The 121,896-nt window shown below is 37.7% G+C and overlaps 1 protein-coding gene across 12 annotated transcripts; it reads right to left on the reverse strand.

Annotated features, from left to right (window-relative positions):
* Positions 1–19,457: 19,457 nt before the first annotated feature.
* On the reverse strand, positions 19,458–114,837 carry Mbnl3 (muscleblind like splicing regulator 3). Of its 12 annotated transcripts, none has more exons than XM_076918590.1 (9): positions 114,700–114,823; positions 72,472–72,718; positions 43,525–43,689; positions 36,227–36,418; positions 34,939–35,175; positions 33,725–33,875; positions 31,846–31,881; positions 29,528–29,622; positions 19,458–27,017 (listed from the first exon to the last, which is right to left on the reverse strand). In XM_076918590.1, the coding sequence occupies exons 2-9, from the start codon at positions 72,646–72,648 to the stop codon at positions 27,006–27,008; spliced, it is 1,065 nt and encodes a 354-aa protein (XP_076774705.1). In that variant the 5' UTR covers positions 72,649–72,718; positions 114,700–114,823; the 3' UTR covers positions 19,458–27,005. The 12 variants fall into 12 exon arrangements, with proteins under 12 accessions (XP_076774705.1, XP_076774706.1, XP_076774707.1 ...); XM_076918591.1 differs by lacking the exon at positions 114,700–114,823 and adding an exon at positions 114,499–114,607; XM_076918592.1 differs by lacking the exon at positions 114,700–114,823 and adding an exon at positions 113,869–113,977.
* Positions 114,838–121,896: the final 7,059 nt, after the last annotated feature.

Genomic DNA, 121,896 nt, shown 5'->3' on the forward strand with positions numbered 1-121,896 from the left:
ACTAGAGCTCAGGAATTTTTCTCACAGTTTTAAAATCATTTATTTATTATTAGGTCGAATGTTAGTCTGCATGCATGTTTGTATGCAGTATGTTATGCACATGGCATGCTGGCGCCCTAAGTTTGAAGAGCAGGTCAGATTCCCAAGACCTTGAATTTCAGATGGTTGTAAACCTCCATGTGAGTGCTGGGAACTTAACCCTGGTTTTCTACAAGGGCAGCAAATGCTCTTAACTGCTGAGATCTCCAGCTCCTCTCAATTTTTTTTAAATCCAAGAATAAATTGACATATGTTTTTTAACTTGAGAAAAAATTTGAGCACATGGGTCCATCCAGGCTGTTTGTACAGGGCAAACATTTGCAGAATCTCTCACCTTCGCACCATTTAAGTTTATGAACACAACAAAGGTAGAGAGCATGGTCACATTCGGGAGGAGTTTCACTGATGTGGGCCTTAGGAAATTTTCCATAATTCACAAGATGATCTAAAGGACCACAAACAGGAAGACGCAGAATATCACCAAATAGTAACAGAAGTAATTTCTATATTTTAGAAGAAGAAAATATTGATGCCATACATTAACCACTTTAACCATACATTAACCATACATGAACCTGCTTTTGGAGAATCTGAACTCCTTTAAGCACTGTGGCAGCACTTTCTCTCCCATTTAATTTCACAAGATTTATACAATTATTACCGTCCTTATTGATTCCAACTAGGGATCATCACCGATGTAGTCTCTTCAACCTTGTGGCAGTCTTGTATTACCCCAGAAACTGTTCCCTTCCCTGCCTTTTACTGGACATGGTCTATGTCTTGAGGAAGAATACCTCTCCTGTTCCCAGCCTTCTTCAGTTGCCTATTTGTGTAAGGTCGAGGCTTTTCGAACTATGTTTAGATGAGCCTTCTAATGATGGTGGGGTTTTGTTTGTTTGTTTGTCATCTCAGGGCAAAATTCAGACATGCTTTGCAAAGGGGTCAACTGTGAGAGCTGGTATCTACAGGCATGTCTGAATCGGTAGCATGAGCTTCTTGCTTCCCTTAGCTCCTTCCTCAGCATGTGTTCACTGTTTGATGCTGGCCACTGAGAACAGGAAGTAAGTAACATAGGCATGAAGGCTGGAATTTTGATTAGTTTGGAGATTGTAATTTAATTACAGTATCCTTTCCTCCCATCAAACCTTCCAAATACCCCAATCCTCTCCTTCAAATTAATGGCCTTTTATTCAGCAACTGTTATTAAATGTATATATTTCCATATACACATAGTTGTAAATATAACTTGTTGACTCCATATAATGTTACATGTATGCATGTTTTCTGGGTAGACTGTCTGGCACTGGACAATTAATTGGTACATTCTTCCCTGAGGAAGAATACCTCTCCTGTTCCCAGCCTTCTTCGCTTGTCTATTTGTGTAAGGTTGAGGCTTTTTGAACTTTTCTCAGTTCAGTTTTTCATGGTCATTGGTTTCATCCTTGTTCAATTCAAGTGGTCATGTAGGTGAGACTTTATACATATAGCTTCTGATGTTATACTAATCTCATAGCAAAAGATTTTATCCTATGGTTGTATTTTATCCAAAGAGAAAAAAATGTGAAGGAAGTGATTGTGATTCAATGCAATCGTGATAATAGCATGGAATTCAATAATAGGGACATCAAACCCACTTTGGAAGAGCAACAGAGGTCTCCTGAGAAAGCAAACTTTACAATGGCACCTGAAAACTGAGCAGACCAAGCTAAGTTTAAAAGAGATAGAGGGAGAAAACTATGGAACACCTCATGTAGAACTTCCAGAAGTATGGTGCTTTCTAGAAAGTGAAGGAATCCCAGTCAGTTCAAATGAAATTTGAATATAGAATGGGAACCAGAGTTAGAACTTGATTGTATCCACTTGAATTAGAGCAGTGGTTCTCAACCTGAGGATTGTGACCCCATTGGGAGCATTGAACAATCCTTTCTCAGGGATCTCATAGCAGATATTCTACATATCAGATACTTACATTAATTTATAACAACAGCAAATACAGTTATGAAGTAGCAACAAAAATAATTATATAGTTGGGGGTCACCAGGATATTAAAGGGTAACAGCATTAAGAAGGTTGGGAACCACTGAACTAGACTAAGACTTATAAATTTTAGAGGAAGGATTCAATATGGGAAACAAAGAAAAAAAGGCTTCAGATCTGACTCCTGGCTTTCCATTCTGAGTAAGTCTGTGGTCTGTGGTTATCATTTATTGAGACAGTAAAGATTAGGACAGAAGCATGGATGAGACATATCGAGTTGGAAATGCTTGAGAGACATCCAAGTGGATCGTGAAGTCTGAAGCTCTGACGTGAAGTGTCTGTGCTAGAGATACCTGTCACAGAAATGAATGAAATCATTTTGGAACAGAAGGCAAAGTACTACCAACAATAAATATAATAAGCATAGCAATGGGGTCTTAATCAAGCATTAGATATCCTCATTTTCTCTTTCAGTAGAGGATAAGAAATCATTTAAACAAATAAGAAAACAAGAAATGCTGCCACAAAAGCCAAAAGAAGACTTTACTTGTTTCTTTTCATTGCTATTTAATATTTTGAATTCTTCATGGTGTGCAGTCTGTGTGTGTTTGAATCACATAGTCATGTAAATACCAAGACCACAATTAACTAGAAAGAAGAGCTTCAGCACACCCCATCCCCAGTTCCACCCTGTTGTCCCCCTTTGATTCAACCCGTAATTCAGACCCGACAACTTCTGATCTATTTTCTACTGTCATAGTGCTTTGCCTTTCCAGAACAATATATCAAGGGAATCATGGACATCCTTTTAAATCTAGCTTCTTTCAGTTAGGAAAAAAAATGCCTCTGAGATTCATCCCTGTTTGGTACATCATCAATAATTTGTTCCTGATTACTGATGGGAGGTACCCACTCTATGTCACACTTCATCCACTCTCCAGCTGAAGGACTTTTGGGTTGCTTTCATTTGTAGAGACTATCAACAAAAGCACTACATATTCATATACAGAATTGGTTTGGGCTTAACTTTTAATCTCTCTTAGATAAATACATAGGAGTGGAATGAATAGATAGTAGTATTATAAAGACTAGCTAAATCCCATTCAAAGGGGCTATCTCTTTTAACTTTACACTAGAAACGACATTTCTAACTGCTTTAAGTTTTTATCCGCATTTAGTACTATTAGGTTTCCTTCCTTCCCTCCTTCTCCTCTTCCTTCTTCCTCTGTCTCTGTCTCTCTCTCTCCCTCTTCTCCCTCTCCCTCTCTCCCCTCCCCCTCCCCCTCCTCCTTCTTTTTCTTCTTCCTCCTCCTATCCTCTGACAGAATTCCTCTTCCTCTTCCTTTTGAGACAGAATCTCACTATGTAGCCCTGGCTGGTCTAGAGCTCACTGTGTAGACCAATGTGGCCTTGAATTTCCAAAGCTCCACCTGCCTCTGCCTTGTGTTGGGATGAAAGATGTGCACACCACATCCAGCTATTAAGTTTTCTTTAAGGAATTCTAATAAGTAAGTCGAAGTATTACTATAGCCATTGACTTGAAATACTACTGATTAAAGGAACACATATGCATAGAAAGGACAAAAAAAAGCATCTCTTCTTGTGCTGGTTTATTAGGAGACCCAGATCTTCACACTCCAGTATGTAAGATAGAGAAAGGGGAGGTGCCTTTGAGATTCTGAACATTCCTTCCCAAATGATGTTGTGTAATTACGGCCATTTTCTTTAAAGCCTTCACCTAAGTTGAATAACCACTCACTGGGATACATGTTTAGAAAAGATGACATGCTCCACAGAGAAGCAGTAGATCACCAAGGTTTGGATGCTGACCCTGGACTCAAATACAATACTGTTGTCTAAATGAATACTGCCTTTGTCATCTGGTAGCTATGTGACCTTATGCCAGAAGCATAATATCTCAGTGTCTGTTTCTTCATCTCCAAAACAGATAATAATTATGCAACCAATGCCAGTATGAGGCTAAAATGAGTTAATACAGGCCATTGATGTTAGAGCAGTGGCTGGCATGTAGCACTCTCTGAGCATGAAAAGTACTTGATACTACCTTGTCACTAAAGCAAGGGTAATTTGTTGAGATACTGTGGTTTCTCTCCTAATGTTTTTTTAAATTCCAGAACTATTTCAGATGCTTTGTGCTGCAGGGTCTGAGTGAGTTGTTTTGCAGGGTGCAAATTCTATCTTCCCAGCATGTGACTTTCTGGAATCTTAGAGAAGGGGAGGGGTGTAGTTACCCTCAGAGCACACAGAGTGGTAAAGTTCTTGGCAAGCCTGAAGAAGGACTTATAGCGGCCGGCTGAGAAGAGAAAAGTACTGGGGTCAGTGCCTTAGTCAACCCCCAGTGGTAATAAATTTGAGGTCAACCTTAGAAGGCTAACTAGATTCTAGGTGCCTTGTCTTTCACTGAACACTGAAGAGAAGTATAAGGAGATGTTTATTTAGTTCAAGAACATTGCACGAGTGTTCTCTTGGTTTCTGGTGGTAGTAGACATCAGAGAACTAGAAAAGGAAATAGGAACAACCAAGTAAACAAAAAATGCCACATGCTTTTAAGAAAACCAACCTTAGGATGTATTCACGCCCAGAGAATCATGGCAAAAAGTTATCAGCAGCTCTTAAATAATTGCCTTTAACAGATGAAGGGAGGGAATTGGGTGGGAGAAGGGAAGGAAAATGTTGGGAGGGTCGGGATCAGGTGTGGGGAGGGACAGGAGAGATTGCCAAATGGCCATGAGAATGAATAGAAATTTGCAACTGATGGGGGTGGAAGGTGGGGGGCATCTCCAGGACTGAACAGAGACCCGGGATAAGGGAGGCACCCAAGAATCAATGGTGGTGATCTTAGCTGTGACTAACAGCACTGGTGATATGGAACCGTAAGAGGCCACCTCCTATAGCTAGGTAGAAACCCCAGTGGAGCAATAGGGACACCAACCCACCCACAAAGCCTTTGGCCCAAAATTTATCCTGTGTATAAGAAATGCAGGCACAAGGGATGGAGCAGAGACTGGGGGAATGGTCAACCAATAACTGGTCCAACTGGAGGCCCATGCCATAGGCAAGTATCAATCCCTGACACTATTAATGATACTCTGTTATGCTTTTAGATAGCAGTCTAGCATAGCTGTCCTCTGAGAGGCTCCATCCACCCAGTAGCTGACTCAGATGGATGCAGATACTCAGAGACAAACAGTGGATGGAGCTTTGGGACTCTTACAGAACAGTAGGGGCAAGGATTATGGGCCCCAAAGGGAATAGGAACTACACAGGAAGACCAACAAAGTCAGCTAACCTGGACCCTTAGGGCTCTCAGAGACTGAACCACCAACCAAAGAGCATACATGGGCTGGACCTAGGCCTCTCCACACATATGTAGCAGATGTGCAGCTTGATCTTCATGTGTGTCTGAACAAGTGGACCAGGGGCTGTCCCAAAGGCTGTTGCCTGTATATGGAATATGTTTTTCTAGCTGGGCTTCCTTGTTTCACCTTACTGGGAGAAGATGTGCCTAGCCTCACATAGACTTGATATCCCAGGGTGGGAGAATAGCCAGAGGGGCCCACCATCTCAGAGGTTAATGGTAGGGGGATGGGGAAATGGTTGTGGGAGGGGGTAGTAGGCAGGATGTAAAGTGAATAAAACAAAATAAGTGCTATTTATGAGCTATCAAAAATTGCCTTTAAAGACTTGACTTATAAGTCACAGGGACAAATCTTATGCAAAAAATATCACAATAGGTCACAAGATTTTTTGGATATGACAGACCAATTCAGAGTGAAAGCTATTATTGGGAGAAGCTAAGCCCTGCTTTCCCTTTGGCATTGAAGAGCAAAGAGCCATGAGTCAATGTTGGTCCCCAAAAATGGTAAATTAGAGCCGCCCATGTACATTGGCTCCTTCACCATCCTAAAGAAGTTCATTTACTCACTGGTTGGAGAACCTGAGTAATGTGGTTCCTTGTTGTTGTTGTTTGGTTGCTTGTTTTTACTAAAGTATTTTTTCATAGCAGTTTTATTTTAAATATTTACTTCACTATTATTTTATTATTGTATATATCGAACTGTTTTGCCTACACATATGTCTGTGTACTATAGATGGCCGGTGCCTAAGCAGGCCAGAAAAGACATCAGTTCCTCTAGAAGTGGAGTTCAAGGTGGTTGTGAGCCACGATGTGGATGCTGGGTCTAGAACCCCAGGTCCTCTGGTAGAGCAACAAGTACTCTTAACAGTGGATTCCTATCTTCAGTCCCTTGGTTTTTGATAGAGTTTCATTACATATGCCAGCCTGACTCCAAATTCATGATTTTCCTTCATCACTTCCCCAATGTTGGATACTTGGTTAAAAGATATATGCCCCGAAATCTTGCTGGGAAAATTTTTTGTTTTGTCTTTTGTTGCTTTGAGTTGTGATTTCACACGTTTTGACTAAACCGGAACTCACTGTACAGCCGTGGATGACTTTGAAACTTCTTGCCTGCTTCCCAGGTCTTAGGAGCAAAAGTACATACCACCAAGCCTGCGTTATGTAGTGCTGAGGATGGAACCCGTGGCTACGGACATATGTGTTCTACTAAGTAAGCTTCTTCCCTAACCTAATATTTTTCTTTAAAAAATAGGTTTGTTTATTTTATTTTATGTGTGTGAATGTTTTTACCTGCTTGTATCTGCACCACATTTGTGCCTGGTGCCCAAAGAGGTCAGAGAGGTTATCAGATCTCCTGGGACTCGGGGTGGTGTAAAGTATGACCCCATCACATGGTTCTCGAAACTGAACCCAGGTACTCTGCTAGAGCAGAATGTGCTATTAACTGTGGGGCCATCTCTCTAGCCCCAAGATATTTTTTTAAAGTGGCCATATGGAGTTGACTTATCTTGGAATCCTTTTCTTGCTTCATCCGTTCTGCCCAGGACATACTCAGAATGCCTAGAGGTCGAGCTTGTGGCTGTAAACTGAAAGACAGAGGTCTAAGATGTGAAGCCCACATAGTTTTCATTTACGTAAGGACAGGCAGGCTGTTGTTCATCCCTTGCAGCTTTACTCACCATCTACCCCAAAGGCAGAAAGCTGTTACTGAAATGAGCAGATGTGAAAGGCAGGCTTAAGAAAGCACACCTGGGCTGGGTGGCCCCTTGTGCTGTTCTCAACCATTTTAAATGAGTTAAAAGCACATTGTGAAGCTCGCAGGGGAAGAAAACGTAACGGCTATGAACACTTGCCTAGCATGCTTTAGGCCCTGGAACAAACAAACAAACAAACAAACAAAGAATAAGGTGTCATAATGATTCCTGTGTCGGCAAATGCCTGTTATCTCAGCATTTAAAAGGTTGAGACGGAAGGTTCCTGGGTTTAATGCCAGTCCAGGCTACATAGCAAGACCTGGTGTTAACAACAAAAGAAAGCCAAAATGGCTTGCTACCAAAGGAGGGCCAATATGTCACATCTATCTTTCCCTGCTGTAATGTAAGTTTTTAATGATCAATATACAGTAGCCAATAGAATCATGTAAGTGAGAAAAACTAGATCAACTTTTCCTTTAAGGCCTGTTGCTGGTTAGATGCAGTAACAATCCAAGAATGAAACTTGATAGCGCCTCTTCTTTGACGACCTAGGAGAGTGGAATATGACTAATTGAGTTTCTGTTAGTCAAAAAAGAGAAAAGAGCTATTGAGGAAAACAACTAGAATTTAAACACACACACATACACACGCACACACACACAACTAACAGAAACCCAATTAGTCTTTATTCATATTGTCATTTGGAAGAAAAAAACTATGTCACATTCCCTAAACTTGCTTAGTTTGAATCATGCTGATGTCTCCATGTTCTGCTCCATAAAACATAGGCAATAGCATTGACAGACCTCCTGTGAAATGTCATTTGAGTGAAGAAATATGCGTTTTCCTTCTATCCTCATTCTTCTGCCTGGGACGCAGATGTGATAGCTGGAGGCTTATCAAACATCTCAAGACCCGGGCATAAGGGTTATAACCTAGGGATACTGGACCAGAGAGCAAGCAGGCAGCTGTTTGTTTCCTAGTAACTCTCTATGATACACATATATGTACTTTTATAAAAAGAAGCTTTGGTGTCAGGTAAGCCATTATTCATCTCTTGGTTTTAGAGACCTAAAGTGAACCTTAAGTAAGAAGCTACCTACTGAATGGAAGTTATTTGTATTTCATGAGAAACTCTAAGCATGGTCCCAAAGAAATGTGTGACTCTCCCACCCTTAGGACAGTCCCCAAGCAACTGAGCTCATATCTACAGGAAGGGAGTTGCTGAAATGGTGCTGTCCCCAGAGGGGTAAACAGCAATGATCCTTTCAAGACCAGACAATTAGGGAAATCTGTGACGGGAAATGCTCTCAGAGACCAGGATATGGGTCAAATGGCTAATCTAGCAAGACCCCACTCCATTGCTAGGCCAGATTCCTTACTATTCACACATAATATTTATGTACTGCTAGGATATTCACTGCTAAGCTTTGCATTTTGGCTCCATCTCTTACACTTCCAAGTGGTTTTACTGATCTTTGACATAAGACACTAGATGCTTTAAGTGGAGACAAAACGAATGTCCTTCACCCACAGATGTGAGAGCATGAGAGATTACTTAAGACCTGGGTAAAACAACTAAAGACCATGGGAAGATTTTGCTCTGAATGTTAGATACACGTGGGGTACAGGAAGTTGGATAGTTTCTCTTTACACAAGGGTACAGATACACTCGAATCTCTATCTGACACGGGTATATAATAGGCAAAATCCTCTTGTAAGTAGGCCAGACTGTGGCTTAGTGGGTGAGTGTCAGATGGGGCTTTTGTCTGCCCAAGATGTTTCCAATTGTGGGACAGCACTGCACTTTCTTTTGAGGAGCAAGCTCTGAGATGTCCCCCACCCCCACCCCGATTCCTTTGTCTCTTCCCTTTACTTGCTCACTCCACTGGTTTCAATCCACCCAGGAAGTTTGAGGAAGCTCTGGTTCAAAGTCTCCAAATAAACTTGAACCTAGATAATCTAAAAGTTTTACCTTATGGCTTCAGGAATGGGTAGATGGCCTAAACCAGGCTAAAAAAACTCAGTCATCTAAATTATTCTGGAGCTATTGGGAATAATGTATTCTGTTTTAGATGTTTATTGGCTAGGTACAAAGATTGGCCTTCCAAAAGTTACAGCTGAAAAAAGGTAAGCCACATGTCTAACAGTTTAAGCACGTATCAGCTGTATTGAGTCATGTATTGTGCAACCGTTATCTCTGTCCACCTCTGGAGCTCTATTCATTTCGCAAGATTGAAACTCTGTCCCAATCAAACACTAAGTCCTGGTCCCCCTCTCCCAAGGCCCTAGAAACCACCATTCTACTTTCTGTCTCTCTGAATTAGAATATTCGGGGTCCCTCCCATACAAAGAACCACATACAGTAGCACATAATGTGATTGAATTGTTCTTAGTGTCCTCAAGATTTAGACATACTGTTGAGTGCTGCAGGATTCCCTTCTCTTATAGGATAAATAATATTTTAATGCGTGTGTATAAAGTTTACATGTATTCCATTTATACAATGCATAATTTACTCATCAATAAAGAAACACTTGGGTCGCCGCCATACTTAGGTTATTATGAAGAATGCTGTTATGAATAAAGGTGTACACTGTATTTTTGAGACTCTGCTTTTTAATCTTTTGTGTATTTATCCCAGGACTGGGGTTGGTGATCTTATTGCAACTTTGATTAATTTTTCAAAGAATCAACAAATTACTTTCTACCGTGATTATATATCATTTTAATTCTCACCAGCAAATACGTGGATTTTTACATCTCCACCAACACTTTTATCTTACTTTGTTCTACTCTGGCCATCTTTGTGAGTATCTAGAAGATTTGTCTTCTATGGTCTTCATTTCCTCACTATCTAATAGTGTTTTTTAATGTGCCTATTGGATGTTTGTATCTTTTTTGAGAAAGCATCTGTTTAATTCTTCGCCCATTTCCCACTTGGTTTTGACTGTGGTTACTATTGCTTAACTGTATGATATCACTCTTAAAATGTTTTATAACAATTTTATCACTCTTAAAGATTTATAACAACTTTTTAAAAATATTAACAAAATAAAATAATTTTGCCTGCATATGTATGTGTGTGTAAAATGTTGATAAAATAAATTAATTTTGTGTGCCTATGTGTGTGTGGGCACACGTGCAGAGCCCAGAGGACAACTTGTGAGAGTTGGTTCCCAGGGTCTAACTCAGGTCATCAGGCTTGCCTTGCTCGCTAAGGCTTAGTGACTAAGCCAGGTCTATTGGCACCTGGCGTTACTTTATAATCACTACACTATAGGATGTAAACATAGTTAGGGAAAAGATAGAGATCACGTGTGCAACAATCTCAGCGGTGAAAGGGAGAAATAAAACCAACTTAATATAATGTGATAAATCCAGTGATAATTATGCTTATAGCACTAAACATTTCAAAGAAGATTGAACTGGTGGTAGTGGGGAGCAAATGGGGAAGCCTTCTCAGGATTTCAATATTTAAACCAAGCCTCAAAGGATGTTATCTAGGCAAAAAGGCATCCAAGGAAAAAAAGAACCCATGAGGTATATATGAAACTGCTGAAAAATGCCTTTTGCCTGCAGATGAAGCAAGTCCAAGGCAGGCAATGGCAAGTCATATCAGACATCATCGGCTAGTTTAAATAACAAGATTTTTAAAAATTGAGACAGGATCTCATATTTTCAAGGCCAGCCTTGAATAGAAGATGACCTCGAATGTCTGACTGTCCTGTCTGCAGTGCTTCTGGGAAAATAATCTACCAACTGAGTTCTACATTCTTATCCCACAATACACTGTGTGTGTGTGTGTGTGTGTGTGTGTGTGACAGAAATAGACTTGTAGGTTCTGTTGAACAAGATGAACCCACATTTCAACTGCCTCAGGCACAGTGCGTTGACCCAGGAAGCAAAGACCGGGAAGTTGCTTCAGGTAGAACATTTGGCACTCATGTGAAGAACAGATTGAAGGCAAATAGCACTCCTTAGGTGTTTGGTTGAACTAGTGAAGCATAGAAAGGACAATCAACAGAACAAGATAGGCTAGATGTAGGTGGTGGAAGAGGAGAAGCCAATGCAGTGTCTGGCTTGGACCCTGTGAGGAGGAGCAGTCTAATTAGAAAGGGGAAGGGTACGAGTTTAGAGCTGAATATGAAGCTTTGATTCACTTTGAGATGCCTAATATATAGTTACCATATTCTCAAAACTTCATTGGTTATGAAGAGCTAAATCAAATAGACCAAGGGTTTAAGTCAGTGTATGGATCTCCACAACTTTAAAAGAAACTGTGGTGGACATGGTGGTGCATATCTATAATTCCAACACTTGAGGGACAGAGGCAGAAAAATCAGGAGTTTAAGGCCAGTTTCAGAGTCCAACTCTGGTTTGGTCTCCGTGAGATCTTGTCCCAGGAAGTTAAAGTAAACAAACCAGCCACAGGCTGTAGCTGTCATAGTGATCCACCTTCTTTAAAATGTTCCTCACACCACGTCCTCAAAGAAGCAACAGGTCCTATAAAACCACCCGACTCTGCTCCCTTGGGCATAACAAGGATAAACAGCTGCCTTAGATGGGCTCAACTGGATTCTTTCTCATGAGAATCAAGCATTGGAGCCCAAGGACCAAGTCAGTTTTTAGCGGAATATCAAGCTTGAAAATAGTATTGGTCAATGGTTCTCAATGTGTGGCTCCCAGGTTATGAAAATTTAATTATCCGGGAGCTTATTACAGATGCAAATTCTCATAGTTCTTCTCATACTGCCTCAGAGTCTTGAGGTGGTCCATGGCAATCTGTTTCAGAGGTCTTCCAGGTGTTTTTGATGCAGGTTGTTAGCAGTGAAGCCTGCTCTTACACTATGGTCATCGCTCTTGCAGGTGAACTTGAGTGCTTGTTATTAAGCAGTAAGTCAAGGAAGGCTTGCAAGAAAAGGCAGACTTGAATCCAGAGAGGCATAGGCAGGGGCTGGGGACTGGCAGGAGAAAGAAGCTGCTTGATGGTTTTCTAGTATTTGAGGCCCAATTGTCCTTGCTTTAAGTGGGATTTGTGAAGTTTTCTTCTATCATTGTACAAACGTCTTTTCGTTTGCTTGTTTATATCACATGCTGACCTCAAAACCTGCTTTATAAATGAGAAAGACCTTCCATTTCTGATCCTCCTGCTTCCATTTCCTGTGTGAACTACCATGCCTGGTTTATGCAGTGTACTGACAATTGAACCCAGGGTTTCCTGTTTGCTAAAGAAGCACACATCAACTGAACTATATATCCTCAAGACCCAGGTATTGTTTATTTTATTTTATTTATAGGCAGGGTCTCACTATATACTCCAGGCTGCTCTCAAATTTGTGATCTTGCCACCTCAGCTTCCGTGATAATGGGATTAATAGCATGGTACATTATTCCTAACCTTGGAAAGTGTCTTATTTGGGTGGGGATTCTCTTTTTTACATAAAATACCTCAACTTGTTAGTTAGTCCTTTTTGCCACCATTTTCTGTTACTGCTCCTCTAGGTCTCATAAAGGTCAGCTAGACTTGGTTCTGGTTTGAGAAGCCAAGGTTAATGGCCGAGGAATTTAGAAAATGTTAGAATCATCCTGTAAGGCATGGGTGCTGACTTTGAGATCACCTACCAAGCAGTAAGGAAATGTGAGCTGCACTTTGGGTAGGTAAAATCTGTGTTTGAATGGCCTGGTTTTATCAGGAATGTTGCTAATTAGTTTAGCTAGTGATTCTTCACTGCCAGCCCCACCCCCTACCACCCTACCCATTCCCCTCACCCCAATTTCTCATCAAGTAGCTCATCCTTTACCACCCCCAGGTGGTGCTGATCCCTAGCCTGTCTTTAGCAAGAATCCTGTTAGGCCAGTTTAGTCAGAATGCTCCCTCCTCCCTGACTTTTCCACTTAATAATTTGCCAACCTATTTTTGAACCCTGTTCCTGGTTTATAAATCCCCACATTTCAAAAAACAAACAAACAACAACAAACCCCAGCACACATCCAGAATTTAGCCCAGCTTCTTGCCACGATTGCTTTACCACAGATTTTTAAAAAGTACACTAATCTCTTTTGGCTACCCCAAGTATCAAATAGCTTTGGTTTCTTTGTTATAATAGTTATAGTAGGTGAAGCAGAGCTATGAAGCCTAAGATACACCTAAGGCCCAGCATGAAAGAAGATGGTGTTACAGATGCTCTTGCTTCCACAGTTAGGATTCTACTCTTAAAGGGCTATTGTAGTTTCTGCCTGGGTCCTGAGCATGTGGGTTTAGATACTGAAGTACATTCTCAATCCAGTGGGGAGAAATTATATATTAACCCTATTATAGCCTAGTCTCACTTCAACATTGCCAAACTTATGATAGAAAAAATATGGGTGATTAAGAACTCAACCAATGACCTAATCACTGATGCACAGGTCCTAGCACAGACATGAAGAACATGGAAAAAGAGGGTATCAAGATGTTTTCAAAAGCTACCAATTCCATAGGAATTTGGTTCCAAAGATGGCGATGAAAAAGATGAACTTCCAGACAAATAATCAAAAAGAGTGATTACAAGGAAATAAAAAGAGCACAAATAAACTGAAGGACTTCAAAGAGAATACAAACTGAGCAGAAATCAGTACATGGTATAGAATAGGAACTAAGTAGGTAGGTAGAATTACTGAAAAAATTCATTTTGAAAGGTTGTAAATGAAAACTCCAGTAAATCATTCACACACACACACACACACACACACACACAGTGGAAATAAACAAAAGTGTTTATCAAGTGAAAGCAGAATATTAGGGTTTGGAGACAGGGTAAATGAATTAGAATCCCCAAGAGAATAATAAAAATAGAATAATAAAAACCCAGAACTGAAAATGTGACATCCACTGAACATCATTTAAAGACCAAAGTTGTGAGTTTTGAGCATAGAAAGAAAGTGGAAGGTTAAAAGCACATTCAATATAATCACAGCATGGATTCTCCAAATGTAAGCTGCAGCTCCAAGCAGTTAAAATGGCCAACATGTAAGACCAGGAAAAAACCCTCTGCGTATCATATTATAGGCAAAAACTAAGTACACCGGAAAAAAGAACGTTGAGAGCTGCAGCACAAAATTACCAAGCTACACATAAAAGCAAACCCATGAGAAAACCAGATTTCTCAGCAGAAACAGTAAAAGCTGGGATGGAATGGAGCAACGCCTTTCAAGTGCTGAAGAGCAATGGCTGCCAACCTAAATTACTACATTCTACAAAACTCTCCTTCATAATTGAAATAGAAGGAAAACGTTCCATGATAAATACAAACTAAAGGAATTCAAGACCATTAAGCCAGCACCACTGAAGGAGTCCTATGCATGCTAGAGGAAGAAAAATACATCCATTAAGCCACAGGAATGAGTAGAGAACAGTCGTGCAAATAGCTCAGCAGGTGAAGAATAGCAAAACATCAAATATCACAAAAGCAACAAAATGGCAGAAATCAATTTATATATTTCAATGACTGAATATTAGTTGTCTCAATTCTCCAACCAAAAGACATAAACTGGCAATTCTATTAAAAACCAGGACTTGCTTGCATAGTAAGTACCTCCCTGGCAAAGCCAAATATAAAACTTGTGTGTAAGGATGGAAACAGATATTCCAAGTAAATGGAACCCGGCAGCAGGCAGATGTAGGTACATCTAACATCTGCCAATGTAGACTTCAAGCCAGAATTACTCAGAGGAGCTAAAAGGCCACTTCACATTGATTAAAGGAGCAATCCACTACAAAAATAGAGAAGTTCTAAACATGTATGCACCAACCACTGGCACGCCCAGTTTCAGAAAAGAAGCACCATTACTGGATGTAAGGGCACAGACTGACCTCAGCACAGGACCTGTGGGAGACTTTAATACATTACTCTTACCAATAGACAAAAAGTACAAATAGAACTAGCATATAATCCAGCTAAAGTATGACTAGGAATATACTTAAAATAATCTAAGTTCAACATTCAACAGAGATACCTGCACAGCCGCATTTATTGTTGCACTCTTCATAAAAGCCATGTTATGGGATCAGCCTAAGAGGGGTGTGTGTCCATGGATGAATGGCTAAACAAAAATATGGTATAATCATGGCCACAAGAAGAAGAACATTCTGTCATTTGCAAAAAAAAATTTAAAAAATTGAATTCTAGATTTCATACAGACATATACAACAATTGATCGATACTGTACCAACAGTAGAGCATGACTGAAGGAGCTGAGAGAAATCAGAGTATAGGGACTTACTGTAGTCAAAGAGATGCTGTGCTTGAAAGATATTCTCTTTATGAAAGCCATCACTATGTATAACGAACACATGCTGATTTAAAAACTTAAAAACCATTCTTTAACAAAAACGTTGCAATGTTAGAATGTATATTTGACTCCACTAGAATTGAGAAACTGTGGAACCTTTTTAAAAAAGAAAACTAGACCTTCATCTTGATTTATCATACTATAATTACCTTCTCAATTGTGATTTAATATTTAAAAATCTAGTAGTAAATCCACTATGATCATAATTATCAATATAGACTTACACTGCTGTATACTTTGTTATATTTAACAGACATTCACACTTGAAAATGTAATATTTTAATAAAAACAATGCATGTACACATGTACTTGTGGGTATATATGTGTCTTGTTTCTATATCTATATGTGATTATGTATTTGTATTTTGCTTTTTCCTCTTATTTAAAATAGGTCCCTGCATAATATAGTGAAGGTAGGAAACAAAAGTTTTGACTTGGGACAATGTCTCTCACAGTGACAAGGGTAGGCTGGACGGAAGAAAGATTGGAAGGGCAGAGCACTACACATACAATAATCATTTAAGGATACTTACTTCTTATAATCCACTCTCACAATAGCCAGAGTGACACATTAATTTTTTATTTAAATATCTTAATGAGGGGAGAAAGAGGGATGGACATGGGTGGGGACAGAGATTAGAGGGAAAAACGGCAGAATCAAGGAACGGAGACAAGGAAAGGGGGGTGGAGAGAGGGAGGCGGGAGGGAGTGGGTTCAGGAGACTCTGTAGACACTTGCCACAGAGTGCACGTAGAGGTCCAAGGAAAACATACAGAAGTCATTTCACTCTTTTGCCATGTGACTCCTGAGGCTCAAACGTAAGTTATCAGGCTTGGTGGTACCCTTACTACCTGGTTGTCCCCCAAATGTACATTCTAAAATCATAATGATGTTAACTCAGGATTAGAAGCACAGAAGACAATAATGAATGTCACCATATGCTGACCATGCCCTTGGGCCATTTTTTCCTTAATTGTTGTGATGATTTTCTGGGCTCACACTCTCATCTCAATGGTTCTTGACATGCCATGCATCTTTAAGTTCTATAATACCTCTTATGGCGTCCATTGGGAGAAAATAGTTGTTTATGGGGTCTCTATCCCTGGATGCTGGCTCAGATCACGGTAAATGGTTGATACTATTATTGAGGTCTTCTATAGTTTCAAAAGCAGGCATGCTTATTTACACAAATGTCTCATTTGCTGGTATCACCTAACTAGAGCTCCAGATTGTAACTGTTAATCACCTGGACTCAGGTGAATTCAGGTTGTCCTGATATAACTATCTCCAAATGTATGTTAATGTGAACTTTATCAATAGGAGTTCAAAAGAACCACAACACCATGAATGAAACACACACACACACACACACACACACACTTAACAGAGGTGCACCAATAATTATGTACAATATACTTGCATAGTTAACATAATTACACTTCTCTTTTAACTGCCAAGTTTTTTTTTTAAGATTTATTTATTTTTATATATGTGAGTGTACACTGTCGCTGTCTTCAGACACACCAGAAGAGTGTATCAGATCCCATTACAGATGGTTGTGAACCACCATGTGGTTGCTGGGAATTAAACTCAGGACCTCTGAAAGAGCAGACAGTACTAACCACTGAGCCATCTCTCCAGCCCCACTGCCAAGTTTCCTTACACACAATTTTCAACTTTTTAGGTCATGACAGGTAAAGGGCAAGTCTCCATCCCAGTCTCATTCTTGAGCACCCTCTGCCTGAGAACTTCACTGATGCTCATTCAGAGGACCAGTGTCTTCTGTAGTCAGTCTCTGAAAATGTACTACAGACACTCCTCAGCTTTCTTCTGTGTTCCCTGGGTCCAGCTGTTCATGAGTAGACCATCTGCTTTAGCAGCTAGTGTGTCTGCTATTTACCTGCTGTTGCCCCTTGTTTTCACCAAACTCTTGTTTCATTTATGTCATATACAGGATAATAGAGCCAGTCCTATCACTTTTTTTCATATGTGTCTGCTGTGCTTTACACTGGACACTGCCCTGTGATGTTCTAGGCACAACACAAATTCTGGGGGTGCTTTGGCCAGAATGTTGTTTTTATACTGACTTCTGCCATCTACTTGACATTTGTGCTTTTGTGAATGACAACCATATTTGTGTAGATCTAACAAACTACACATGTAGCCTATGTCCCGGTGGATATTCTTTTTACTTATTTAAAGTATTCTTGGCTTTATTCCCCAGATATATACTGCCTACCTGCTTATGGGAAAAGGGTGAACTAGGTACAAAAAGAAAACTACCCAAGGAGTCAGTTAAAGGAAGGTTTCTAGTACAAAAGGAGCCATTTTTTTTAAAGTGAGACTATAGTGGGTTCATCTGTTGAATATTAATTAAGAAGTATAGACATTAGATTATGATAGAATATAATCATGTAAGAGGCTGGTCAGTGGGGCATACTCTTAAAAAGCTGATCACATGAATAGGTAGATTCTGCACTATGGAATCTTCAGGTTCTCACTAGTTAGTATTTTGTGTTCATTATTTGAGAAGCTTGCAGACAATCGCAAAGATACAAGCATTTTCTTCTTTTGGCCCTCTTGAGGTGGCAACTGTCTGAACTACTAATATACAGAAACTGGAATGCTTCTCCTAAACGCTGAGACTGGATGCTTGAGATTTGCTTCCATAACACACACCCCTGTTATCTATACATGTAGATGTCTGACACTGGTCCATTGCCTTTCTAAGTACAAACTTCCCTAGGAGAGGTGGTTCACTAAATACTTCCATTGTTTAGGTTGTAATTTTTCTTTTCCGTTTCAGTTTTGAACAGCTATCTGAAGCCTGGGATCTCATCAGTAAGGTTCTAATAGGGAAGATTCCAGATGTACCTGAGAATGTAGGCCTGGCAAATTGCTACCATGGGGCTAGAGGGCTACAGGGTATTAAGGATGAGTAAGACAGGCCTCAGATGTATGTTATGGAACAAAGTGGAAAGTTCCCAAGAAAAACTTGGTTGATATCTGGCTTTATGTGTCAACTTCAACAATAGTTGAGAATTATTGTCTGCCATGAATTATTACCTATAATCCAGAGACATACAATGAATTCAGAAGAAGCCTCAAACCTCTAATTAATGTTTATATGCTGAATCAGTTTGTGGTGGGTTTGTCATTCACAGAAACACATCCAAGGGCTTAAAGGTGGTTTATAAAATGCCAGAGTGAGGATCACATCACAGATGGTTAAAATAGGACACAAAGGGTAAAAATATGGTAATAGTGTATACTAGAAAGGACCTGACTTCCTCTCTGGCCCTTGATATTGTCCTAGACAGGTGAATACCAGCTTTTGATACAAACTTTCTTCATTCTAGTCTTCTATCAGCTCAACCATGGGACAGTGACAAATGCATAGACCTTCTGTATTAGATTTTCTGAGACTTTCAGAGATCTGGCAGAATAAAATATTGCCAGATTACATTTGTTTTCTTAATGAACAAAAATGAGAATACTTTTGTTTCTATGCCATTTGTTGGAGATGAATAGTTCAAAACCCTAGAAAACCTTTTAATGGGAAAATCCATGTATCTTATGGTCATGAAACCACTCATTGATGCCCATCTTGATGAGAAAGAACAGAACATACTGGTTTCATATGTTATACTGAAAGTGTAGGATAAAAATGGATAACTGGTACACACAAATTTCTCATGTATTTTGGAATATGCCTTAGGGTTTCTAAGAAACAACAGAAACCACAATATTATTTTTTGTTTCCTTTTACTAAAATGTAACTTTTTGTGTTACTAACTACAATCTTATGGGGAAAATACATCAAAGAAAATGAATATATCATCTACCAATCCCAAGCTACTTAAGGAATTTTGAAATAAACCTACTGTGTGCATGAAATATAACACTGAGCTAAATCACAAAGTTCAATTTTATATTACAGTTATTAATGTCAAGTTTTGTATACTAGAACACGAGTAACTTTTGACTGAATGTCTGTGTGAATATGGATTCATAAATGAAGACATAACCAAGGAATTTGCAAACTTTATTGAAAGAATAAAAAAGAAACATAAAAAGTAGCATACTCAAATGAGCTATATAATGAAAACTTCTAAAGACAAACAGGCAATACAACACTGTAACTTGAAAAAGTCCAAACATCTGCAGTTGAGGGAATGAATTACTGCATTTGGGGACAAAATGCAGTTTTTACTTGTAAAATATTTTGGTCCTTAAGTTTTTAATTGTTGCACAGGGCTAAGAAATTCTTATATTGCCATTTTCTGCCCAAAACAAATGCTTCCACATTCTACAATCCAGATCGTTGTTAGTGGAAGCTGTAAGTTACCCTTTTAAAAATTACACAAACGAGTAATCCAGCTTATCATGGTAAAGCAAAGTAAGTCACTCAGGAGGCTCAGATGGGAGAATCAAATCATTTAAGGCCATGGAATTTGGACTAGTTTACACAATATAGTGAGTGAGGCCTTACTTGCTTAAACATGGACTTCATTTTAATGGTTTTAATTTGGGAGCAAAAGGCTCATTTCACAACTAAAGTAACAGCTATGGTAACATTAAGAAACTTATTTTGAAAAGGTTATCCCCAGCATGTAATGAAATGATGGTCATATCATCCACTCAACTGCTAGACACAAAAGACACAGCAACACAACAATTTGGTTTCCATCATTAACAGATAGCATCTGGATACAGAAATAAAGCTTTGGAACCATGTAGTTCTATGACAGAGTCTTAAGGTTGTATGTGTGTGTAGGGGGGAAAGCTCACTTAATTCTTCTAGGTCTTGCTACAGAGGTATTTTTTTTTAAAGTAACACAATGTGAAAGGGCTAGTGAGGATTCTTGTAGTATCTATACAGAGTGGCAACTTATTTCAGACCAAAGCACTTTTCATTTTTTAGGTACAATATAATTGAGAAAGGGTTGTCTATAAACATACATTTTCTTTGGGATAAGCTAGATTTCTAATTCCAGTGAGTAATTCACCTATAGGCAAGGCAGAGGGGCTAGACATTATAAATCAGTCAAACTCAATCCCAATTTATCTTTTAGCTTGAATCACATGCACTTATTATACTTAATTTTCTCATTTGTTTGAACAATTGAAATCCAGCCACCATTTTTAAGCTTCGGCATTGCACCAAGTGGCTGTGGGCATGCACCTGTTATAAATTTGTTGGCTATCTTTTGTGATGCTTCAAGGCTCATCCCTACTTATGGTTGATAGTTCTGGACATAAAATCTTATCGCTGGCTAGTCACAGTGTTAGAGCATTTGCATAGCACACAAAGCCCTGGGCTGTATTCCCAGCACCACCCACAAAAGTTCGTCTTTCTATGCATTTTTATGACTTAGAGATTCACAAGAGAATGTCCACAGAATGATGTTGGTTAAATAGTGAAATTATGGGGATAATAAGGCTGAAGAGGGTATTCTTAACTATAAAATGAATGTATGCTTACATTTCCTATTGGCTAAAACCAGTTGCTCAGATTGTCAGGGTGTTTGCTGTATAGCCATACAACAAACTGACTTAGTGATCAGGAGCTGAGGGGAAAATAAAAGTACCTTTTAGCCAACTGGCCCTGAGCTATGGGATACATGTAAGGCTTGGGTTGTTTGTGGCTTTGGTCTGTTTTCCATCATTCTCACTCTCTCTTCCCCCTTTTTTTCCTTTTGCAGTCCTGGGAATGGAATCCAGCACCTCACTCATCTAGGCAAGTACTGTACTAATGAGCTATGGCTGCACATCTAGTTATTTGTCTCCAGGAGAGTTAGCAGTGTATGAAAAGCAACATTTCACAACAACTATCCTTAGCCTAGGATGAGGTTCTTCTTTAGTGTGAAAGACACCTACCTACCTGCTTCAAGATGGGAAGGATTCAAAGTGATGGTCCATCCCTTAACCTTTCAAACTTCCAACTTTGCTAAGCCTCACTGCCTTGGAGGCCAATGAGAAGGCTCCTTGACTAGCTGAAAAGTGTGGGGTGAAAACTGGCAGAGTAGGTTAAATTGACATCACCTTCCAGTGTCTATCTTATGTAAGATTTGGGCTGGTTCACTTCTGTTTAGTTAAAACATTAACAATCTATCACTTAAATCCACATTAACTGATATAAGTATTAACTACGAAGGATGAAATCTGTTTTAATTAGATTTGAGAGTAACTACCCTATAATATACAGAATTTTTTCCACCTTTCTATAATTGAAAAAAAAGAAAATCTTTGCTGGATACCTTTTCATACTTGCTTGGGCGTGTGTATGTGTGTGTGTGTGTGTGTGTGTGTGTGTGTGTGTGTGTTTACAGTGGGAGTTAATTCAAAAAGGAAATCATCTTTGCTAGTAGCCTTACAAAAAGAAGTGCTTTGTATTCTCAGTGCTGTTAGGAGGATCTGGCATTTGTTAGCAGTCTGAGCTTCTGGTGAGCCGTAGCAAGCTGGTCAGCCTCCACAACAGTACTGCAACACTATGCTTGCACTAATTTTTAGAGCCTCAGAAAGCACTCTCACTAACTTTGCTGTATCACCACAGACTTCTTATATTGTCAAAAGCTCCAAGGATTGCTTTCATGGACTATGTACATAAGTGCAAAAAAAAAAAAAAAAAAAAAAAAAAAAAAAAAAAAAAGGTGGCTCTCACACATTCGCACCCTAACTGAGACAGTCAGGTAACTGCAGCATATGTCTCTTAAACACTGTTCAGGGGCCCTTCTATAGGATCTTTATGGGTGGCTTCAAAAACATGAGTTAATCTCAAAATGTTATGCTTTAATCCTCACATACAGTTTATGTGAATAAATCCAGAAAATAGAATCTTTTTATAACTACAGATACTACATGAATAGATAATTTTGAATAAAGTTGTGATAAAAGGCCAGGTAATATCTATGTCAAGCTTGTTCTGGTGTCAAAATACTGTAGAATAACCCTATCAATGCAATAAATTCTTTAAACTATAAAGCCCAATTCTAGAATCCATGTGTTATACACTTTATTTTTTGGACAAAAAGCTACATGAGGACACAAATTCAGCTTTCACATGGAACACAGGACTTCAAAAACATCATCAGTTTTCTGAGTTTTGAACTTTATCTTCAATGTTTGCAGTGTCATGAACCACATATAGCTTACAAATAACAGTTTTACATGCATAAGTGCCTAAAGGTAGCCATGTTGTAGTTTTGTTGCCAAAGCAACAACTAAATATATTTAGCTGACATCAATCATTTGTGTACAATGCTAAAATTGGTTCTTGAACTGTGAATTGTAGAGGGCAGTTACGGACTGTATCTATATTGAATTATGCCATGGTGTCAATTTAGAGCCTACAGAGATGGTCTGAATCTATGTGGTAAAAACTCAAAGATTCCCTAACTCTCCTTCAAAATTAAACTCATTGGTTACTTAGATATAAAAATGTAGAACAATGAAAACCTTAAAAACTAACGATAAGTAAAACAAAAACATGGCACCAATTAGTGACTTGGTTCTCAGAGCTTATATTTGTAATTACATTTACAGTTTGATTAGACTATCTGCTAAACTTTCAAAAGAAAAAAAACTAAACTCTCTTATCTGCTATTTTATTCTACTACCTCTGACAGGCTCTGGTAAAATTAGGCCACTATCTTATTAAATCGACAAATCAAAACTTGGAATCAAATCTACCAAACAAATCAAATAAAATCAGATAACCCCCCCCCCATTTTACTAATTTCCATCTCAGTGAAATGTAGAAGAGCTTTTCTTCTTTTAAGGTGGAAAGAGAACTAAGTTACTAATTATTCTCCATGCCGCAGCCTATCCCACAGACTGCCAGATCTTAGAAAACCTCTGCTGCATTTTGTCTAAGGGCATCCTTACCAACACTCACCAAAGACAAGGAAGAGAACCAACTGGCATTCCAAGTAGTGCTGGAGTGGCCTCAGCAGCCTCTTTCATCTCCTACAATGTAATACAGCTGCTGTTCCTTCTTCGAATAGCACTGTCTAACTGCTCATGCTGTTTAAAGTGAACCAAGGTACAAAGTATTATGTTCATTTGGTTCCTGCTGAGAGCTGAGAGCAGGTGCTGGGTTCTTCCTGAAATGGAGATCAGGGCAGTTGAGGGTGCCCATGAGTGGACAAAGCTGAGTGTCATAGGCCAAAAATTATGGCAAGATTAAAGTATTTTAGGATGCTCAGAGATGGACAGACAAGCAAAACTGATGGAATAGCAAGCAGACTGCTTTCAGGACTAGACGAAAATTGAAGATTTTAATCTAGAAAAGGCAAATGAAAAGCATTTGCTAGGTGTGGATTCATGCTCCAATTTCAAAAGTAAACATTGTATTTAAATAGCAATTTTATGAATCCATTTGATTTCATTCTAGTCCCTACTCATTGTGGTCTCCTAGTGGTTTTTGTAAAAACTGAAATTACTAAGCTCTTCTTAAATGACAAGTTTAGATTGCTTATTTGTAGATTTGATACATTTTATCCAAGTTTTAGAGTTCTTACAAATTTTGGCAAAAGGCTGACAAGATAGACAAAGCCAATAATTTTGAAGAGATAAAAATAGAGGCCATGGTAAAACACAAAGACTAAAAACTTCTAACTAGAAATCACAACTGATTAGAATTTGGTTTATATACAAACAATTCAGTAAATTTTTTGTTTAGAGTCACTGATTGGTTGTGACTGGTCTTGTTAACTCAATTTATAGTCAAATGACTTGTCTCTTCTTCAATAAGATCATAGTCATTGCACAACTAGAGTGCCATCTTAAAGTTTCATTTCCCTCAAAACTCCTTTAAATTGATCAAAATGTTCGAGTTTTGAGCTTGCTTTCTTAAACTTCACGTACATTGCAACTTTTAAAATGCTAACACTTATAGAAACTCATCGCACCAAAAAGACAACTACCCTGAATATTCCTCACTGAATCTCCTCCTAAATATAAGTCAACATTAATATCTTCCAGTGCTTAGAGCAATATGAGAACAAGTCTACTCTAAGTTCATCATCTACATATATCTTGGTCAAAAGTTTAAGAAGTTAAACGAGATAGTATGTTGCACCAAACTGTCAAACTACAAAAAGTTCATTTTGCACAAAACATTCCCATAGCCATTAATAACTACATCTAGACTAGCTCAGGTACATTCTTCCTGGAATTACGATGTTAGAAAACAGAAACGTAGTGGTTCAAAGAGCCCACAGGTAAAAGAACAGACAACTCTCAATCGCTTAATTGCAGGCAATAGTTAACAAAGGGCAGAGGCTCAATATAAAAACAAGACTACTTAGAAATCACTGGTGACCAGGATTCACCTGGATAATTAAGATCAATGGGATACCAACCACCAGAGGTAATTTTGCTTTTTAAAAATTCTGAGCCAATCTGATCTGCTTTGAGTTGGAGTCTCAAATGTTCCAAGAAAGATATAAAAAGGGGGAACAACTGGTTCCCATAATGGCTAGGTAGCCTTAGGCAAGTCGCAGCCTGGTTCTCTGTTTTACCAACTGTGGAAAAGGCAAAAGTAAAGTCTTTGCCAACGCCACGGTTCTGCAAATCAATCCAACTACCTGTCTTATGGTATCCCAAATAGTTTCTCTTTCCTCGTGATTTTCACAAAGAAAAACAACTGCTAGACATACAAAATTTTGACTTCATGCTTTCCAGTGGGAGAATATATATCGAGTAAAAAATATTCAATTTTTCTAGGCTTTCGGAAAATATGTTTCCTCCTTCTTATAACAATAGTAATGTTGATAACTTTGTAGAGTAGAAGAGGTACACTATATGTCACAGAAATAGATGGATTATTATATTTGTAGATTAGTTCCTCTGTATTAGTAAGAAGAATTCATACCACACCTCCATGGGTTATGGCTATTCTCTATTAACCAAAGGATGCTAAAACTGACTAATTTTGAAATACACACAAAGGCAAGTAAGTTCAGATGTGACTAAAACAGGTTTGGTTCTGAGACAAAATTGAACAAATCATTGCCCCCCCTCCCCCAAACAAAACCCTCTGATGTTAAAGTTTTGGCAGAGAAACACTTGTCAATATAGCACAAACGCTTGCTACTTCACTGTTGCTTTCACAAAAACTGGAAACTCTGCTAAACTAAACTGAAAGACAATTGCGGAAACCCTTTCTAGTTCTTTTGCACATTCCAAGTCATTTTCAATCTCTCCCTGCCCCCATTCCTGCCATTTCTCTAAACCTGTACTCAGCCTCCTTCTGTGATCAATAGAAAAGATGGTCCATTTGGGGAGGCAAGGCCTCATTTGGAAACAATTTTCTTTCACCTGGACTGACTTTTGCTAGACTGCATCTTACTTATTATTCAAAGAATAGTCAAAAGAGCATGAGCCATTTGCATTTGGAAAACCGCATTTGTGCAAAAGGTTACAATGCAAAGGTTTTACACACTTTCTGCCAGTACATAAAAACTGTCTCCACGCCCACATCTCTCTGCTTGATTTTCAACATATGATTAGCATACCTTTAAACTAGTAAGTACCAGTTTCTCAGCTGAAGATGACAAATGGCTCAAATTTAGACACTCAAGCTGAGGAATAGGATTCCTGTGACACGATAAATGTCATGGCTACTCTCCATAATTTTTATACATGCTAAGAAATTTATTGGAATGTGAACACTTGATTCTCAAATTATTTAAGAGGAGTGGTTTGAGGTTAACATTTGAACTTTCCTATCGAATGTAGGTATGTATTTTTCTTTTTTAAAAATTTAGTATGTTATTGACTATGCAAGGTCAGATCTACAGGTAAAATTCTATACATGAACAGATTTTTGTGTATACTCAGAAGTGAGACCTTTAAAATGCATGCCTCCAGAAACTTACAGAGATGTTTTAAAGAGGGCATATTACCATGAACCTGTTATGGTTTTTCAATCACATATAGTTCTGTTCCCCACTCATAACATTCTAATTGAATCAAACACCATGTATAAACAAGAAAACACTATAGCATGGAAAAGCTAAGCAGAACCCAATTTAATACAATATACCAACAGAGAAGAATAGTAAATGGTACGGGAAAGATCAGTTACATTCTACATCAAACCTATAGACTATCTTGTAAACAAAATAGTAAGGTAACACTTCAAAAACAGAATTTATCCACCAAGAGTATACAGTAAGCCTACAGTACACTGTGGAAGTTCATTTAGCATAAATCATTACTGGAAAAAAGTCACAAAATTTTATGGTTATATTCAATATGGTAATTCACATCAGATGGAAAATTCATGTAATATGGATCTGATAATTCATATGTATGACAAAGCTGTATGGTTGTATTCTGTATGCTAATTCATATACAATTAATCCATATAAGGTAACACATAGTGGTTAATTTTCTACTTGCTTTAACATCTCCATAGATTTTTAAAATTTGAACTTGTCAATAGGTGTTTTAATATATTGACTGCACCAAGCTTATTGTTGTGTTGGTACAAGAGGACATACGAGAATACATATAGAAAGGCCACATGGAGTTTCTTGTTGAGAGATCCTGATAGTCTGTAACTCTGCTGCTCAATATTTCAACTGAAATAGAAAACAAAACCAGAGAGTCAGTAAGAAACACTGAAGGATTATTGAACAAGGTGTCAGGAGACCTGACACAAGTTCTTATTCCACTTCTAACACCCTTGCAGGAATATCCTGAGTAAGCCATATACTATTTATACAAAGTGACAGTTTTGATCTTCAAAGAAAATCTGCATACCTGTTACACATGAACATGATTATTCTCTGCCAAATACCGCATTTTCCAAAGGAATCAAGTAGAAAAAAATATCATTCTTTCCAAACATATTTTATGTAAACTAATTATATTTGAATTTTCTTTACCTTGATGTGTAGCAGCCTATGAGAACTTAGCAAGCACTGGACAAACCTCCATTGTCATGCTTCCCCAAGTTGCGACTTTTCCAAATAACACCTGCCAAATGATTCTAACTTCCAGCTCCTTCAGTTTTTCCATGTTGTTTTAAAACATTCCTTATGACTGGGGAATCTGCTTATCTAGAGTACAATAGCTGGGGGCTCGGTCTGAAACAGTATTAGGGACCTATTGCTGGGAGATGGGAAACTAGGGCAGCAGCAAGCATATCAGATACCTCCTTCAACCAAATGCCAGACTGTAGGTGGGAGACATTTAAGCTTGTTGCACTGACAATGCAATTCCAAACAGGTTCACGTGTTAGGTGTCTAGGGTTCTTACGTATCTTCAAACACACATGTTCCACTGGAATAATTGCTTAGATTTACACATGTGATATTAATGGTCCCTGATCTAGGTAAAGTAGAGGTCAGGGGTTAAGGGTGGGAAAAGAATAAAAATAATTATTAAATCACTAAATTATTTTGTATGTCATTCAAACTTCAAAACAGCTGGAGCAATTCTACTTGAGGTACATGGGATGCAACATCTTGAGACATACAGAAAGAGCCCAGCTTTGTATACTGACTCAAGAAGAAACATAGCACTCACTGTCTTTAAAATACTATAATCAGCAAAATTCTGACAAAATTACTTTGTTTTGCTTTAACAACAACAACAACAAAAAATCAAGCTAAAGCTTAATGAATTGAGCTGGGTATTCTCCTGCATGCCATTGACTCCAGTATTTGGAACACAGAGGCTGCCACATCTCAGAGTTTTTAGGCCAGCCTGGTCTACAGAGTGCGTTCTAGGACAGCCAGGGCTACACAGAGAAATCTTGTCCTGAAAAGAACAACGGACTCTTAAAGAATTAAAATTCAAATGTGATTTGTACTTTTGGCTTAAAAAATTGTTTTGCCCCTTTGAAAATAGAAAGCATTGAGTATGTAAAGTCATTTCAAAAATACAGCAACAGCTGTTATCACCACATCAAAAAATTCATCTCTTCTCTCTCATAGTTCAGTTTGGAAGCTTTTGAATGCACAGTCAAACTCATGTTATAAGCAATGTCTTTAAAGAAAAGTGTTCCCTTAACCTTAGCAAATACAACTGTGTAAATAAAAGATACAGCCTATGAATAACATCTGTTAATACTTAAAGAAACTTACTGTTCTTTGGTGACTTCTACATCTGTGAAACAAACATGCTCCTATTCAGTTCATCTACTGATAATTGGTAATTTTTACAGTAGTAAAAAAGATTGTAGATTACAATGGTATCTTGGAAGAATTCCATTTATTTTGTTCATTGCTTGAGTTTGGTGCATCAATAACAAGAATCAGTTTCAGAGAAAACTTTACGTTTACTGTTTCCACAGTGTCAGCTTTGCAGAGCACAGGGTGGAGTGTGGTTTATTCACTGAATGAATGCTGTGTGCATCATGGTTATCATGCTTGAAATTTATGCAGCTGACCTGGGGCAAGCCATGACTTTAATGAGGCAGAACCAGCAGCACTGAATTCAGTAGCCATTGTATTAATTATCTTATAATGTCAAGATTCTCTAAATATTGGTCATCTGCCTGTGATTCTGCCTGAAAACTAAGCCAAATGAAAATCAAAACAACACAAGCACATCTAATGTCTACATGAGAAGGGGTTTCTGATGTAATCACTGGGTGAAAATAAGGATGTGCATTCCTTGGAAAGAAATGGGATAGCATGCCTTTTTTAATCACCCAGTGAAACTGCAAGTAAAGGTGATGTGTTTACGAAATCAAAGTCCAAACACAATAACCAAAAAAGAAGAGGGGGTAGTAAAATAAGTTTTCCTCTTGATCAGGATGAAAAAGCATTTCAGACATCTTCAGTCCAGCATATACATTTGAGGACTGGTGTGGGAGCAATAATTTGATATGGAATAACATGAGTAACATCTGCTTACCAATTAACAATGAGTAAGCATGCCACCAATTAACTCTGAGATGAATAGAAAACCACATACAGTATCCAAATTATACATAAAAAATCAAAGTTCCACACCTAATGACTGGTCAAGAAACATAGAAGCATATGGACCAATATATCTCACCAATCCAAAAGGCATATACAGTGCCTTTTCAACATGTTGTGGTTATGCAGGTCTGAACAGATGAAATAAATGACCAAACCTGGTTGCCTGTAGTTGTTGGAACGTAGGGAACGTTGCTGGCAGGTGGTGTTGCTGCAGACACGGTGGAAGGTGTAGCACCGTGCATCATGGGCACTTGCAGTAGGAAATCATGGAAGCGACACATGGAAGGGTGGAGCATTTACACAACCATGACAGATACGATGGAATAGGGTGTAGTAGATGTTCCAGCAACAAGCCATGTGACATCATCATGATGGGTACACACCAGGGTGCAGCATGCAACCAGAGTCAGTGCAAAGCAGCACAGCATGGAATGGAGGAAAATTTCAAAAGAGAAAAAAGGGGAAAGCCAATTATAGTCACCATTAATGAAACAGAGCCACTCTTAACATTTTGAGCAAAATAACATTGTAGTAGATTCAAAGGGCTGAACTTTCAGGAACTAATGAAGGAATATGAAAAAAAAAGTCTGCTGTTACCAGGGCTACCTATTAAAGCTAGTTAAGCAGACAAGTCACTGGGTTGCGCAGTCAAATTTAATTAGGGAATTGTCGACTCATGTTTGGGTTCACTGACAAGTTCTGTAACTCGATTTTCTAGTACAAATGACAGTTTTATGTGTACTTACCTGATCTGCATATAAAAGAACAGGGGTTCTGTTGATAAGTATGGAGTAGAAGAGCAAGTATGATGAAAACAATGGATTATGCATTCAGTTTGCTAAGTTCCTTGGACATTTTTAACTATTTCAAAAACATACAACTGCTTTGTAGTAAATCTTGTCTTTGCAGCAAATATTAGACCTCCAAGGGCTAGCAGCTGCAAAATTTCTTTGGGGATGTTTTTCTTTGCTTTGCTACTTTCATTTTCAACGCCTTTGGATGCTTTTTCTAATTTCCAATTTATTTTGTAAAGCCAAGTAGGGAATTAATGTGTGAATGGGAAGCATACACATATAATGACTTGCCGTGTCTACCTCAGTCAAATTCGGAGTTTCTGACAGTGTACTGACAAAGTGAATGCCCCAAATTTGGGGAACAAAGTGAATGTCCTCCAAACAGTAGCAGAAACTCCCTTTACCCGTCTCCGGCTACTTATTCCCTACCGCCATCTTTCCTTGTCTCGAGTGCTAATTCTAAAACCACTCATGTTTTTCTCATTGGAAGTGCAGCAGCAGTGCCAAAGCATGCAATTGCATTCAGAAGCAGAGCTTTGAAAGGGAAAGGACAAGGAGCAGCCCCAGGAGACAGGTCACAAAATGTTGCAAACAGAGACACAGATCTCAAACCTGCAGAAGTCAGTTCTTCCCCTTACATTCATAGAATGTTCCCGTTAGTATCAAGGTAATGTTAATTCCTACAGGGGGACAACTAATCCTTCAATACCAGGCTTCATTCATGGCTTTGACAAGATTGCAATCTTGTGTTGTTTCTGTGGTCATCATTTTCACCTTTCCTTCTTATTTCACACATAACACATTTCCTTCTTATGATCTCACACATAACCTTTAGTCTACCAGTGGGGTGGAGATCAAGTTGTGAGAATTCTCTAAAATGAGAGGCACTTGGTTGTTAGGTGATGCTAAGATGCATTCTGAATCATACTTAAAAAAAAAAAAAAACCTAATTTTTCATGATCTGTTCCTGGTTCCTAGGAACTATAACCTCCCCAATGGCATTCTCATTTTATTTTCTATTAGTGAAATACAAACTGGCTTAGGGAAGGCTACAAACTGTGGTGGTGGCTAACTACAGAATGCCTGTGTAACTGATTGTTTCACTTGATGTTAGCCAAAAGACAGAGAGGATGTGACTGGGAATTTAAAACTGCACAATTACCCCCAAATCACTTTTGAAATGACTCAGTTGTGCCTAATTTCTGGGCAGATGATGCTTCCTTCTTGAATGCTATAGAATCTATCACAGAACACTGCAGGATGTTCTAGCTTTGCTTAAGTCATCCTTTCTCAATATCTGTATAATGAATGCATTACACTATAAGGATAACTTTGGGAGGAGATTGTTTTATTGTAGTTTATGAGTTATACATTAGAAATTTATTTTTAAAATAATAGAAGGACCAGAAAAATCATCTAGTTTCAGTATGGAAGGAAATATTTTAAAAATATTTCAGTTGCTATTTTTAGGGAAAAAATGAAAATGACAGGATTAGAATTTAGCTATAGTGGCCCCCTACTAGATCTGAGAAATGGGTCTACTTTGATTGCACAAAGCATCATAGTAAACCCTAAGTACCAGAACATGTCCACTCACATCATTTTGTGATTTCATAGTCACAGCAGAAAGATAGTTTTAGGTTAGAGAAAATGAGATTTTTTTTTTTTACAAAACCTACCAAAAGTTGAAGCAGGAGTCATGCACAGTATTGGCCCTGTACACCATGCAGAAAAGCGTGGAAAGTAAAGAAAAGAGAGATTTCATTATTAAGGTCTTATAGAAAGAAAGGGGTTTTAACTCCAAAGATAGTTTTTGCATTATCAGTTCATCAGCACATGCAAACCAGTAATCACCCATGCTTATAATTACAGGTTAGATTTAAGACCACAGACCTAGGTAATAAAAGTAATTCAGAGGTTAAAAAAGGACTTTATGTTTTCTTTAAAGGAATAATCTCACTTAAATTAAATATTTATTCTATGCAAATATACTGTTAAACTTTATTCATAAAAGGAAAATTTTTTTGTTTACTACACACATCCTCTTAAAGGTATGTTTCAGAATCCAAGTCTGTCGCCTTTTGTGTTGTTGTTAGAGAATTAATCTATTAAAAATGTGTTCTACACCTCACTGAAACTGAGGAGTAGTCTCTTTGGCAATTGACATTCCATTAAGGGGGAGTCTCAGTTAAATTAGCTTTAAGGTTTGCTATTAATTCAGGGAAGCAGATTGGGGAGATTTCTTGTTTGTACTTTAGTTTTGAGACAGTGAATTTGAGGCTGGCCTCCCATCTAATATTTAGCTAGTCCAATCTTGATTAAGTTTCTTGAATATTTGAGATTATGGGCATGCAATTAAAACTAGGTTTTAATATGTGTCAAATTTGGCAAAACAAATGTCTAACTTCTATATACAGTCACTCTAAAATTGAAAAGAAGACCTGGAATAAACAATGTAAATTTTTCCATACTCAACCATCCCTGGCTGGACCTTCTAGACCACCAAATTTATTCTCTAGCTCTGAAAAAAACCCTGAAAAGTAGCCAAGATGGAGTGATCTGATGTAGATGAAGATTATGGTGATTGCTGAAAAAAGAGAAAGCTACTTCAAAACAGTCTGGATTTTCCCTTTTACTTTGTGGCATTATATATTTTTCTTTAGATTTGGAAGAAAAGTCTACATCATTAGACATAAATTGTAACTCTTTCTAAGTGATAGAAATATATCAAAGAACTTCATTTTCATCTCCAGAAACTATTATATAAATATATTGTGTTGGCCTTGTAAATGGTGACCAGATGAGTGACTGTAGTCAATAACTAAACACTGTTATTGTAATGGCCCCCTTCCCAATTAGCTAACTGATCAACTTATTATTTTCCCGATGTCTAAGTATATAATGCTATTTGTCAGGCATGTTTACGTAATGTATAAGTCTTATAAAATGGTTTTAAAGCAAACGGTACTTTCATTTATTAAGGTTTTTTTTTTTTTTTTAGAGGAAAATCCCACAACTTTCTGGCAGTGGTAGAGATGAAATCTAAGGCTAGACAAGCTTTCCATTACCCCACATCCCCAACTCCTTATTTTCACTTAAAAATAGTTTCCGACAGTCAGAGGCTGAAACTACCTGTTTCATAAATTTACTATAAACTTAAGGGTTTAAAAATTACTGACTGTTATATCATTGTTATATGGACCACAAAATTTACAATATTGAAGGTGGAAAATTCTTTTGCCCAATAAATATCTGTGAAATAATAACTAAGAGTCAAGACATTAGTTGAGATTAAACCAAGTGAATCAACCTTCAGAAGCACAAAGTAAAAAGAAATGCCCCAAAAGAAAAATATTAACATCTTTCTTCCATTCATTTCAAGCCATTCACTTCCAAACTCATGTTATTCTAGATAATAGCAAATCAAAAGCAATAGCTTTACTTTACTTATGGTCAAAATGCATGGTGGTGGTCCCCCCAACAAAGCCCTTTGGAAGAGGCTTTGCAGCACACACACTTAAACTGTTAAACCCAATATTCCCAGAGCTGTGCTCTCACCTGTCGGGATAAAAGCCGGCTGCGGAATCTGCATGTTAGCCAGAGCCTGTTGGCAGTGGAAAACAGTGGGGTTAAAGACTGGAGTGGCACCATTGGCCTTTTCAAGGGCTGACCTCTTTGGTATCAGTTGAAGTGCACCAGATGGCAGGGCCTATGGAGAAGGGACGAATTTATCGCTAGTATCAGGGAAGTAGTAAAAATGTACCTAGACCAAGAAAGTGCCAGTGATCTAAGATACAGCCTGGGAAGCCACCACAAGGGCAGCCATTGAGCAAGACTTTCCAGGAGCAGTGGACAGCCAGCAGGGCAAACAACAGAAAAGGCCTTTTAATGTCTCCGGTCCTTAACACTTGAGGGCAGGATGGGGCCATAAAATTTAATAGAGAATCTTCATACACAATTAACTTCTCGGGTATGCTCATTTAGTAAACAATAGAAACGAGACAGGCAGAACTGTCAGTAGGAGAGGAAAGATTTCTGCCCGTTAAAGTCCCGACATGGATGTAGTGAAATACCTGAGGATTTTTAACGTTGACCTCTCACACTGTGTCACACAATTATTGTTCTCCTACTTGCTACTTTTTAGTGTTATCAATCAAAACTAACTTTTCCCCATAAGTGACCCCTAGGCTAACTCAAAAGGAGAGGCCTTATCCCTCAGTCACTTCAAAATCTCCCCGAAGCTATGGCAGCCTTTTGCCTTGATCTTTCCCTCTGCCTGTATCATGCCACCAGACTGGAAAGGTAACTCTGAATTTGTGAAATCAGAAGCTACTTAATACTCCATCTTTCAAGTGCTGTGATTTCAAAGGAATTAAAAAGTGAATGGCAAAGTGCCCATGAAAGTGACTCAGAATACAGAGGCAACTCTGCCATTTTTGAATATTCAGGCTATTCAGATTGTAAGACACTCACATTTACTTTTAAAATCATATATTTTTATCATTTTCTAAGATCGTGAGAAAGAGAATAGTGAGTTAATATCATTAATAAAGTTTCTAAACAAATTATCATTAGGAAGTATTACCAAATAATTAGAATAAATTGGTCCTATCTATTCTAATGTATAACTTCGGCTATCTGTATTAAGATACAGTCATGAGTAGCCAGTTGTTTACATATGCAGATTATATAAAGTAGGCTTACATGAATTATTTATTCCACCCCACCCCCCCCCCCCAAACAGAAAGCCCATAGTCCCAACCTACTCTTACCATTGCATTGGCAACCGAATGGTTCATCTGGTGATGAGCTGCCCTGAGTTTGGCCTGCAGGTGGGGAGGAGGATGAAAGTACTTGCATTTCTCCCGGGAGCATCGGCCCTTAATGTAATCCATGCAGATTGTCACAGTATTATCAGTGACTTCAATCATGGAAACATCCGTAGGGTGAGCATAGCGGCACTCGCTCTCCCCACGGGTACAATTTCCACGCTGAAATTCACGGCAAACCTTAAGGAGGAAAGAAAAACACATTCATTTTCCAGTGATGACTGGAAGGTGACTGGCTTTTATTTACCTTCCTAGAACATATGAGAGTCCCATATACATCTTGTCATTTATGTAAGAAATATCTGTGAAAGATGAAGGGTAATACAAAGCAATATTCACCCTAAGATGAACACAATTTCTATTCGAGAGGGGCATCACATTTTCTACAAAGAGTGTCTATTTGCCTTACACAAACATAGGATTTTAAAATATTACTAAAAATGTATTTGAATCCTGAAGTTAACCTATCTATCCTAAGTATAACCGTTTCTTTAAGGTCTGGGGTGTTTATTACACAGCAATGCACTGGTAGTTTTACATAGTCAACGTATATTCAAGTTTTATTAATAATATCTGAGCAGGTATTCAATTGAATGCCTATGTAGCTGACTTTTTAAGAAATCAACCAGTCACTTATTTTAGTGTACAAAGAATAGAATTAAGGGGGAAACTAAAGGATGCCAGTAAATCAAAGGCTGTTTGAAATTTCCTTTAAATTCTTCATGTTTCATGAGCTATTTACTTATGAAATACATCATTTTTTAACATGGAGAAAATGGTTAGACATATAACGTGTTTACAACCTACATTCATATAGCTTTACATTCTATAATTTTAGAATGTTAGGTTAATCTTTTTTCAGTTTATCATTCTAGATACAAGTGTCTATTCTAGAAAGTAAAGATTTATGAGCAATCCCAATAATCCCACTCTATAATGCTCCAGCATAGACATAGAGAACATTTTTCACTCAGACTTTCTATACAATGGTTCATTTTTGAACCATTCTGAAGCATTGTTTGACCTACTACACAACAAAATTCATTCAGTTGGCAGAACAAGGTCTAACTGAAGTTTAAAAATGGTTAACATTCTTTCTCAGGCTGCTTAGGTAAAAAGGTGCTTGGATGTACTTATTTAAAACATTCAACAAACTAGCCTCTGAAAATGGTACATCATGCATAAAGTTAACATTCATTTGACAAGCATTTATATATGTCTTAACAAATACCTCCAGTCTATCTGTACGAGTTGGTTTTGGACCAGGAACTCCTGACAGTGCAAGAGCTGGGTTTCCAGAAATCAGAACTGGACCATTTGGGAAAAGCTCAGCAGGAACCAGGCCCATCCCAGGATGAGGCATGTAAGGATTGAAAGCCATGGCAGGATTAGCTGCAAGTGATGGGTTCATAGGAAAAGATGCCTGTGTTCAAAAGAGAGAAAATGAGGTATTATAGCTAAACAAATCCTTCTTATGATTTATTGTACCAGGCATTCTTGAAGGAATATAAGCCATACCACAATTTATCACTATTTCTTTTATTTTTGGGATTATATAATTATAACATTTTATTATATTTATTATATAATTACTCTATTTTTATATATTTATATGAATATATAATTTCCCCCTTCCATTTCCTCTTTAAATCCTCCCATATCCCCCCTTTTCACTCTCTTTAAAATATATGGCATCTTTATTTTTTATTAATTGTTGTTACATAAAAAGTATATATACATGAATTATACATATTATATACAAATATATATATTCCAAATATAATTACCACTGTTTCTTGGGTTTTTTTGTGTTTTACTAATTCCTATATAGGTGCTTTTAAAAGAACAACTCTCTATGAGCATGAAATTTATTGGTAAGCTGATTTTTGGAAAATCCCCAATTTAACCAATGAATGACAAGAGATACACATACACACACACAGACACAGACACACAGACAGACAGACAGACAGACAGACAGAAAGACAGACACACACACACACACACACACACTTCTCTTGGTTTCCTTACCTTTGCCATGCCTTTAACTGGGGGGGGGGGGGGGGAGGCTCGGTGTATTCCTGAAATCCACTTTCCTCCCACCTCCTTCTTCCTGTTCCCAGTTGTAATTGGCTCTAAGGCTGCCTGTCCTGCCAGATGACCCAATCACCCAATAGTGTCCTGCCCTTCTTTCTTTCCTTAGCCCACTGCTATTTATGGAAGACTTGGAAAAAGAAAAGGGTAATTTAGGAAAAGTGAATACCTTAACAGTTTACCGTCTATCTACAATGAGGATATCACTGTAATTTTATTTTATTATTTTCTTTTGAACTCTAGGACCTTTTTCATAAATGGATGTGACTGAGCCCAGCCTTGTCTTTTCTAGGGGCCATATGACACTCATCATTCAAAAGGAGGTCCTAGAAATTCTACAAGGATTCCTGTTATGGAGGAAGAGATAAGATACCAGAATTATATGGTCTATAATTTAGAGCATAATTAGTAAATAAAAGCTTTAGAAATACAATGCTATTTACTGGTTTGGGTATGTCTCTACTTAAAATTCCTGAATTCAAAAACATTGGTATGCTCCTGCCTTTAGTCTCAGGAATGGCACATTTTATCACTTTACAGCACTCTTCTCCAGTTCCTGCCACATGTTTGCATCTTTACAATGTGGTCATCATTTCACTGATAGTTCTCTCTGCCCTAGAATACTGAATACTTACTGAGTGACTTGTAGATACAATTGAAGATGTATTTCAAAATAAATTTTAATTTTAACCACTGAATAATATATATTACTTATATATTTCTAATAGCAACTTAGTAAGTTAATAACTGGTAATGGCTCACTGTGGTTTTACTAAGTGCATGTTGTTCTTTCTTGCATTTCTTTCACTGAAGAACTCAAACTGCCCCCCACACATGCTAAATTGCAGTCAGAGGGCTTCCTCTAACTACAGGGAAAACAGGAATGTGTGGAGTCTGGCAGGGGCAATAAGTACAATCCCTACCTTATCCTCCATGCTTACTTTAAATTTCCACTAGCACAGCTGCTGGAAGAAACCCTGAAGGCCAAGTTGGCTGACAGAACTGCTCCTGCTTCAGCAGTCCTCCTTAGGCAAGTTTATTAAATGAACTGACTACTCTGTTAACAAGAACAGAAAGAATCCACCTCAAAGGAACTGGCCTCATTAGGGTAAGGGGAAGGCACTTTAAGATGAAGGGACCAAACTAGATGCCAAAAAAAGATGATAGAGCACTCTTGGGAGGGGCTCTCCACTTTGAGGACAGATAGCCCTGGGCTGACCAAGCCCAGCTAAGTCTTATGATGGAACAGTTCTCAGGAGCTTGTCTAAGTTCTCACCATTTTCAGGAATTAGCCCTTGATAAGTCAGATCTTACTAATTCAATGATTCATACTCATGCTACAATCAGTAAGAAGCTTTGAAAGTAAAAACTCCACATTTGAACCACACAGTAGTTTTATTTCCAAGTATTTGTTTTCTCTCAGACTTTTATGGCTTTCTCACTGAAGTCACTTCTAATTCTAAATACTTCTTAATCTTGCTTTTTCTAAAACTGAAAAAAAACCATTACAACTAGGATGTATTAAACAAAGGCTGAGGGGTGGATGAATTATTTTCAGACTAAAAAAATAACATCTGTAATTAATTCTCAATTAAAAGCCAAGCTCAATGTTCACAAAACTCTAACCTCTCTAATTTTCACATTTTGCCAGGGGAAATTTTTCTTTTTAGCTTTTTTCTGTTTTTTTTTTTAAACCATTTCAATCTACTTAGGGTCTGTTACTTCCTCTAATAGTATGAAAAAATCTGTAAATAATCAGCCTATCAAAAAGGTAAGCCGATTCCTGGAGATGTTTAGTTCTTTTTTGTTTGTTTGTTTGTTTAGTTTTTTTTTTTTTTTTTTTAAAGATTTAACCACAAACTCTATTGGGTTGCAATTAGGTTTTAAAATTAGTGTTGTAGCTTTTATGACCATTCCATCTTTGAGTACAAATGCCATTCTATAGCACTTTATTGAGGAGCAAGTTCTTCCAACTGCGGCCCTGGAGCAGAGCAGGAACTCCTGAGCTGCTTATTTCTTTTCAAATAAGCATTCCTATGTTCTCAACACCACCTCTGCCCCAAGCTAACTATGTCATTTCTTGAATCTGAACCTTCAATGGCTTAGCTTTGACTAACAGTCATGAGTTAAGTCAAGCAGCCTACAAACTTGTTCATTCAGTTGCAGTAATCTAAGCAACTTAATCCCGCCTCTATGTATACAACATCTTTCATGTCAATTGAACTAGCAGATCTACTTACTGATTTCACTGTGCTCCTTTGTAGACTTGTATTACAAAAAGTATGGACATTTAACTTCTCTCAAACGTAAGAATTCATAGAATTCATACACACACACACACACACACACACACACACACAGAGAGAGAGAGACAGAGAGAGACAGAGAGAGACAGAGACAGAGACAGACAGACAGACATATACTCCTACCCATGTATATTTATAATTGCTACTTAGTGATTAACTATGGGAAGATAATAGTCTTCCAAGGTAAAATTTTAAGAGCCTAGCCTAGCAAATATTCTTCTTAAAGGACTCTGAAGCATCTTCTGAATAGTATAACAATTCAATAAAAATTCTGGCTCTTTAACCAGTTACCTCTTGATGGTCTTGGTTGATTTTATATCTTAGCTACTGTGAACAGTGGTCAATAAACCTAGAAGTACAGGTGTCTCATTTATCAAATGGTTTGAGTAATCAAATGGTTTGAGAATCTAGCACAAAGCTTGCTGGTCCTCAGGTTCCCAACACATGGATCCACTAAGTGAGGAGATGAAAATGCTGATCGCACTGATTAGCTTTTCACAGTCTATGCATCTAGAAAATTATTGCAGTGTACCTCATAAATATGTGGGTAAATATGTTTCCATTTAAAAATTATGAAAAAAGCAAAAGTTATGCCTTAAGTACATGTGTCTAGTTTATAAACATTTTTGGGGACACTAACCCATTGCTTAAAATGAATTATTCATCAAGTAGCATAAATAAATGAAAATTAAATGTTATGCCAAATCCATTGTCTCTGTAACAAAAGAGACCTACTCATTCTCAGTAATACCCAACAACGGTTACAATTATTGATGAATACAAAAGATTTTAAGTGATGTAAATTATAGCATGACCTAGCGGCCACAGAATAGCTATGGCCTTCCATCCCTGAGCTTCTATCTAGAGGAAGAAGGCTAAGCATTTTATTTTACTGAGGGTAAACATTTGTTGGCAATTTGTTGAGTTGATTTTAACACCAGAAAAACAGTGTCCTTAAATTTTACTAGCACTCATAATACTGTCTTTGTATTGTGCATTTGAAGACACTGCGGTTGTATAAAAAAGGTAAGCCTTTTTTTTTTTTAAATCATTATCGGGCTTATTACTATCAGAAAATTCTGAACAGCAATGAAATATATAGTTTTAGTTTCCTTCTTTACTAACTGCTTACATAGAGCACACCTAAATAACTTGTGTTTCATAGTTTTTACTTGGTCACCTACTGAGGGATGTTCTTAAGGAACAGAAGCAGTCAAAAGGCATGCTGCAGAAGGCCCATGTAATCTCCAGAGCAGTTAAATGGTACCTCAGTACTTATGAGTTATGTTTATTAACAAATGAAAAATGATAGTAGTGTTCATCTACTCGTCATAATTGTTAAAAATAAGCCACCTTTGCCCTCGAGAGTGCTAAGGAAAAAAGTTCATGGTTTAAAAGGAAATAATTGCCCTCAACTACACCTGGTCCTTTTTAACTTTAAAATTATAGATGTCTTTGGTTAAAAAGAAACATTAAAGGTAGTCAGGCAAGCAAATGAAAAGTAGACTACAGTGTCTATAAGGGGCAAAAAGGAGGCCCACAACCATAGTTCAGATCGACCCTTCTTTGGTGGAAGGGGAAGCTGCAATAGAGGGCTAGGAGGAGAGTTTCTTAATACAGGTCTATGTATACAGAATGTCTCAAGAAATATATTATAGTCTTATAGCATATTTTTTATATGTTACATGCATTCTCTGTAGTAGTAAGAATCCTTTCATATCACTAAAATTCTTCATTGTGAAGCTGAGATTGTTTTTAACTTTTGCTTTGTTCGAGAGTTTTCTACTTGTACTCTAGTCTACAGCGTTGTCTTAGCTCTTGACAGTGGAGACCAAGTCTGAAGATCAGAAACACTGGCTTTTTAAATGCATTGGAAAAATGCTAGGGAGCCACATTGCTTGCTCCATCTGCTAAACTTTCTTAATAAAGCCACCTAAAAGCTTTCGAACGTAGATATTTTCAGTAGCAAGTGTCAGTGCATACCCGTTAAACACAGTGAACAAACTCTCCTACCATGGCAAGCATGCCACCTAAATTGACTAGGTGTGGTTTTTCTCATTGTTCAGTTACATTGAACAGAATCTGCTCTCTAGCTCCTGTTCTCTGTAGGCTGACATTCCCTTTATCTAGGGGCTTTTAATAAGCAAGCTATATTCAGTTTTCCAAAGGCAAATGCGCTCTTCTGGTATCCTAGAAACAAATCAAAGTAAGCTTTGTGGAAAGACCTGAAGTTCAAGCTAGTGATACACACGGTTATTAATGTGCAATCACACAAACACAGGATTGGAAATTTTTAAACAAAATTTGTTCTAAGGACAAGTATCAAATTATTAGTAAGGGGGTGATTAAAGGAGATAAAAAGAACTGATTATAGGAAGAATCTGTACCATAGAAATTAAGCAAAATTATACATTCCTGCTGTAATATCAAGATCCGGATTCATATTAAAGAGATTTCTTCCAGATGAGACTGGTACATTTCACTTAAAATTGCACACACTAGCTGAATTACAACAGTTCTACAAAGCAACTTCCTAGACCACAGAGGAGCATATCAACCATCTCAGGATTAGAATTTTGTGCACACACTAGCTGTAGAAATTAATCCTTATTAACTTATTACATCATAATAGCTATCAGTAAATGAGGTAGAAAAACCAATTTCTAATTGTTCCCTGGGGGTCTTCTATATAATACTTATATATTGTAACATGCCATAAAATAAACTGTACTTTGATGAGTCATATCGGTTATCTTCTTAAGCTTGAGATCTGAAGTTACACCCACCAAAAAAATATATTTATATGTGTGTGTGTGTATGTACATACACACATATAAGATATATATACACATACATATATATGTATATATAAGATACATGTATATATATTTACTTATTAATGTATATTAATATATCCCTATCAATATGTGTGTGGCCTATTATCAAACTCATGGAGAATCAAATTAGAAAGCACAATTGAAGAATGTTCAAACTCTATAAATGTATTACTCATTTCTTTTAAAATGGTTCTTTATTTGCCCAGCATGAGCCATTCTAACCATTCCTACACAGAGACAGAGAGGCTCTCACAGGTTAAAAAGAAAGAACATAGTTTTTCTCACCCCTATTTTACCCTATGCCCAGCTCTCTGATTCCCTAAAGCAGGACATTTGACTGGCACTCTGGGGCTGTATCTTGACCTTTGAAAAGATACTTGCTCTGGCTTTATAAGACATATTGGGCTCATGTGTTAGTAACATCTTCCTCTATCCCTTGCTTATTCCCATACGAGCCTGAGAATGGTAATGGTGAGTTAAATACTTGTTTGTCTTAGTCAAACATTGACCAACATCTCCCTACCCTCACCAGAAGCTTCTAGCAACGATCAATTTATTCTCTGTTCCTATGAGTTCAACATTTTTGAGATACTACATATAAGTAAAACCATGCAGCATTTGTCATTCTCAATCTGATCTGTTCTACATGGCATAATATCCTTTAGGTTAATTTATGTCATCTCATTTTATAAATGACACACGTATGTATTATATGTATAAATCATCACATTTATACCTTAAATGAATACATTGTCACCATACCACAATAAAGTGAAAAAATAGTTAAAAAGTCCTTTGGTTTATTCCCATGTACTTTCTAGATTCAACATACATACCTACTTTTCTGTGAACATTATTCCCAGCATCTTACCAACAGATGAGTAGGGAGGAGACATGATCCATCAGCATATTAAAACCCAGAAGAGTTCAACAAGGACTTTGCTCATGTAAAGTATTACCGAAGGCCAAATGAGCTCTAAGGAGCTCACTGGTTACATGAGGATTAATTGGTCAACTTAATGATCATCACTGACTTAGAAGGCAAATATATTTGGCAAACTAATAGTGTAAAACATAAAATCTATCATGCATCAATCTGTCTAGATGTTCTGGAAACAGTATCATGAACAAAAACATCAAGTACTCAATAGGCTCCTGTGATTGGACTTACATAAACAGATATGCTAGATAGAAGGCTCGTGTGGAGAGGCAGCTAGTACTGAGAGAACAGTCATACAGCAGCCAGAATACCCCACATGCACTGGCAGTTTTCAAAGACTACTGTAACTTACAAGAGATGACATCTGAGCGTTTTGGAGCATAAGCTGCATCTGCTGGGCAAACATGGCGGCGGCTGTCTTCTGTTGAATCAGATTGTTTCTCCCATTAATTTCTAGCTGCGACTTTAAGTGGGGTGGAGGGTGTAGGTACTTGCAGTTCTCTCGAGTGCACCGACCCTAATAGCAAAAATTTAGATAAATTTGTGTTTAATAATTCTAGTATGGTTAAAGAAATTATAGAAACTTTCTGAGCTCTTAAGAACCAACAGTCACAAGCACTAGCCATGAAGTCCCCCATTTTCTTTTCCTAACAGCCCTGTAAAATTGACACTTATCTTTCTCTCCCCAGCTGAACAAACTGAGACTAAGAGACATCCAGTGGCTTGCCCATGGGAACATATTCGCAAAAATCTAGTTATTATTCTTCCAGAACGTTCTTAGTTGCTCTGTTTAGCTCTACTTTGATTATGTATATTATGTTTAGAACATAAATATTAGGAAAGGTATGCCATAAAATATAAGTAGAAATTACAAAGTGAAATAAAAATCTTTCAGCAAGAGTTGCAAAGATGTAAAATCATCTGTTTAAGACTGGGACCTGGACCCACATGGACAAGTAATTAAAAAAATTCAGGGAGGATGTTTAATAATCACATTCAAGTTTATTAATCCTAGATTCTATTACCTGGGACAGTCTAGGTTCCAAAGCTTTCTTCTCAATGCTTTATTCTAATGAGGCTGTGATAATCTGAGACTAAATCTGTATGTCTGGCAATCATGTTGCTTATTAGGTTGTAGCAGCAACGTCCTTAGGTCATTAAGATACTAAAGTTTGTCCTGGATTCTCATTTTTTTTAATTCATAGTTTAATCAGTTTCAAGAGAGGATAATATTTAAATTCTATTGAACCATGCATAGTGACTCATGTCTACTCATGTCCCAGTATTGTGGAGACAGAGGCAGGATTAAAGCCATGAGTTCAAGGCTAAAGTAGGCTCCAGAGTGGGGCCTGCTTCAAAAAACCAAAGGCAAAAACCCCACATGCCTTTGATGTCCTCTAAATGGTGACTCAGCTGCTGATTATATGGTAGCAAAGAGTGTCACTGGACAAGTTGTTTATTGCAATGTCTTATTATGACCAACCACGGTATTCAACTATGAACCTTACACGAAGCAACTAAAGGCTATCCTGTTTGGATTACTAAATCCACCATAATCCTTTTGAGATAAGCACAACTGCAAGTAAACCTTTTCCCACCGATGTGGGATTCTTTACCCAGCATGAAGTTACTGGCAGAGGAGGAGGAAAAAAGAAAAAATACAACCTTTTTCTTTGGACTCAGAATGCAAGTTGCTAAGTTATCTGAATTCCCAGGGGAAAAATGAGTCAGTTTACCAAGAGTTTTCATTCAACACATTCTATGCATGGTACTTATTTGCAATACTCAAGTGATACACACATTCACTTCATTTCAGTATCATTCTATGAAGTCATTCCTATAATTTTATTGAGAAACATGGTGTGTACTTCAAAATGTTTGCCGAGCTACATATAATGCGCATCTGAATGCACTGTTGCTGCTCTTTTGAAAAGTCTTCATTAATTCTATAATATAACATAATATAACACACATACATGATTTACTTGCATGATAATTGCAAATATTCATGAGGTAGAGCATAACCTAAAACCTACTGTGAAAAACTGAAAGTACACTTATCATTTGCCCTTCTGTTTCTTCCCCTGGTATATTTATTTTTGATCAAATTAAAATAATTATCAAATCTAATAATAACCTCACTTCAAATATATCTTTAAATTTCGTTCTTCTGGAAAAGGAAGAAATCATACAGATTAAGAGTTGGAAATGTTATTAAGCTGATTCTCTTGAATTCTTACAAAGAGCTTATAAAAATACTATATAATTTCAACACATATAAGCACTGTAAGAAAAAGTTCCCCCACACTAAAATCACAATCTCAGGGATCTCTTCCCAAGAAAACCATAAACATCATTTTACATATGCTATATCTCTTTTAAATGCTGAGACAGTCACAGGGATTATAATGCCTAGACCCTTCAACCCCAGCAACATAACTAAGATTATTTGGCTCAAAAACCCAGTCTAGAAGATGTATAGCATTTGGTGATTTCCACCACGGCATGGTAGTTTATGCCTCTACGTCAGTCGTCCTGCTACTCCTTCCAGACCCCAACAGCAAAAATTTCCCAAGGCCCAGGCCTAAATCTTGTTCTCTTCTCCCATCTCATTTTTCCAGAGAAATGGAATTATTCCAAAGTTGCAGGAGCCCTGTAATTGTCCAGATCTTAAATCCCCATCTATCTCTGACCTCTCGTCTGAATTTCAGGCTTTTTTTTTTTTTTTATCAGCAGCTCCAGCTGCAGCTGCATTTGGGGCTCTTGCCCTCTAACCAGGTGGAAATACCTTACTCCTGACCTTTGTCTATCTTTCAGCTTGCTGCAGACACACATTCTGGGACATTGCGTCAATTCTATGGTTTAAGGCAGTTACATAGCAGCAACGAGGAAGAGAACTCAGGCAGCTGCTGAGCAGGATTGCCTTGGGTTGCAAAGCCTAGATAACTTAAGACAATTGCTATTAGGTAGCTATGGGATAGGATTTGTAATCCCTCTGCAAAAGAGAAAAAGACATATAAATATATCTGTTGTATTCAGAATTCCAAACAATAGAGTGCCTTTATCCCCATTAATTAATTTATTTCAATAGAGTACCTTTTAAAGGGAAAGAAAGGGAACTGATTGGGGTTTTAGCACTTGCTAAAACTACAGACTGTTAACATCATTTACACTTCCTGTATTAGAAGAAAGGGAAAAGAACAATGGAATAAAAGGAGCACAATGTATCTGGCCTGTTTTCTGCCAACCCAGAGGGAAGAAAACTGAACATGTCTTTATGATTTTTTTAAACTGTCCATTACAAATACTAACTTTCCTTAAACTTCTTTTTTTCAGAAACTAATGAAATTTTTACAAAACAAAAACAGTATACAGAAATAGAAAACAAAGAGAAAATTACAGTGTAAAAATTGCATCAACTTGGGCTATAAAACCAAAGCATGATATGAAGCATCATGAAATTAAAACTGACATTTGGTAACCCTTGTTTTTCTTACATAGTGGTAAAATGGCTTTGGTAAAGCATATATGGATAGGAGGAGATGTGGATGCGGAGGGGACTGTCCCAAAGACTGTTGCTGTCCTTTGAAAAACAATGACTACAGATTAGAAAATTTACCATGAAGGTCCCTGGAATTACTAAGCAGTCTGAGTGAGCCACAGGACACTCTTCCACAATGAATCCATAATAATCCAGGACCAATCTTAGTTCTGAAAAAGCGACCCCGCATTTTCCACAGCCACCTCAATGATGTCTCAAACCCTCTACTCTCTTATCTAGACTGAGAGTGTCAGAATTGCCACGTATTAGGTAAGTATTAGACCATGTTCTGAAGGACTTCATAAATGTTAGGTGAGAACATCCTTTGGCCTAAGACTCTATCCTAAAAACAGCAGGTATTGTTGGCCAAAACATGTAAATCAATTTTCCTCACCCCTTAACCATGCACAGAGACTTTTCAAAAATAAGGCAATCAGAGAGTGAGCTCATTTAGGCTTGCCTCCGTTTCCCTCTTTTCCTACTTACGTTTGGCCTTAAAAACATGTAACTCTCACCTGGTCGTCCTTATGTTATTAAGTTAAGCAGCTAGCACAACAATTCTAGAAGGAAAGTAGGTTTTGCTGAAATACGTGCTCCCACTGAAGAGCCTTCCAGTTCCCTCTTTTCCCACCCACTGTCTGGGAAAATGGGACCAAAAAGCAGCAGGGCGAGGGAATGGCTGACGACATCTATGAACCACAGCCGCACCAAAAAGTTGATAACAGACAAAGGAGAAACTTGCAGAGCATTTATAAAACCTCCAAAATTCAATCTATTGCCTTTCCCATACCTTTAGGCTTTTCACAAGTGAATAGCAAGCCTTTAACTAAAGAAGAAAAGTAGCATTATACTGCTTCAAATCCTACCGAAGTCTTGGAAGTTATGAGAGAGTCTGTCAGCTAATAGAATACACTTGGTGGAAAAAAAAAACTGTGAAAAGTACTTTTTATGTTCATGAGAGCCCTGTCATCTATCAAAATAAGAAAAGGACCCTAGGAAGCTGAAAAAGTACCTTCTGTCAGTTACTGTACCTTTAACAAAAACAGCTGTTTGCAGAATAACTTGCCTCTTCATATACATTTGGAGTTATGGGGAGGGGAGTGGTAGATGAAAATAACCTCTCTCGAATAAAAATTTACCTGAATTTCCTTTTCAAAGACAGAGCCTTATTGATCTGCACTATCAGCAGCTAAAAATTAAATGTTAAACACACTGCACAGATGATTTGTTCAAGAAGAAAGAGTTACTCGTTTTTAATGATCATGTGATAAATGAAGGAAAAATTCCTGATCTGTGCTCTCCCACTATAACATATATATGCTCATAGACGGGGCTTTCTCAGAGGATGTACAAGTGAATAGAGAGTTTATACTTGTCAGGTACCAGGATGTCTAGTTCCTGCAGTATCACAGACCTACTGAAATCTAGCAAATATCTGAAAGGGCAAAAGTTGAGTCAGCATCCACCCAAAGTACGTTTTCCCCAGTTATTAAGCAGTTACCAGCAAATCCCCACTTTCTTTCTCTTGGAGTTCTGTCTCTCAGCTAATACGGATAATCTGCATAATTTTCTCTTCCAGATAGTGTGTCATCAATCAGTACTGATGTATCATACCACGAGTATCCTTAACATGTTGCATATCACCATTTTCATTATAAATTTGAGATGCTGGTAAGAAATCTAGAAAAAAATGTTTTAACAAACCAGTTTTTAAAAAATACGTTGAAGGCAAAATTAATGAGACTGAGCACAAATCACCAAGGACTGGACCAGCAAAGTCCTCAGAAGTACAATTAACATCCCCTTCTTCATACAATAGAATCCCGTTTTCCTGAAACAACCCTATGATACATTTCTCAGGGCAATCCTGGCCTCTGAGCAGCTAGCTCTCAAGTCCGAATAGGCAAGGCTCTAGGAAGAAAGGAACATTTTGCTGCCTATCTTCTTCAAGAGAGCTTTGTAGCTGTGACCTCTAAAGCACAAAGAGCGGATTAGGCTCAAAGATTGTCTGTTGTTCTAGAAGAGGACACTAAGATAATGTGAATCTGAGAACTGAAACATTTTAGGGCTGAATCAGACTTAAAGTAACATCTCCTTCTCAGTATCCAAAATGGAATCTGTTCAAATCACCACGTGTCTGTAAAGACTTCCTGAAGCCTTCTCCCCACGCCCGACCCCTTATCTTACCTTTGTGCCTCCAAGGGTCTACTCGGCGCTGCCCTAACACCTATCACTAAATACATCAATAAATTGTTTGCATGCCTATCTCATGTGCCAGACTTTGAGTCTCACTCAGAGGAGACCTCTATCTTTCTCATCTTTGAATCCTCCCAGGGCTATATCTGTACCTGGTGGATAGTGGCCACACAAGTTTGCTAATCTTTGGGGGGGGGGTGGAGGGGATAGTTTTCTAGAGCGCTGCACTTAAAAAACGTCTCCCTGCTCCCCACTCTATTGCCTTTCATGAGCTCCCTCTTCTTTCTCCAAGAAAGAGAACAATAGTCAACACATGACTGGGTTGAATGAACTATTATTTCATTTAAGTCTAGAAAATAGTCTGGAAGTTTTCTGCTATGATTATGAACCCCGAGGAATATATGACCACCCCTCTAGTAATTTAGTATAACTGAACCAAAAGTGATATGAATCCATAAGGCACACAGATATGAACCCCTAGTTCTAATCCAAAGAGCCTCAAGATCCCCCAGAATATAGACCCCCACTGTATAACCAACAGGAATGATTTAAAAAAAAAAACCCAGCCACTGATCCATATCTAATCAGCGCCTGGGCCTGCGCAAGGGGAGCTCTGTATTTCTAGGGTCTGCTGTCTGTTTACGACAACGTGCTTCTCTACCTGCCCCACCCCTATTCAGAATGTCTCTAAGCGTGCTGTAGGTCAAATTCCCCTAAGCTACTTTGACAAAGGTGAAATACGTGCTGCTTTAGGAAAAGCACAGAGGGCTGAGCCTTCTTGTGTCTCTCCGCTGTACATATCAATTCTTAATAAATATATTCCACCCAAGCTCAATTTAATTCCCATTAAAGAAAGATTTCACCTTTGAATAATCACAGGCTTGAATTTTTTTCACTGAAAAGTTTGAAAGAGTAAATAACAGTAAAAAAAAAAAAAAAAAAAAAACTGACTTGTCCACAGGCAAAGCAAGCTGACCTCACCCGATACCCAGAATGTACTTCTGCTGCTCCGCTCCCCACCAACTAAACATACAGTTTTTACCCTTGCTCAAGTTGAATATCTTCAATCATTTTAGATAGAATATTTACTGGATACTTTGTCAATAACCAACTCCTTGTGGATGAATCATCTCTATTTAAAAAATATCTAGAATCAAACTAAATTCCCAAGATAAAGACACACATTGGTGCCAAGTTATCCAATTCAGAAGCACTTCTGATGGTAAGTCTTCATAGAAGCTGGCTTTCAGCATCTCGTGGCAGGTAATATAAAATGCCATTAAATATAGAAAACTTAGTGTATTATCCGCAAAAAAAAAAAAAAAAAAAAGCAATTAAAGTCATGCAATCAAACAGCTACTTATTACATAGACTTTGTTGCGAAACAATATAAAAGAGTGTCTGTCTCTGCTCAGCAGCAGAATCTACTGCTGCTTTACATTCTTTGTCTGGACACCCCCTTCTGCATCTAACACTGCAATTAGGAAGCCAAGACAAAAAGAACAGCAGCTGCCTGTACCTTTTCTTGTCTCACTAAGGCTTATGCTTTGAATCCTACCTAGGGATGTTAAACTTAACAAATAGAACTAAAAGAATCCTAATTTACTTTGAATTTTAGACAAGCCATCTAAGTATACATATGCTACATTCAATATTTTATCTGGTAACTTTCTCCGCAACCATTCTATGCTGTGAACTGAGCTAAATAAAGTTAAACCCATTCTACTCCCTTTACCAAAAGGCCCGATAAGCTCCGTCTTACAGGCCCCATCGGCCCAGGATCAGCAAGCACACCAGTCACCCAAAAGGAATGCCTAAGCTCCAGCTTACCTGACCAGCTGCAAGGAACTGAAGGAAGTTGACTGCTGGAGAAGGCAATTTGTTCACTCCGTAGCTCCTCCCACCATAGGCATCGCACCAATCATTTACCTTGTCAGCCACTCCACCTTCTACCTTCTAAGTCACAGAGGCAGGACTACACTGACTTTTTTTTTTAAAGTGACTGCGCTGCTCGTTGGAGCGCCCTCTTTAGGTTAAGTTGAGGAGCATGGGCCGAGACAGATGATTTATTTACTTTGTGGAGCTGGAGGTGGACTCCGTCCCCAGCAGAGCTCTTTCTTTGAGCTACACTCCCAGTCGGACTCCAAACTCACACATTTTTGAGCATGAAAATAAGGCTTTTATATTTTTTAAAAGGCTTTTCCGATTGTGAGTGAGGGAGAGGTTAAACAGGAGGCCAACTTTCTTTCTTAATCCTGCCAGTAACTACTCATCCGTTAATGTCCAGGGAAATGAGAGATTAATGTCAAGTCTCTCTACATACTCACATAAAGTTTATCCAAGTACATACTCAAAACACAAAATTGGAATAGCATTTTCTGTCAGTGCTTGATTATTCCTATTAAAATAAAGGACAGGGCTGGAGAGCTGGCTCAGCGGTTAAGAGCACTGGCTGCTCTTCCAGAGGACCCAGGTTAAATTCGCAGCAACCACTTGGTGGCTCACAATTGTCTGTAACTCCAGTTCTAGGGGATCTGATCCCCTCACACTGACATACAAGCAATCAGAAGACTAATGAACGTTAAAAATTAAAAAGGAATAATTTAAAACATAAGGCTAGAAGGATGGCTCAGTGGTTAAGAGCCCTGGTTACTCTTCTAGAGGACACAGATTCAATTCCTGGGGCCCATATGGTGACTCACAACCATTTGTAACTTCAGTTCCAGGTCTGATACCCTTTACTAGTCTCCACAGACACTGCATGCATTTGATGCACAAACATACATACAAGCAAAGCGCCCCTACACAGAAAATAAAAATACAATGAAAACAAAGTAAAAGTCCATGGCTAATTCTAATGGACAAATAATATATTCCAGGAGATGGCTCTAACAGGTTCACACTGGTAAATATAAATATGTATCACAGAAGTGGCAATCAATTTAGGAATCATTCACTAGCCACAGTCCTGAATTTATTTTTGTTTATCAGTAATACAGAGTCTTTAGAATTAAAAACAATTCAGACAGTAGGTTCCGAGTGAAGGAAATTATACTACGCAGGGAAACTTTATACATCAATGGACACACAACAGAAACATTAAAGGACAAAGTGGAAAGACCCTTGAAAATAATTTAGGTTAGCATTTGCTAGGATGTGCATGCACTACAGACCACTGCTCCAAAGCAGAATTCTCGAAAGCAAGGAGTCTTGATCTAAATAGTTGGAAGAAATGGCATAATAAATACAAAGCTTTCATAGAGAGTAAAAAATATACAAGAGTCCCACACGTCCTTCAGAAATCTGCTCACTCTTGCTCACTCGGCATTTTACAACATTGTTTAATTAGGAAAAACTACCACATTGCATCAAATACCCACTATTATCTCTCTACTGAGGGGCTAGTGAAAATACCAATCAAATTCATCTTCCTCGTGCTACAGATGAACAAAATGAAGAGCAAACTAGAACGCACGGCACAGGGTAGGCTTGTTGTTGTTTTAGTTTTATGTTCATTTTCATTTCCATCCTAAATCAAAAAAGTAATTTTTTATTGCAATATATTTTGTTGTTGTTTTGTTTTTGCGTAGACTGAGTCTCCTCAAAGCTAACAAGGATGGGAATGTTTTACTTTGACTGCTACAAAACAGTATTCCATTACCATCTTCCCAGACCAGGTCCTTCCTGCTTTTATCAGGAATTCTCCCCAGCTTGCTGTGGCTTTCTTTTCTGTGAAGCCTTCCTCAGGACAGAACTGCAAGTCACCTCTGTCAAACTGGCTTTTCTACACTGGGACTTCTTTCCCCTGGAACCAAGCCAGTTACTCCAGGTTTTCCATGACTTAAGGGTCTCAAGTGAGTTTTAACTGTACTAAAAGTCAGGAAGTAGGAAGGTATTTGGCAATTCTCTCGATTCCTATGGGGTTTAGTTATGTGCTATGCTTAAACACTGGCGTTGCCATTTAGCAAAATTAAATTTCCTGCCTCTACGTGAAATACAAGTTTCAAACAAGGATTTAATTTAGATAAATATCTTCCAAACATGTAAGAAGAACATAAGATGAGAAAAACGCTAATTATTGTCTGAACAATTTTTTAAAGTTAGTTTTACAAGACTCAGTGTGTTGTCAGGAAAAAAAATCAGGTGCTCTTGTGCTAAAGATAAACACTCCTTCAGATAAAGAAATTTAAGAACACTATATCAAAATGTTTACAGGTTGCTAAGTTTGTAAGAGTGAGATCATGTTACAAACCTCAGAAAGAGACAAATATATTCACATGACAACTAGAGTTCTCCTTATACTCCTATCATACTTCCAATTTATAACAAAAATGTAATTTCCAAGCAGGAAGTTAGGCTTGGTGACATGGGCCACCTCTAAAATATTTGGCAGCATGAACTAAGTCACACTTCCTTAGTCATTTCATATATATTCATCTATAGTAGTCTAAGTCATTATTTAAGATTTACTTAAAAATGTAAGCTCTAGAGTCAAGACAGTTTAGAATGTCATACAATTTCAAGATAAAATCCCAAACGCTAAGTGTACTATATTTAAATAAAGTGGTATTTTCAGCAAAATGTGTCTGAAAGTCATCTAAAACTTAGGTCAGTTATCTTCTAAGTTCTGTAGAAAAGAAAAGAACTGAGTCTGTCTTACCTGAACATCCACTAACTTTCTTCAATTTCTTATGAATTCAGAGATACATATGTATTTCAGACATATAAAGTGAATCAACAAAAATCCCTCAATGAGACTACTGCCATAACTTTTTAGAAAAGTGTGTTTTTAAAGGATCTTCTTCAAGCCGGGTTTAGTAAATACAGCAATCTCATTAAATTAACCTTCTGCTTTTGGTGAGCTTTTAATATTTGACAATGATGAAACTGTTCCTACCAGTCAAAGACCTAAATAAGGGCAACTCAAACGATGTAAGTAGAACATGGATTAGTTTAAGTAAAATAAAGAGATTAAGGAAGGTTTTATGATTTAAAATAAATCAATCCTTCAGCCACAAATGCCTCATGCTCTTACAGAGAAGAAGTTGAAATACTATCATTGCCAAAAGATGTGTATCTCCAAATTCCAAACAAGGGGAAAAATTAAGCAAAGAACAGAGAGAACTGATTAGCTGTATTTATGTATGTATGTATTTATTTATTTATCTTTCCAACTTTTTTTTGAAAATCAAAGTATCTTTATTTGAAGATGATGTGGTTCTATACATAAAGACCCTAAAGATCCCCTTCTACAGATGCTGAAAACCTTTAACAAAGTAGCAGAATATAAAATTAACATACAAAATTAGTAATATTCTTGTAGGCAAATGGCAACACATTAAAAAAGAAATCAAGAAAGCAATACCATTTGCAATAAATTAGCTGTATTTAAAATACATCAGTTTTACTCTCAAAGTAACTTAAAAAGCTGGAAGACTTATAGAAGAACTGGTGTTCTTGTAATGATGAGGTATTTTTACAATGTGAAAACTTTATATTCAGCACAGAAAGGTGTCACTATGCTACAGTGCAATCTAATCTCTACTTTATTGAATGGAGTCCTCAACTTGGGATAGAACAATAAAAATAAAACAAATCTACCCTAGGTATATTGTGCCTTCCTTGTCAATCAGGATAAAATTTAGAAAAATGGGACTTTTGAAAAAATTAAATGAGTTCATCTGTTTATACTTTCTATATAAGGCAAGTTAAATTGCAGTCTACAAAATACCTCATAAAGCCAATAAAGTAAAATAAGCCAGGTTGTGTAAAAACACCAGTATGCAGGTCTCACACATGGATTTTTCTACTAAAGGTAACTGGAGCATCTTTTTTATCTTATCCCATTTCACATTTTGCAGTGAGTTTATTACACACTAGATTCTATAAGGACAAGGGAGTGCTGAAATAGTCATATTATCCATAAGGATGCTGGAGAAAAGATGTACATACAGTTTTAGCTTAGGTTACTTGCCATGTGACTATTGTTAACAAACGTTTAGGCTTTCTACTAATCCCATCCCAACAAAAAGTCATTTGAAGGATTTATAGGATAATGTGAACTGGTTTAATTTTGTGGGGGCGGGGGTCAGTGTCTTATCATATAGCCTAGTCTGGCTTCAACTTGATACACACACACACACACACACACACAGACACACACACACACACACACACACACACACACACACACACACACACACACATCCATATCTGCCTGAAACTCCTGACCTTCCTGCCTTAGTTTTGGAATATTGGGATTGCAGATGTGTGTGCCCCACCTAGTAGGTTTGCATTTTTTTCACCAGGTGTCCATCTAAGGTGTCTGCCTTCATTGTTTATTTACTATGCTGGTCAAAGTGTTATAAACATATTATTTCATTGACTCTTCCTAGTGGTGAGAATTGAAATATAAAAGGAAGGAAGTGCCCAGACTGACAGAGATAATAAGGGAATAGAATGTAGACTTCAACCTAGGTCCTTTATCCTAGACACAGGTCATATTCCAAAGACCGAGACACCTTATTGCCTTCTAATACTTTGGTAGACTTAAACTAAGGATAGTTTAATAGATAATTTCAAACAGTTCTACTAGCTGAATCATCCATATTCCCTCTAGCAAGGATTGAATATCAATTAATATTAGTTACAGCCAGAAATGATTTAATATACAAATATATGTAGAGTGAGAGATATTCTATTAAATACATAGATATTTAGGGTGACTATAAAATCAATAGACAAGGTAACTGAATGTTAAATATCGTCTTCCTCGGGTGTAGTGTCTCAGTGCTTAATAGTACTTGCTGTCACACTTGATGACCACTCTGGCACCCACACTATAGGAGAGAAATGGCTCATGCAAGTTGTGTTATGACTGTCACACACACACACACTATAGCACATATGTGCACAAGGACATACATATAAATAAATGTAATTAAAAACTAATTTTCATATAGTACAGTAAATATCGGTGTGCATGTATTCCTCTAGTATGCTGACTTGAGTCCTTTTGTATGCCTTGTCTTTGGTTTGTTGAGAAGTCTCTTTACTGCATTCAATAATGGCTGCACCACTTCACACTGCCACCAGGAGTTTGTTCCTCTTTCTGGTCCTCATCTCAGCCATCTGCTTCCTTGATGATAACATTTCTGAACTGGACACTGGACGAGATGTGATCTCAAGGAAATTTTAATTTGTGTATCAGATGGCAAAGAATGTTGAACAATTTTTCAAATAATTATTGGCTACTTCATTTCTCCCTTTGAGAAACAGACCATGATGGGGGAGGAAGAAATCAGAAAGGGAGGGGCAGAGGGAAACAAGAGAGTGTAAGGGAGTATAGGTGACCCGGAAGCAGATGGAAGGACTATCTGTGGGAACAAAGGGGCTCAGTGGGGAGATGGAGACTAGGAGAGGGCAGAGGGAGGAAGCAAAGAAAAAGCATAATGATATATATAAATATATGAATGAAAATGTCAAAAGGAAACTCATTATTCTATAATAATGTCTATAATAATTCTATAACCTCTATAATATCTTTCAAAGTATGCACTCAGGTTCAGAAAAAAAAAGGTTCTGTCTCAAAATTAAAGTGGAGAATGGTAGAGGAAGACATTGGACATCAACTTCTGGCCTCTGTATGCACATGCATGTACACATCCAAAACACACACACATACACAAGCACACACAAGCACACACACACACACACACACACACACATGTTTAAAAGAGAGAGGGCTTGAAAACATGCAGCAACTAGTCAGTCACTGAAAGAAAAAAGAAAGTCTTCCATCAGGAAGTAGAATGATTCTTTGTTTGTTTGTTTGTTTGGTTGGTTGGTTTTTTTTCGAGACAGGGTTTCTCTATGTAGTTCTAGCTGTCCTGGAACTCACTCTGTAGACCAGGCTGGCCTCGAACTCAGAAATCTGCCTGCCTCTGCCTCCAGATTGCTGGGAAGAATGATTCTTTTTACACAAGTTTCAGGCTTCCGTTGGTTTATTTGGGAGAAACAATGTTAAATTTTCAGGAGCTTGGTCAAGGGAGTTTGAGCCCTGACTACTAAGACCCAACAAAAAGAAGAGGTCTGTACAACTCCACTGACAGAGAACCATTGGAGAAAGAGTGGCATTTTGTGACCATTCTTATCACCATAATGGAAGAGCTGAAAAAATACAGTGTTTTTCTTCTGGAGCAGGCTTTCTGATCCCAAGGGTTTGAGTGCTCTAGCTTTCACATTATCACAAAGTGATAAAGCTTGGAGAAAAACTCCAAAAGGGACAAAAGTAAAGCCTGTTTTTTTTTTTTTTTTTTTTTTTTTTTTTTTTTTTTTTTTTTTTTTTTTTTTTTAACAAAACAGTACAGATTGTTCTTCTGCCGTATTCCATTCCTTTCAGTTCAGAGGCAAAGGACAACTCAAACACAGTATACACATAGCATCTCATGAAAGCCTTCTCCACCAAAAGCTCAGTACCATGAACGTTGTGATTTTCAAATATAAATGAGTAGGTGGCTACATCATATATCAGTAATGTACACATCTCAACTCTTCAATTTGTCCTTTAGTTCTTTTCCACAACTTTTAAGACATAGAGTGCTATAGACATTTGCTGATGACAAGACTCTAGCGCATTTAAGTGGCAGAACAACTGAATGAACACAGAACGAAAATGACAGAAAAAACTGCGAACCATCACAAATTTAGTGTGATGAGAATCAACCATTTAGAACTAATTATTTTGGTTTCTATCTTCAATATTAATCAAAAAGGTCATGAGTGAAAACTTGCTATCCAGATAGCAACTCTACTACGAGGTGCCATATACAATATTAGACCCAATTCTGACCATTTGGAATATTGACTACAAGTTCAATCAATCCATCTCCCATTCTCTTTTTAGCTTTCTCTCTATCTCCAGTCTCGTGTCTCTCTCTCTCTCTCTCTCTCTCTCTCTCTCTCTCTCTCTCTCTCTCTCTCTCTCTCTTTCTCTCTCTCTTTTTTTCTTCTAGGCTAACAGGAGATGGGCAGCTTTCCTTTGTCACAAGCTTTCCAATCACAGGACTTAACAGATCTCAGGATACATAGCAGACAAAACCCTCTGAAACTGTACACAAAATACACACTTTCTTCTTTTCGGGTATTTTGTCATAGCAGCAGAAACCTGACTAACAGACTAGTCATACTTCAAACATAGTTTTCCTAAGCAAAGAAGAAATGCATTTTAGTACAAATGCAGATTCTCCTGGAAAGAACATTAAAGTGGAACTAGATTTGTAATTCAAATTCTGCTAATTAACTTTTCTACAAGCAATTCCTAATTCCATATACCTTATAGTTTCCTTGAAAGACTATAGGGACTTGTAAAATTTATTATATTTTAGAAATAAAATAATATTATATCAACATGCATTATTATATTTAATGAAACGAAAATACTTGCTTACAATTAATCAAAGATAGTCTAACAAATTACACCTATTTGCATCATTTTAGCTCTCTATTGGAAGTAATGCATTATATTCTACTTAATACTTGATTACATAAGTAATATAAATCATCAAGTGCCTAGACAAATAATTTACCATAATGTTAAAAAGTGAGATGCCTCCTATGAGAACTGGATGTTACTGTTAAGCAATTGTTGCTAAGACATCTTAGTATTTCTGTAGGTAGAGGAGCAGAAGCTAAAGATGCAGACTCACATATTACTCTCATTCTCCTAAATCACTTGAAACAACCTCTGCTCTCTCCTCTTCAACTGTCAACAAAGCAGCACTTAAGAGACTAATTATTTTCCTAGTATTACAACTATCCTACATTATGATTCCTCAGTAACGAAGGCTAGAGTGCACCTCAGTGGTACAGCACTTGCCAGTGTGCCAAAGACTCCAGGTTCTGGTCCCAGTACTCAGAAAATAAAACAAAAACATTTCTGAAAATGAACACGACAGAAATTCATATTTGAATCATAATAAATCATAACAAAATCATCTTTCTTATACACAAAAGCATAGAACATCACTGTCTTTGACAGGTCTAGCATTATTGTGATCATTATTACATTTCATTTATAAGGTGTTAAAAGATATAAAATCAGACAAGTCATGAATGGTTTCTCATTAGTGCGAAGGATAAAGCAATGAGCAGATTGTATAATAATAGTAACTGAGAAGAATGAATAAACTGGGGAGAGGGAGGGAAGGGATTGTAAGGGAGGGAATAGGATAGCCTGATGAATATATTATATACATGTGTGAAGGGCTCAGAAAAAACCCTTTGTACCTCCCCAAAAGAATCAATTGTGAAAAAAGATGCTAACTGTTAAAATACCAATGATTATATACAGCAAAGGAATTTTACATATTATACAAAGTAGGTAAATAATAAAAGTTGAATATCATTTTAAATCTGGTTATAAAAGAGTCAGTTCATTTCCCATTCTTCCTATCAACAAGCCAACCTTTTGGAAGCTAAATCGACTCATAAAATGTAAAAATGCTTAAACACATACATGCATATCATATGTATGATATATACACATATACATGCATGTATCATATATAAACACACACAAATATAACAAACACACCAATTTTGCCTCACATTGCTGCTTATAAAATTTTGTATTTGTATTTTGCCTGTTTCACAATTCTGACAATAGAGCTTTGGAGGTTCAGAAATTCACTACCCTTTCTAAAGCATTATAACAGACACATGGCTAAGATCATTTTACTTCATTTCAGTTTCACATATTTATCCAACCATATGCTTTTACAACATTCCACGAGAAGTTTCTATATGATCCACAAAATAAAGTTCTATGATCAAAGAATATTAAGAAATGTTGGGTTATAAAGCACAAGGAAGAACAAGGCACACTTGTAAAGATTTTCTGCAGCACTGACACATTATCTTGAATTGTTACATTTTTTTTTTCTCTAAACTAAGGCCTTTCAAATATTTGTGTTCATCAGAATCACTAGGAGGGTTCCTGAAAACGGAAGGCCAAGCCTGCCCTTTGATTGTCTTCTTCAGCAGGTGTGGGACACAGCAAGAGAACTCAGACATCAAGTGCCCAGATAAAGGTAGTTTGCCACTGTACTTCTGTGAACCTCTGCTCTCAGGGAATACTGTTTCATTTATCAAACACTAGATTTAGCTCTTTACCAAGCATCTTTCCCTGTTGCTGATAATTCTGTTTCTAAAAGGCCACAGTGAAGAGTTGCCCATTTTTCCCCCCATGACTCTGACATCAGTAATGGTGCTAGCAGTGATGTACACAGAAGCCAACGTAGATCACGAAAACGAAAGATGAGCCTTTTCAAAGTTACTAGGAAATGAATTCATTTTCTGATTACAAAAATAGGACCATTAGTTATAATGGCAAGTAAGTACATGAGAGCCCTGGCTCCACGGTGAGTGTATTTGCTCTACAAGCTTTACCAGAGTGTTTTCCTGAATGTTTGCTAAGGACTCAAATGGAATTGGAAAAAAAAAAAAAAAGACCTCCCCAGCCCCCAAGTTCGCCTTAAATTCATACCTTTACTGGCTTCAGAAGCCCTAGCCATTTGAAAACATTACTCCTCCTCTTCATCCCCCAGAAAAACCTATCTGGAAAATATGAGGTAAAAGCTTTTTTTTTTTTTTTTTTTTTTTTTTTTTTTTTTTTTTTGCTTTTACCTCAAAACAAACAACCCAATGCTGACTGCAGTGTCTCAATATGGATAATCTAAAGCTGCGGATCAGCAGATTGCTAACTTTCAAAGCAAGCACTTAGATACAAAGTTCATCTGTAACCTTGGCGACACAAAGATCCTAAGAGCTCCCTGGCTGGCCAGTCTAGCTGAAACTGCTAGCTTCTGGTTCAAGAAAAGACCTTGTCTCCAGGCGATAAGGCAGAGAGAGCTAGAGAAAGACATCCAAAGTCCACATCTGGTCTCTGCATGTGCATACATGGGATTATTTATATGCATGCACATGCATGTGTATACACACACACACACACACACACACACACACACACACACACACATCCCCTCTCCTACATAGTTCTGGGTAAAGTACTAAGAGCCTTAAACATGCTATATGCTATGGCTGTGCTACATTCTCAGTCTCCTTCTTTCACACAATGAAGAAAATACCAACACTCATTTGACAAGTTGCATGTATTTTTCTTTTGCCATTTTATGTTAAGATTAGTTGCAGTTGCGCGTACTGCACTTCTTCACTTTTACTTTAGACTGAAAAATACTTGTACTCAATGTATGAAACACAGTGTGATGTGATTTGTGTATAAATGAGATTGTATCACTGGAAACCAATTTTTAAACCGAGATCTCTAGTTCTCAATACTGGAATATTCACAATACGATAGTATGTTCACCAAACTGTATAAAAATGCATGGATTCTTCCCATGCTGACCTGCTCTGTTTCTATTTATACTGCTACATTCGTCCAAAAGTTTTGAAAATGACTTTCAAGAAAGGCATTTTTCCAATAGGATAATTACATTAGGCCTGAAGAGTATGTTTTGATGCAGGAGGGATGACAGGATGCTCTTTTAAAATCTGATAATTATATCAAATATCCCAAAGAAACAGTAAAGTTCATGACTGGGCCCCAAATGTAAGATAGAGCTTTCAGGTAACCATAAGTAAATAGGAAAACATATTGAATTGCATTGTTTTCTCCCTGATCAAGGAAATCATTCAATACTAAGCACCTGTCATGTAAGGTCAGCCTTATCACTCTTCAAGATGTAGAGCCTCAGGAAAAACAGAGGGGACTCTAGGACTTGAAGTCTATTAAGGGGTTGGGAATACAGCAGAGATAGCAAAGGTGACCAGGATGACTTTGGGTAGCTGAGAAAGAGGAAGAGCAAGTTGGATAGGAAGACTTGGGATTTCACTAAGGTATCACTCATAACACGGAATAGATGTCATATGCCATCAAAACAAGGCATAAAATTTGAAGAAAAGAGCCTTGATTCTTTTGACAAGTCAGTTGTCCATTAGGACATTCAAATCACAGTTATGGAAGTCATTGTCAAAGCTGACTTCAATTGAATGCTACTACATACTTAAAATAATTCATGTATTTTCCTCTTTGTTGAAACATTTTAAAAAATATTCCAGGAACTTGACTCTGTCTGTCTGTCTGTCTGTCTGACTGTTCTTCTGTTGTTCTTTGTATGTTTTGTGACAGGGTCTCATGTAGCCCAGGCTGGACAGGAACTGATAATACAGCCACAGAAGACTCTGAGCTTTTGATGCTTCTGTCTCCAAATTCAGGGATCACGGACACTGGCTACCATGCTCATCTTATCTTTCCTGTTTTTGAAATAAAGCAGAGTCAGCTGCCTAAATTGGCTCAGATCTGGGTTACTGAGGATTTCACAGGGCTTAGAATATTCTCTTTTGAATACCAAACATTGCTATCCAGGAATGGTCATAAACATGGGGCCAGTGTAAGAGATTGTACTGACTTAGAAAATCCAAAGCTATAATTCATAGGCCTGCCTGGGATACCTCCATAAAATTCTATTTTCAGACCACACTCAGTATTTTCCTATTTCTTTTCAAAGCAGGGTCTTTCTACTAAATTGCAGTTATGTTTAAATTTTACCAGATTATTACACAAATTCTTTAAAAGAATAGTTAATGGTAGCCAGACAGAAAAAGACTAAAGGTACCAATATAAGGTAAAACTACACAAAATGCAACATTTAGAGAATATCCAACATTTGAATAAAGAACAGGTCAATGATTCTGAGGGATAGAATTTCATTTGCACAAACCTGCAGTTTATTAGCCTTCATAGCTAGGCTAAGTGACATTGAGTGAAGAAAGTTGGTGATAATTTCATAAAAGTTTCATCCATAAGATGTTTGTTTCACCAAAAAAAATGTTTTTAGTTTAAAGGCACTATTATGTGCTAGTCACAAAAGGTTATAATAGTAAGACAACACCTAATGCAAAACAAATAAAATAACAGAGAGAATGGGAGATCTTTACTAAAACCTCACTTAAAATTTGCTTTTGAGATGGGTAACAGTAGGTACCTTAGATTGACCTCAAACTTGTGATCCTTCTTTATCAAGCTCTCAGTGCTGGGACTGCAAGTGTGTGCCACTACAGTCTAAAATATATGGTGTGTGTGTGTGTGTGTGTGTGTGTGTGTGTGTGTGTGTGTGTGTGTTTTAATGAATGGATCCTCACTGAATTTGGAATCCACCAACTATGGTAGGTTATCTGGGCAGCAAGGCCCAGAGATCACCCATTCTCCACCTCCAGTCCTGGGATTATAAGCATGTGTATCTGACTTTTTATATGGGAGCTGGGCATCCTAACCAGGGTCTTCATGCTTGCAGAGTAAGCACCTTGGTAATTCAACCATCCCTCTATTCCCACTCTAATTTCCTTTAATTAAACATTATTTCCTTATTTTTTGTGTATGGGAGTTTTGTCTGCATGTATGTCTGTGCAGCACATTTGTACCTGGTGCTTTACAGAGCACAGACAAGGGCTTCAGATTCCCTGGAACTGGAATTACAAAGGGTTATGAATGCCAGAAATTGAACCCAGGTCCTTTGCAAGAGTAGTCAGTAATTTTATCCACAGAGAAATCCTACTAGAGCCCCAGCCTAAAAACTTTTCTAAATGATTATCACTGAATATTATGTTAAAATAGTAGTGTGATAATACAATGATGTTTGGTCAAGTCTTCACTTTTAAAAGATTCAGTAACTGCAAATTAGTCCAAGGAATCTAATTTCAAATTGAACACATGACTTACGAGGCTACAACAGACTGATAAATGTGCACCCAAATGGTTTCACCCTTGGCATTCTCTTACCATTGCCATGACCTGATTCAAATACACACACACACACACACACACACACACACACACACAATTTAAAAAGTACCCTAGACTTCTCACAGCTACAAAATAAAGCCTAGAGTCCTAACTCTGTACTGTCTCCGTGTTTACTGAAGACAGAACTCAGAGCTTTATGCATGCTAGGCAAGCACTCAACCATAGAGTCCCATTCTCTATTTGGCTCACTGAATTTTAAGCCTAGTCCTCCTTATTGTAAGCTCTATGTTCCAGCCTGTCCAAACTTAACACACAGACACACTGGCATCCCCCTCTGACTTTGCTTAGCTTATCCCTTCTTCAAAGAATACTTCAAACACCACTTCTTCCATGTCTGTGTCTTTAACCTCTACACCTGGACACAATCCCAGTCCTGTCCTTCCTCTGGATTCTTCTAACTGTGAGATAACACATGGCTTATGAGACACTACAGAGCTGCCTTATAGTAAGAGATCAAGTAGGAGTTATGGCTTCAATAACGTTGTACACTGAGCCCAATCAGTGTCTAATAAGTAAGATGTTTCAATAAATGTTTGTTAAACAAATCGTGCCTTTGGGAATTGAATTCATATAGAACTTTTAATAGATATAACAGGACTTTCAGCATTAAACAACCCCTGACATTTATACAAATTCTCATAACAAACCACAAATAGTCCTCCAAAGTACCTGCCTGTAGATAGAAAACATCTATGGTTTTCATGTTTCTCTTACATTTAAGACTGACTTTGTTTCAAACGATTTTTTTTTGTTTGATTGATTTTCTGTGCTGGAGATAGAACCTGGGGTCCTCCATGTGTGAAACATGAGCCTTACTGCTGAGCTGTGGCCCCACCCCTTTGAAAGTACTTCTATATGTGGTACCTTCTTGTCCTTTGAAAATGAAGAAACCAAGAAATTGCAAAAACTACAAACTATGCTATCTGAGAAGCTAGAAAAATGTAAGTTTATACGCAAGTGATGAGCATAAACATTCACAAAAAGCCCCCAACTTCTGCCATTTGGTATTTTGAAATCTTAGAAGCAAGAACACAATGTTCCTGAAGATGTTAGGAATTCTCAAATTGTTATGTCAGTGTTACTATCGTTCACAAATTAGTCCATGGACAAAGGTGTGAGGACAATGTGACAATGTAGTGTTAAAATAATCTCATCTCTGGGTAAAAGGTTAGGGACAGTACAATGCTGTCCACACAATGTATTTCAGGGCATAAGACAAAGCTAGATAAAGAGTGTCAAGTCACAGAGGAAAATGTTGTCTGAAGCCCTAAACAGGCCTGCACACCTGGATTTCCAGCACTTAGAAAGCCTACGAAAGGAGGGCTCAGACTTGGAGGCCACTCAGAGATATCCAGTGAGACTCTGTCACAAAACAATAGAAAATATGGGCTACAAAACCAGCTCACCTGTAGAGCTGGTAGCTAGCAGGCACTTGGCCTTCAATTCCATTCCGAACAAGGCAAAAAGGCAACAACACATTCTGTACATTTTTGTATGTAGAAGATTTAGAACATCGCTACTATGTAGTTTGTCAGCAAATTGTGGCTGGCACACAAGATAATGTCTTGGTTTGGGGAATGTGTCGTTTTTAACAGAGATATATTACTATGGGCTCTACACTTTCAAATTTAAGGAGAGTCTTCACACTTTGGAAACCACCTTCGCTGTCTATGTTTACCCAGAAGAATATGGGCAGAATCAAAGGTTAATTTTTATATCAACTTCTAGTGTGTCAAAAATCAATTTCAGCGGGAAACAATACCCATTTATGATAGAAAAACACTCAGTAGAAGGCATATATACATTTAATAAATGCTCTGACAAAGTCATAGCTGAAAAACTATTTCTAATGATGTATCCTATAGCCATATGTTCTTTAACCAAATACCAAATTATGCATGACAGTAAATAAATAGTACTGCAAAAATGTATCATAAAATATATAAATTATTGAGTCTATTTCTAGTGACCATGTGGTTAATTCCAGAGAGGGGAGATTATTTAGAAAATAAAACATTGACAAAAATGGAGTCATTTACTGAATTTTAAAGAGAGCAATATCAAGACAACAAAAAGCAGAACTTAAATATATGTATAACTACATCTGGCAGTAAACTTGACGTTGGGTAAAGTAAATGTCAGTATAGGAGTAAAAACACTAAAACATGCCAGGCATGCTGGCCACTCCTTTAATTCTATCACTCAGGGGGCAGAAACAGTGGATTTTTGTGAGTTCAGAACAGCCTGGTCTATACTGTGAGTTCCAGGACAGCCAGGGATACATAGAAAGAACTTCTCTAAAATTAATTAATTAGTTAATCAAATGAATTAATAATAATAATATCTATGATTCCTCTGAAACATGTATGTCTGTAAGCTGAAGATTAAATGACATGGGATTTAGAGAAAGAGTCATTTTAAGGATGGTACAGGCAGAAAGTTTATCTCTTGGGGGATAACGAGCAGTCAGTAAATGATATTCTGGGTACAAAGCCATGATCCTAAATAAACTACCTGCAAGTTCTAAATGTACATAAGTACCTGGTACCCACAGTTTACAGAAATATGGTTTAGAAAAGGACAGTATTTTTAATGACTTCACATAGCTATGCTTACAGAGACAAAATTATTTCTATATTGCTCTAACATGGAAGAGTTTCTTCATAACCGAGGAGCTGACATATAATACACAGTTTAATTTCAGATTTTCAAGTGTCCCCTATCACATGGGAATGGTATAATCAAAATTGCAATTAGCAAATACATTCCTGGCCATATCCTGAGTTATATATCACCAGGTTATATATCACCAGCCCAATTACAATTTGGCTGCAAGGTGGGAGACAAAAGACTTTGAACTATGGTCCTATAAAACAACATTTTAAGTAAAGTCAATTAGAGTTCAAGTTTTTTTTAAATCCATTCTGAAGCTAAACAGCCACTATACTATTTCCAGGTGATTGGTGACAGATATCACCAGCTAGCCAGTGCACTTTACTAGTAAGTACATAACAACATCAGAGAGTACTATGAAAAATCAGCCACCAATCTGGTTAACTAACCTAACAACTCAGGGTTTGAGAAAAAGAATGGACAGAGACAGCTCAGTGTTCTGGTGCTTGGGAATTGAGAAAACTATCAGCATAATGTTAGATAACACTGTAAACAACAGTATCTCCTTTCTACTCTCCATTTTGGAACAAACAGTATAAGTGATTAACAATAGAGTATTACTTAGGCATTATGGCTCATATCAGGAATCTCAGCACTTGGGAGATTGAGTCAGGAGAATTGTCCAGAATTAGAGACTAGTCTTGGCTGCTTCTAAGATCCTGTTTTAACATATAATTCCAGAAAAAGATCTAAGCATGAACCATAAACTTTAATTTAAATACCCCTTTGATATTTTCTCCATTTTTCTTCTCAGTTGTAATAAAGACTCAAATTGTCAAGCTCTTCCAATAACTTTGTAGTGATCTTGGGAAAGTAACTTTCTCTTACTAATTCTTCAGTTTCCTTATATATAAATGGTAAAGGTTTTTAATTGAATAGTCTTTCAGCGGCCAAAATCCCTCATTTTCTAGTTTTGTTTTAAATTCTATGGACACAAAACTTCTTTAAACTAATGATCTGAACTGCTAAGCCTTTGGGAACCAGTTGGAGAACTTTAAGTCAATCCCTTCCTTAGTAGTTTTGCCTAGTGCTCTTTCTCGGGTTTGGATGATTATATCATAAGTGGGCTGTAAGCAGCTGATGCTTAGGGGAATCTGCTGAAGTATACAGGGAATGCTTCTATTATTTTTGCAACTTCTCTCTAAATCTAAATTTATTTCAAACAAAAAGTTCAAAGAAGCTGAGGATGTTTGGTGCTAATCAAGAATCCATTTTTCATTCAAATGAGATTTTAAATTTTATTCTCATCTTTTTATTGGATATTTTCTTTACATTTCAGATGTTATCACCTTTCCCCATTTCCCCCATCCAGAAATCCCCTATCTTATCCCCCCTCCTCCCGCTTCTATGAGGATGTGCCCCCATCCACCCACCTACTCCCACCTTCCTCAAAAGCCTATATAAATGAAGGTTTATTTCTTTTTAAGGCCAATATCCAAGATATCTTGAAGTAAAACATTTTTCATGACTAGCAGAAAGACAGGGTTTATAGTGCAAGCAAACCTGGAGTTCATAAATGGTACTATATTTTGTGTAATCCTTAGGGTTATGCTAAGAGTCTGACGTCTGGTCAGCTTTACCTAATCAAATGTGCATGAACAAATATACAACCAAAATAGTCTTTTATTGTGTGGGGCTGGAGATCGGACTCAGGGCCTTGACTCTGCTGGGCAAACAACCACTATGCTACAGCCTCAGCTCCCAAATACTTAAGTTTTAAGCTACTGAGAACTGCTGTGATCAGTGGCTTTAAATATAGAACAGACGGATCCTAGGGCCAATTATTACCTATATGTCAAAAACATATGCATATTTATATATAACATGTTTTATTTTTCATAGTATCATTGTGCTTAATGTTGGATGACATTATTTAGAGGTCTTTTATATACATTGCTCTCCTAGTTCCTGTCACTTAAGAATATATATGGATTAACATAATTACCCTCTGACTATGACTGTTCTTATGGCTTAACTAGCAAGTAGTTGTTACAAAACCAGCCAAAGTACTGACTATGACAGGTAGATATGATCACTGTCAATGTGCTACAATGCAATACTTGTTGCCTTTATGTATTTGCAGTATAGCAGGTAGATGATTGAGAATAGAGTGGGAGGCTGAAGATATACTTGATATTTTTGATGCAAAGTAAGCAGGTGGCTAGGAAAACAATCACAAACATATGATCTTTTGTTAAATCTGCAGGTAATTCATTCTAAATGCCAATCTAAATCAACGACAGCACGGAATACCAAGGAATCAGTATAGAATGAGTTAACCAATGCCAGAGGGAAGTTTGAAATAAATGTACTAAGAAGACAAGGCAACTGAGTCAAAAACAGCTGCATGATAACAAGACGGGAGACTCTTCTGTGTAGCTGAGAATTCATTTACAGGCATCACAGACTGGATCCCTATCTGGAAACGGTGCAGCGTTCATTCATGTAGTTAATGGTGCAGCCCTTCAGCACAATGCACAATCAATCCGTTCTGATTACCCTTCCTATTCTCATGACCTCCCTTCATTATGAGGGGAGAATAGGACAGTGTCTATTGTGCCTATAATGTAGGCAAAGAACCATCATCTGTTTGAGTAGCTAGTATTAATGGAACACATTCACACACACACACACACACACGCACTCACACAGGGCACGCACGCACACACATATACACACTAATGCATGTGTGATTAAAAAAAAAAACAGCACACAGCCTACAAATCATCAAATGATTGCTTATTTAACCACTGATGAAAAAAAAAAAAAACCAGTACACAGATAAATTCAATGGTGCTTCAATTATACAAATTCAAGAAGAGCAATGAATGTGTTGGCAATAATTAAAGGCATGTTCTCTGTGTGTTGTGCATATGATAGGAGCACAATCAGTATAGGTCAATTACCCTGATCTCAGGATAGTTTTCATGCATATCTTGGATAAGAAGCAACACAAGAAAAAAACAGAAATACAAAGCTTTTATGCAGACATGAAACTGATGAATATGCTATCTAAATGGCAAATTAAGCAATTATATAAAAGGCTTTGTACATTTGAAATATTTAATTTTCATGAAAAGAAATTAAAACTGTAGAAATTATGTAAATCATCTTTATTTAGTCTGACTGGTCATCAAGATTTTAACACAATGCTCGGATTTAAGAGCAATGGATTCAGAAGAGAATACAGCATATGAAAATAGTTAAGCGATTCACTCTTATTATTGTCCTCAATGTGTTTACTTTATAGTAAGCATTCTTTTGCCTTTAATAGAAACTCTGGCCTGAAGTCTATAAAAGATTATAGAGATGTGTGTCTGCATCATTCTATGATGCCTAGAAAGACAGAACCAAAAAAAAAAAAAAAAAAAAAAAAAAAAAAAAAAAAAAAAAAAAAGACAGAATCTTTAGACCATGATAAATTCCCTATCACAGAGTAAACCATAGAACACTGATATATGTAAACTGTAGAACTAAAATCACCCTCATCACAATGGATCTGGGCACATGAGCTTAGAGCATTAAGTAATAAAGTCTATCTAAACGGAGCCCTTTTCAATAGCTCCTAGAGCAAACACTCCATTAATTGCAAGACGTTAACCTTATACTGGAGTCACTTTGTACTAAGACTTTTTGTTTCTTGTTTGTGTTGTCTCTTTGGAATCTCTGCAGACATTGTGAAGGTATTATGTATTTATTAAAGACTAAGTAACTCAAGATTTGAGAGACAAAGGAGCTGAAAGATCAGATTAGTGGGGCTGGAACTATATTCCAGATCTCCAGAAGCAAGATGATAAAGGACCTAGTGCAATGCCTGGACTTGCAAGTGCCCTGAGTGAAAGACGCCACAACGTTACTAGCTCAGTGATCTTTTCAGCCTCAATGCTCACCCCAGCCCTGTCTTAATTAGTACACTGAAACTAATACAAAGAAAATGACTATATGAAACATGCTGTATGAAACGACAGCATGAAGTAAACAATGAAGAAATGTCTTTTCTGAGACAGAATCTCACTATGTTGCCCTAGCTGGTTTGAAATTTGCTATGTAGACTAGGATGGCTTTGAACTCAATATAGATTCACCTGCTTCTGCCCATTGAGTTCTGAGATAAAAGACGTGTGCCACCAGGCTTAGCCAAAATAATAATAATAATAATAACCTTGTTAGTTATTAGATCTTCTTCAAATAAAAGCAGTTCAGAGTTTTGAATATTAGTACTACCCTTTGTTTTATCATAATGAGATTTCATTATTGAACTGGAATAGTCCATGATAAAAGCTAGCAACCAGGAAATAAGTAAAACTACATAAGTCTAGGTTGAACACCTTTAATTTGAAAAAGTAAAAAGCTCCAAAATCCAATGTTCTGAGCACCAGTATAATGTCATAATTGGAAAATACCATACGTAACCTCATTTTGCATTCAAATAATAGATGAACTAAAACACCACATTAAAATAACCCATGGGTCCTGTATAGATTGTATATAAAATATAAATGGATTTCCTGTTTCAAATTTAGTCCTATCTCAAGGACTCATCATGTACATGAAAATAACTCCAAATCTGGAGATGAAAATGCCCCCAAATCTGAGGAACTCTGAAGTCTGAAGCATAAGAATCATTCAGAGCAAGGCATCTGAAAATGTCTTCTGAGGGAAAGCAGCACACAAAGAATGCACGGCAGCAAGCAATAACAATGTCAGTGGGGTGAACTTGATCATTATGACAGTCAAGTAACATCACGAAATTTCTAAAAATTCTTGCTAAACCTATTTAATTGGCCTATAATTTCAAACTTCATTTTACATTCATGAGAGCAAATATATTAATTAAATCAAGAATCCATTCACAGGTTTTGCCTCTCTGGTGTAATCTGAATATTCTTTTCCTTACATTAAGGTAACTATGAATAAAACATGAAAATAAATACATTCTCATGGTACACAATCGTTTATGTCCTGCTGTATATAGAACCTCACCTGCCCTCATATTTTGCTATACTTAAGCTTGGCAATCGTGGCAGTTAGACTTTCTTTGATACTTACAAATTAGACATTTTCACTTGTGTGTTCAAGAAGAGATATTAGTGAAGTTAGTTTTATAACAATATGCTTAATCTTCATGAACGATGAGGTTTTAATGCTCTGTTTGACTGGAGACTGGTCTTATATGGCATTTCTATCTTACTAATATACAAAATAAACTCTCTCTCTCTCTCTCTCTCTATATATATATATATATATATATATATATACACATACATATATGTATAATGTAATTCATTAAAGGATTTTTCTCTGTTGCATGAGAATTTTGGTCACTATATTGAAAATCATAATTCTATGAGCTGGAGAGATGGCTCAGTGATTAAGAACACTTGCTCTTGTAGAGGATCCAGGTTTGATTTCAAGAACCTATGTGGTGGTTCACAACCATCAATAATTCCAGTTCTGGGGGAACAGATGCCTTCTTCTGACCTCCAGTGGGTACCAAGCATGCACATGTTGTACATATACACAAGTAGGCAAAACATTCATAGATAAAACAAAATGAATAATTCTAATACATTTCTAAAGTCTAAATTCTATACAGAAATTAAAATCCTATGAGGTGGTAAATTAGTCAGGTTGGTGGGAAATGCTTGCAAGCCCTGTACTCAGAAGGCAGAGAGGCAGAAGGGTTACTACAAATTCAAGGCTAGCCTGGTCTACATAGTAAGTTACAGACCAGACAGATACATAGAGAAACCTGCTTAAACCCCAGTTCTATAAAAATTCTTGACTTTTCATTTTACAAGTAAATTTATCTTGATAAGGTGACTTCAGTAAAATGAGCCTTCAACTGGCTTAGTTCGGCACACAGAAAAGGGTATGCCTTGTCTTAAACCAAATAATACATAATTTTATTCTATTATTACTTTTACTCTTTTCTAGCACATCTTGTTCTCAAATGTCTAGAAATCAACACATTGAAGCAATTATGTGCATACACAGGACACTCACCTTTAGTGAATCAAAACAGGCCACCACTCGGCCATTTTCCACATGGCAAAATCTTGGCGGATGGGCAAACCTGCACTCTGCGTCAGCTCGAGAGCAAGTTCCTCTCTGAAATTCTCTACAAACTTCTAAAGTCAGCCACTTGGTATCACGGATTAGAGCTACATTGACAGGTGTCATACTGAGAGCAAAGCGGCAATCAAGTTCACCCTCTTCAGAGAATAATATCACTGCAGATGGTTCAAGGAATCTAAGGGAATCAGAACCAAATGTGAAGTGAGAGCAGGTTGATTTGGTGGAGTATTTGTTAGCACTTAGGTTCTCAATAAAGTCAAGTCTGATCTGGTCAAACACTAAAAGCCACTTAGTAAGTCAACGTATTGGAATAACCAAAAATCAAATTAGAGACCAAGTCCTAACAAGGCAACTAGAAAAGTTAATATATTGAATGCTATATTTTGTTCTTTTGCTAAATTTGCTTCAAATAACTGGCAGACGTTCAAAAGAATCCTATGCTGTCTAGTTGATGGTTTCAATTATTCTTACAAAAAGCATATGTTGCTGGCTGCCCTTCAATTTGTGGATGGTCTCCGATCAAGGAGAGAAACGTCTATCTCCCCAACTCTTTGCTCAGAGGAATAAGGTTGGGAGGATGTTACAACCTAAAAATATAGTTTTGCAAAATCAAGGGGAGGAAAAAATGACTAAGAAAACTGAGAATGAGAGAAAAACTAAATGGGCAAGTTACTGACAGTAAACTACAAGCAAGGCAAAGTTTTGTAGGGGTGGGATGGGAAGGGTGTGTGGGGAGAAGGCTTGGAAAGAGAGCTCTAGAGTAGAATCCAAGCAGCAGAGTTTTCAGAAAAGGCACTTTTCAGAACCTGCAAGAAAAAATAAATGAAATTAGCTAAACCACTACAATGCTTCCTTTCACATTCTAGATTCTGAAAGAAAAGTAACTAGCTTATGCAAAACAGGAAGCAGCTACACACCGACACTGCAACTTAGTACAGTCAGCTATAATCAATAAAAGGGCGCTTCCCAGTGTAGCACAAAACTGGGCAACATCCCAGTCTCTTAAAAATGATTGTTGATTTTGGATACGTTCAGGGTATCCTATATTTTGGTGTCCACTATGCAGAAAATAAAATGAAAGCCCCTTACACATTCAATTTACTTGCATGTGTCTGGGTTTTAGAGGCACCCCAATCTGTTTTTAAACTAATCTTATCATGGCTGATTGCAGCCTCTATTATTTGTCCTCAAACCAGAACACAGGAATGCATGTAAACTTATATAAAACATTCATGACACAACTAGCTGGACACTCACTTCCTATGAAGTGAAATGGGGGATGGAAATATAAAATATGCTTTCAATTTGAGAAAATTCCTTGAGCAGTTAGGACTGTTGTTCCAGGGTGTAGCTCCCAGGCTATTTATTAGTTTTTATGAAAGGAAGATTTCAACACACACAGGTAGGTGAGATAGAAAAGGCTGTTGAAGCAATGTGTTAGGTATTAGGCAGCTTGAAAATTTGCAGTTAGCCCAGTGTCAACCAGCAACAGAGGCAAGCAACTCAGCTGAAAAGATACATGCAAAGTTAATTTGCCAATGATATGCCATGCGCACAACCTGAAGTAACAGCAAAACAGAAGTCAACTCTAGGAAGCCAATAAAGCAACTACCTTGTTAATGGCATTCAAAGTGAACTTCAAACTCATGAAAATCCTTTACTTATTTTAACACAATCAATCCCTGATGGTTTGACTTTTCCATAGTACAGAGGAGATTCAACATCACTGTACTGTTCAGTTACCATTGGGAAATTAAAAGTCTAGTCAATGCAATTAAACTTATCTAGTCAATGGAAAACCATTTCTTTTCCTCTGACTTCCTTAAGTATTCTAAAATGTGTTGTAGGTGACTTCGTTTTCTTACAGCTTACTGAACTAAGTTGCCATTTGGCTAAAGACTTGGGATCACTGATGTCTTAGGAAGTATTACCTTTCTCTTTCAGAAACAAACTATTCTTAATTTTACTACTGCCACAGTGAATTTCCTAGTCCCCTTCTGGAAGACTTAATAGCTAACTGGGAATGTGGAATTACAATTAATTACTCAATAATGGGCCCGGGGACATAGTGTGGGCTTTCAACAGAAGCCCCAAGACTACTCTCGCTGCTCAGGGTCCCTTTCACATTGTGTTACATGTACAGCCCTGTTCTAAAGGTTTAAGGTTGTCAGGCCAATGGAAAAAATATGATGTAGTGATTATGACAAACTTAAGATTAGTTCCTCAACATGTTAGTGTTATATAACCCAGCAATTCAATGCCTCAGTGTGTTATTGAAATACAGCTTGACATTCTGACAATGTTTACAGACATATTATTTACAAATCCTGGAACTCACTACGTCAACTATGCTGGCACTGAAATCACAAATATCTGTCTGCCACTGCCTCAAAAATGTTGAGATAGGAGTGAGCTACCACACCTGACAAACTGTGCACTTATAAATGAATAAATTGGACATTATGTGAAATACTGCCTAATAAGGCTGTCACTTATCTTGTATTTTTTAAGTGTAAAGAGGCACAGTAACAACAGCAACAACAAAAATATATAAAGGGAAAAAAAAAGCAACTCTACTAGTAATGGGCTCGGCTACTCCACGCTTTACCGTATTCCCCTTGGACATTACATCTCAGCACTGTTGGTTCACTAAGGGAATTTCCAAGAGCAAGCCCAGCTCACATATTCTAAGTGGCTTAGTATGCTATGGAAAGTACACTGTAAGGGTGTGCTCTGGAGCGTGGAAGTTTACATTCACATTTAATCCTGCAACTAAATCACATATGTCAAAGAAAAACAACCACCAAAAAAAAAAAAGAAGAAGAGTTATAAGGGTCAAGGATTTGCTCTGAACATAAACAGCAAAGATCTGGAGAAAGACTTTTCTACAGCGGCTTTTCTATGCAGAAAGACAGATATGAATTATAATTCTTAATTTTGAACTTACACAAATAAAAAAAAATTCAACAGGAACTGGCCTCCAGTCATGCATTCTATGTAACATCAGGAGTGGGTGACAGAACAGGGTTTTTTTGTTTTGTTTTGTTTTGTTTTGTTTGCCTATGACCTTGGATGGGACCCTGGCCAATTCCTCAATATGGTTCTAGCCAATACATGTCTTCCTTCTTTCAGGGTGAAAAAATTTGGGGAGTTGGCTCAGAAGAAATGAGGGACAACAACAAAAGGAGCTGGTGAGAATCTGACATTCTCTCATTCTGCTGTACTTGAAGAACTATGCACCAAAGGTATGCTTTTCTTACATTCTTAATATCACCTAATTTGGGCAACAGTAAAACTTTAGCCTTGCTGCTTTATATTCAAGCAACAGGAAGAGTTTGGCCTTTTCTGATTTAGAATCCTCCAATGCAGAGCATGAAATTAGTGTGTTTGTTTGCTCTTTTCTGTATTACAGTTTCCACATGCTAGGATTGCATTGATCTTTGGATCTCCCAAAAAGACTGTAGTTTTTAGTTGTTGGATTTGTCCTCAAGCGCTAAGAATGGAACCCTAGGACTTTCTCATGTTATCTCAAAATACTCTAAACCATGAGTGATAACTGAAATATTCTGATGAAAGAAATGAAACTCATAAAGTTAAACCTCTTGTTTGACATTACTAAGCTGTGAGTGGTTAAACCATGACTTAAGGCAATATCTTCTGACTCCAAGCCTTATGCACAGATCTTGACAGAAGACATTTATCTCCTCTGGGAATCTCAAAAGAGGAAAGCTAGTCATTTTGTGGTATGGTTATGTTTCATTCACAGCATTCCATTCTTGCCTGGTGTGTATCATCCCTTTCATAATATCCCCAAGTTGTGCTGAACCAACATGTACCACTATCTGCTATGTGCCAGGCACGGTTGAGGAGATGGATAAGATCTCTAGCTTTATGGGATTTCTTATGTTCATTTAGATAAAAAACTAATTTAAGATCCAGAAACTGGAAAGATTATATAAGAGAGTTGGTGAAGGGCTGGAAGTAGACACTAAATATTGTGAATTCAGCACAAGTCTCTAATTCTCCATGAATGGAACACCAGGTACTATGACTTAATTAATACTCTTAAATCCACTCTTAAGCACTTGCACAGAAGCGAGTCATAAAGAGAAATACTAGGGAATTATTCACACTAAGATTTATTGCTGCCTAGATTCCTCCTGGAGAGGATTCTATTGCTCTCATCTTACAGATGGGGAAAATGAAGGCGAGGAAGGTTGAGTGACTTGCACAACTTCACACAGCTAAGTAGGTTACAGAGCTGAGGTTCAAGCCAGGCAGTCTGATTCCATAATTAGCCTTTTAAACCATATCAAAACACTGGGTAGTTCTTATGGCAAAGAACACATTTTTTTTTTTTTGTTATTCTACCTGTCTGTATGACATGACTCTGTCCAACTCCCTGATGTTAATGAATATGGCTTCTCAGTTTTGTGCCTTTTATTTTGTCATCAGAATCTCAAGTACTGTTGTGCTTCTAAGGACTCCTAGTTCGAAGGATACTAAGGTGGCACAGTAATTTAACATTAGTCTATCAACTGTACCTTAATAGGAAGGAACTCCATTACGACCCGAGAATCAGAGTTCTGTCTACCTTTCTAGGTTTTGAAAGCACCAGGTCCCCTTCCCCCACATCCTTTCTTTCCCACTATCTCTGGTGGGTGGTGGGCTACAAAGGAGGTTAAAGTGTTTAAGAACCATCATTAAAAATAGGTTTTGAAAAATTAAAAAAGCAATGGAACAGTGAATTTGAGTATTTTCTCACAACTATAAACTTCAAAATAATGCTCATCCATAAGGCCACTAAAAAAATATAAAGAGAGTATACAAATTTATTGCATATACAAAAAAAAACCTCATAAGTACACCTTTTGAAAAAGTACACTGTTTTTTTAAAGATTCCTTTTATTTTTCTATAAAAATTCTCTCCCTCTCCTTCCCCACTTATCCCCCCCAAAAGTATGAAGAACTACCTTCTGATGATCTGATAGAAACAGGAAGTTATTCCAAAGGAGTGCATGATCACTACCGAGAAGCACTATCGTGTCATTTGCCTTCATTCTCCAACTTCTCCTTTTCTCCACTCTGTCTCTCCAAGTCAGTACACAAAACAGAAGCACAGCCAAAGCCTAGTATTTTCAAAAACCACAAGTATGCAGTGTCTGAGGAGGCACCCCTTAAATTACTTTTATAGGACTCCAGAATGAACCATGAATACAATGTTTGATTTCTTTCCATTTTAAGCTTCACCTAACATCTGTATTACCTCTGAATTTCTTGTGGCCATTTATTTTGGCTTTACAAATCTCCAACACACCTGCTATACACTGCTTGAATTGGCAGGCTGAAAAAATTTAAAATTTGCTTCAGGTCCTTTGTTTTGGTTAATGGCTCAATAGTGCACCCTTTAGGGCACATGGGAAATGCCGAGCACGGCAGATGGAGAACAGGATTTCAGCAAGTATCCTAGAGAACACTCAAGTCTTCTGTTCAGAGAAAGGAGACCATAAAGGGAAGGATACTTCACCCATGTGAAGAACATTTTCAAAGACTGTTTTCAACCTTTGTTGAAGTTTTCCACAGTAGCCCTAGGTGAATAAAAATCACATACCTTTTTTGCCAAATAGCAGTTAAGTCTAGTTATTGCTTCACAAACCCATTAAACAACCTACCTGAATTTATATCTATAGTCATGGAAGAGAAAATAGATGCAATGATTTCTTTTGATCATTACCATTTTAACAGGTGACTCTCATTTTGTCAAATGGGCTCATCTTTTTATAAAGTTTTTATAGTTTAAAATATTTACTTATTCATTAGTGTCTGCGCACATGCATGTAAATGTGTTATAACCCACATGTGAAGGTCAGAAGAAAAGTTCTGGGAGCCGATCAATATCAGAGTATCAAGCCTGCATGGCAAGTGGTTTAAACCCACTGAATTATCTCACCCTACTCAATTTTAAAAATCCCATTGTCTACAATGAAGAACCCTTTAAAAATGTAGTTAAATTTCCACTGGCATTTTTTCCTATAAGCCCTGGATTCAAAATAATACTAATAAAACTGTCAAATAATGTTTATTTTCCTTTGAATATTTATAAACAGCCCAAGTGCTTTGCTAACTCTCTTTTGTTTTGTAGTACTGAGGCCTAAACTCAGGTCCTCTGAGATGCTGTTAGGTATGCCACCATGAACCACATTATCTCTGGTCAAAAATGTGAGTGTCCTAAAAATGATAAAGTGTCAACGAGATAAACTGAGGTAGCATACAGTGATTCGCCAGCATAAGGAGATCCATCACTACACTTAGGAAGCATCCAGTAACAGCTTCTCTACCTGAATTCATCACAGCCTTACAACAAATGAATGTAGTCTCACAGTCTCAATAGTTAGCATCCCTTTTGTATTCGTAGCAGTTATGGAAAAAACAGTCAAACAACAGAAAACATACTGTGGCGAAAAAATATTGGTAGAGTCCCTCATTTCAAAAATGTAGCCTCATTTCAAAGACCAGAGCTGAACTTTGTAGCAGGCATGAATGAAGAATGCTATGGAAAGGAATTCTGTGGAAATGTCTATACAAGAGAGCTGACCCTTGTGTCTAAAGTCACTACTTCTAGAGGCTTCATATCACACATCTGATGAAAAGATGTGCCTTTAAATCAGTGGTTTAGAATTCATGTCGAGGGGACAATGGCTGCTTTAGGAAAGAATGGAGAGTGAAACACAGGGAGCACAAACTGAATAGAATATTAAATTCTCTATCTCTGTCTTCAGTCAAGCTTAAGGCTGTCTTCCTCCCCAGGCTCCTAAAATAGGAATTTGATCTGTTCTTCCTATCCCAGAGTGATTTATACTAGATTGGCAAAACCAATTTTTTATAGAAAATTTATTTATGGAAAAATTTAGAACTTTAAATATTCTGGCTTTTAATCACTGTTTAGTTAAATGTTACATAAGTAGTCAATGGACTTGCTAATGCTAAACAAAGCTGTGTGACTACAATACACTCATAATAAAATCGGTCAGCCTAGACGGGACAAGTTGTCTTCTAATTTCCAAGGTCAATTTCAACAAGCCCCAAAGGAAAGATTTACAGACCTCCACAGTACAGGAAAGCTAATAAGTAAAAGAGGGTTCAAGATTTGATTTTTATTATGGGGGTGGGGATGTACACGTGAGTACAATGCCCCCAAAAGCCAGAAGAGGGAGTCAGAGGCCAGAAGAAGGTGTTGGATCCCCTGGAGCTAGAGTTTAAGGGTAGAATAGGGGCACTAAACTCCCCATCTTCCAGAACAGCAATATGTGCTCTTAATGGCTGAACCACCTCCCCTGTCCCTTAAAGGGTTTAACACTATGAGGTTGGAAAGCAACATCTGAACTCTGTAATTTAAATTGTCTTTCAAGGAAAAACAGTTTTCTAGGTCTGGGTATATGGTTCAGTGATAGAGTACTTTACCAGGCACATATGAGGACCTGGGTCATCTCCAGCATTAGAAGGAAAGGAGGGAGGGGAAAGGGGAAAAAAGGTAAGCAACAACAAAACAATTCTATGAACTTTATCAGTTTGCGCTCCCATTTGCTTCAGTAACTTGGGAAACAACTTTTGTGCCTATATTTGTAAGGCATGTTAATTAAACTCAGACTTCTGGTTTAAACAAGGGACGTGGGAAATTAAGTACCTGTCAAATATTTAAAATGCTCCAAAGAACTTTAAACGGGCACCTAGGAGTTATCAGAGTCACTGAGAGTTAAAGTAACCTATTAATCACTACAACCTTGAAGAGAGACTCAAAAAAAAAAAAAAAAAAAGCTCATCTCCTGGGTTGAGATACCTGAAACGTTTGATATCCAAATGAAGAACTAACAATCTAATTTCATCATATATGCTACGTTGGCAGTCTGTGGTCCAAACAGGTGCGTGAACTCGGTTGTTCTTTTGGTTTCTTTCACTAACAAATGAGATCTGAGTTGGAGCTTAATGCCTGGCTTTGGAGGAATTGTCACCTACTGCTGACAACCAAAAAAACAGAAAACCAAAACCAAAACCAACAACAAAGGGAACCTCAGCAGCTTTCAATCTCCACAGGAAAGGCAATCCCTTCCTTCTAAGTTATAAGCACTTACTGACACTACAGATAGGTCTGTGACTTCCACTAATGTCAGTGCAATTTCAATGACCACTTCCATTTCATACTAAACTCTCCCAAAATCTGAAGACCCGGCATATTTCATATTCCCATTGGACTCTTATTTGTTAGAATTCGCCTTTTTCCTACTACATTCTGGTCAGGAATATAAAATGTTTCTAGGGTACTGGAAATTGTATTGAGTAAAAACTCCAAAAGTGAGTTTAGGATTCACAAAATAGTCAAAAAAAAAAAAAAAACCCTGAGGATTATTTTGCCCAGCATTCTACCATGCATACAAAAGCTGGTATCTTAAATAGTTTTCATTTGTAGTTGTTGATAATAATTAACATTGAGGAAATTTCTTAGGGGGTAAAGTGCCTGCCTTGCAACATGAGGACCATAATTATGATCCTCACCTACACAAAGTTGAAGAAGTAGCACAGATGTGTAGCCCCAGTACTGGAGGGAAATGGGTCTGAGACAGAAGGGTCTCAAGAGCTATTTGGCCAGCCAGCATAGCCAAGTAGTGAGCTCCAGATTCAATAAGAGTCCCTCTTATAAGAATATGGTACAAAGTGATCAGGAAAGATACCAGCTCTCAGGCTCTATCTCCCACGTGAACACACACACACACACACACACACACACACACACACACACGTACCCACACAAACATGTGGCACTACGAGCACACACAATGACATAAAAATAAGACTAGTTCACACTTAGGAAACTCTTTTTTTTTTTTATGTCCCAAGAAGAAGGTTTATTCAGCTCAAAGTTTCTGAGGTTTCTGTCTGTTAGAGCAGGGAGAGTGTGGAGGAACAGCTCACATCATAACAGATGACAGGAAGCAGGGTGGAGCAGCAACAGGAAGAGGCCAGAGCAATATAGAGCCATCAGGGACACAGCCATAGTGGTTCACTAACTCCTACCAGGTCTCACACTCCACTGCTCTGACCTCCAAATAGTAGATTCAAAGTTTGAAGATATGAAGAGATTAAACCACTCATTTGACCAAAGCCCTCAAGATTCTGTCGTTCTGGAAACCCTCACAGATGCAGCAAGAGCAGCTCCACTGATTTCCTCAGAGTCTCTCAGTCCAAACGAGTTGGTAGTCAAGACTTATCCTCACATCCTCTTCTGGGGCTCTCTGCCCTTAGGGAAACAGCCCACCATTTACACACCTCCTGAGGCCTGGTCACAAGCACGTTTCCTTGAGCTTTCGCTCACTTAGGAAACTCTTATTTTGTCCAGACAAAGATGCCATTGTTAATATAGTCACTAGTTTGATTAATTATCTCCAATACTTTCGAAAATGTGTACTGTTGAGAAATAATATGAACGTTTACTTTAAAAGCACAATCTCTCACAAACTTAAATTCTAGACTTTGCACTAAATAGTTGCATTGAGTTTCCCAACATTTAAATTTCTCAGAAGCCATGAGAGTGTCATGGACACCAAAAATAATCTCCAAGTTGTCAATTTTCTTCTCAGCTCATGTAATCACAGTATGAAAGTACATTATTCACTGGAATCCAGAGGGTTCTGATTGCTTGTAGTTTGGAGAGCCTATCTTCTCATAGCTAGCAAATATGTTTGAAAATTCGTCACACAATGGGCTTTAAAATCACAATCAAGAGAACATGTGGTCTAGAAATCTGGTATCCAGCTGGAGAGCGGAAGCATAATAGCCTTTGGGCCTAGTAAATCTCTTTCTCAGTAACAAAATTTATTGACCTCAAAATAGCTATCCAAACCAAACTGAACACTTTGAACCAAACTTTAGGAATTAAGAAAAAAAAAACTATAAAGTTATAATATTACAACAAGGTTGTCAGTACCTTAAAAAACTCAACTCATTTTGTTGCTAACCACTTAACTTTCTATATTAAAACCTGGAATATGTGGATCATTCAGAGAGGGAAAAATAAATAAAAAAAGGATTCTGACACTTGTGGACAAAAACTAAGTAAGAACATTCAAAGAAAGCAGGCACCTGGAAATAAAACTCAAGGTGCTGGGAGGATAGATCAGTGGTTATGAGTACTGGCTGATTTCCAGAGGAGCCAGCACCTACATAGCAACTCAAAATCATCTGTAAGTCCAGTCCCAGGGGATTCAATGACATCTCTGGACTCCACAGGCATTACACACATGTGGTGAACAGACATGCTTGTAGACAAAACACCCATACACATTAAATAAATAAATAAATAAATGTAAAATACATACAAAGAAAATGAAGCTCAAAGGAAATGTTGAAATTGAACCAGTTAGAGAGTCTGTACACCAAGTGTCAATGAGTAAGAACAGGCATATAGATTACACAGTATCTTTAAAATTTTATGTATATAGAAGACATGAATGTGGGAAAAACCATTTGTACAGAGAAACCAGTCTGACAGTGCTGGAAAGTGAAAATAATTAAAAAGTATTTAAACATGTATAAAAATGTTTTAAAATTCTATTAAATTAAATTAAAAATGTATAAAATATTTTTAAAAGCACAAATAAACTGCCATAAATTAAATCAGCATAAATGGTGAGGACAAAAGATGTTAAGAGGGTCTTAAATAAAATACTAAATTAAATGGAAGATTTACAGTTATGTGGAGGTGAGGGGAATATCTAACAAAACAGATAAAAACTCATACTAAAGCTACCATGCTTCACGATTTTATAATAGTGTATGCAGGGGATATAGCGGCAATAAGAAAATGAAGGTTAGCATTACATAGCATCTACATTACTAAGTATTAAATAAGCTAAGTGAGTACATTTGACAGCTATACAATATATACATGAACAAAAATGCCTAATTCATTTTTTTCAGAGCTGAGGACCTAACCCAGGGCCTTGTGCTTGCTAGGCAAGTGATCTACCTCTGAGCTGAATCCCCAACCCTGCCTAATTCTTTTTAGTGGAACAGCATAGTTCCACAAAAGATCAAAAAGGACTGAACCATGATAACACATAGTTTTATTCTAGCACTTTGGAAGTAGAGACAGGTGGATTCTGTGAGTTCAAGATGATCCTGGTCTACATAAGAGTCTTCCAGGCCAGCTAAGACTACATAAGAGACCTTGTGTCAACACACACACACACACAGAGAGAGAGAGAGAGAGAGAGAGAGAGAGAATATATGAATTACAGATCACAAAGGTTTCTGGTAAATACAAACTTCAACTTACCCCGACAAAATTTAGGATTAAGCCCTCTAAAGCCCTAATGTAGATGGTATTATTATGTGTACTACCAATTGTAGCACTAAAAAAATTCAAGTTGTAAGCAACAAAGAGGCTTTCACATTGATAATGACCTCAACACGACTTTCTGTTATCAGGTTTGTTTATTGTTTTTAAACATTAGCAACATATTTATTTGGGTAAATCAAAGATTTGTAGTAGTAGATGGACTAGTGAAAATAACTTCATTCAAATGTACAATCTCTTCTTTAATATACTCAAATCTGATCATATGCAACCTAGCATGAAGAGTTTTAATAATTACATAAGTGTTATTTTTAAAGCCTCAATGGAACTCACATTCCATATGAAAATCATTAATCTTTAGTTGATTTTCGTGAGTGTGTTCGTTATTATGTTTGTTAAAAGCTAAACAAGGCTCATTGGTAAGGTATGAGGACTTGAATAATTCTAGTGTTGAAGCAATACTCAGAGACCAGTCCTAGTTTGTAGACTAAAAACAGGCAGATGAACAGCTCATTGAGTAAGTCATCTGGACTAGATGACTAGTAGCCAATCATTGAAGTCATCTTAAGATTAGTTATTAATAATTCATTTTTCATTTTCCTCTCTAAACAAACATTTAGAAAGGACTAACTCAGAAACGCATAGCGAGATGCTGCCATGTACAAACCTGGAACGACACAGGCCCTCGTTTATCCCATTTTTTTCAATATTTCAAACATATTTTAAGATAAAACCTTAGTGAGTAAAAGCCACAATTTTAAGAACTCCAACTTCTCTTTCTAAAAAAAAATATGTTTAAACCTAAAAGCTTACTGATTATTAGGTTCAACCATGCTTTTTAGGAGCCACCTCCTTATTTGACCCACACGTTGCATCATTATCTCTTAAGCTGCAGTTGTGTCTCTGCACTAAGCATCCCTGGGATTTCCTTGTACATTGTCTCTCAAGGAATGCTTCCAAAGCCTTTATTGCTAGAATGCTTTCCACTTGCTACACCTTCTTCTTCAAATACTCCTGCATACACTACAAAGTGGCTTCCAGTGCCACCATTTCATTCAAGCTGCCTAGATTCAGTAACTGCAGCTAAGAGTGACACCCCTAGCATAGTACCTGGTACAATTAGATCATTCAATACTACTAAGTCAAATGGCTCCTAAATAATAAAGATATGTTGATTACATGCCAAAATAAGATTTCAAAATTCCAGTTGTGTTTAGATAAGTGGCTACTCATAAAAACTGAAGTTTCCTGTGTTCATTTTCTAAATACTAAGTACTATGTACAAGTTTATATTTTAAGGCAAGCTAGAATTACAGAACATACTTCCTAAGCAAGAGAGAAATTTTACTAATTGCTCTAAAGTCAGATTTCACAAGTCTTGCAAGCAAAAGAAACCAAACTATGCACAAAACACTGTCCAAATAGAGCTCTCCACTGATTCTGTCACATCCTAATTGTTGCTCTCTTTCTATGAGCCCTCCAGAGCAGGACCTAGTCTCTTGCCAGACACTTAAGAGATTCTCAATCCACCTTTTCATTCCATTGTAAATGAGGATACAAAGGCCCCCAAAAGGAAGAAAGCCCATTATTGTGCATTGCACACAACAAGCTTTAGAATAATGTGGTTTGGATTTGAGCATAGGTCATTATGTTTGATAAGAATCTCAGAAGAAAGAAAAACATATGACAGTTGTGCAAATCCATGGAAGAGGGGAGGTACTCAATAAATCCAACATTCCAGTTAATGACATCAAACTGGCATAAAACTGGGTTGTTAGAAATTTAGAGGAAATGAAAACATGGTCAAATCATAGTATCTATTGGTGTTTTAGGTTGATTTTAGCCAAACTGAACATTAGAAGTAAACCCTTAGACTGAGAGTGAGTGCCAAGGACCTAGATGGAAAAAAAAATAAACAGCTACCTTTGGGACATAGCACAGAGCTGATGTAACAGCATCCTTTGAGACACAAGAAAAAGCTTACCCATGTCAGTTAATTAAATCCGCTGGAGTTTTACATATTCAAAATATATGTATAATGCTTCAGGGTCATAAAGTGAATAAAGAAAGGTATAACCTTTGCCAGGCTTTTAGAGTATCTTTTACAGATTCTTAAAATGAGAAGATTAATTTTAAAATATAAATAAAGTCTAAAAATTAAAAATTTATGTATCTGAGTACTTGTTAATGAGAACAAAAGAAAAAATTTAAATGTCCTGTTTTTTGAAACACATCAACATAGCATAATAGTCACAAATAGGGTTTAAGAAACACAAGCCTTGTTCGTAATACCAACTCTGTCTTATTAATTCAAAGACCCAAGTTACAAAAACAATCAATGCTTTGGTTTCCTCACCCATAATGTAGTATCCATAGTAGAATCTACTCACAAGGCTGTTCCACAGGCTCATGTGTCTTAACAGTACAAGCATTTACAGCAGTACCTCATGAAATATAAACATTGAAGTACTTTTTAAAAAGTTTATTAATTTTATTATAAAAACTTACAAATAAAAAAACTCACACACAAAAATTAACCAGACCCAACTTCTATACATCTCAATAAACGTCCTTCCATACACACTGTAAACAGCCATTCTGAGGCTAGGAAGCTTCGCATTGCCTTTTACACTCTCACTTGCTGTTGAATATATTTTTATGCACTTATATACCACCAAGACAAAAAAATCCATGTCTGATCTAGGACAAGAAAAAGCAATTAGCTTTATATCATGTTTTATTACTGGATTCCATTACCTATCGTTAGTACTTCCTCACCCCCTAATATTTAGACTTTCTTGATCTCTTTCCTCCGTGTTATATGAACCTACATGTACTGCTCTCTCTATCCATATATGTATACATATATATATATATATATGTATACATATATGTGTATAACACACACACGAGGAGAAACATGCAGGTTTTTTTTTCAAAATTTGTGTAACCTCACTTACTCACATCCTATGTCCATTCATTTTCCTAAAAATTTTTGTGATGCCATTTTTCTTTAGAGCTAAATAATATTCACATTCACTATACAGAAACACACACACACAACTCCAAATTTTCATTATCTATTAATCTGTTGATTGACAAGTAGGTTGATTCTAATAATATTGTTACAATGAATAAAACAGCAATGAGCATGGAGTGCAAATATCTCTAGGTTATAAAGTTTTCTGGGTATGGACACAGGAAGGAAATCACTGCATCTTATGGTAGTACTAATTTGTTTTTGAGAAATATTCAAACTGATTTCACAATAGCTGTATTAATTTGTACTGTCATCATCGGTGAATAAAAGTTCTGTTATCTCCCCTTATTGTAATATTTACTGTCATGTGTTGATAACAGCCATTCTGACTGTAGTGAAGTAGTATCTCAACATTTTGATTTGCATTTCTCTGGTGGCTAAGGATATTGAATACATTTTAAAACAGTATTGGTCATTTGTGTTTCTTTTTAACGGAAATCCTATTATTTCATTCGCCCTTTAAATATATTTTAAATTTATTGACATTTTAATTTTCTTGGTATTTAGTTTCTGCAATTCTCTGTAAATTCTGTGTGTTAGCTGATTTCCTCCCATTCTGTGGACTGTTTTTGCTAGGCATTCCCCAAACTTCCCACACTAGAATTTTGTCACTTTAAATGAGAAGAAAGATGAAAATCATCATATAAAAGCAAGATGCCAGGGGTCAGCGATAATTTATTTTGTTCATTTCTCTGGGCAATGCTTGCGGATAAAATGTGAGGTCTTACACATGCTATGCAAGTCCTCTATTGCTAAATCATATCTCTGGACCTGTAATTTTTATTAGAGTAACAGAGAGAAAAATTTGTACCTCATGTACTATTTCCATAGTAAAAATTTGTTGTTTGTTTGTTTGTTTGTTTCTTGCTTTAGGGTAACAAAAGGCTAAACAACCATACAAAACAGCCTCCTTCCTTGATGAATTATCTACCCAGGAGATTATAAACACTTAGAAATTTATAGAGATGACAGATAATTAAGCTCTAGATGTCACTGCTTTTTAAACCACAAACTTCTAGAACTATAAAATACTAAGCTGTGTCTTATTTGAACACTTTCTTCTCCAAAGGTAATTCCTTGTAAATTGCAATGACTGTGCTAACAAAAGAAATAATCCCTACAGGGTTCTTGTTTACTTTAACATGAATGGGAAAGTTGTATCTATGGACATCTCCCAAATGCAAAGCACCACATTGAGAGCAGCAAGTCCAGAAAATGCAGAAATGAAAACTAGAAAGAATAGACCATTGTACATCTCCACTGTACATAAGAATCCAGGCTTTTTTTTCCCGAAGGTGACTCAGTCATGAACACAAGACCAGACGTGCAGATGCATTTTCCCATATTTTCTGCTTTACTTGAAAGCCCACATCACTGACTCACAGAGACAAGACTACAGAGGATATGATAGTAATACAAAATGAATGACAGTGTCAGCTCAAGTTCCAGTCAGACAATTCATGTTATATACTCTTTTTTAACCTTGAAGAAAGTTTTATACCCAACCTTACCCCCTTTCCTAGTATGTTACCCCACCCTTGTCTTCTAAGTCTCATAAACTCAGTTTTTATGGCATGACAATACATATGAACATAGAGCTAAAACCACTATTTTGACTTTAAAATCATTTTATTTACTTCAATGGGATGCTGATACAAATACTTTCAATTTGTCAGATTTAGAGTAGTGGCCTCCTTTTCCAAAGCAAGCTACAACTACAGGGAACCTGCTAGAAAGTTCACAAATAAGATTATTTGGTGTAAATTACTTTTGATCCCAACCCAAGCATCCAAATCCAAAAGAAACCAGTTGGGAAGATAATGGAAGTTAGTAGCAGGTGATGGAAGTTAGTAGCTAGCCAGAAAAGAAACCACAGACAAGCCAGGATTTCCAGAGAACAAGGAAAGATATGCCATAAATCCATATTCCATATGAGTATATCAGTACTAAAATCCAGCATGGGTGAGCATACTTGGTGCCTGCATTCATGAGTATGAGTGACTCCATTTGTGTGTGTGTGTGCGCGCGCGCGCGCGTGCGCACGCACGCACGCTTGTGTGCACGCGTGCATGTGTGTAGAAGTGGTGGTGAAGGTAGAGGATAACTAATGGCTGTAATAATAATGTCTGCTGGCAAAATAGGAAGCAAGTGTACAAAGACATTATACTAAGTACATGACACAGTTATTCCCTATATAAAATGTGTCATAAACTAACACTTCATCTAAAATTGTGTGTCAATCATTGGATAGGAACAATTGAAATAAGAAGGAGAATAATTCACTAGGATAGGAGCAGCAAGCAGGTATTAAGCTAAAAGTGTACAGGAAATTAAATATAGGCATATTGTTCAGAAATTTTGTTTTGTTCTCTTTCGGTCTAGGTTTGTTAGCTTGGGCCTTGTGCATGCAAGGCAAGTACTACCCTACTGAGCCTCGGCTCCTGCTCAAGCTCCAGGGCTTGTTAACACAAGAGCATTTTAGGTGAAAGAAAAGAAAACCTCTACCTAAAGGGGAAAATAGCAAAGAAAGGGCATAAGATACAAGAAAGGTATTTATATTATGCACATCATCTACTTAAATGATTATATACAATATGTCATTGTAAAACGATAAATCATTTTTCACAATACATCAATCTATTTCTTACCCGATGAAATATGTATGTCAGCCACTTTAATAGCCAATCAATTTCACAGAAAGAATAAATCTGAATCACTTGTATGCTTTAACTCTATTTGCACTTTTATTACCATAGGGGCAGGGCAAGTGGTTACAATTTACAACTGGAACTGCCCAATGGGATGGAATATAATTATAAGCATAGTAGCTCATCAAAGTAAGGAGCCCACTTAAGGCTCCTTGCAAACAATGTATTAACAACTGTATGAGCAAGGGACGGGTAGTAGTACAGAGCTTACTTAGCAGATCTAGCGTTTCTTTACAAACAAAGTAAAAATGGACCTACCAAATTACCTAGCCATATAGCTCCTGGATATATACTCAAATGATTCCAAGCAAATGAGCCACAGAGACCCTGGTATATCAGCGTTTATTTCAGCACTACTCACGATAGCTATATTATTATTATGAGGATGCTACCTAAGTGTCCTCAAGAGAAGAATGGATAAAGAAAATAGGATTTATATACACAATAAAATCCCTTCAGCAATAAAGAAGAATGAAGTTATACCATTTGCAGAAATGTGGATGCAAACTAGAGACAATATCAAGTGACTCAAGCTGGACCCTGGGAAGAAAAATGTTGCATGTTTCCTCTCATTTGTGGGTCTTATATTTCATAGATTAATAAAAGCTTATATGTACAGATATGAAGTAAAGGCAAGATCATCTACAGAAACAAAGGAACCAATGGGAGGGAAGGGGAGAGAGTTAAGGCTAACAGTGTACGGGGAGAAATCCTCTAAGTACAATATATATGGCCTTATAAAACCTATGTAAATGATTTTCTCACTTTGTGTGGTACTTCAAATATATACAGACCACAACAATTTGAGTCATTTGCATAGAAATTTCTACCAATTTCTCCCTCATAATCAAGCATGTTCTGCATGGGTCTCAAATCTAATGTAGGCTAAGCTTTCATTTTGCCTTTTAAAATACTTGCTGAAAAATGTTAACGTGTAAGTGGCATGGAAATATGAATCCCAAAATATCCAGGAGTGGTGGCAAGAGCCTGTAATCCCAGCACTAGAAGGCAGAAGCATCAGAGTTTTGAGCTTGTGATCAGTATGAGCTTCATAGCAAAATTGGTATCACCCTTAGCTACACAATAAGCTCAAGACAGTACACACAGTATGATCCTGTCTAAAATCAAAAAAGATATGGGGAGAGAGCTCAGTGACAGAGCTCATGCGAGTGTGTGTGTGTGTGTGTGTGTGTGTGTGTGTGTGTAAGGGAACATAAAGAATACTAATGTCTGAAAGCAGTAGACATAAGAAACTGATTTAATTAATGGAAATATTAGATGGATTTTTAAAACACTGTGCTTAATAAAAAAGACCTTTGATAGAAGTCTTGTCAAAATATCAATTGTCTTTTTTTGCCTTGGTAAACACCATGCAGACAATCAAATTAAATTTTCACTCATTTCTACATAATAAGAGCGATATTTTTCATTCTTTCACCCCACAAACTCTACAAGTTGTTAAGTATTTTCACAGAAAGCCAGTATAGGTTGAGCATCTAAAAACTCAAAATTGGAAATAGTCTGAGTACTATCAAGATGCCACAAGTGGAAAATTCCATGTCATCAAAATTTGTTTCATGTACAAATTTAGTTAAATAATGTGTGAAATTACCTTCAGCCTATACATATAGGTTATATATGAAATATAAACAACTTGCATACTTATACTTGTGTTCCACCCCTCGGTATTACACACATTTCCTTTTTGTAAGTAATCTCAAACAGAAACATTTTATGACCCTCAAGCACCTTAAAGAAGTCACTTCAACAAGTACCACTCTTGGTCTCAAAATAATTTTCTCAACACCTAAATAGCTATGACAATTTCATTATTTACAGTCCCTCAGAAACTACACAACTACATAAATTCCTTTTACAGCAACTTCTGATTTATTGAAAAATTATCAGACAATGTGAATATGAATAAACTTTTGAAAAGTCAACCCCTCACTCATTAGTATTTACCCCTTTATCGGTGTGAAAAGAAAGCTTTCTGAAACACTTTGTAAAACTTTGGTTTTGCTTTCCATAACAGAATAGTGAGGGGAAAATTCTGCTTTTCCTGGTAACCTAAACCATCAAAAGAAACAGTTGGACATGTTGAACATGTGGTGAGATCATCTTCAAAGACTCAGCATTTAGAGTCTTCAAATCTACTTTTTACAATTAAGTTTTCTTTACTAACAGTGATGATAGGGGTGTCACAGGACTCTGTTTATTGCCTTGCTTGTTCTTTGACTATTTGTGTTTATGGTCTTGCTTGTTCCTTGACTATTTGCATCTACTGTATTGCTAGTTCCTCAACTAGAACTGACTTTAATATTTGCATGTAATTAAAATGGTATAAAAGCAGATTGGGAAAAAAATTTTAAAAAAAGAAATAAAAAGCAAAAACCAAAAAAAAGATACTGAAACCACTGTAGGGACAAGCCTTAGTAACTATATAATACAAATGAATGGTGTGATGTGGCTTTAAAAATAAAAAAAGAAAAAAAATTCTTAAGAAGACATTGGTTGTATTTCATGTGTTTTGTTAGGATATACCAACTTTTAAAAACCTATGGCTATTAACTCCTCTCAGCTATTTCTAAAGAAGATATAGAAAACTCCCTAACAATAGACTCAAAGCCATGAATTTAGAAGCTATACTTTGTGCTTCCCACAGTTATAGTTAACTCAGTTATTCTGGATTTCTGACGGGGTTGAAAACTTATAGCCTCATAGCCAATCCTGGCTATTAACCTTGAGAGAAAAGATTTGAGTGGATGGTCGTCAGCTGACATTCATCCTAAAGCCGGGTTCAGAACTAAATGTTTTAGTTAGGATAGACGACAGAGGTGCTGGTTAGTCAACAAAAGGATGGACTGGGTATTAGGAGTATCTTGTACCTCACTGGTACAAATTGGCATAATTATGCTCTAATTGTATTTTGAGAGAAAAGTTTCATTTTAACAGGAAGGGTGATATGTAGGAGGAGCTAAGGTTTGAGGGGTACTAAGAAGAAAAGGAGTAAGAAGAGGGGGAGAAGAAGGAGAGGAGAAGGTAAGTGATGAGAGAGAGAAAGAGGGGGGAGACAGGGAGGCAGATGTTCATGTATCTCCACCAGTCAAAGATAGTTGATATATCTAGGTTGGGTAGTGGGTTACACCTCTGATCGAGCAATATCAAACTTATAAAGCCTTTGATTAACATTAAAAACATGTATAAAGGCAAAAAAGAAAAGGGGTCCTGGGATAGGGGCTTTCTAAGGGGGGTGGGGAAAGGGGATGGCATCTGAAGTGTAAATAAAATATCCAATAAAAAAATGGAAAAAAACCTATGGCTATAAATTACTTCACAATGCTCTTTTTAAAAAAGTTTTCTTTACTGTCTTTGAACTTTCTGGTAGAAGTTGAGGTCTGGGGATTACACCCTATCTCTTTATGGAATATAGCTATTCTCAGAGAATCTTAACTAAATTTTGGAAGCCAAACAGGAGAAAAATGCAGAAAAAACCTCTGTAGATTCCAGAAATCAAAATGGCATAATGTTGGGACAGGCACTTGATATCTCTACAGGAATGTTGTTCAAAATATTTAATATTTATAGCATAGGTATTAGCTAATCAGATTGGATACCTGTCTATGAAGTCATTTTTGCTGCTGAATTTGGTCAGAAGGTCAACAAGAGAAAGGGTCCTCTGGTCTCTAACCCATTAGGAAGTAGTCTAATACCATCTCCCTATTACACAGTCATACTAAAGCATGCTCCTGGAAAATAGAACTACTACTTTGTGTTAGGTACTTGCTAATGAATACCACACATTCAATCCCTTCGCATACATGCGATATGTACCATGTGAAGGGATATGAGAGAGTTTAGTTGCATTCAAATCAATGAGCAAATTGAAGATGAGACTTTTTTCCCCAGAGACTGAACCAGGAAAAGTATAACGTGATGAAGATGAAAAGAGATGAGCAGAAACACACAAAGAAACAGAGCCTCTTGAACTAGGCAAACACACTACTACTGAGCTGCACTCCGCCTTGTTTACGAGAATTTAACAGAATAAACATTATCAATGTTTAACATTGAAGTATAATTAACTCAGTAATGTATATTGGTACTTAATATATCTGCTGAGTGTACACAACATGAAAAATACTTGCATTTAATGATAAACATAACACTGACTTAAAGATGATGAAGATATTGTTAACTACTTGGTTCATAGTAGTTAAAAGCTCAAAGTAGATCTACCAGGGACCCTTGACTGTACTCCACTTAATGCAACATCATGTCCCAAGTCCCAAGAGGTCTCCACTGTCAGTGACAAAGTATCTTCTTCATTCCCTCTTGCTCCACTCTTCTCACCAGTGCTCAAACCTAAATGACTACTTCATTTCTGGTCTAGAAGTGATAATCTCAAAACAATATATAAGCATGAAAGTCTACCAATAACCCACACTAAGACAAAAATCAGCAACTCAACATCAGTTCATCATGATTCTAAAACACTTTGTGCATGTCAATGTTAGACTTAAAAAAACTCCTAAATATTGAAAAAAAAAAAAAAAAGCCACAGTTTCTCCCCAGTACATGTCTGAAGTTCACTAGAGAAATTTAGCTCCTAGATAGCATGGGAACAATGACACCATTGGATGGGGAAAAAAGGCCATAGTTAAGTCACAAGCCTTACAAACAAGACGGCATAAATCCAGTTGAGAAGTATAAATAACATTGTTGTGTGCTTTGTTTCTTGTAGATTTTAAATTATGTGCTGATGCTTTGGCACAGGATCATATGTGAGTTATTTTAATGATCTCACTGACAAGAAATAGGCATGCAACTTTTAACTCTCTGTGGCTTTGGAAAATAAATAAATAGGAAGGAACATTGAGCTGCCCTCCCATTTCCACACACAGTTACCTAAGTACTTAGGTGGTTTGCTTAGAGAAAGCTAATCATCCGTCTTCTATCTTTTGTATGTCATGTAAAGGTGATTATGTAATAATTTTGAAAATTTTGCTAAAAAAAAGCACAAAATTTCAATTAAACAACAACAAAAACAACAGCAAATGGGCACACAATTGGTATTATGTGCTAGGCACTGTTTTAAACACACATACACATATACTAATTTACTCATTGCTCAAAGCAATCCTGTAAGACAGGTTCCCGTACTTCATTGTTTAACAAATGAGGAAATTCACACACAGAGAGATTAAGTAAGTTGGCTCAAAGTTTTGCAGAAGAAAAGTTACAATCAAATTTGGACATGTTCTAGAATGTTTGCTGTCAGTGACTAATCTGTACTGCCTCTCCTGGGTGCAAAATGCATAATATCTGGGTCTAACACACATAAGGAACTCAAATACTTTTTATAAATATATAGAGATTATCCAAAGCTCCATCAAGATATAAAATGATGTCTAGAGGTGGCAAGCCATGTTTATAATAGCTCTACTTAAGTTTCATTTACTAATAAAACATATATTTCATTGATGGTAAAATGCATGGGCCTTTGATATGCTGGAAAAAATAACCTTTAACTTCAATATCTTAGTAAAATGTGTGATGACTTGTTATTGGATGGGTTCAAATGTAGGAAAAAATGTCCCATATACAATGTGCATACTAGCCATTTGAAGAGACCAGATTCAGACAGACCAACCCTCAAGGTTTCAGCTTCTCTGAAATACAGGTCAGTCCACGCCATATCAGCACTTACTGCCCTGTTCAAATGATACTCAACTGTAAGCCTGACCATGAAATCCTTGAGACAAATAAAATCTTTGTTCATCTCCGTGTCTGTCTCAATAATTTGTATTAGTAAATTCTCAAGAAACTTGGTAAAAGAATAAAAGTAATGAACAATTGGATTACAAAAGGCACTGTGCTCCATGGTGAAAAAGTTGAGTTTTGATGTACGTATGAGGATACACAGCAAAAAATACCCACTACCTAAAAAAAAGAAGATGGTCCAATGAGGACTTCAGTTGAGACTTCAACTTTCTCACAAAGGTCATAGAATCAACAGGATTCCAAAGCTGTTCCAATTGATCACCTTTCTTTAAAAATAGATCAACTCTATTGGTGTAACTCATGTAGTCCTCAAAATGAAAATAAGTTTCACCAGAGATTATAGTAAGCACGTAATGGTGGCTTGATTGGGATGTAACATATGTAATACATAATACGCTCTGTGCAAAATTACAATTCAAAGTCTGAAACGATCAGTGCTGTGACCTTTACAGTTTTTAATTCTACTTAAAAAGGAGCCCCATACAACTCAGATATAACCCCATCCCTCCATCCATGCACAATTACTAGTGGGTTTCCTCTGTCTATGAACTTGTCCTTTCTGGATATTCAGTATGAATCCAATTATACAGCACGTGGCTTTCTGAGATCAGGTAATGTTTTTATGGCTTGCTCATGTTGTGTAGCAGTATGCTCTTCTGGCTTTTTTTTTTTTATAGTTACATTGTTTAAGAGTATTTTATTTTATGTGTTTGTCTGTGTGACGTGCCTGCAGAAGACAGAAGAGAGCATTAAATCTTCTGGAATTGGAGTTCCAAATGTTTGTGAGCTGCCATTTGGGTGCTGAGAACTGAAACACAGTCCTCTGCCAGAGCAGCAACTGTTTTAAATCACCATGTCATCTCTCTAGCTCCTGCTGTTTGTTTTTGTTCTTGAATTATATGTAAGCATACCGTATCTTTGTGCATCTAATCAGTAATTGACTCATATTTGAGCTATATCTACTTTTTTGCTATCCAAATCAGCATTTTTCTTTTCTTTTTTGTTATGACAATAGAACTATATCATTTCATCCTTCCATATCATTCCTTCAAACCCTTCCATATACCCCTGTTAGCTCTATTTCAAATCCATGACCTCTTTATTTTTTAATTAATTGTTGCTATATGCACATATGTTTATATAATTCCAAATATATACATACAACCCACATATGACCTGTATGAGTAAAATTTTTTTAGATAATAAGATTAAGTCAGAAAAAAACATCTAAGTTGATAAATTATAACAGTTCTTTGTGATGTTTCAGCTTATAGAAAATAACCTAGGCTCCTCATTCTAACACTACATTCGTTTCAACACTTGATCAGTTGCTAGATCATCTTCAGAACCTAGACACATGGCTGATTTGTGGTGTATGTCTGGTAGAATATATAGAATAAACAACAAATAGAAGAGTAAGAGCAACCAAAAGCCTTCAGCTAGATCAAAAGGAAAGTTAAAATGAAAAAAACATCAGAGAGTAAAATATCTGGGGCAAAATCTTGTCATTTATTGTTGGTGTTGTTTTTATTTTGAGAGAGAATCTCCTGTATATCCTAGGCTGATTTTGAATTTGCTTTGTACCTTAGGCTGGATTTGAACTCACACCTCAGCTTCCTGAGTGCTGTAGCTATAAATCAATCACAACACCAGGCTAAACCATGGTTTAAAATGTGCAGTGAATAAGCTCTATGCATTCACCACTTTACATTAAAATATTCTAAATAAAACATACTTACTAAAATATTAGGAAAAGCCAGGTATGGCCTTTTATCCTGGCATTCAAGAGAATGTTCAGAATAGGTAAGTTCATAGACAGAAGAAGCCCCTTAGTAATTGAGTACAGATGGGGAGATTGAGGACGTAACAAAGCTGTATAGAGCTTCTTTGAAAGGGCATAAAAACTGTAAAGCTGACAACACTCGAGGGTACAGACACAAGCCCATTTCTAATGAGTTTAAGGCCAGCATGATCTACTCAACTAGTTCTAGTCCAGCCAGGGCTACGTAGTGAAACCCCGTCTCAAAACAAAATGCCAGGAGCTGTGGTTTGAGAGATGCTCAGTGGTGAAGATCATTGGTTACTCTTCCAGAGGACCCAGGTTCAATTCTCAACACTCATAGATGATAGCCATTTGTATCTCCAGTTCCAGAGTATCATATTCCTTATTTTGACCTCCAAGAGCACCAAGCACACATGTGGTACACATACATACATACATACATACATACATGCATGCATACATACATACATACATGCAATAAAAATAATAATACACATAAAATAAAAATTTTAAAAACTAGAAGAACAAATCAGGCACTGTCATAGTAAACCTCACATTGTAAAAGTCCACAACATTTAAGGATGCTGTTACTGAGAGTTTTGGCCCAAGCACACTTATTCTCAACAATTGTATAGTTATTTCATGATGCTTCTTTCCCTACCCCCTTTAACCATATAATTCTATAACTTGGAAGTAAATTGTAAAATCTGTCATGTGAGGTTCCAAATGTTTTTCATTTTTATGCAATTCTTAATCATAGTTGGCCAATATGTGAAAATTCGGGTAGCATACTCAAGTTCCCAAACCAGGTTTACACTTGCCTAATGCAAATGTGAGGTCTATACAAATAGATAGCCTCTGGAGTTAGGGCATTAAGTTTTGGTAGTAATGATTTTATTTATTAGCATAATGTCTTTAGGCATGTTACTTAATCTCTCAGGGCTCAGGAATTCCCCATCTGTAATAAGAATAATAAGAACACCTAGCACGTGGAGTGGCTCTGTCTGTAAATTGCTTACCAAAGAGCCTGGAATAGAATGAGTGGCTGTTACTACAGGCTGAACATCCCTAATCTGATAAGTAAAATCCAAAAAGCTTGTACCATGGTACAGAAAACTAAGGCTTTAAAAAAAAAAAAAAAACCCAAAACCCTGACATAGTGCCTTAAGCAGAAACTTCCATACAATAAAACTTTGCTTTGTGTGCAAATTTATATGTTAATATATAAAATTTCCTACAAGGTATATATGAAACATACATGAAGTTAAGGTTTAGGCTTGGGTCTAACTCCAAACATAGTTCAGTGTACATATTCAAATAATCCAAAATTAAAAAAAAAAAAACACCTTAAATCTGAAACACTTCTGGTCTCAAGCATTTCAGATACAGAATATTCAAGTTGCATAGGAAAACAGCAGCATCGTATCATTTCTTCCTGCCACTTCCTAACATGACCTCAATATTACTTTCATTCTGTTATTTCCTAGTTGATGGCTCTGGAGTTAGCGCCACTCTGAAACTAAAAACTGGTTATCATCTAACACACTTAAGTAAATTCATATGATTAAGTATTTTATTTTAGGCCAGTTATTGCATAGGGAGAATCAATTCGAACAGATTCATAGCTACCACACACAAAAAATATACATATAATAAAGCAAGACCCTTTAGACCTCTTGGTGACGTATAAGTTAAGACTCTACCAGTGAATATTTGCATTTGTTCCTGCTGTGGCAGGGACAGCAAAGTATTTTGCACTTAGAATGTCCCATTGCAAACTTGTAATTGATAGGTCATCTGTAAAGATTTTTTAAACAAGACAACACAGTGACTAATATACTTGTGGCTGAGGAAGTTTCCTAAAGTTATAGATATAGTGAGTTTCTCAGGCAGTGTTTGAGAAGGATCCCAGGGTTGGTATGCTACAGGAAGTTGATTGCAGAAGTCAAATTGGAATGGTGTGCTTACCTTTGCTTCCTGGGTTTTGGAGAGCTGCTTTTTTGTTTCACAGGAAGTTATGCTGCATCCTGACTGAAGTCACATAAATGACCTCCTCTGTTGTATGAACTGTTCATATTACACATAGAAAAGAGTAGAATTTTCAATTTAATTGTTGCATGAATCAAACCCTTGGTTAGGTGTAGAGGATATGCTGGAACTTCTATCTGTCCTTCGTTCACACAGGTACTTTGAGGTGTACTAAGAGGTGACATTAAACAAACATAATGTGAAGTTTGCGCTGGGAGACAAGAAGGAGTTCTGATGGTGAACTTACACAAGAAAAAATGAACAGAATTTGCTTAGAAGCAAATAGGCCTTAGAACCCCACAAAACCAGACTTCCCCACTTTCTAGAAAGACAAAGCACTTGGCATTCTAAAGTAAATGCTCCTCTGAATGCAATGCAGATGGCCAGAGGTAGAGGCAAGGCTTTTACTGAAAGGCCATTTTAAGAGGGCTATGTTTGGAAATCCTCTCTCATCACTCACCTTTGTCTTCCTTGCTGGAATTTTTCCACCTTAAGCTCAACAAACAAGTCGTCATTTCTTTGGTATTTATTACAATATTAATCACACACATGTGCATGCACATACATGACTCTCAAAGCAAAACACAGACTTATGGGGAAATACATTTTTCTGTTGGTTTTCTATTCTAATTCTTTTCATTTCAATGTGTGAACCTTTATAAATTATATAATTCTACTGAATAACAGTATACTGAGAATGCATGCTATTAATATTTCTCAAAACTCAGAAGCATCTACCTACCAATTCAATTTCTTTGCTGAATCTAGTAAGCAATTATAAGAAGAATCTAACAGCAAATCCTTGCATGAGGATAGATGTCCCTATGAGTGGGAGTTGTTTGGTAATGTAGAGCAAAGCTTTTGAAGAGATATCAGAAAAAAATAATTAAGGCTGTCTAGAGTTCACAACTTGGTTATCAAACTGATTTCCTCAAAACGATAGCCTTAAACAAGTGATAGGAAGTTGCTTTTCTTTGCAACCCTACCAGTTAAGAAGCAAACAGTTGCAAACCCATTGTCACAGACTTAATAATCTCATCCATACTTTATGTAATAATTATTACCTGACTCATGGTTTCAACTGAACAAAGAAAGAGGACATCCACAGAATCAAAGTGTGAGACCATTTAAGCTCTTTCTCTACATGGGATTACATAAAAATCTAGTTTCTCCAGAGTAAAATGGTAAAGAAGAAATGGAAACCATATAGAGGAGTTGGTTGAGTTTCATCTTTAGCAGAGAAACAAAAGAGGAAGGGAGGAAGGAGATAAAAAAGGGATGAACATGGGAAGGATAAATTGAAATCAGAAAGCATGAACATGGAATTAAAAAGTAAAATTTTTATTGCCATTTCAGAAACCTACTTTTTCCATATTAAGGAGAATCTTCTAAGTTTCTGCTGATTTTATTGGGTGTGCACTCTGAGAATGTCATTAAACTATTTTGATATAGTATTCATGAATTATTATCAACAAGTGATGTTTGCATAGTAGCTTGAGGAGAGGCATAGAAAGCCAAATGCTTATATTTAGAAGGGGACACACAACTTTATATGACCATATATATCACTTTAATGCAATTTAATCCTTGGAATGTGGTATTTATTTCAATCATGAATTCTCAGGCATTACATCTAAGAAACATTCTTTCAAAATGAAATCGTGAAATTTGCAGGTAAGTAAATGGAAGGGTAAAGATTATACTGAGGGAGGTAACTCACACCCAGAAAGACAAACGTTGTATGTTCTTTCTCATCTGCACCTCCAAACTCCAAACCTTCAGATGTGAGTTTATAACTTGCAGTAACCACAGAACCAGGAAAGCAAAAAGGGACCATAGAAGGGGTAGCACTAGAGATGAGAATATCAGGATATATGTAACTTGAAGGGAGAAGTGGAAAAATTATAGGGAGAGCTTTGGTTTGGGAAGGGGAGGGAGGCGAACACTGGAGGAAAACAAGAGAAGATAGAAAATTAACAGTAAGGGTGTTTTAAAAGACATAAGGAATAGTCTAAAGTTACATATACTATATACAGTCTATGTGTGTACATATACGTATATAGTTCTAATGAAATTTTCCCACCTGTACTAACAGTGGTCTCGTCTGTAGCCATACTATGCATGCACGCTTTGGCAGTAACTAACAGTTCTCTATTTGGACTTAAGGCCTGCTCAATAAGGAGGACATGATATTTGTTATTGGAAACCTAGCTGATTGCCTTTGGCTAGTGAGGTCATGGATCTTAGCGGAGAACCTACAACCACCGCTTTACTAAACCGGCATAATTCCTCCCTACATTCTAAACATCTATCATTATACCCACACTTAGGCCCGGCTCCAGTGTCTCATCGAAGGAACTTCCCTTTGCAGCAAAGATTGTTATAGAAAAGCACAAGTGACCAAAATGCAGACAGCACTGATTAATAAGTCTACAACACGACTCCTGCACCCATGGATCAGGGAACATAGAAGAGGAATGGAAAGATTATAGGAACCAGAGGAATGACACGAGGCTTCTGTAAAAATGCACCTTCTAGAAATGACATGGGGCTCACACCCAGGTAATCTCAAAGATATGACTGTGTACACATGAGCTGGACAAGGACAATACCACTTGACAAACTAACACAGAAGGGGCTATGACTCTAGATAAAGGGCTACAGAGCTACAGGCAACTAAGGAAATGCTAAGAGCAGGAGAAAGATAATCTTCCCCAGGAACATCCCCAGGACCAACTTGGTTATTCAATAACAAGCAGTCATCCCTGAAACCATACGCACACATGTGCCATTATATAGACTGTGCTGGTTGTATGTATGTGTCTAGGAAGGATGTTATATGGTAAGGGTTGGGGGAAGAAAAGAGAAAGAGGAAAATGAAGTAATTACATTTTAATTAAAACAAAAATTTAAAAAAAATGTTTCCCCGGAGCCTGTGGTAAAATAAACTTATTGAGAAACGCTAGTTTTGATCATTGGTACCTGTACAATAACCTCAAAGAGGAGAGGTTTGTGATGGCTGTGGTGATTCACACCAATAATGCCAACATCTGAAAATAAAGGCAGACAGATAAGAAGCTCGTCCCCAAACCATTAAGAGAATATGAGATGAGTATGAATGTATGGCTTGCATGGGAGATATATGTAAAAGGTATGAAAAGACTTGGGGGTACAGTTTTTAGCAGGGCATGTATGAGACACCAAAGAGAATACCTGATTGGCTAAAACAAATTATATTTCATACTAGGAAATTTTTGTCAAAACAAAATTAAAGTACCTAGCAGACCATCTGGCACACAGTAATTGTTCAATAAATGTCAGTTGACTCTGAATAAACACCTCTTATAGGACATTTTTATTGGGTGTGAAAATGGGGGTTCAAATTTTATTCCTATATATAAACTCCTGCCTACAGATATTAAGATTGATTTAAAAGTCTAATACATTTCTGGAGGTGCAGGTAGCTGTAAACACAGGCTCTCCTGTGCCACCCAAGTGTTCCACTATCACCAAGCCCATGTCAGGGGAAGCCTCAGCTCCTAACATCTAGATTCTAGTGGTTACATTCTATACAAGCATCCATGCCAAGCAAGTCAGGAAATGATCTGTAGCAGCACAGAAACAATGAGTGTCATTTGATTTTTCTGACTTCCTATCCTAAACATGTTCTGCTCTGGATAGGGAAAGGAAATCTCTAAACTCTAGAAACATGCTTAGCAAGAATTCCTTTCTAGGGATCTGGGGAAAGCCAACTGTAAAAAGAAAACCTGCCACTTCGAGAGAGGTTTGCATTTTGTTTTGGTTTGATTTTCTTGTTTTGTTTATGTAAGATGAGGGATGACTTGAACAGGGGTATCCCACTAAGAGCTGAGATAGCAGGCTTTTCTTTTCCTCATACCCAATCATCACTGTTTGAAATTCTTGGAACCAAAGGATGACCTCATGACAGCTCACAAAACGTCCATCAACAGCAATACCAACATCAGAATATTCCTTTGGCCAGTATAGTTCATGAAAAATGAGGAATGTGATCTAAAGAACCCAAGCAAAAGTAGCAAATCTTTAAAAAGTTTCAAATGTTATTTGTAAGGAATGTTTCACAACATAGTACAATACCATTTAAAAACAGATGGGGGGGGCCTAGAATGCTACATTTACATGAATGATAGCTCCGATTTCAACAGCTTTTGGTATACTCTGTCAAGACTTTGGCTTCTCACTATTAATTTCCCAGACAGTCCATAACATCCCCCCAACTCCTGGAAGCTAAAGAAAAAGTGTAGTTGATGCTCAAAACAATGACTAATCTTCTCTGCCTAAAATATATAACCAACTACATACATGCTTGCAGGAACTTAAACTTTTGAATAACTAACACTTAACATACATTTATACAACCTACTCTGTAAATGTGGCTGGTGGTCAAAGAGATATGATAGACAAAGGTGGCCTCTGGTCCCAAACATATGGAATTTTGCTTTCGAAAAAGAACTTTAATACATTTAATAAGAAGAAATACCACTCTTAGGGTCTAGCAAACAAATTCACTCACCAACATATTTTAGTTGTTTTATCACTGTGAATAAAGTGAATAAACATATTCAATGCTCTGATGTCTGTGCTGATAGCTTGTCTGTCATGCTTATTGGTGTCTTTACATCTCATTTCCTAAACTGATTGGAAATCACGCCATGATTAGATGTATGTCTTTTCTCATTCTTAGGCTATACATGGAGTGTTTCTGAGGAGGGAGTTACAAACCCATGGATGCTAAGTCCTCAATAGTGAGATTTTATTTTTAGGACAGTGATGAGTTCAACAATTAAACGTGAGTGATGAAAGGCATTTCAAGTCTTCAGAGCTGACAAATCAGTACTGCATTAAGGCTCCAAAGGATGCCCACAGGAAGGATGAAGACAAGACATTATGATCCTACCACAGAAACAACAGTACCCTAGATGACAACATCTTCCTCCCACCAATGATTTGATTCGATGGAATATACACTTATAATAAGAATGATTCAAATCTCCGAATTGTACTCAGTGCTTAATATCATGTCTGGTCAGCGGAGTAAATCCTTTTCATTTTCTATTCCTGGGTTTAATTACTGGAAAGATGATATGATTATTGTCTTAAGGTTTTTTTCTTTTGAGTCATCATTCCCATGAATATCTTAGAAACATATTTGGAAACATCACTCAGTATTTTGGCACCAAAGGCCCCAGGATCCCTTGATCACTGCCCTCTCAAAAATTCAAAAAAGAAAAAAAATATTCTGACCTAGTTTGAATTACTATATTCTAAAACACTAACTTGTAAACTTTTTGTTGATAGCAACAGATAGTCATACACATTATATTCTAACTTAATACCCATGTGCATGAATTTGAAGTAAGCCTCACCCCAAATGGCTTATGTGATTAGATAATATGTTCTGATATTTTCTTACCATCCAGTCTATGTAGTTTTGTTCTGAAGAAATGCTAACTGCAACTGACTATATGCATCACACTGAATGCTGCTCAGCCATTTCCTGACACTTGAAATTACAAAGATAAAACAAATAGGCAACTAGAACAAGGAAATATTATTACACCCACATACAGCAGGTTAAATCTTCACATGTTGACACCAGTGATTCAGACTGACGTATTCAAACCTTAAAATAGTACACTTTTAGATTAACTGTACAGCAGGAGTTTGCTAAGCAGAATAATAGTGTCAAAAAATGAAAGGCATAATTAAATTTGTAGAGAAAACTACCTCTAAGGTTTTGGGATTGCTGTTTAAATGCAGCCATGTTGCTAAATTTGCCTGAATATAATATTCAGGCCAATAAGATACCTAATTGGGAAAACTTTGTTGGCTCTTAGCCCAAAACAGTTTGTAAGTAAGAATACTGTCATTAATTCAATCTAGTAAAACTTTAGTGATTTATAACATTTGAATTCAAGTTTTTAAACAAAATCATGTTTTGAGCCTCTATTTCATCATTTTCTTTTCTGTTGAAAACTCTGCTGAAGGAACTATTTACTAATAACAACTATAATGGCTGTACAGTTTCTTTGTAGAGCATTCAAAGCTTCAAAACCCTTTTCATTTTGCGAACTGGTAATGACCAGCAATCCCCAGCTTACTGAATATTTTAAAAGTATATGATGACATTAGCCAGACTTAAAACTGAAACTTAATATTTGGTTTGCTCTGCGTGTGACAGATCACTCAATCCAGTGAAGAAATCCAGGTGTCTGGCTTTCAGTGATTGCCTGCATTTGAGAGCTCCAGCTCAGTCCTTCATACCCCCCACAAAGTCTGAAAGATATAAAAAAAAACTTTAATTTCAAGTAAAGGAGTAAGGCAAGTTCTGTGTCACACGACTGTTTTCATATGGATGTACCTACTAAAAGAACCAAGGACAGATGTTTATCTTTTATAAACATTGAACTAGTCGGCAAATTGGAGGCTTAACAAGCTAAGGGGAGTGAAGGACAGGCCAGGAAGTCAGGGATTCCTAAATGTGAACTCAGCCTTGGTCTTAATTCTGTTTTTGTTCTAAATCAATGCCAAGTTCTTCACACTTCAGCTGGTTTACAGCAGGCAAGAATTACAGAAGAGCAAAGCTCTTTCCCGGAGATGTTATGGGCTAAATGGTTACTATTCCAGTCCCTCAAGATACTTCCACAAATGCTAAATAAAGGGAATAGTATTTCCCTTTGTTATATCAGGAGTTAACAACAAAGAATGTGTATACCTGCTGGTACCTTTCAAGTGTGACCCTGAATGAAGACATTCTTTCTATCCCTTTCTAAGTTGTTTTTGTCTACTTTACTCATAATCAGTTATTCAACCAAATAAGAAACGCAATCATGCGATAGTACAGGTTTTTTAAAGTAGCTGTAGCCCCTCCTAGTTGAGCATTTTCAGACAGTTAATGGTCAGTTAGGGGCCCACAACTTTCTGCATGGATCTCTATGCACTGACAACCTAAAGGAAATACTCTCCTACCCCAAGACCCTGTTTGGAACCTGTTTAGCATGTTCCTATCAGAAAAAGAAGCCCCATTTCCCATGCCAGGAGGCCCCACCTCCATAGCCAGCTCTGCTCTCCATGTTCTGGGCAATTCAAAAGGTAGAATGCAGTTTCACTTTCTCCCTACCAGTTCGTGAAAAAAGAGGTCAGGCTCTTTCTTGGCATTTAATGAATGGACCTCTCCCCCTGGATTTGGACTGTTGGGCCTTCCAGCCAGTCATTAACTAGCAGGAAATGCCCTCCTCGGCAATCACTATTGTGTAAATAAAGTCATAAAATGTTGGCGACCAGTGCAATCCCAGACCCCAAAGCTGCACATGTCAGGGTTAAAAAAAAAAATCTTGATTGTAAAAGCACTGCCTTCCAAATTAAACTCAAACCACATGATTCAGTCCATAAAATATACAAAATATGCAGTCCAGTGACAGATTTATTGTGGCCTTACAGAATAAAGAAAAAAAATCTCTATATGGAAAACACAGCTACTTTTGACCCAAGCAGCCCTCAAACAGGAAGTTTAAAGCCAGTCAGCCAGCTGCGGCCTCGCTTAGTTATGAAGGAGACGAGGGCAACCAGCATTTCCTGTCATTGCTGGTCACCATTTTAAAGCACTTTTATTTGAATTGTTTTCTTAGATAGCTGAAACTGTTACTGAGATTTCTTTGGAGAGAGACACCAGATCATAAGAAGGGCTATTTATTGTATGGCCTATGAGTGAAATGACAAATTTAACTTACAAAGTATTATGGACTTAGTAGAGGTCACACAGCCTGTCATTTGGACATTTTGCTGCATTTTAATGAATGCTGGACTAGTAGACAAAATTAGGAAAACAATTTAGAGTCAAATACTAGAATTATTGATACAGCCTCTTCTTTCCTGGTAGTTTAGGATCGGCACTATGAAGCACAGTTTTCATACACCTGATCAGTAGATATTAGAACATGCCTTTACTAATGGTCCATGTCAATCTGCACCCATCCTCAAGCTTACTTTAAAAACTTCCGACACAAGATCTGTCTACAGCTGAGACCACCGCTAGAGCCATTCATAAAACATATCAAACCACACAGGTTCAGCACCCAAGTAGCTCTCCCACACTTTTCATGTATTTGAAACTTACAGACATAAAAGATAGCTGTATAAGGTGCACTAGGTTTCAGTTTGTACTTCTGGATGAACTAACAAGACTTATTTTATGCTATCCAAGTATTTGGGCAGAAGGCTGGTGGGATGTTGTCATCAATGAGTTGGGAGTTTAAGTTGTTAAAATTGCTTGCTTAGAAAAAAATAGGTCCCCCACTTTCTTTGGGATTCTAATCAATTACCGACAGCAAGGATTTTCAAAAGCATCAATGTACCCTTTAGCAACAAAATCAGCATTCACACCAAGCACAAAGATACAAGCACATAGGTATAGCTGCAAAGGCAAACCCTTGACGCTAGTACTGGGGTGAGGTGTGAGCTTCATGCTTGGGTCTTGTTGACTATATCTCTACATAATTTAAACAGAACTCAGAAGAACACCTTTGTGATATACAAGTCTAATATTTTTGCCTTCTTTATAAAAGCATCTCAATAGAGCATATTAATTGTAAAAATGATGTATTTCATTATTACACTTTTATATATGAATAAAATGTCACGTATATGCATCCCCTATTACCCTCCTCTTATTCACATTGCCTTTCTCCATTTCTTTTCCCCTTTCCTAATTAGTCTCCCAAGTCCTTTTATACTTATTTCTAGATTACAAACCTAATCTTTTTTAAACCTTGTTTTTATTATTTTTTATTATGTGTATGCATGAGTGGGTGGATGTGTGCAGAGTGCAGGAGCCTGAGGTGGCCAGACATGGTTTTGAGCTACCTGATGTGGATCCTGGGAACCAAGCACCTGTCCTCTAACAAGCTCACTATGTGCTCTTATCCACTGAGCCATCTCTCCAGCCCTGCCACACAAGCTTAACCTTAATAAAGCAACAGATTCATTATGTCCTTTTGTAAAGGAAAAGAACTGAGGAATTCTATTTTACACACACACACACACACACACACACACACACACACACACACACACCATATGACACTTTTGTTCTGCTTTTGTGTGTGTGTGCTGTTTTGTCCATAAAGGTTGCAGTCTAAAAAACAAAAGGTGAAATTCAAGCTTTTCTTTGTTTTCCAACAAGGTATCCCTCCCACCCTGTTCCCCAATGCATCCTGTTGCGTAATTTCTCTTATATTGCCACATGAGGAGAAACTACAAGAGCTCTATCAAACACAATAGTCCTCTGGGCACAAAAGATGATTGCAGAGAATCAGAAATGGCAGCTCCTGTCCTTTCTGATAGGGTTTTGCTTTCTAGATACAGTAAAAAGAGACACCATTCATACCCACATCTTGGTAAATTAGAAACCCATCCAAACCCAACCTGTAAATGGACAGTGTCTGAAAAAGAGACAGTATCCCCTTTCCTTTTCATATTTCGCCTGTGTCTCTATCGCTTTCTAAAACACACATGTCAGGACATACTTGAGCAGCAGTTTTTCTTTTGTCTCTTCTTTTTTAATCCATGGAGCCTGTTAAAAAGAACTGTACTGACATAACTTCATGGTGAAGAGGATTTGCCTAGGATGCAGAGGCTGTACATTAAATGTAATTTCTGGTGACAGAAAAGTAGCAGTTAGCTTTCAGGTCCCTCTTTGAGGTCTCATCCTAAAAGCTGTCATTGAATGTGTATCCCTGGTCTCATTTTGAGTCACTAGTATGGCCCTCAGCAAGACACTCACCCAAATATAAGTTATTCCTCATTTTTAGTTAATAAAAACAAACAACATTACTTAACATCACAGGATAAGAATGGATAAAATGCAAAAGCAAATCAGAAATGCAATCTATTCCTTAATTGACTAAAACGTTTACCCAGAAGAGAAAGAACTGACAATATAAGGTAAAAAGATCCATGAGTCTACCTACCAAGGCTATGCTGCTGCTACACTTAAGGACACCTGAATGAGCCTAAGGGAAAAATTTCCTCATAAATGTAGGTAGCCAAGAAACTCAGAATTCTCATCATCAGTCAGAGACACATTAAAATCAATTTGAAGAACCTAATCCAGCCCACCAGCAGTCTCTAGGATGCTCCCATGACTTTGAGGAGATCAAATAGCCTGGCAGAATTCTCCAGTGCTAGCCCCCTGCATTTCTATCTAGACTGCCCTCTCTCAATTGTAGGCATTCTCTTTCTGGCAACACACAATTGCACTCACAGTACAGGTAATAAAAAAAAAAAAAGGACCTGCCCCAAAATATAAACAAATCACTTCTACTTGTCAGCCAACTTAATCCTGCTGCAAGGGACTTGAGAGTGGACATATATTTTAACAAGCATGACTAATTGAGTCTTAAATTTCTAATCTTGATCCTCTTCCCCTTAACTTTTCTTTTCATGGTTGTTATAAAGAGTTTGGAGAAGCTGGTGTTGGTGCTGTTTGGCTGTAGTCCCCGCTTCTTAGGAGTTGAAGAAACAGAATCACTTAAGCCTAGGAGTTGAAAATTAGTCTAGGGAAATCAGTGAGGCCGGTGTCAACTACATTTTATCAAACGAGTCCTGGGATTACAATGATCCTATCACTATCTAAAAAAAAAAAAAAAAAAAAAATCAAGTCTCTCTTCTTAATTGTTGCTTCCTCTTTAGTTGTAAGAAATGCACCCTTTTTCTTAAAGTGAACTGCTAAAGATTTCTAAGCAACAGAGACAGATCCTTTGTATAAAAATATTTGCTATAGCTTATTTCCACCTGCTTTTTTTATTTATCCATGGAAAAATACTGTAAAATAGCTATTTTTCTATATTTCATGGAGAAATCAATGTGTGGCTACATACGTTATTCTTAACTGGCCACAAATCTGTACACTGGTAGTCGAAGTTATGCTTGTAACTATATTTCCAGACACTGTGGAGTACTTTGTTTTCTGAAACAAAAATAAGATCCCATCCTGAATTGTATTCTTTTGTCCATCAATCTTTTAAAAGCAGTATCCCTCAATTGAATGTCAACTAGAAAATAACAATGGGTTTATGCTGTGTCTATTAAAAATGACTATAAAAATGTGTTCAAAGTAATCGATACCTTATATGTCCTAATTCTTAAAGTTATCTTTGCAGCATAGTTCCCTGGTTGTCATGAGGCCCGGATATAAGTATACCATATAACAATCAAGTTCCCTATAGATCTGAAAGTCTATATTAATGCAGATCCAACTGCTTCTACTTGCTCATAATTCATGTTTGTTTGCTGGTTATTTGATAGTGAAACTACTTGTACCCAGACACAGTTTGTTATCCTAGAATAAAAAAATCCACTTAATTTACTATGAAACTCAGCTTTCCATATCATATCATACCGAGGAAGAAACAGAAAAATATCACAGAGGGATATTAGTTATGATTTCTACTTCCTTAAACACCACATTTGTAATGGTCTCAATCCGTCTGTTCAACCATGGTCGTACTTCAACAGCCCGGTACATACCTGTAACCCCAGCGGAACATTACAAGCAGGAGGTCAAGCCTGAGCTATAGAGTGAGACCCTGTCTCAAAATAAAAACAACAAAACCAACAAAATGGAAAGCATCTTTATGAAGTAAAGGTGATTGCAACCTGTATCACTTTCAGACTCTTGAGCATTTTAACATGGTAGTGACCATTGTTTTAACAAACAGGACAGGAGCAAGATATTTGTCTAATATGCACTGTAACTTATTCTTCACATATACCGAATCCCAGTTTGTAATCTAGCAGACAGAATCTTTTATTTCAAAAGAAAAACTCTGCCACCTTCTTGACTTTCTTTCACTAGAAGCAGAGTATGTATAAAATTTGATGAATGAATAACTTCATCTCGGTACAGCTTTTCACGCCCTTTCTTCCCGCCCCTCTTTCCTAGATGCAAAGACAGCTGAATGGAGAACAGAACTGTTCTTTAAGCTATATTGTCAACATCCATACAACAGCCAAGAGCTTGTCACCATTCCAGCAAATGGGTAGTACTGTGCAGCCACTGAAAAGACAAAACCTTTTTTTTTTTTTAATTTCCAAGCTGCATTTTACTTCTTCATTGTGTAAAGCTGGACAGATAATAAGACATCTACTGGCTAAAAGGGTAACTTTCACAAGTTCCTGGAAGTACAGTGAGAGGCAAGAGAACCCATTTTAGGAAAGCAGAATGCAATGAGGGGAATCCACATTGTAATCTACTTTGTGTTTTAGGTTCTTGCAAGTGTACAAAAAGGCTTTCTGTTTAAATTAAAAGCTGTACACAAAATCTGTTCCTTTCTGAACTGTAGACTGCCTACTTTCCTGTATACTTCAACATTTATTAAACAGTGGTGTATATAAAACATTATTTAACTACAAGATAGGTACAAATACACTCACAGGCTGCTTTGGCTACCAGCTCAGCCATAGGTTTTATCCTCCTTAAAAAGAAGCTGTTATGAAATGCTATTTCAAGTTGAGAAAAAGCTATTTATAACAGTCCTGGGACTCATTATGCATTCTTAAAGCAGGAACAGAAATCAGAGAAACAGAATGGTTCTTACAAGCAGAGCAAAGCAGAAAGTCACCGCCCAGCACTGGACCAATTCTCTCTCACATTTTCATATAAAGTCTCTAGTCTCATCCCTATATAAGGCAGCAGAACAGTAACTGGGAAACGTTCTCACACCTATAGTGTTCTGGCCCCAAGGTCTAATACTTCCGTTTTTTATAAAGATATATTTGGCCCAAAGTCATTCAACCACACAGCTTATAGAACTGAGGACTACAATTGGAATCGTTTAAAAATGAAAATTTGATTTTTGTCATTCTTTTGCAAATATCTATTGCTCTCTCTCTAGCACCCCCTTTTCAAATGTGATTGCTTCCCATGGGTCTCTGAGAGCAGTGTGGAATTATTATACAGTAAATTCCATTGTTAGCAGCATGGGTCTTTGTTTCTAGGTAGACCGCAGCACCTGGGTGGAAAACCTGTAGTAGACTTTAGTAGGTGCAAAACAACATTTTCCATCCTTTCCAGTTTCTCCTGCTTGGGAGAAGTAAAAGGCACACAAGAACACAATAATATAATATAATATAATATAATATAATATAATATAATATAATAATATCAGCTGGGTTAGAGACAAAAATCTATTTAGGCTATGCTTAGAGAAGTGTTTCTAAATATTTGGGAAAAGCATTTCCCCAAAGCATTACAAATTTTAAAAAATTAAATTGCTTTAGCATTTAATGTTTATTTAAGGACTAAATTTTGCACAGGCAAAGAGGAAATGTGCCTATAGTCAGGAAAAAGCCAAAGTCTCTGGTAAGGCTCATTGTCAATATGCCTTTCTTCAGAAGGAGGAAATATCTGGATCAATTATATTAAGCGTTGGTGTCCAGTCATTGGCTCAGGTATATTTGCAGTCTGTTTTCCAACCATTATATCAGTACTCACCCAAAGCCTTACTAATTAAACCAAGATGCCTGCACTGTGATCAATCATCACCAATCATTTCAAAACTCAATCTTGCAACAGTTTTATTTTAATTGATGCTTTCCCATGAACTTTATATACACATATGGAAAGGCTGTGGGGATCAGAGGCCAGTGTATACATAGAAATTAAGAACATCTAGACAGAAAGAACTCGCTAAAACCATTGGAACAAAAAATTCACATGTATATGTTATGTGTGTTCATACTTAAAATTAAACAGTGTTCTGAAAAACACAACGTATGTGTGTGTTGAAACCATTATAGAACAGCACAAGTAATGGCCTGCTGTTAAACTTCAGTAGAAGCCCTGTTTTAATGTCATTTTCTTATCGTAGAAGCATTCTGTCTAGTGCTAAAAGCTAAAGCTGCCTTTATAATACTCCCCTCTAATGTAGAGCCGTCATGCCCTTCAGCTCCAGGTGGTAAAAGCAAGCTGTCCAAATGTATTGATTGACACGGGGAGGGAAGAGATGCAGTTCTGCTGCGGCCCTGCTAAGGCATCCCACGGAAATGGGAATGTTAGTTAGAGAAAGCGTTTGCTAATGACAAGCCATGCAGGAAGTTCCTTTAAATTAAAAAAGAGGAAAGTGGGAGGGAGAGGAAGGAAAGAAGAAAAGAGGGAAAGCAAAAGGAAAAAGGGAAAAAAAACAAGAAACAAAACAACAACAACAAAAAAAACACGCAACAAGTTGCAGTCAGTGTTAAATCGCCTTCTGTTTGCCATTTCACGGGAGTAGAAAAAAAAGTTTAAAAAGCAGCGCGTTTCATCGGCGTCCTAGCACGGCAGCCTGTTTCATAAACCCAAACTCATCAGCAGCCTTACCTTCCGTCGCTAGCGCAAACCCAGAGGCTAAGGGACCCTGCTCTCAGTGGCAGCGGTAGGGGCAGAGGCAGCAACAGCGGCACATGCCATCTGTTAGCAGGAGAAGCAAAAAAGCAGCGCTGCGCGAGGTGGCCCCGGTGCCGGGAGAGCCTTTAGCAGGGGTGTATAGTGGATGCCGCCATTTTAAAGCGAGGTTCCTGAAATCCTTAGATATAGGCAAATTAAAGCCCGCCCCACCTCCATAACTTCAGGGCTGGGACGTGCTACCGGGCTCCAAGTCAGCAGCAGCAGCGGGGTGTACGGTGTCAAGTCCAGCAGCACGCGCTGGGAACTCCGGGGACCAAGACCACAAGCCCTAAGGTGCCATCCACCTCTGCCCCCAACCCCCTGTCCCCGGGCCCCCACGCTTTTGCCTCGGGCCTGAGGACACCCTAGTTTGTGGCGTGCCCTCCGTAAGGGGGGGGTCCCCCCAACTTGGCCGACTGGCTCCGGGAGGGGCCCGGGAGCACGCCCTCCCCCCCCCCCCCCCGCGCTCGCATCCGCTTGGTTCAGTCCACTCGGAGCACACCTCCGAGCGCCCCAGCTCCCTGGCGGCCCCGGCGCGCGCGGGCGGGCAGGCAAGCGGGGGAGCGGGAGGGCGGGCAGGGGCAGGCAAGGAGGGGGGCTCCCGCCGCCAAGGTTCGTAGTTGCTGCGGCAACCGGCCCTTATCCCACCCCCCCCACCCCCACCTCATCTCCCCCAAAGTCGGGCCCCGAGTCAAAGGCGTGTCCTAAGGTTCTCCCGGCACCCCTCCACCGTGTACCCCAACACACACAAAAGTCCCGCATCCCCCGCGCTTCCCCAGGCCGACCCCCGCTGCCTCTCACTTTAGCACTCGGCCATTCCGGAGAGACAATTTGGTTTTTTCGGAACCCGCAAGGCAACTCACGCCAAACTCCAGGAGTCACCGGCAGCTGCCGCCCTCAGCCGCCCCGGGTCGGCCCCGCCCCGCCCGGCCAGGTAGCGCCACTCACTCCGCCCGGCCGTCGTCCCTCACCGCCACTGCCACCGCCACCGTCCAACCTCACCTCTCCGAGCAGGCGACTCCGGCGGCGTCTCGCTGCGAGGACGCCACGCGCAGGAACTCCCCCGTCCGGCGCTCGCTGCCCCGATTCCCGCGCCCCAGCCCGGGACCGTCTTCCGCCTCCTTGCGGCTCGCTCGCAAAGAGCGCCAAAAAGTCGCGCTCCTGCTCGCCGCTCCGACTGGGGGCACTTTCTTCCTGTAGGACGCACTTGCGTCGTGAAATCTCGTCTTTGTGCGAGTCGTACCTTCGCGCTTGCTTTTCGGAGACTGCTGGCGTGGGCTTTATTCTCAGGGGGTGTGGCGCCTCCCCCCACCCCACCCCCTAAGCCCCTAGCTTGCACAAACCCTCGCCTAGAGTGGCTTTTGTCATTGCATTATTAAGTGTGTGTGTGGGAGGGGGGGATGGGGGCAAATCATAAGGTTCAGGATGTACAGAGGCAAAGCCGGAGGGAAGCATGCACACACCACCCGGGTCGGGAGCGCGAGCCGGCTCTAAAGTTTCTAGAGCTTCAGCGACTGCAGTGCCAACTAGAGAAGCAATTGTAATGCGAAGCTATAGGTTTCTAGACACTCCCGAGGCAGGTGAAGTGTACCAGGAAAATTCCAAAATGACCTTGATCGATATGTACATATTTCAACTCGAGAAGAGTGAAATACTCACCGTTTGCCTTCCTGGGTCTCCTCCCTTCCATAAAACCCCAGATCTTTTATTTCCCTCCAAGAACTTGAGAGCAGAAAACAGTTGATCAGCTCCCCTACTGCAAGGGAGTTTACCGGGGAGGAGGAGCCCTCGAGGTAAGATTCCAGATACTTCTGAATGGAAACTGGACAAAGCAAACGCAGTTTTATACTTGGGTTTTAAAGTGTGCATCTGGACATCTAAATTACAAGTTTCAATTTAATGCAAGCATAATAAGAGCACCAGCTGTCTCTTAATTGGAGCCCCACAATAATAAACGCGTGCTTTTATTTAATTTTATGAGGACAATTGTAGATGATAACACACGCATATGCAGGATCGTCAACGAGGAGGTCGTAGCAATTCATGGCTGCTCTCCTGCATGCAATCAACTGCTTCAGCCTAGAACTCGGCTCTATAAGCTCTACACAAAGTGCAAAAGCATTGCAGGGCATATTTAAGTGGCAGTTAGGTTGTGGAGCGAAGTGAATTCTCAGGCTAATTATACTTTTTAATTCTGCTGAACTGATCCAAATAGAATTCAGCTCATTTTAGGCAAGAAATCAATCTCTGTGTGTTAAATGCAAAATAATCAGAGTACGGCAGCAATGGTTAGAAGACTGGGCACAAACTGCCCTTCACATAATTAAAATCTGCAATGGCATTTGGCAAGAATTGGGAAAGTCACCAGGACAGTGTTCAGGGACCGTGTCAAACACTTGAGAGTTATGGCCAGGATCCTAACAGAAGTCAAAATAAGGACTTCCTGGTTACCTCCTGCACTCCTAACTACTCCCACGCCTTCTTTCATACTTGCCCAAGTCCCTGCACTACTGTAAAAAAAAAAAAAAGTCAAACTTGTCTGGCATCTAGAAAGTGGTTTTGCCAGTCCAGGAGCCACCACAGAACACTAAAAAGGTCTTGGTTACTTCGAGAGACTGGAAGAAGGGCAAGGCTGAATTATATAACTTTATGCGCAATGACCCAACAAATGAGGAGCTGTCATGTCAGTGACTCAACAAAGGAGTCTTTATACTAAACTTGGGCAACACCAGTTCCCTCACCTCTGTCTACCATTGCAATCCACGACTCCTGTGGGACACACAGGTCTTTCCTAATAACCACACAAACAGGCCCACTTTCACTGTTCTGGAGTTACTAGAATGATGGTTTCCTTAGGAACTTACAGTACACGTCAAGGAATGTATCCATTTAGGGGACAGTAGAGTTTCAACATTGTCTCTTGCCTGAAAGTGCTAGCCAGTGAAAAACTGCAAATGCGATTTATTATTTTCTGGAGGGAAGAGTAACCTTATAAACCAATTTTAGCCAGTAAATAGTCTCTTTGGCTCTGCTCAGACATTTTGAGAGGAGCATAACCAAAGAAAAATAGGATCGTGTCCTCACCAATACTCTAGATGGTTTCTTACCATAAATGTTTGTACATTCGAGTCTCATAACACTTCCTTCTGCTCCTCACTTGCATTTTGGGATCTTCTTGGCATCATTACCCTAGTGGATCTTCAAAGGTTACTGTTTGATTCGAAATTGTCATTCCTGGCCCTTTGCCCCACCAACCAGTTCAATGGGGGCATGTGAGCAAACTTTTACACATACCTTGGGAGCATTCTCTTGAAGCTCTTGCTGCAATGGACACTTACACATCAAAATGGAAGGCAAGAACTGGAGTAGCCTCAAGTAGTATCTTTTTCCAGTAAAATATATTTAACTTTGACTAATGTAATAGAAAAACTGCTAAAACTCATACAGTGATTTTATATCAGAAGTATTATTGTAATCCACAAACAAATATGGACATATTTTTTAAAGTGCTGGATAGGCAAACAGTTAAAATGTGTAATGTGTTAGTGTGTCATGGTTTTAAGGGTTTTTTTTTTTTTAAGTTCTTATTATATTGTATTAGATTTTCTGTTCCCCCCTCAGCTAGGCAGCATAATTGATTTATTATTCTCTTTAAAAGACAATTAACCTGTGCAATCGGACATAAAAGCAAGGCCATACTATGACAAAGAATAAAAAGCATCTCCCTCCTGTTTTGAATCTGTGACACTCTTCTCACCCGCCCTATATTATGAGCAACAGTAGCACTGGTTAATTCTTGCTGTGTTCCAGAAATGCTCTGCAGGCAGCAGCTTCCCCGCCGCTCTTGTCTTCTCACTGAAGGGTGGCTCAAGAGCTATTGGCATTATTCACTCGTCATTCACCCATTCCTGAAAAGCCTTTCCATTCAGAGTTGGGAATTTGGAGTTTGTGCTTCACACAAAGCTTCCAAATAAAGAAACAGGAAAAAAAAAAAAGCAGAATCTAGTTGTTAAAAAAAAGTTTGGACAGTCAATGGATGTTGTCATCCAAGGTAACGCTTTTATAAAACAGGTTTTATAAAACTGCATTTTTTAGATAAGAAATGGTAAAATAATCCAGTAAGTAGCAAAATGCTAAAATAATTGTAAGCACTGATAATAAATTGATCAGCAATTCTCAGGTTGCATAGACATTTAAAAAAAAACTTGGCCCTTTTTTTCTGTTACGTAAAGTTGTCAGAGTCACGTGGACACATTCTGGTAAATGCAGAAGTCAAGAAACACACTGGGACCAGATTAACTTACAAGGTAATTTTTCTCCAGGCCTTCCTTTGAAGAATATATAGTATAAATTATCCTTGATAATTATATATATATACTTTTTAAAAATATCTTCAGAGAGAAATATGCTAAGAATAATACATAAAATGGTACCCACAAAAGACAAAACAAAATGGTAGGAATGTTATTTAAAAGATCTATCTATCTATCTATCTATCTATCTATCTATCTATCTATCTACCTATCTACCTATCTGCCTATCTATTTTTGGTTTTTCGAGTAACAGCCTTGGCTGTCTTAGAACTCACTTTATAGACTAGGCTGGCCTTGAACTCATAGATATACCTGCTTCTACCTTCTGAGTCCCGAGATTAAAGTTGTGTGCCAACATTGTCCGGACCTGTATTAGCTCATTTAATTCTTATAACAACCACTTTAAGGTGCTGATAATGATTTTCTCATGTTAAAAACAGATACAGCAAGAATTTTCCCTTAGTAAAATAGAACAAGGATTCCAAATCAAGATGGAAGGCTGCATACTTTAACACAATACTGAACAAAGGTATAGGGTGTGACTTGGATTCAGACCTGTGTTCTACCTAGTATGCTATACCATCTCCCATAGATATAAGAGCTATGACCAGACAAGTAAAATGCAGATGCTTACTAAAAATATCTGATTGTTTATTAAATATGCCTAGAAGACATTTAATAAAACCAAGTTTCTTAGGGTCTGTATGACATCTGTCCAGGATCTTCTGGCTTTTAAAGTCTCAGTTGAGAAGTCTGGTGTAATTCTTATAGGTCTGCCTTTATATGTTACTTGACCTTTTCCCCTCACTGCTTTCAATATTCTTTGTTCTGTGCATTTGGTGCTTTCATTATTATGTGGCGAGAGGAATTTGTTTTCTGGTCCCATCTGTTCAGTGTTCTGTAGGCTTCTTGTATGATTATGGGCATCTCTTTCTTTAGGTTAGGAAAGTTTTCCTCTATAATTTTGTTGAAGATGTTTGTTGGCCCTTTAAGTTGAGAATCTTCACTCTCATCTATACCTATTATCCGTAGGTTTGGTCTTCTCATTGTGTCCTGAATTTCTTGAATGTTTTGAGATAGGAGCTTTTTGCCTTTTGTATTTTCTTTACTGTTGTATAGATGCCTTCTATGGTATCTTCTACCATGAGATTGTCTCTTCTATCTTTTGTATTCTGTTGGTGATGTTTGCATCGGTGACTCCTGTTCTCTTTCCTATGTTTTTCATCTCCAGGGCTGTCTCCCTTTGCGTTTTCTTTAATGATTCTATTTCCATTTTTAGATCCTGGATGGTTTTGTTCAATTCTTTCACCTGTTTGATTGTGTTCTCCTGTATTTCTTTAAGGGATTTATGCATTTCCTTGTTAAGGGCTTCTACCTGTTTACTTGTGTTCTCCTGTATTTCTTTAAGGGAGTTATTTATGTCCTCATTAAAATCCTCTACTATCATCATGAAATGAGAGTTTATATCTGAATCTTGCTTTATAGGTGTGTTGGGGTATCCAGGACTTGCTCTGGTGGGAGAACTGAGTTCTGATGTTGCCAAGTCAAATTGGTTTTTTGGTGCTTATGTTCTTATGTTTGCCTCTCACCATCTAGTTATCTCTGGTGTTATCTGGCCTCCCTGACTCTGCCTGGTGCCTGTCCTTCCTGTGAGCCTGTGATCCTGCAACCCTATGATCCTGGGGAGTTGAGCTGTAACTGGGCTGTGGGCTGTGTGGGATCAGGTCCAGCACCGGGGCTCTGCTCCCAGCACAGGTGGGAACAAAAAGACTCACAGGTCTCTAGGTGGGCGGAAAAGATGTGCTAGTTACAGAGGCCACAAGATGAAACAAACTGGCTCTTGTTCTGGTCTGGTGGGTCTCTCTGAAGCAGAAGACGTACAAACCAGAACATAGACAAGGCCCAAGGGCACATGTGAAGGACATGCTCTCTCCTTTCTTGACAAAATGTGGCTGAAGTTTCCTCACATGATTGATCAAGTGATCATGAGATAAATCTTCTTCACATAGGGGGTTTCCAGAGGGGAAGCTGGGAAACAGGATAACATTTGAAATGTAAATAAAAATAATAATACAAAATAAATATAATGAAATTATTTGAATACTGTAAAATGGTATGAGAATAGTATCAATGAAATAAGGTTAATAAATGGCTAAAATGAAAATTAGGCCATGCTCTTCATGTGTTATGTATTGATGAAAATAACAATCAGGAGGGGTTGGTTTATTGTTGTTGTTGTTTGGGTTTCTTTCTTTTTTTCTTTCTTTTTTTTTTTTTTTTAGTTAACTTGAAGATATGTTATTTATTTTTAGTGGTTTTATAATTTGTGTAAAAAGACACTCATAAATTAGAGAAATAAATGGTTTGCTGTTAGACTTTATTATTTATCTATTTATATTTATTCAGTCACAGTCTTGCCATTTCTCCTTCACCTTCCTTGCTTTACCAAGACCAGTTCTCTTCTGTGACTATTTCTTCTGGCCTCTTTGCGTCTTTTCACTTCTACTAAGCATGACTTTTCATCTCATATAACAGCATTTTGGGAGTCAAGTTTCTTTCAGTTTCACAGCATTGGCAAATAGAGCAGAAAGCCATTTGGGTCATAGACACTGCCTTCTCCAGTTAGGCACTTTCCCCATCCTATATCCAGAATATAATCCTGCTCTAGGATAAGCAGTTCAGAGACAGGTCACTGGACTCTGCTCATGAGCACCTACTCTTCTTGTAAGTCTAGGACTGGTGTCATCTTCTTCCCTTTTGTGTTACAACAGGTTTTCTCAAGACCTCCTCTACACTCTTATTTTCTCACACCACTCCATTTTACAGGGGAAAAGAGAATCAGATGTCTGAGTGTATGGATTTAATACCAGCATTCAGGAAGTACATGCAGGACCATGTCTTTGAAACTAACCTCTCTACATAGTGAGTTTCAGGGCTGCATTTACTATGTAAATTGAGGATCTGTCTCAAAGAAAAAGAGGTAAAGGGAATACCTAGATCTGGTCATTGCTTGACAGGTTGCTAAGGAATAGCCAAAGTGTGACTAATACAATCAAAAGCAAAGCCTGGGGCCTGAGTGGTGGCTCAGTGGTTAAGAACACTTGTTGCTTTTGCACAAGACCCGTGTTCAGTTCCCAGCACACACACGGTGACCCACAATGGTCTCTAACTCTAGTTTTATGGGATCCAATTACTTCTTGGTTTCTGCAAGCACCAGGCACACAAAGTGCATACACATGAATGCAGGCAAAACATTCATACTGATAAAATAAGATAAATCTTTTTTTGCCAAATTAACTCTCCAATGTGATGTAGTCTCACGAATTCCCATCCCCCACTCAGTATTCAGCCTTCATGGGACCAAAGACTTCCTCTCCCACCTATGCCCGACAAGGTCATCCTCCCTTACATATACAGCTGGAGCCATGAGTCCCTCCCTATGTGCTCCCAGGCTGTTGGTTTAGACCCCGGGAGCTCTGGTTGGTTGGCAATGTTGCTTTCCTCATGGGGCCACAAACCCTTTCAGCTCCTTCAGTCTTCTCTCTAACTCCTCCATTGGGAACCCCTAAAACAGATCAATGGTTAGCTGTGATCATCTGTGCTTGTCATGGTCCTCATGTGGGATGTCACCGTCACATGCTTCAGGACAGGAACCAGGTCAGGAGTAGATGGAATACCTATGGTTCTCAGATATGAGAATTACCAGGATTTCTGAATCTGCTCAACCTTCCCAGATTTTGTCTGGTGACACAGTTCCACTTGCCCCACACCGAACTATTGACTAGTGCCTCTTACTACCATCTTCAATTGTACCAAAGAAGAAACTGAGGAGCAGAGAGGTGAAATCACTTGTATAAAGCTATACAATTAATAAGTGGCAGAGTTG

The sequence above is a fragment of the Arvicanthis niloticus genome, chromosome X (genome assembly GCF_011762505.2).
Source record: "Arvicanthis niloticus isolate mArvNil1 chromosome X, mArvNil1.pat.X, whole genome shotgun sequence".
In the NCBI taxonomy this organism is placed as follows: Eukaryota; Metazoa; Chordata; class Mammalia; order Rodentia; family Muridae; genus Arvicanthis; species Arvicanthis niloticus.

Excerpts from the sequence above, each read along its gene's own strand:
- Mbnl3 (XM_076918590.1), bottom strand. The coding sequence starts at position 72,648 with ATGACACCTGTCAATGTAGCTCTAATCCGTGATACCAAGTGGCTGACT. Across the intron at positions 35,176-36,226 it reads CTCGTACAGATAGACTGGAG|GTTTGCCGTGAATTTCAGCG; the intron begins GTATTTGTTAAG and ends TTCCTCCTTAAG. Across the intron at positions 29,623-31,845 it reads GACTCCTGCTTCAACTTTTG|TGCCCATGATGCACGGTGCT; the intron begins GTAGGTTTTGTA and ends TCCTACTGCAAG.